This window comes from Salmo salar, chromosome 23 (genome assembly GCF_965601325.2).
Source record: "Salmo salar chromosome 23, fSalSal1, whole genome shotgun sequence".
In the NCBI taxonomy this organism is placed as follows: domain Eukaryota; kingdom Metazoa; phylum Chordata; class Actinopteri; order Salmoniformes; family Salmonidae; genus Salmo; species Salmo salar.
Genome location: NC_138313.1, coordinates 12105999 through 12250177, shown reverse-complemented (window position 1 = coordinate 12250177; position 144179 = coordinate 12105999). Strand labels below are relative to the sequence as shown.

General features: G+C 42.9%; 2 protein-coding genes across 3 annotated transcripts; both read right to left on the bottom strand.

Annotated features, from left to right (window-relative positions):
• Window positions 1–27069: 27069 nt before the first annotated feature.
• Window positions 27070–31587, bottom strand: LOC106584064 (transcription factor MafAa). The gene has a single exon (XM_014168896.3). The coding sequence runs from the start codon at window positions 30436–30438 to the stop codon at window positions 29512–29514; it is 927 nt and encodes a 308-aa protein (XP_014024371.1). The 5' UTR covers window positions 30439–31587; the 3' UTR covers window positions 27070–29511.
• Window positions 31588–42762: 11175 nt separating this feature from the next.
• On the bottom strand, window positions 42763–131462 carry LOC106584063 (zinc finger CCCH domain-containing protein 3). 2 transcript variants are annotated; one of them, XM_014168895.3, is made up of 13 exons: window positions 131332–131462; window positions 130839–131087; window positions 129500–130742; window positions 128668–128888; window positions 81347–81497; window positions 72166–72335; window positions 61897–61978; window positions 61643–61798; window positions 61458–61527; window positions 58928–59059; window positions 51777–51946; window positions 51308–51498; window positions 42763–43087 (listed from the first exon to the last, which is right to left on the bottom strand). In XM_014168895.3, the coding sequence occupies exons 1-13, from the start codon at window positions 131375–131377 to the stop codon at window positions 43056–43058; spliced, it is 2913 nt and encodes a 970-aa protein (XP_014024370.1). In that variant the 5' UTR covers window positions 131378–131462; the 3' UTR covers window positions 42763–43055. The 2 variants fall into 2 exon arrangements, with proteins under 2 accessions (XP_014024370.1, XP_014024369.1); XM_014168894.3 differs by having other exon boundaries at window positions 129500–131087.
• Between the last annotated feature and the right edge of the window lie 12717 nt (window positions 131463–144179).

Below are 144179 nucleotides of genomic sequence, written 5' to 3'. Positions count from 1 at the left end.
ACCAGCATAGACTAGTTTGTTGTGACCTTTTACTATTGTCAAGTCCTTTGTGAGCTAGCCAGCTAGTTAACATTAGCTCACGGTTTGTGTAGTCATACACAAACCGTGAGCTAGCTAGTTAGGCACCTTGCTACATTAGCTAATGACCTGAATGTTAGCCGTGCTAGTAGAAATCATGGTCTGCTGGTCAGTGCCCAAAATCCTTATGTTCCAACCCTGCATGTCAGTCCCTTTCAGGTGATCCCCTTATCACTGTTGGTCCTCTTCAGTGCCCTCGTGATTGAGGGTTTTAACTTTCCTCTTGAGAATTAGAATCAAAAGTACAGTCGAATAGCTCATTGCAATTCTTCACCTCTTTGGGCAAATAGTACCCTAGACTGTCATGATCATCTAGATGAGCATTCCAGATAATTCCTCCATCCCAGCAGAAATGTCCCAGCCACATAGCATTATTTTAGATGTGCAGATAGACTAAAGCCCAGTCTAATTTGCCATTACTATAGTCAAGTCTGTGGGTTATGGTATTTTAAAATAGATGTTACTATTTTAGCAATCAACTTAGTTAGCAAGTAAAAGTCTTATTTTTTTGTCTTTCAGATGGACAGAACGGAAACCCAGTTACAACAGTCAGTTCTGCAGTTGCCTTTTACAGGTAAGAAAGAGAAACGTCCCTATACTTACCAAAAAAAGTAGCTCATCCACCATGGCCGAAGAGGAATATCCAGACTGTTGATTGGGAAACAAAAACAAACAATGAGACATGTGGATTTGGTGTTGAGGGACCACTTGTCACACTCTCTAAGGTGGGTTTGTATTGTGATAAACAATGTGTTTTCTGTCCAGATAAAGATGGTGATACAGCATTGAAAAAGACCTAGAACTGACCAAAAGTCTCTTTGTTTTCCAGTCCAACAGGAGTGCATCCCTCAGACCATCCTGTGCCAGTGGGATCCAAGCGCAGCGTCCAGTTGTGGAGACTACAGCACATCGAGCCTGTGGACAGACAGGTCAGCAACTCATCAAATATGATACAATATTTTGAATAAACATTGAATGTGTAGATGTATAAAAATTTTCACAATATGTCAAATCAAATCAAATTGTATTTGTCACAATGCGGTTCAAGAAATAGAGTTAAGAGAAAATATTTACTAAATAAACTAAAGTAAAAAATGTAATAAAAAGTAACAAGGCTATATATAGGGGGTACCAAGGCAATGTGTGGGGGTACAGTTTAGTCGAGGTCATTTGTACATGTAGGTAGGGGTAAAGTGACTATGCATAGATAATAAACAGCGAGTAGCAGCAGTGTAAAAACAAAGGGGAGTGGGTGTCAATGTAAATAGTCCAGGTGGCCATTTGATTAATTGTTCAGCAGTCTTATGGCTTGGGGGTAGAAGCTGTAAAGTAGCATTTTTTGACCTAGACTTTGCGCTCCGGTATCGCTTGCCATGCGGTAGCAGAGAGAACAGTCTATGACTTGGGTGACTGGAGTCTTTGTCAATTTTTTGGGCCTTCCTCTGACACTGCCTAGTATATAGGTCCTGGATGACAAGAAGATGTACTGGGCCATACACACTACCCTCTGTAGCACCTTAAGGTTGGATACTGAGCAGTTGCCATACCAGGCGGCGATGCAACTGGTCAGGATGCTCTCGATGGTGCAGTTGTATAACCTTTTGAGGCTCTGGGGACCAATGCCAAATCTCCTAAGGGGGAAAAAGGTGTTGTCATGCCCTCTTCACAATTGTTTTGGTGTGTTTGGACCATGATAGTTTGTTGTTGATGTGGACACCAAGGAACTTGAAACTCTCGACCCGCTCCACTACAGCCCCATCAATGTGAATGGGGGCGTGTTCGGCCCTCCTTTTCCTGTAGTCCACGATCATCTCCTTTGTCTTGCTCACGTTGAGGAAGTGGTTGTGGTCCTTGCACAACACTGCAGGTCTCTGACCTCCTTCCTATAGGCTGTCTCATCGTTGCCGGTGATCAGGCCTACCACTGTTGTGTCGTCAGCAAACTTAATGATGGTGTTGGAGTCGTGCTTGGGCACGCAGTCGTAGGTGACCAGGGAGTGCAGGAGGGGACTAAGCACCCCACCCCTGAGTTGTTGCCTATCCTTACCACCTGGAGGGTGGCCCATCAAGAAGTCCTGGATCCAGTTGCAGAGGGAGGTATTTAGTTCCAGGGTCCTTGGCTTAGTGATGAGCTTTGTGGGCACTATGGTGTTGAACGCTGAGCTGTAGTCAATGAACATCATTGTCACATAGGTGTTCATTTTGTCCAGGTGGGAAAGGGCAGTGTGGAGTGCGATTGAGATTGCGTCATCTGTGGATCATGTTTTAGACATGAGGCTTGACATGCGGAACATCAGGCTCCCCCCATGAGAAGCAGTGCATGATCAACACCACCCTCAGCAAGAAGATCTGCTGGAAGTGATGTACACTGTCTCTCACTCTGAAGGTAAGACATAATTTAAACATTACAGATATGAATTCCCACTGTGCCCATAATACAATTCAATGTGAATTGTGTTGTACTACTGAATGAAACTGTGAGGAGAAGCACTCAGACCAGCTTTGTGATTGAACTCACGTTAATAACCCTAAGGTTGATGTCCAAGCCCTCGCAAAAAAATATTTAGCATAATCAAAAAAAGCCCGATATAAATCTGTCAGTTTAAGCTAGAGATATCTGTTTGGATGTGCCTCAATCCACCGCATCCGCCTATGTAACACTTCCACATCTGCAGTGAAAGCTGACAGAGCTAGAGTCGTGTTTGTCAGTCCATGAGACATCCCAAAATGTCTTCTCACAAAAGCATCTGTAGCATCTAAACGGTTTGGCCTACTATTATGACCCCTCTATGGAAAGATGAGACTCTCATGAACAATATGGTATTCTCCGTTGTGCTCTACGACCCCCAAACGCGTCTTGGGACTCATCTGAAGTCGGTACAGCCGATCTGCCAACTTCTGTCTGTAGCGTCCGAACAGTTTGGGCAACACACTAATATGACTATATGTTGTTCCATGTAGGGAATCTGTAACTCATTGCGTTTGTATGGGCTAATAGCAGTAAGGCCAATAATAATAATACATATATTTTTTTTGGGGGGGGGGGTACTTCAAGGAATCTTAAAATTCTAAATCAAATAGCAAAATGATCCTTGAGTATGATCATGATCATGATCATGATCAAAAGCCTTTACTCATGCATATCCATCCCTGTATCCATTTTGAATTCCTTGATGCCCTACTCTTCATTATCTGTGCCCCACTTTACAGACAACACCCCATCCAAAGACTGTGAACTGAGGACCCTTTTTTAGCAGCGACAGAGTAACGCATTTGGCCCTCACCACTGCTCCAGCTGGCCGCCAACCTCCCTCTCCTCATGGTGCGCCAGTTAGGGGTGGTGCTCTGTCCAACTGTTGCCTGCCGTATGGTCTCCTGCTGCTCCACCGACAGCGCCATGCCAGCCATAATACCTGCATGCCCCAGGTGCCCTCATTTTTAACAATGGGATGACAGGGATGACAGGGAGGGTAGCGGTTGTTCTGGTTCAGATTTAAGGAGACATACCATTCAACTGAACCTGCTCAGAAGAAGGTTCCTTAGCCACTGAAAATCCTCCTCTGTGGGGTTTCGGGACAGAGGGTTGTAGTCTTCGGCCGGGTACAGGTCCTCTACGGACTGCACCTGGTTGGGCACGGCTGGCTTCCTCCACTTGCATTCCACATCCATACAGCCAATATTGTGAACAGCCAAAACAGGCTGCATGGCTACACTTATGAGCTCCATGGAGGCATTAGCATGTGGTATAGAGAATCCCCTGTTCACCTATGGAGACCTGCAGAGAGGAAGGATGTTAAGTGCCACATGCCTTTCAATGCATGACTTTGAACACCTTGAAATGCATTTGTTGTAAGAAATGTGCTATATAGATGAAGTTTGATTTGATTGATGACAAGACAGCTGTAGAATATTTTATAAACTGTAATTTTCACATGAGGACAACTTGGGGCTTTATCAGTTGACATAAAAATCCTATAGTGGGAAGGATCCTATAACTCAAGACTGTGTGAATGCATGTACCACTCCCAGTAAATAAATACTGTGCCTTTGAAGATTTGTCTCTGTTCATGAAACTACAATAAATGTCTAAACTAAGTAAATTCTGAATGTCAATCAATTTTTAGATACATTCTCATCAATGACAACATTCTAGAACTGAGTTATCACTCATCTAAGTCCGGTATCCGGGGTAATCTGGTTAACGATTATATAATTGATTTTATAAACTGGTTGGTTCAAGCCCTGAATGCTGATTGGCTGACAGCCGTGGCATATCAGATTGTATACCACGGGTATGACAAAACATGTATTTATACTGCTCTAATTACATTGGCTACCAGTTTATAATAGCAATAAAGCACCTCTGGGGTTTGTGGTATATGGCCAATATACCATGGCTAAGGCTTGAATCCAGGCACTCTGCGTTGTGTCGTGCTGAGAGCAGCCCTTAGCCGTGGGATATTGGCCGTATACCACACTGCCTCAGGCCTTATTGCTTAAACGTGACTCTTGTAGAATGTTGACAGCTGTATATAACACATTGTAATGCTAAGATCCTCAAACTTAACTTAATAGCTACACTCACTGACACAGGATTAACTTTATCCTTCATGCTGGCCCTGACCAAACCGGTAAGTTGCCCCTCACTATAGCTGCACTTCTCCACATGGCCAGACTTATAGTGGTCTTCTCCTCTTTTGATGCTCTTATGCTCATCCTTGAAAAATGCCATGAGGTCTGAAATGGACACCAAAGTCGACATACTGTATGAACAATTATCTAGACTAAGTAATACAAAATATATTTTTTATCAACTGCTCTGCTAACTAGGTAGTTAAAGTGTAGTCAGTGTCTAGCTAAGACAGAGAAAAGGGATGGAGGAGTTTCAAAACGTTATTAAATTCATTCCAATACAGCACATGGATTCATCATGGATTGGACACAGGTCTTTGATCGCGCTGGTGAACGGTAGCAGACAGTGTCAGCTAGAGATGATGCGCAGGAGCTTCCAGCAGGAATTTGTAGTCTGGCTAAGGTCTTCGCTGTTGCTAAATAGCATTTCAAATTTTGAGAGTAAATTGAGGTGAATATTTTGATAAACCTCACACCAAGTTAAGCCTACACCAAACGCACACTTAATTTGAAGTGTTTGTAAAAATATCTATGTAAAAACTTAAGGTGGAAAACGATTGGAACCATTTCCGTGTTTAAGAACTAGGTTATACAGGTATTATGACGCGTCCATTGTGGCAGACTATGGTCCTGGCACATCAAAAAGGGAAGCCAGTTTGGATTTGGCTTCACTCCAATCACATCGAGAGCAAAATGTAATTGACAGAAACAACTTGAATTGATGCATCTCGTTGTGTTGTTGTCCTCCGGTGGCTAGCTAGCTAAAATTGGCCCTTTCCTAAATTAGCCATGGATGTAGATAGGGAATTGGACTTGTGGTTTTGCTTAATTCTCCGTACTGGCCAATGATTATAAGAGCGATTCTGATCCAACCATAAACTCATACATTGTGCTCCTGGCCTTAGAGATTGGAAGTTCAATATATACTGTAGCTAGATGTAGAAGGCTAACGTTAACTAGCTGGTTCATTGTTGCTCATGAAAGATAGGCTAGCGGGCAAGCATTTTAGCCAGGTAGCCTACAGTCATAGACCGTTTCATCAACATGAAAGACAGGAGGATGGCATTGGAGTTTTTCTACAAGTAGGGTGAGTCAATATGTTCTTTCTACTTGCATGAACGCACCCTCACAAATGAACGCACACGCACACACACACACACGCACACACACACACACACACACACACACACACACACACACACACACACACACACACACACACACACACACACACACACACACACACACACACACACACACACACCACACACGCACCCTCACACACGCACCCTCACGCACCCTCACGCACACGCACCCTAACGAATGAACGCACACACACACACACGCACACACACACACACACACACACACACACACACACACACACACACACACACACACACACACACACACACAGACAGAGAGAGAGGGAGAGAGAAATCAGAACCATGGACAGCCACATCATATTTAGCTTATGTTAATTGGTCTTTATCGTTTTTGATATATTTTAGTATATTAGACTAAGCATAGGTGATGAAATGTTGAGGTTGAAATGGGCTGGAATAGTGGAGGCAGCTCCAGTCTTCTTTTTGCGACTTGCGGTAACTCTGTGGTTGTAAATCAATAGTTGTTTAGTAGTCCGAAAATGGCGGAAACATTAATTTGCTTGTTTGACCATGCTAAACGTCATGTAACTGTTTGTTACATGCAATATGCTTTGTGGACTTCAGCCGGACAGAGGACGCTCTCCGGGTTTTGTAGTTGAATTTATTCTGCCACTGTGTATTCTTATTGTCTCTGCCTTAGGTCTATAGATCATGGTCGCAAGGCATATGAAGTAACAGGTTATAGATCAAACAACGCAATTACCTCAACACATACAGTACCAGTCAAACGTTTGGACACACCTACTCATTCTGCAGCAATAGGCCATCCCATCTGGTTTGCGCTTAGTGGGACTATCATTTGTTTTTCAACAGGACAATGAACCAACACACCTCCAGGCTGTGTAAGGGCTATTTGACCAAGAAGAAGAGTGATTGAGTGCTGCATCAGATGACCTGGCCTCCACAATCACCCGGCCTCAACCCAATTGAGATTGTTTGGGATGAGTTGGACCACAGACTGAAGGAAAAGCAGCCAACAAGTACCCAGCATTTGTGGGAACTCCTTCAAGACTGTTGGAAAAGCATTCCAGGTGAAGCTGGTTGAGAGAATGCCCATAGTGTGCAAAGCTGTCATCAAGGCAAAGGGTGGCTACTTTGAAGAATCTAAAATCTAAAATATATTTAGATATGTTTAAAACAATTTTGGTTACTACATGATTACATATGTCTTATTTCAACGTTTTTATGTCTTCACTATCATTCTACAATGTAGACAATAGTACAAATAAAGACAAACCCTTGAATGAGTAGGTGTGTCTAACCTTTTGACTATTACTGCATCTAAATGAGATATTTATGTATTTCATGTTCAAAAAATTAGCAAACATTTCTAAAAACATGTTTTTGCACAATAGTGTGCAAAGCTGTCATCAAGGCAAAGGGTGGCTACTTTGAAGAATCTAAAATCTAAAATATTTTTTGATTTGTTGAACAATTTTTGGTTACTACATGATTCCATATGTGTTATTTCACAGTTGTGATGTCTTCACTATTATTCTACAATGTAGAACATAGTAAAAATAAAGAAAAACTCTTGAATGAGTAGGTGTGTCCAAACTTTTGACTGATGCTGTAGGTTTTTCTGGCTTGGCTTCCCCAGAGATTTCTTTGTTTGGTAGTTCTCAAGGAACACCATTCAATGACAGCAGTATTTCTTTTTCCATATTCCATATTTCCTAGTCTTATTCTTGAAGATCGATGGTTATTTAAATAATTGGAATGACTGGAAATCTGATAGACTATGGTTTTTAATGTAAATAAGGTGCCTTCAGTAAGTATTCAACCCCTGAGTCAATGTTAGAATCACCTTTGACGGTGATTTCATCTGTGAGTCTTTTGAGGTAAGTCTCTAAGAGCCTTGCACACCTGGATTGTACAATATTTGTCTATTATTCATAAAATAATTCTTCAAGCTCTGTCTGAATCAGGTTTTCCTTTAGGATTTTGCCTATGTTAGGCTCTATTACGTTTATTTATAACCCAAAAATGTGTCCTAGTCCTTGCGATGACAAGCATACCCATAACATGATACAGCCACCACCATGCTTGAAAATATGAGAAGTTGTACTAAGTGACATGTTGTGTTGGATTTGCCCCAAACATAATGCTTTTCAGGACATAAAGTTCATTTCTTTATCCACATTTTTGCAGTTTTACTTTAGTTCCTTATTGCAAATGTTTTGGGATATTTTTCTTATGTACAGGCTTCTTTATTCACTCTGACATACAAGTTAGTATTGTGGAATAACTACAATGTTGTTGATCCATCTCTTATCACATACATTAAACTGTGTAACTGTTTAAAATCCCCATTTGCCTCATGTTGAAATCCCTGAGAGGTTTCCTTCCTCTCTGGCAACTGAGTTAGGAAGGATGCCTGTATCTTTGTAGTGACTGGGTGTATTGATTCACCATCCAAAGCGTAATTGATAACTTCAAAGGGATATTCAGTATCTGCTTCTTTTATTTTTTACCCATCTATCAATAGGTGCCCTTCTTTGCGAGGCATTGGAAATCCTCCCTGGTCTTTGTGGTTGAATCTGTGCTTAAAATTGACTACTCGACTAAGGGACCTTACAGATAACTGTGTGTGTGGTGTAAAGACAGTATTCATTCAAAAAACATGTTAAATACTATTATTGCCCACAGAGTGAATCCCTGTAACTTACATTTGAAGTCGGAAGTTTATATACACCTTAGCCAAATACATTTAAACTCCATTTTTCACCATTCCTGACATTTACTCCTAGTAAAAATGCCCTGTCTTAGGTCAGTTAGGATCACCGCTTTACTTTAAGAATGTGAAATGTCAGAAAAATAGTAGAGAGAATGATTTATTTATTTTATTTATTTCATCACATTCCCAGTGAGTCAGAAGTTTACATACACTCAATTAGTATTCTGTTAGCATTGCCTTTAAATTGTTTAACTTGGCTGAAACGTTTCAGGTAGCCTTCCACAAGCTTCCCAAAATAAATTGGGTGGATTTTGGCCCATTCCTCCTGACAGAGCTGGTGTAACTGAGGCAAGTTTGTAGGCGTCCTTGCTCGCACATGCTTTTTCAGTTCTGCCCACAAATTTTCTATGGTATTGAGGTCAGGGCTTTGTGATGCCCACTCCAATACCTTGACTTTGTGGTCCTTAAGCCATTTTGCCACAACTTTGGAAGTATGCTTGGGGTCATTGTCCATTTGGAAGACCCATTTGCGAACAAGCTTTAACTTCCTGACTGATGTCTTGAGATGTTGCTTAAATATATCCACATAATTTTCCTGCCTCATGATGCCATCTATTTTGTGAAGTGCACCAGTCCCTCCTGCAGCAAAGCACCCACACAACATGATTCTACCACCCCCGAGCTTCACAGTTGGGACGGTGTTCTTCAGATTGCAAGCCTCCCCCTTTTTCCTCCAAACATAACGATGGTCATTATGGCCAAACAGTTCTATTTTTGTTTCATCAGACCAGAGGACATTTCTCCAAAAAGTACGATCTTTGTCCCCATGCGCAGTTGCAAACTGTAGTCTGGCTTATGGTGGTTTTGGAGCAGTGGCTTCTTCCTTGCTGAGTGGCCTTTCAGGTTATGTCAATGTAGGACTTGTTTTACTGTGGATATAGATACTTTTGTACATGTTTCCTCCAGCATCTTCACAGGGTCCTTTGCTGTTGTTTTAGGATTGATTTGCACTTTTTGCACCAAAGTGCGTTCATCTCTAGGAGACAGAACGTGTCTCCTTCCTGAGCGGTATGATGGCTGCGTGGGCCCATGGTGTTAATACTTGTGTACTATTGTTTGTACAGATGAACGTGGTACCTTCAGGCATTTGGAAATTGCTCCCAAGGATGAACCAGACTTGTGGAGGTCTACAATTTTTTTCTGAGGTCTTGGCTGATTTCTTTTGATTTTCCCATGATGTCAAGCAAAGAGGCACTGATTTTGAAGGTAGGCTTTGAAATACATCCACAGGTACACCTCCAATTGACTGAAATGATGTCAATTAGCCTATCAGAAGCTACTAAAGGCATGACATAATTTTCTGGAATTTTCCAAGCTGTTTATAGGCACAGTCAACTTAGTGTATGTAAACTTCTGACCCACTGGAATTGTGATACAGTGAATTATAAGTGAAATAATCTGCCTGTAAACAATTGTCGGAAAAAATTACTTGTGTCATGCACAAAGTAGATGTCCTAACTGACTTGCCGAAACTATAGTTTGTTAAGAAGAAATTTGTGGAGTGGTTGAAAAACAAGTTTTAATGACTCCAACATAAGTGTATGTTCTCCTGAACTTTTTTTGGCTTGTCATAACAAAGGGCTTGAATACTTATTGAGTCAAGACATTTCAGCTTTTCATTTTCTATTAATTAGTTTTAAAAAAAATATGTAAATACACTTTGACATTATGGGGTATTGGGTGTAGATCAGTGACACAAAATCTCAATTTAATTCAAATTCAGGCTGTAACACAACAAAATGGTCAAAAAGTCAAGGGGTGTGAATAGCCTACTTGTTTTATTATATGTATTAAAGTAGAAAGCAATGGGTAAGAAGACTACGTAACCCATAAAGTAAAATGCAAACATCCATTTAAAGCCAACTATGTAAAGTCTAACATTGATTTATCTTGCAATAGATGTCGTTCAATTGGTAAAATGCATTTGTCTTCTAATAGGAAAGTAATCTATAAGTAACTGAATGCAATCCGATTACATTACTGAGTTTGTGTAATCCAAAAGTTATGTTACTGATTACAATTTTGGACAGGTAACTAATAACTGTAACGGATTACATTTAGAACGTAACCTACCCAACCCTGGCCATGATCTGATTGTGATTCAGCAAAAACTTGACCCTCCACCATGAGGTCACTATCAGTCATACAGCTCATATTTGAACAGCGACAAAGATCAGAAAAAAAATAAATCAATGGACCAATATCTTCATAACTTATGGCATTATGAAAGAGCCAGGGACTAGCCTCATCATGGATATATTGAATATGATAGCATAAAGGAACATTATTCCTCTAGTAGTCAGATGTCCACTCCCTGAGCACGATGAAAAAGAACAACAACGTGACATCTTACTGTCGACCCTTAAATGATTTGTTCCTAATTTTGTGTGTGTGTGTGTGTGTGTGTGTGTGTGTGTGTGTGTGTGTGTGTGTGTGTGTGTGTGTGTGTGTGTGTGTGTGTGCGCGTGTGTGCAACATATCACTAATCATGAAATAACACTTTGAACAGAGTATGTGAGAGAAGATTTAGTATCTTCATCAGATTAAATAATAGTTACTTTTGTATATAAACTACAACGATTGAACAGTTTTACTGATAAAATTCTTGCTGCAAAGCAGGGAAACTATAGTGGTTGCAGAGCTTAGTTTTGTAGCAGTGAAGTGCATGATGCAAAATGACGTGCAGTCTAATTGGTTTAAAAGTCTGTATTTTCCCCAAACTTGGTCTACCCGCATCACAAAGCATAACTCCTTTACATTTTTAATAATTACTTGACTCTGGCCTATGTCTTCTGTGTTTGTTGGTTTGTTTGTTTATTTTCAGAGCACGGAAAACAGACAAAATCGCTGTTTGGCCATATTTTTCCCCTTGTGATAGCATGTTTGGGTTTGCCTACTCAGCAGGGTGCGTGTCAGAGCATGTGTGTGACAGTGCGAAGCCGGTGGAGGCGCGGCAGGGGTCAGCTCCGGCACACGCTCATGCTCCCAAGGTAAATTACTTTCTTTTTTTTTCCTCGGAGGCGGGTTGGGTGGAACTGTGGTGAGAGTCCCTGGCCACGGTGTTGGAAACCGTTCCACTGTAATGACTTCGCCACTATGGGGATCTTGCCAGTTGCACGCCCCGGGTCAGTGGCTCAATCACAAGATCAAACGTAATAATGATTAATACCCTGTGAGCGTTAATAGCACTTCATGGGCGATTTATCAAACTGTAGATTTATTTGCGAGGGGTGACTGTTCAAATCTAATTATAAACTGGGTGGTTTGAGCCCTGAATGCTGATTGGCTGACAGCCGTGTTATATCAGACCATATACCACGGGTGTGACAAAACGTTGTGTAGTGCCTAAGAACAGCTCTTAGCCATGGTATATCATATACCACACCCCCTTATTGCTTAAACATACCTCTATTGCACGCATAGGCCCTACGTCTTAAGTAAAAATGAACGTGTAGGCTTAGAAAGGGATAGGGAAAATTCCAGAGAACATTTTTATTTAATTCCTACAACTTTCATATAGAATTAAATACAAACCATTATTTTCCCCTAATACTTGTTTTTTTTACTGAGCATCCATATAAAGATTAGTTTATATCACAGGTGTTATGATTTCCAAAAGAAGGAACCAATAGATGCGGTAAAGATACTTGGGGGAAAGGGCCATGGGGTAAAGATCCTGAGTCTCCTCATTACTCCCCAGCAAAATTAGCCTACATTTAGGCTATTTTTTGTATGTGCATTTCACACTATGTTGACGTAAAAATCAGAGTATAATGCCTGTATGGATGTCAACCCCAAAACATGTTTATGTCATCGTTACCAATCAACTGCATTACAGTTAAAAATGACTTTGACTACCACCACCGATTTATGTATGCTAGCTAGGCTAACCAGCTTATACGAACTGGAGTTAGCATTTAGCAGTCACTTCTTTTAAACCTGAAAATTGACACTTATCTAGATATTTTGCAGCAAAAACAAAAAAATAAGGTGCCTTCAGAAAGTATTCATACCCCTTGACTTATTCCAAATTTTGTCGTGTTACAGCCTGAATTCATAATGGATTAAATGTTTTCATTTCTCTCCCAGTGTCACGATTTCTCTTAGGAGCAGGAAAGGAGTAGAGTCAAGATGCAGGAGACTGAGGTCCGGTAGGTCAAAAGTTTATTTCCACCGTAGACAATAAGGCGTCCGAAAAAAGCACAGGGTGCGCATAACACCCAAAACAGGAGAATCGTTCGGAAACGTTTAACGCACGGGGCGCAGCCCGGCAAACACAGTACAGAACAGTAACACGCTTAATATAAAGCCAGCGCTAACTAACACCTGTCCTCTAGCGACAGATAAACAATCCCGCACAAGAATCCCAACTGAAAATACACACTAAATAACCCCCCACTAATTACAGACGCAAAACAGGTGCGGGATAGACAGACAAAACCAAAAGACACAGAAACAACGATCGGTGGCAGCTAATAGGCCGGCGACGACGACCGCCGGGCGCCGCCCAACCGAGGAGGGGCGCCACCTTCGTTAGATACTGTGACAGGGGCCGCGCACCGACGCCAGCCTCGGGGACGGCCCGGAGGGTGAGGCGCCGGCCGATCCAGACGGCGGCGGTGGAATTCTTGTAGCATGGGTGGATCTAGAATGTCCGCCGCTGGGACCCAGCACCTCTCCTCCAGACCGTACCCCTCCCAGTCCACGAGGTACTGCAGGCCCCCTACCCGACGTCGGGAGTCCAGGATGGTTTGGACTGTGTACGCCGGGGCCCCCCCGATGTCCAGGGGGGGCGGGGGGACCTCCAGCACCTCATTGTCCTGCAGCGGACCAGCTACCACCGGCCTGAGGAGAGACACATGAAACAAGGGGTTAATGCGGTAATATGAAGGGAGTTGTAACCTGTAACACACCTCGTTTATCCTCCTCAGGACTTTGAACGGCCCCACAAACCGCGGACCCAGCTTCCGGCAGGGCAGGCGGAGAGGCAGGTTCCGGGTCGAGAGCCAGACTCTGTCCCCCGGGTTAAACACGGGGGCGTCACTGCGGTGGCGGTCAGCGCTCTCCTTGTGTCTTTCACCAGCCCTCCTTAGGCACTCCTGGACACCATTCCAGGTCTCCTGAGAGCGCTTCACCCATGCCTCCACCGCAGGAGCCTCCGTCTGGCTCTGTTGCCATGGCACCAGGACCGGCTGATACCCCAATACCACCTGGAAGGGTGACAGGTTGGTAGAGGAGTGGCGCTGAGAGTTCTGGGCCATCTCGGCCCATGGCACGAACTGCGCCCACACCCCTGGCCGGTCCCGGCAATACGACCGCAGGAACCTGCCTACATCCTGGTTAATGCGCTCTACCTGCCCATTACTCTCGGGGTGGAACCCCGAGGTCAAGCTGACCAAGACCCCCAGCCTCTCCATAAACAATCTCCACACCCTGGACGTGAACTGGGGACCTCGATCAGATACGATGTCCTCGGGCACCCCATAGTGCCGGAAGACATGGGTGAACAGGGCCTCCGCAGTCTGCAGGGCCGTAGGAAGACCGGGCAAATAGAGCAGACGGTAGGACTTTGAGAACCTGTCCACAACGACCAGGATCGCCGTATTCCCCTGGGACGGCGGGAGATCCGTGATGAAATCCACCGAGAGGTGAGACCAAGGCCGCTGTGGAACGGGGAGGGGCTGTAATTTCCCTCGAGGCAGGTGCCTAGGAGCCTTGCACTGAGCACTTACCGAACAGGAAGAGACATAACGCCGAACATCCTCAGCCAAGGTGGGCCACCAGTACCTTCCCTTCAGGCCCCGCACTGTCCGTTCCACCCCAGGATGACCTGAGGAGGGTAGAGTGTGGGACCATCGGATCAGGCGATCGCGAACACCAAGCGGAACGTATTTCAGGCCCACGGGACACTGCGGTGGAGTGGGTTCTGACCGACCCGCCCGCTCGATGTCCGCATCCACCTCCCATACCACCGGTGCCACCAGACAGGAGGCGGGAAGTATGGGAGTAGGATCGATGGTCCGCTCCTCGGTGTCGTAGAAACGCGACAGTGCGTCAGCCTTCCGGTTCCGGGAACCTGGAATGTACGAGAGGGTAAAGTGAAACCTCGTAAAAAACATGGCCCACCTTGCCTGATGGGGATTAAGCCTCCTCGCTGCCCGAATATACTCCAGGTTACGGTGGTCGGTCCAGATGAGAAAAGGGTGACGTGCCCCCTCAAGCCAATGTCTCCACACCGTGAAAGCCCTGACCACGGCTAACAGCTCCCGGTCCCCCACATCATAGTTGCGCTCCGCCGGGCTCAGCTTCTTAGAAAAGAATGCACATGGGCGGAGCTTCGGAGGAACGCCCGAGCGCTGCAATAGCACAGCTCCTACCCCAGCCTCGGACGCGTCCACCTCCACTATGAATGGCAAAGAGGGGTCCGGATGCGCCAGGACAGGTGCGTTGGTGAACAGAACCTTCAGACAACGGAAGGCTCTGTCCGCCTCTGCTGACCAACGTAGCCGCACCGGCCCCCCCTTCATCAGTGAGGTAATGGGAGCTGCCACCTGGCCAAAACCCCGGATAAACCTCCGATAATAATTAGCGAACCCCAAGAACCGCTGCACCTCCTTCACAGTGGTTGGGGTTGGCCAATTACGCACAGCCGTCACGCGGTCACACTCCCCCCCCCACCCCCCCCCTGAGGTGGAAATGCGATATCCTAGAAATGAGACGGCTCGTTTTGAGAACTCACATTTCTCAGCCTTGACGTATAGGTTATGCTCCAGCAGTCGCCCAAGCACTTTACGCACCAGGGACACATGCTCGGCGCGTGTGGCAGAGCAGATCAGGATGTCATCGATGTACACCACCACACCCTGCCCGAGCATGTCCCGAAGGACCTCGTCCACAAAGGATTGGAAGACAGCGGGAGCGTTCTTTAACCCATACGGCATGACGAGGTACTCATAATGGCCCGATGTGGTACTAAATGCGGTTTTCCACTCGTCTCCATCTCGAATACGCACCAGGTTATACGCGCTCCTGAGATCTAATTTCGTGAAGAAGCGCGCCCCGTGAAATGACTCCACTGCCGTAGCAATGAGAGGTAGCGGGTAACTGAAACCCACTGTGATAGCATTTAGACCTCTATAGTCAATGCACGGGCGCAGACCTCCCTCCTTCTTCACGAAAAAAATGCTCGAGGAGACGGGGGACTTAGATGGATGAATGTATCCCTGTCTCAAGGATTCAGTGACATATGTATCCATAGCCACTGTCTCCTCCTGAGACAGAGGATACACGTGACTCCTAGGAAGAACCGTGTCGGCCTGGAGGTTTATCGCACAATCCCCTCGTCGATGGGGGGTAATAGAGTCGCCTTCGTCTTACTGAAGGCGATAGCCAAATCGGCATACTCTGAGGGAATGTGCACGGTGGAGACTTGGTCTGGACTCTCCACCGTAGTCGCACCGATGGAAACTCCTATGCACCTACCTGAGCACTCCCTCGACCACCCCGTAAGAGCCCTCTGTCTCCACGAAATCTGGGGGTTGTGTGTGGCTAGCCAGGGGATTCCCAGTACCACCGGAAACGCTGGGGAGTCAATGATGACCAGGCTGATACGCTCCTCATGACCCCCCCACGTCTGCATAACCAGTGGCACTGTGACCTCCCTTACTTGGCCTGACCCTAGCGGTTGACTATCTAGGGCGTGCACAGGGAAGGGGTAGTCCAGCTGAACCAGGGGAATCCCTAACCTCTTCGCTAACCCACGATCCATAAAACTCCCAGCTGCACCTGAATCGACTAGTGCCTTATACTGGAAGTGAGGGGGAAAATCAGGAAAACAAACGGAGGTGTACATGTGGTCGACAGGGGGCTCTGGGTGTGGCTGGTGCGGACTCACCTGGGGGGTCGAAGTAGTAATGACAAAAAATTCCAGAAAAACGCATGTCAAAAATGTTATAAATTGATTTCCATTTTAATGAGGGAAATAAGTATTTGACCCCCTCTCAATCAGAAGGATTTCTGGCTCCCAGGTGTCTTTCATACAGGTCACGAGCTGAGATTAGGAGCACACTCTTAAAGGGAGTGCTCTTAACCGCAGCTTGTTACCTGTAAAAAAGACACCTGTCCACAGAAGCAATCAATCAATCAGATTCCAAACTCTCCACCATGGCCAAGACCAAAGAGCTCTCCAAGGATGTCAGGGACAAGATTGTAGACCTACACAAGGCTGGAATGGACTACAAGACCATCGCCAAGCAGCTTGGTGAGAAGGTGACAACATTTGGTACGATTATTCGCAGATGGAAGAAACACAAAATAACTGTCAATATCCCTCGGCCTGGGGCTCCATGCAAGATCTCAACTCGTGGAGTTGCAATGATCATGAGAACGGTGAGGAATCCGCCCAGAACTACATGGGAGGATCTTGTCAATGATCGCAAGGCAGCTGGCACCATGGACACCAAGAAAACAATTGGTAACACACTACGCCGTGAAGGACTGAACAGTCAAATGCAGAAATAATTTTAACACACAGGTGCAGAATATGTGAGCTAGCCTAAATGTAACCTAATTTTCGACACTACACAGACAGTAGTCTTTTTTTCACTGTGTCAGCTTTTGTCAAATACCTTGTTTCTATATGCGTGTGTGGGTGTGTGTGTGTGTACATTGTGTGCGTGTGCCTGTGTGAGTTTATATGGTGTGTGTGTATGTCTGAGTGTATGTGTGTTAGAGTGTGTATTGTACTCTCTCTTTCTCTCTGGTGAGTGGGTAAGCTGAGCCTAAGAGACGCTGACTGTGGGAAATCTCAGCTGCAGTAGCAGCAGCTCAGACGTCAGAGACACACAGCACCTCTTCCATCCCTCTCTCTCTAGCTCTATCACTGTCCTTTGTTTTCATTACCTCTTTCTATACCCGTCTATCTCCCCCTCTATCTCTTTCAAGTGCACCTTGGGCCGTAAGTAACCTTACACAGGGAAGCGCAAGTGTAGCCTGCACTACACACACACCCATAATAAACACACACAATGCCACACACACAAATCAGAGTCTGTGTATCTAGAAAATGTGTTTGTGTGTGTGTTTTGGTCAGGTTAGGAACAGTAGCAGGGTGAAGTGATGGCTGTCAGACTGCCCAGTGAATCCTCTGACTCAGCAAAAAACTGAGGAATAGGGGGAGGATAGATAGAGAGGCGAGAGAGGTGTGGAAAAAGAGAGGGAAGAGAGGAAAGAGAGAAGAGAGGCAGGGAAGAGGAAACAATGGACCTATAGATTAAATTGAGGAGACGAATGAAATGATTGTGTCCATACTCAAAGCAAAACCTTTTAACAACGGGTTTAGCTTCACTATATAAATACGGGAAAGCTAGTCTTAAATGTGGAAATAATAAGTAAACAATATCCAATGAAATGTAATTTAAATGTAAAGGGTGCTGAGATCATTAGCAGTTAATGGAATAACATATAGACCAGTAATCCAAAAGGAAAGCTATAGGAATTTGCATAATTTCCCTAGACATATCAGCAGAAATGAGGGGAGTAAAACACGTAACAACAACAACAATTAGACCATATGTGCACGCACACACTCAGCCTCCTCTCTAGCATTTCTCCTCTGTTCCTATACTCCCCTCTAGTTTTTGCTCAGTCAGCTCACACACACACACACACACACACACACACACACACACACACACACACACACACACACACACACACACACACACACACACACACACACACACACACACACACACACACACACACACACACAAATAGGTCTGGCCCTAAAAAAACAGCTTCCACTAAACCACAGCATCATTGACTACACTATGCGAGACTTGTTTACTATTTGAGCAATAAGGCCCGAGAGTGTGTGGTATATTGGCCATTTGTAGTTTGGGTCCTGAATGCTAAATGGCTGGAAAAGCATTTCAGACAAGTTTATATCAGACAATATACAACAGTTTTGATACAAAAATACTTGTTTGTTCTATTTATGTTGGTAACCAGTTTATAATAGCAATAAGGCACCTCAGGAGTTTGTAATATTTGTCCTGTATACCATGACTAAGGGCTGTTCTTAGGCTCGACACAAAGCAGAGCTGCAACAAGCTCTCACAGCAGAATTAGACATTTCCCCACGTTTCTCCAAACGTCTAATTTTTAAGTTTCACCTCCAGCTTAGCTTTGTTCTATTTCCCCAAAGGTAAAATTGCAAAGATGTTCCAAACATCAAACTTCAAAGTGTTTTTGATACCCTGCGCTGCTGCTCCTACTCAGCATCATTCCATTTCTCCAAAGGTATAATTTAGAAGCTGCTCCAAACATCACATTTCGAAGTTAGGGGTTAAGGTTTTGGATAAGGTTAAACTTTAAAGAGCTTCTAAGGTACTTTTACATACTTTTTAGCCGGTAGTTAGTAGCACTCATGAGCCAAAAGTGGTCCCCGAAAATTGCGTACTACATCACGTATGTGCAGATAAGTGCACCACGTTATTGCTCTCTCTATCTGCTGTGTCCACTGAGCTGTTGGGCCCGCCCTGCAACTTAATTGGATAACACTGGGCAGGTCTCTTCTAGTTATCGCTCAAATGCGAGAGGCTGAAGCTCACTGGCTAGAACTCAAATTGCTAGGAGGCTGGCCCACGTGGGGGGAAATGTAGAGAAAATGGCATGGCACAGCACAGCTTCAAACTAGGGATTTCATGGATAATTGCGATAGAACAATAATTCTGCTCAAAGATTATGCATGTCTGAACTACACATGGACACATCCAGGCCAAAGGGGGAGGTTTAAAAAATAAATTTTTGTTGCCAAAATACCAGTGCATGTCTTTAAGTTTAGGCATTCCTTCCAGACAGTGGTGTAAAGTACTTAAGTAGAAATACTTTAAAGTATTATTAAGTAGTTTTTTTGGAGTATCTGTACAATAATATTTATATTTTTGAAAACTTTTACTTTTACTTCACTACATTCCTAAAGAAAATATTGTACTTTTTACTCCATACATTTTCCCTGACAACCAAAAGTACTCGTTACATTTTGAATGCTTAGCAGGACAGGAAAATTGTCAAATTTTGCCTCTGGCCTGGCAGACTCACTCAACACAAATGCATCTTTTGTAAATAATGTCTGAGTGCTGGAGTGTGCCCTTGGCAATACATACATTTTAAAAACAAGAAAATGGTGCTGTCTGCTTTGCTTAATATAAGGAATTTTAAATAATTTATACTTTTACTTTTGATACTTAAGTATATTTTACTTTTACTTTTGGCTGACTTTCACTTTTACTTGAGTAGCTTTCTATTAAGGTATCTATACTCAAGTATGAAAATTTGATACTTTTTCCACCACTGATTTCAGAATGGTTAAGGTTTGGGATAGGGTAAAAAAAAAAGAAGCTGGATTTGAAGGCATTTCCCAACTTCCTCATGACATGGATAGACATCCAATTTTGAGGTCACTCTTCAGCTATTTTCCTGGTTATATTCCAGCAATAATGCACGGGGGGTGTGGTATATATGGACAATATACCACGGCTAAGAGCTGTTCCAAATCACGACACAACACGGAGTGCCTGGATACAGCTTTTAGCCGTGGTATATTGGCCATATACCACAAACCCCAGAGGTGCCTTATTGCTATTATAAACTGGTTACCAATGTAATTAGGGCAGTAACAAGAAATGTTTTGTCATACCCTTGGTATACGGTCTGATATACCACGGCTTTCAGCCAATCAGCATTCAGGACTCGAACAACCCAGTGAACAGCCCATAGCCATGGTATATTGGCCATATACCACACCCCATCGGGTGTTATTGATTAAATATACCACACCCCCTCAGGCACTATTGCTTAATTATAAACCGCGTAGTTTGGGTCCAGGATGCTGATTGGCTGAATGTCGTGGTATATCAGACATTATAAATTGGGTGGGTCGAGCCCTGAATGCTGATTGGCTGACAGCCGTATACCACGGGTAGGAAAAACATGTATTTTTACTGCTCTAATTACGTTGGTAACCAGTTTATAATAGCAATAAGGCACCTCAGGGGTTTGTGATATATGGCCAATATACCACGGCTAAGGGCTGTGTACAAGCACTCCGCATTGTGTCAGCCGATAGCCGTGGTATATTGGCCAGAAACCACACCTCCTCAGGCCTTATTGCTTAAATATACCACGGGTGTGCTGCAAAATGACTTGTTTACTGTTCTAATTAAGTTGGTGACCAGTTTATAATAGCAATAAGGCACCTTGGATTTGTGATATATGGCCAATATACCCCGACGAAGTGCTGTATGCAGGCACTCCGCATTGCGTGGATAAGAACAGCCCTTAGCCGTGGTATATTGGCCATATACCACACCTTATCTGGCCTTATTGCTTAAATATCACACGTACTCGGAGCCTCTCTCCCTGCCCTCCAGTAAACAGAATACTGTGATACAGCACTGAGACCAGAAAACAAACCTGCAATTTGACATGCCCGATGCCACATAGCTACATACGCTTGTGCAAACAGTAACACACAAAGACGAATACACAGATACAAGCAGTGCAATACCTACACACAAAAATAAGTAACGCATGCATAGACAGAATTGTATGCATGCCTCATACAGTCCCCTTCAGTGGCGCTCAGTGTCATTTAAGATGTGGGACAATGATTTTTAACATTTTAATGAGCATGACCTGCATTCTATTACAGCATATTGGATGACTGTCATTCATATTCCATTCACCCAGCTCAATGTAACATTGATAGGTTTAGCCTACTACATGATACTCAATACATGACACATTCCAATACCGCCTTGCACACTCTTGCCTGCATCTAGCTGATCTAGGGTGTAATCATTAGTCCAACAGTTGCAAATGAGAGTTTCCATTGGACAAATTCAAGTATGTTCATCCCTTTTTCATTCCGTTTGCTTCCGTTTAAGAAACGTTTTTGAACAGAATTGGCGGAATGAATACACCCATGATAACAAGCAAACACACTTCCCTTTAATAGCAGCCACATACAAACAGCATGATCCCTTTTGATCATTGTATAATTCCTTCTCGCATCAGCACGCTCTCCTCCTCTCACCTTTTCTTTTCAGTTGTGGACTTCAGTGCACAACACATCAGCTGTCTGTGACCAGGCAAAAAAACCTTACCATGCCAAACCTTTATATCACAACCACTACACACAGCCTACATCGTTGTCACCATATTAACGTCATAGTCAACATAGCTACTAGAACTAACACGTTAGTAAACCCGCTACAATCATGCAGTACAGTGTACAGTCAGCAGTAAACTGTTTTGCAGTTACACCAGCGGGCCCCAGTGGCAATAAATAAAACAAATGTTAGCTTGACTTTAAAGAGTTTCATTGTTGGATAGCCATAGCCAGTTAGCTAACATTGTATCCCCCTCTGTTTTAGCTGGGTGTTTAAGTAGGCTAAACTGGCTCGCTAGCTAAGTAAGTGAAAGTGAAATGAAATACAACTAAATATAGCTCTCTCTCTCTTGCTTTTTCCTTCATTTTTTTTCGCAGAGAAGGACGGAAACTAGCTGTCCTCCGGCTACACCATGGTGCTACCCTACAGAGTGCTGTTGAGGCTACTGTCAGACCTTCATTGCAAAACAGTGTGTTTAACCTAAAAATTATAACTTTAATGTTTCACTCTTATTATTTTTATGAAATTCACTGATGAGGATGGTCCTCCCCTTCCTCCTCTGAGGAGCCTCCACTGGTCCCCTTGCTTTTTTCAGCTTTTGGCCATGGAAGAACCACTTTCTGTTCATACACACAACTACTGTAACACACATGTTTCTTGCATGTCTGAAACCTAAATAGAGCAACGCCAACTGCATGGAACATACACATAGAACTGTGATGCGTGCTCCATGTCAGTGACCCTGAAGGAGTATGGGAACCCTGTTAATCTGAGGACTTTATGGATGTCATATCACCACTCACTAGATCTGACACATCGGCCTCACCCCTCAGTGCTCTTACTGCTCCCGGAGAAAAAAACACATTTGGAGTGAGTGGCACACACACATGGCTCCTCAGAGGAGGAAGGGGAGGACCATTGTCCTCAGTGAATTTCATATAAATAGTAAAACATTTGAACAGTTATCCTTTTTAGATGAATCTATACTATTTTTATTCACATCACCAAATAATTTATTAAAACACACAGTTTTGCAATGAAAGACTAAAGTAGCCTCAACAGCGCTCTGTAGGGTAGTACCATGATGTCGCCGGAGGACAGCTAGCTTCCGTCCACTTCTGGGCACATTGACTTCAATACAAAAGCTAGGAGGCTCATGGTTCTCACCCCCTTCCATAGACTTACACAGTAATTATGACAACTTCCGGAGGACGCCCTCCAACCTATCAGAGCTCTTGCAGCATGAACTGACATATTGTCCACCCAATCAAAGGATCAGGGAATGAATCTAGTACTGAAAGCATAAGCTGCAGCTAGCTAGCACTGCAGTGCATCAAATGTGGTGAGTGAGGAGTTGACTCAAAGAGAGAGAAAGACAATAGTTGAAAGGTTTGAACAAATTAATTTCTTAAAAATGGAGAGAGAGAGATATTTTGTCATTTTCACTTTCGAATACTTAGCTAGAAAATGCAGATAGCTAGTTTAGCCTACTCAAACACCCAGCTCAAACAGAGGGATGCTACGGTAGCTAGCACTGAAGTCCACAAGTGAAGGGAAAAAGTGAAAGGAGGAGAGTTCTTAGATGCAAGAAGGAATTAACGAGCAAAGTGATCATGCTGTTTGTTTGTGGCTGCTATGAAAGTGAACTGTGTTTGCATGTGACAGGACCCACGTTATCCAAAAAGGTGTAGTTTTGAATCATCTGTCCATAGAACATTCTTCCAAGAGTCTTGATGATCATCCAGGTGCTTCTTTTGCAAACTTGAGTCAACTTTTTGGAAAACATGGGTCACATTATGCCTGGTGAAAACCAAAAATGAACCTCATACCAACGGTCAAGTATGGTGGTGGCAGTGTGATAGTTTGGGAATGCTTTGCTGCCTCAGGGTCTGGACGACCTTCCTTAATAGAAGGGACCATGAATTCTGCTCTGTATCAGAGAATTCTACAGGAGAATATCAGGCCATTTGTTTGTGAGCTGTAGCTGAAGCGCAACTGGGTCATACAGAAAAACAATGATCCAAAACACACAATCAAGTCTACGTGAAAATGGCTAAAAAGCAGCAAATTTGACGTTTTGGAATGGCCTAATCAAAGTCCAGACCTAATCCCAATTGAGATGTTGTGGCAGGACTTGAAACAAGCAGTTCATGCTTGAAACCCCGCAAATGTTACTAAGTTACAGCAGTTCTTCATGGAAGAGTCATCCAGAATTCCTCCACAGCAACTTGAGAGACTGATCAACAACTACAAGGGTTTGGTTGGAGACATTGCAGCTAAAGGTAGCACACCAGTTATTGAGTGCAAGTGTAAAAGTTTTGCTTCTGTCCCTCTCCTCGCCCCTACCTGGGCTCGAACCAGGGACCCTCTGCACACATCGACAACAGTCACCCTCGAAGTATCGTTACCTATCGCTCCACAAAAGCCACGGTCCTTGCAGAGCAAGGGAAACAACTACTTCAAGTCTCAGAGCGAATGATGTCACCGATTGAAACGCTATTAGCGCCCACCCCGCTAACTAGCTAGCCATTTCACACCGGTTACACAAGGGGTCAATTACTTTTTCACACAGGGGCATTGGGTGTTGCATAACTTTGTTTATAAAATGAATGAAATAAGTATGTAATTGTTGTGTTACTTGTTCAGTCAGGTTCCCTTTATCTAATGTTAGGTTTTGATTGAAGATCTGATAACATTTATTATCAAAAATATGCAAAAGTAGAGAAAATTAGAATGAAGGAAAATACTTTTCATGGCACTGTATTCATTCCGCTGATTCTGTTGAAAAACGTTTCTTAAGCGAAAACAAACGCAACAAAACAGGGATAAACATACCTGAATTTCTCCAATAGAAACTCTAGTTTGCAACTGTTGGACTAAGGATTACACTCTAGGTCAGCTAGATGTAGGCAAAAGTGTGCAAGGCGGTATTGACCGTCTCACTGTCTGCCACCTTGATTACTCACATTTTTCTCTAAACCTGTGCACCTACATTGTAAACTTTCATTCATAGGCTAGGTTGTAGCAACCTCGTGATGAGTACAGGGAAAATTTGAGCATCATGTAGTAGCCTGAACCTGTCGATGTTACATTGAGCTGGGTGAATATAATATGAATGACAGTAATCCAATATGCTGTAATAGAAATAAGGTCACGCTCATAAAAAAAAAAGTATCATCCTCCCTCATCTTAAACAGCACCGACCCCCACTCTGTCACACACACACACACAGGTGGGTGGGCATGTGCGGATGCACATGTGCGCACACACACACACACACACACACACACACACACACACACACACACACACACACACACACACACACACACACACACACACACACACACACACACACACACACACACACACACACACACACCTGAATGAATCCTTTGCATAAAAAGATTAGTTTTGAAACTGCAGTAACAGTGCAGTAACTGCAGTCAACTGTGGTATTTTGGATGCAGTAATTGCAGAATAACTGCAGTGTACTGCAGACGAATTGCAGTAATACTGCACTGTAACCGAAGTTCACTGCATAATTACTGCATTAATTAGTTTGTAATGTGGAGTGTTTAAACATTGTGTTTAGAGCAGTCAGGCCTAATGTTGGTCCATCCCTTACAAAACAAGATTGCAGCATTCTGCAGTTATAATGCACTCTAACTGCAATCTTGTTTTGTAAGGGATGGACCCAAATTCGGCCTGGCTGCTCTAAACGCACTGTTTAAACACTCCATATTACAAACAAACATGCTCACTGCGGTTAGAGAGAGATGTCTGCTCTCCTACCTTTTATACCAGCGACGTCTCTGAACCTCCCCCTTTGCGGTGCGAGCATTGCCAGCCCAGGGCAGTAAACGCGCGCGAAGTCCATGAGCCATCCATCCATCACATGGTGACGCGCAGGGCTTTCCCCGGACAATAAAACCCACTGGGCACAGACTCAGTTCAACATCTAGTTTTGATTTACATTTCGTTGAGTTTTCAACTAACGTGAATTCAAGAAAAACATGCACCATGTCATTGGATTTAGGTTAAAAGTTGGGTGAAAAAAAAACAACGAAATTCCCTTATTTGAAGTCCAATCAGTTTTCCACGTTGATTCAACTTCATCACATATAATGTTTTTGTTGAAATGACATGGAAACAGTTTTTGCCCAGTGGGAAGCTCGTGGCCAGGGGAGAAAGGGCTGCACACAGAGTAGTTGACTAGCCTAAACGGCTGCATAGAAAGACAATTTGGTCCAGTGGCGTTACCGGATACAGAGCAGAGGGACTTGGAGAAGCTCGTGCCCATTGTCTGTCGAACGGCGGTTAAATTAGACTACTGTGCGTCATTACAGAAATTGCAGTTGATGTGTGATATAGACTACACTGTTTCGTTTGACATGAGGAAAGTAGGCAAGTTCACGTGTAGCTTATCTCGGTTAAAATACAGCACAACACGAACGTCAGGATAATGATGAAAGGGTCATAATAATAATATCATAATTGTACATTTTAAATAAGACAAAAGTGAGTTATTGTGGTTTCGGTTCTGTATGTTATACTTTTTGCAACAGATTGCTTCTCATTTCGTTGGAGCTCAGTAGCCTTATTTAGATGGCCAATCGTTGCAGAACCTGAAACGTATCTTATATATAGCCTAATCCACAAACATAGGCTATCTAAACTATTATAATTACGTTCATTTGTTTAACTCTGAGCTAGCCTATAGGCTAAGTAGAAAATTGTCATTACATTTTGCCTGATTCCTTTTTCATTATAGGCCTATATATATATATATATATATATATATATATATATATATAGGCCTATAATGAAAAAGGAATCAGGCAAAATGTAATGACAATTTAATGACATATATATATATATGTCATTACATTTTGGCTGATTCCTTTTTCATTTAGGCCTATATATATATATATTACGCTTATGGACGATTCTTGAATTGCTCGGTTATAGCTAAAACATCCGCTGGTGTTTCACTGGATATTCTCAAAATTAGAAAATCTATAATTTAATTGAAACGTGAGATATTCGTTCTCTAAAGGCAATCCAGGTATCTTACTATTGCAAACAGGCGAGCGCTTCAGGCGAGAGGTGTTTCATTTGCACAATTATTTTCGAAATAATTCATAGGCCTATAAAAAAACTGCTATTTATTTTCTTATGAGGCTACTGTAGATGTTTTAACCTTTTGTGTGTATTGAGTAAACATTATATTTAGGCGGAGCCTAAGGCACATTTAAACGAAAGACATGGGGAAGGATGAACAGATTTTGGACAGAATTTTTTATTAAACATTTTGAAAACAAGATTCTCAACAACATTCCATTTTGAAACATGTCTTTGTTTTGACTTATTCACACTTTGGACATTTAAATGTTTCTCGAATAAATATATAGAAATCATATATAGCCTACAGATATAGCGTTCACATACTAGTCGGAACTAGGAAACTCGGAAGTCGGATATTTCCGAGTTTCCTAGTTCCGACGATCACGTTAACGCGGCATCGACTGCACCGTGCAGAATATACTTACTTCACCATCTTGCCATGATGCTGGTGTTGAAGCCTGTTTCACGTTGGAATTCTAAAAATTCGAAATAATTTTAGCACCAAAAACACAGGTTAAATCTCAGAGGCCAATGACACATCTCTCCGCTTTATTGTCTGATTGAGTGATGAATGAATTGATTGATAATCGATCAATAATAACTTTTCACTAAAATAGGACATATTTTTTGTAAAATGTTTAAGATCAGAAAAAGTACCAAAATAAGTTATTTCGTTAAGTTAAGACGAATTGCATTTGCACCACAATGAAGTTCACTTAAAATCTATGCAATTATCCAAGATAATTCATTATCTTCTTCTGTACAGCATGTTGGGAGGTAGAAAACAACACCTCTATTCCACTTAATTATGATTCGACTTGCAAACACCTCTCATAATTATCCTTGTCGTGTCAACCTGGCTGTATTCCTACACAGGTCGCCATCAGCCTTGCACTAACACCTGGCATTGACAAGGTGGTTCAGAACTTCTGCACATCATCTAGGCAGCAGGTAACACACCATCCGGGGATTTCTTGATGAGAGTAAGGATTTTTTAGTTAGTCTAAGTCGGCACCATACACTCAGATCAAAATATTCTAATTTGTATGCTAAAAATCAAGCATCCTCTGTAGCCATCTCTCTACACATCAGATCAGACAGAAGATATATTGAGCTGGAAGACACCGTACTGCGGACTTAATTAATTAGTATTCACAAGCCTCCAGATCACCTCTATTATTACTTTTATTATACACTTTTTTTTTAAATCCATGAATTAAGAGTTTAGATAAGTTGGTGCATAAAGTTTTAGCAGCGAATGCCATCCTTTTATTTGTAGCTATTATGTAAATCACCTCCCATCGAATTTCTATATCCACCTTATTACCTTAACTATCAATACGCCATAAAAACTTTTTACCCCAAAATGTTTCTTATCTTAGTGCAGTTAGGCTTCTCGTTTCCATCATATGGGCCACATGTCCAGTAGAAGTAAGAGAATATCGTAGACTATTTGCATGCTGTAACATTGTATTAAGACATTCTGAATCATCATCAAGCAACAAAAGCTTTGAAAAGTAAGGTAACTAAATAACACAAAAACTGTTCTCTACACATATGTACACTTGGGAATAAATAAAGTCTAATATCTGGCTCAGTTGATCATTTATTTTTGTTGTTTTTGTTTTGTTTTAAAACAATAGAAAAATCGATTGAAAATATCGGTTAAGACGCGTCCTTGGCCTTAATCTAGGAAGAGAGGGATGAGAGAGGAGGAGAGGAAAGTACCAAGACAGGAGGAAAGAACCATGGGCCATGCTTTCGTGTTAGATGACTGGTGGTTTGGGGTACCGTACCATACATGTCCTGCATGCAGAGTTGCTAAAAGGGATGGAACTAGACTTGCAATATTCAAATGTTCCCTTTCCGTTAACGGGGATGGAAGGCTATATCAGGGAGTCCCCTCCATCATCACAGTCCGGTACATCAACGGGACTTGCAGGAGCTGCAAAGGTGTATTGCTTTTTCCGTGGTTTCGATCACTTTGATTTCAATTCAGTCCCAATGTTAAAATAAATACCGGGTTCTCTTCCTTGAGTCCCACCAGCTTCAAGATGCTCAAGGCTCTCTTTTAAGATGCCATATAAAGAATCAAAACAAACAGGTACGGATTTAATGTCTGAGAAAAACATAAGGATTTCAGTTTTGTTTTTCTGTCCAGTAGGTCTACTTTGCCAAGCTTGATTCACATGTTTCAGAAAGACTCCAAATGTTAATCAGGGTTTCTCTGAGATCTATTACATCATAAAATATGAATCAGTCTATTGATTTGACAGTTTGTGATCCCATGTCTAGATCAAGAGGTCTTGGTGTATTGAAGTTCATTCAAAGAGCATCTTTAAGACTTATCGAACAATTATATCTGCGCACATAGAATAGTCTACTTAGCCTATGTGCGCACCTACCTTGCTTGTTTCTTTAAATATGAAGCATTATGCTATGTTGTACTTTTAAAATGTACACTGAGTGTTTTTCCTAAAGGAATAACTGTAAACAAAAAAATGCAAACAGAAAATTATAAATAATATATATATTTATATAAAAAAAAATTAAATACGTTTAAGAAGGGGGCAAAAGTCACGTCAGGAATCAGTCTCTTACATGAAGAATTCCGTGGAGGCCAGTTTCCCGTGGTTTCCGTTGGAGGGGTCTCTGTTGTTACCGGGCCCGCAACCGTTGTAGCTTCGGCTCGCCAGCTTGTCGTACTTCTCCTTGTAGAGGTCCCGCTCTTTGGCCAAACGCGCAACGTCCTGCTTCAGCTGTTCCACCTGGCTCAGGAGCGTGCACTTCTCGCTCTCCAGCATGTGCCTCTGCTGCACGCGCTTGTAGCGGCAGGACTGCGCGTAACCTCGGTTCTTGAGCGTGCGTCTCTTCTGCTTTAGGCGGATCACCTCCTCTTTGCTGAACCCCCTCAGTTGCCGGTTGAGCTCGCGCACTGTCATGCTGACCAGCTGCTCGTCCGAGAAGCGGTCCTCGAGGCGGTGTCCGTGGTGGTGGTGGTGATGGTGGGCCTGGTGATGGTGACCGGCCGAGGTCGCGGATAGATCCTCCCCTACATACTGCTGGCCGCGGAAGCCCTCGTAGCCCTGGTGGTGGTGATGGTGGTGATGGGCGTTGCCGATGAGGGCCTCCACCGCATCCTCGGGGGTCAGGTTGAGGGCTTCGGGGTTGATGTGGTGCTGGTAGCTGGGGATCCAGTACAGGTCCTCCAACTGAGGCTTACCGCCAACACTCTGGGTGTTGCTGCTGCTGCCGCTGTTGTTGCTGTTGACGCCGTTGGCCAGGTTTTGGCCCGACTGGCCACCGGGGCTGGGGGCGCAGAAGCTGGGCGAGGAAGGCACGGAGGAGCAGGGCGTGCTAATCGGGGTGGAGGAGAGGGATCCCGGGGGGAGGCGGTGGCAGTAACGGTCAGCCTCTGGAGGCTCCTTCTTTACTTCGAACTTCATTAGGTCGAAGTCGTTGACGTACTCGATGGCCAGTGGGCTATTGGGCAGCTCTGCGCTCATGGCGAGGTCGGTGGCCATGTCAGTCCATGCGACGACTCCCGCCCTCACAGCCAAACCAACACCGGGCAGGACACTGGGCAGCCCTCGCGGATGCAGATTGCTTCTTCGATTCGAATAGGACGTCTGTGTGCCCGGTGCGTGGAGTTGTAAGGTTGTATAGATGAGGGGGTACTTCGTATTAAACTGCTAGTCCTTAAAACAACTACTATGTATAGCGGCGCCGGTGTTAATATATGTATGCTCGCAAATTAACTTGTACACCTGCCAGTTCTCCTCTGCCGATTTTCTTGTTGACAATTTATCACAGGTCAAATTCACTTTTTAATACCACGGCCCAGGGCCGGCTGAAACTCGAGCCCCCTGGTGAAATTTGGAGACACCAACCGGTCCTGTCCTCCCTCCACCTCTGTACCGGCTCGCGCCTTCTGATTTACTGTCCTTCAGTCAGTGGTTGTGAAGGAAAACAGCACAGGGGATAATTTTATTTTCTCCTCTCCTGTTCTGGAGTTGTTGCTCTCTTGTTGTCTGTTTTTTTTTTATAAAGTATATATTTTCCTGTATTCTTCTTCTTCGTCTCGACTGACGCAAGGACAGGGAGTCCAGGCTCTCTGCAGGAGGAGAGCAGGAAGGCTCGCGGTGCTCGCGACTGAAGTTACTGCAGCATGCAGCATGTGTTACATATGACCAGAATAAAACTTTCCACACAAGACACACACATGACTGCTCGGAAAAAAGTCACTGTGCACTAGACACGCGCGCATAAAAGTTGCGTAAACATGTTTAAAAAATAATAATAAAAAATAAGTCCCACTTTCTGCATCTGCATCTGAGTCCACAATGGAATGGTTCGGAGAAAAACAGTTCTCAAGAGTTCTTACAAGCAAAAAATAGGTATGTATATTAAAAATAGATATTCCTTAAGCGGTGGTGGGACACAGGACTAAGTGGTGCCGTTTCTGAATGGTCAGTCCAGATTTATCAGTTTGCTGTGTACTCACGAATGCGCCGGTCCCCACGGTTTTCCCCTTCACTCTGGGAACGTTGCGTCCTGTGTGTGAGAGTGTGTGTATATGTGTGTGTGAGCTGATGAATTCCTTTCACAGTTGGTTCTCTCTATCCGGCAGATGGCCGTTACTTTCGGCTCTGCAGTGCAGCGCAACATCGCAGTGTCACTGAGACGCTGGGAAAGGCAATTTGCACTTTTAAAGACACCACGCGCCCGACCCTCCCACCTCGTATGTGACGGACCAATGGGAGAAGATGACAGCGGTGGATTTGCATTATCCTATAGCAACATCTCGCACTGGGACCAGCCAGCAGCTGTCGGAACGCAGAACTCATGCTCGCGGAAGAGGTGCATCTCCCCCCTCTAGCGACGAGATCGTGCTACTGCACGGAGAGGAGAGAGGCAGGCACACGTAAACTACGCGCGAGGCGCCCCGCTAGGCTAGCTTACTTCCACATGATTGATAGCAAACAACGGGGGGGGGGGGGGGGGGGGGGGGGGGGGGGGGGAATTAACAGCGGTGATAATAGATCTATTCCAGTCTATAACAGAAACGTTAGAATTATCAATATGACAAAACAGACTAAACAAGGGAGGAATAAGTGAGGCTGGTTAACTTTGAGGTGCTTGGCCACTCCGTAAAGCCCATCTGGGAGCACTGGCAGCATGGGAGTCCCGTTAACGCGCTCATAAAAAAATCATACAACAAAAAGTTGTCTCAGGATTCACTTCAAAACTGAATGAAACACCTAATGAAAAGCGTATAGAAAACAAGCATGAGATAATACTGGGATGAAGTGAGATGGTAAAAGTTGGAGAGGTGTAATTATAACGCTTCTTATTTGATGTATATTATGCCACATACAAGGACACATGTCCTATGCAGCTGTGGTCTGAGGGACAAGAAAGAATCTGGCATCCCCGGGCCAGGCCTCCCTAATCACGAGTCCACCCTATGTGGTGATGGATTTAGTGCCACGCGCCCATAAAATCAAGCCACATTTTCCGTCGGGCTGAGGGTCCGGGCGATGGGTGTGAGGGGTTTAATTACAATTAGGCTATTCCACGTGATGGCCCATGCGCAGGGTTTTAAGTCGCAATTAACTACAAATTGCATGCCGACCCATCTCCGCGGATCGACAAATAATTAAACTTCGCGTGCAACGTGCGCCCCCATCGTGCGCGGAACGTGCAATGTATGCCCCCCCCCATCCCCATCCCCATCATGGAGACATACGTCTTCATCTGGAGAGGCACCCGGGTTAAAGAAAATCAAAGCAGAGGGTTGAGCAGAACGTCGATACCAGTGATATGCGTCTCAAGGGAGGGTAGGATGAATACTGAGATTCTGCTCACTTGTGTCTTTTCTCTGCAAATTGGGTTAGGCTGTTAGTCGAGGGACAATTAAAGCATAATGGAAGAATAGTTCTTTATCAAATTACACTGAACAAAAATACAAACACAACATGTAAAGTGTTGGTCCCATGTTTCATGAGCTAAAATAAAAGACCCCAGAAATGTTTCATATGCACAAAAAGCTTATTTCTCTTAAACTGTGTGCACAAATTTATTTACATCCCTGTTAGTGAGCGTTTCTCCTTTTCCAAAATAATCCATCCACCTGACAGGTGTGGCAAATCAAGAAGCTGATTACACAGGTGCAACTTGTGCTTGGGACAATTAAAGGCCACTCTAAAATGTGCAATTTTGTCACACAACACAATGCCTGATGTCACAAGTTGAGGGAGTGTGCAATTGGCATGCTGACTGCAGCAATGTCCACTAGAGCTGTTACCAGAAAATGTAATGTTAGTTTCTCTACCACAAGCCACCTCCAATGTAATTTTAGAGAATTTAGCAGTATGTCCAACCGGCCTTACAACCGCAGACCACGTGTATGGTGTCGTGTGGGTGAGTAGTTTGCTAATGTAAACGTTGTGAACAGAGTGTTCCATGTTGGCGGTGGGGTTATGGTATGGGCAGGCATAAGCTACGGACAAAGAACACAATTGCATTTTATCGATGGCAATTTGAATGCAGAGAAACCGTGACGAGATCCTGAGGCCCATTGTCGTGCTGTTCATCCGAGACCCTAACCTCTTGTTTCAGCATGATAGTTGTGGCAAATGGTGGCCACACCAGATACTGTTTTCCGATCCATGCCCCGACCAACAGATCAGTATTCCCAGTCATGTGAAATCCATAGATTAGGGCCTACGGAATGTATTTATATTGACTGATTTCCATATAGTAAAATGTTTGAAATTGTTGCATGTTGCATTTATATTTTTGTTTAGTATAAATTAAAGGAATATATTTTTCATAGCCCTTCAGGCCCTGCAGAGAGACTGGTGTGGTCTAGTGATAAGATGAAAAACGGCAGTAGCCTAAGTTAATAATGGTTAAGGGGCAATGCGTAATGGTAGTGCATTGTCAAATTAGACTACATTAGACTAGGCCCCCCAGACTCGTGTGGTCTAGTGATATTGAGATGAAAAAAAGGTGGAGGGCAAGCAGTAAGTTAACTTAGTCAGGTATAATATGAGATGAATAGGGCAGAAGAGTAGCCTATAGTCACCATAAAACCTGCACCTGACTGCGCTGAGCTCAACTTCCTGTCCAACACTACAGCTGTGAAATACACTGTGTGCGTCCTGACACTGCGCTGAGCTCAACTTCCTGTCCAACACTACAGATGTGAAATACACTATTTGCCTCCCAAATGGCATCTTATTCCGATTGTAGTGCACCACTTTGACCATGGGCAATAGGGCTCTGGTCAAAAGAAGTGCACTATATAGGGAATAGGGTGCCAGTTGGGAGGCATTCTCTCTTCCTGGCTCAAATCTGCTGGCTAGGATGAAAAGAAAAGTAGGACTGTAAGATGAAACGGGACAGAAATATCAAGGTATTTGAAGTTTAAGGTGCACTAAGTCATCATAACGGGGGTTGGGGCTTTATCAAATAAGCAGGAGCCGGACCCCAAACGCCAAGCTAAGCAGTCCGCATTGAAATGCCACATTTAAGAAGATCTGCCATTAGGTCCATTCATTGTGAGAGGGAAGTGTGTGTGGCCGAGGCCTTGAGACATACATTTAGAAGAAGTCAGGGATTTCATTGTGCCTTTGCATATTGGGTGTTCGCTGCTGGTGCAGTTCTTACCGATTTAAGCAAAAATGGACATCAGCACGCGGGAGATCCACATAGCGAGTGGGAGATTATTTGAGCAGGGTGGGCACAAGCGCAAGCTTTGGGCGAAGTTAACCCTCTTCTATCCAAAGTCTTCTCCTTGGTCTGTCTGTGTGTGTGTGTGTGTGTGTGTGTGTGTGTGTGTGTGGGGGGGGGGGGGGGGGGGGGGGTGTTAAGGTTATCAGAGACAGAGTTTTTGTGGCCATCTTAAATGCTAGTCTTAAATGCTGGTCTTAAGGAATCAGTTTCAATTTCTAGAGGGACACGGAGTCACATGCACACTTTATGAAGCCAATAGAAGGTCAACAGAAAGAGGCAACATGTTAAATGGAGATTTGACAGAAAACCCTACATACTTGCCTACTACTACATGTTGTAAGGCGTTTGCCAAAGCTTACGTTGAGTCAGTGAAAAAGTAAGTTTCTTTATCCAATACTTGCACATCTTGAATCTATGAGACATGAAGATAATGTAGGGGGAGAGGTAATTGACAGAAGGAAATAAAATAGTTGGACGAGTGAGGAGAGAGAGCTAATGAATCATTTCTCACAAAGAAACTGATCTTTATTAATGGAATAGCCACTGTTTATAATAAGTTAGCATTTTTTATGCTACTGCTATCTACTGGGGAGAAGAAACACACACATACCACCCCCCCCCCCACACACACACACCTCTCTCTCTCCTCTCCCTTTTCTTGTGCGCTTTTACAAAACATTCAAATATTGATCTTAATTAGGCTTTGCCGAGCTCAGCAGCCTGTGTTGAGGGTTTGAGACAAGCAGCAGCAGACACCTGTCTAAGGCACTTACATCTTCAGCAAGAGGGAGAGGGAGTAGGGAAACAAGATGGAATGGAAGGATGGAAGAGTGATAGCTCCCGGTCTCCTACAGTGGCGTAGCGCAAAATTGCCCGCAAGGTTCGAGCAAGCCCCCCTCTCCAAACTTTTTTTGTTGCCATGGGACACAGAAAAACATTTGTAGTTGAATAGCTAATCTCATGCTATTTTTAAGCAATAAGGCACGAGGAGGTGTGGTATATGGCCAATATACCATGGCTGTTCTTATGCACGATGCAATGAGGAGTGCCTGGATACTGCCCTTAGCCTTGTTATATTGGCCATACCCCCCGGGGCCTTATTGCTAATATAAACTGGTTACCAACTTAATTAGAACAGTAACATTTTATCAAATACGTTCCGTAATATCCATGGTCTGATACACCGTGGCTTCCAGCCAAATCAGCATTCAGGGCTCGAACCACACAGTGTATTACACATTTTGCCATGAGGCTGAGAGAAAATGTTGCTGTTTTAGAGCACAATAATTCTTGAAAGACGGCACAATCTAAACTTTTTCCCCACAGATATTTGTCTTAATATATATGCTTGATAGACCAAAGTATCAGCTATCACACAATAACCCCCAAAAATGTCTTCATAAAATGGAACTTGTCGGATTTAGGTAAACTCCGTCAGTCACCATAAAAGGCATTTCATTTTTACAATTATTGTCCAACAAGTGTTTAAAAACCTCGATTGTTTAATTCTAACTTTAGATTTAAAACAATATATGTAATACAAATCTCCAAACATCTTTTTGTTTCGTTTTACAGCACTATTAAATGCTCCAGGGCTAATACCATTAGCATTTTGGTATGTTTTTCTAGATTTAGAACATAAAACAACATTTACAGTATCTCACAAAAGTGAGTACACCCCTCACATTTTTGTAAATATTTGAGTATATCTTTTCATGTGACTGAAGAATTGACACTGCTACAATGTAAAGTAGTGAGTGTACAGCTTGTATAAAAGTGTACATTTGCTGTCCCCTCAAAATAATTCAACACACAGCCATTAATGTCTAAACTGCTGGCAACAAAAGTGAGTACACCCCTAAGTGAAAATGTCCAAATTGGGCCCAATTAGCCATTTTCCCTCCCCGGTGTCATGTGACTCATTAGTGTTACAAGGTCTCAGGTGTGAATGGGGAGCAGGTGTGTTAAATTTGGTGTCCTCGCTCTCAGACTCCCTCATACTGACTGGTCACTGGAAGTTCAACATGGCACCTCATGGCAAAGAACTCTCTGAGGATCTGAAAAAAAGAATTGTTGCTCTACATAAAGATGGCCTGGGCTATAAGAAGATTGCCAAGACCCTGAAACTGAGCTGCAGCACAGTGGCCAAGACCATACAGCGGTTTAACAGGACAGGTTCCACTCAGAACAGGACTCGCCATGGTCGACCAAAGAACTTGAGTGCACGTGCGCAGCGTCATATCCAGAGGTTGTCTTTGGGAAATAGACGTATGAGTGCTGCCAGCATTGCTGCAGAGGTTGAAGGGGTGGGGGGTCAGTCTGTCAGTGCTCAGACCATATGCCGCATACTGCATCAAATTGGTCTGCATGGCTGTCGTCCCAGAAGGAAGCCTCTTCTAAAGATGATGTACAAGAAAGCCCGCAAACAGTTTGCTGAAGACAAGCAGACTAAGGACATGGATTACTGGAACCATGTCCTGTGGTCTGATGAGACCAAGATAAACTTATTTGATTCAGATGGTGTCAAGCGTGTGTGGCGGCAACCAGGTGAGGAGTACAAAGACAAGTGTGTCTTGCCTACAGTCAAGCATGGTGGTGGGAGTGTCATGGTCTGGGGCTGCATGAGTGCTGCCGGCACTGGGGAGCTACAGTTCATTGAGGGAACCATGAATGCCAACATGTACTGTGACATACTGAAGCAGAGCATGATCCCCTCCCTTCGGAGACTGGGCCGCAGGGCAGTATTCCAACATGATAACTACCCCAAACACACCAAGACGACCACTGCCTTGCTAAAGAAGCTGAGGGTAAAGGTGATGGACTGGCCAAGCATGTCTCCAGACCTAAACCCTATTGAGCATCTGTGGGGCATCCTCAAACGGAAGGTGGAGGAGTGCAAGGTCTCTAACATCCACCAGCTCCGTGATGTCGTCATGGAGGAGTGGAAGAGGACTCCAGTGGCAACCTGTGAAGCTCTGAACTCCATGCCCAAGAGGGTTAAGGCAGTGCTGGAAAATGATGGTGGCCACACAAAATATTGACACGTTGGGCCCAATTTGGATATTTTCACTTAGGGGTGTACTCACTTTTGTTGCCAGCGGTTTAGACATTAATGGCTGTGTGTTGTTATTTTGAGGGGACAGCAAATTTACACTGTTATACAAGCTGTACACTCTCTACTTTACATTGTAGCAAAGTGTCATTTCTTCAGTGCTGTCACATGAAAAGATATACTCAAATATTTACAAAAATGTGAGGGGTGTACTCACTTTTGTGAGATACTGTATAAAGCAAACATTATCCCTTAGATCTTGCACAGCAAATACTTAAATTGTTGAGCAATATGTATGAAATAAGAACATGTATGTGCACACAACTGTAAGTCGCTCTGGATAAGAGCGCTTGGAAATGACCAAAACGTAAATGTAAAAATATGTTGCACAACAGTGACTCAAATATTGACAAGCCTCTGACGGAGTTGACAACAGATACTCAAAACGAACATATTTTTGCCTCTAAAAATGAGTTAAATACAAACATTTGTAAAATATGGAAAATTAATAATTAGAAAAATCCCATTAAAAAAAAAAACACTCAATCAGATCTTTCAGCACTCTGATGGAGTTGAGTTGACAAACAGCTGATGGAGTTGATGTTTTACGGAGAAGATTTTTTTAAATATGTATATTGTTGATTAATAGTGAAGACATCAAAGTAGCCACCCTTTGCCTTTGACAGCTTTGCACACGCTTGGCATTCTCTCAACCAGCTTCACCTGGAATGCTTTTCCAACAGTCTTGAATGAGTTTCCGCATATGCTGAGCACTTGTTGGCTGCTTTTCCTTCACTCTGTGGTCCAACTCATCCCAAACCATCTCAATTGGGTTGAGGTCAGGTGATTGTGAAGGCCAGGTCATCTGATGCAGCACTCCATCACTCTCCTTGGTCAAATAGCCCTTACAAAGCCTGGAGGTGTGTTATGGGTCATTGTCCTGTTGAAAAACAAATGATAGTCCCACTAAGTGCAAACCAGATGGGATGGTGTATCACTGCAGAATGCTGTGGTAGCCATGCTGGGTAAATGTGTCTTGAATTCTAAATGAATCACTGACAGTGTCACCAGCCAAACACCCCCACACAATCACACCTCCTTTTCTGTGCTTCACGGTGGGAACCACACATGCGGAGATCATCCGTTCATTTACTCTGGGTCTCACCGACACGGCGGTTGGAACCAAAAAATATCAAATTTGGACTCATCAGACCAAAGGACAGATTTCCACCGGTCTAATGTCCATTGCTCGGGTTTCTTGGACCAAGCAAGTCTCTGCTTATTATTGGTGTTCTTTAGTAGTGGTTTCTTTGCAGCAATTCTACCATTAAGGCCTAATTCACGCAGTCTCCTCTGAACAGTTGATGTTGAGATGTGTCTGTACTTAAACTCTATGAAATATTTATTTGGGCTGCAATTTCTGAGGCTGGTAACTCTAATGAACTTATACACTGCAGCAGAGGTAACTCTGGGTCTTCCTTTCCTGTGGCTGTCTTCATGAGAGCCAATTTCATCATAGAGCTTGATGGTTTTTGCGACTGCTCTTGAAGAAACTTTTAAAGTTCTTGACATTTTCCGCATTGACTATCTTAAAATAATTATGGACAGTCGTTCCTCTTTGGTTATTTGAGCTGTTCTTGCCATAATATGGACTTGGTCTTTTACCAAATAGGGCTATCTTCTGTATGCCACCCCCCTAACTGATTGGCTCAAACCCATTAAGGAAAAAAATCATCCACAAATTGACTTTTAACAAGGCACACCTGTTAATTGAAGTGCATTCCAGGTGACTACCTTATGAAGCTGGTTGAGAGAATGCCAAGCGTGTGCAAAGCTGTCATCAAGGCAAAGGGTGGCTACTTTGAAGAATCTTAAATATAACATATATTTTGATTTGTTTAACACTGGTTACTACATGATTTCATATGTGTTATTTCATAGTTTAGATATATTCACTATTATTCTACAATGTAGAAAATAGTTAAAAAAAGAAAAACCCTGGAATGAGTAGGTGTGTCCAAACTTTTGACTGCTACTGTATATATTTTCTTCTTCATTGTAGTGGTATACACAGCAACATTTTTTTCTCTCTTGCAGTTTCTTTATAACTAAAACCTAATTTAATGTAGCATATTTGAACCAAAATTAATATTCCATCTTAATCTATTAGGCAGATGGAGTTGACAGTTTATGGTTGTGACCATGGTGATTACAATATTGTTTGTTTAAACTTTACAGACCACGAGTGGTCTTTTTGCACAACATGTAATGAGGACATGAATAAGGGCTCCTTATGGTATAGTTGACCTTACTCATTCCTGATTAATTTAGGATTTTAGACCAAATCTCCGGACACATCTTTTAGAAATCAAATCTTTTAGAAATCAAACCCTCGTGGGGTTTGGGGTGTGTGCTTCCTTTTCTTTAATTTTTTTTAATTTGTCATAAAAAATAAATAATCCACACCAGATACAAACATACACATGCAAACATCAACTTACAGATGCACACAAACAACGACTACATCTCATCAGCACAGACCCTCATGCTCCCATGCCTAGTGCCTGCATTATTGATTGCCACATGGCCTTAAATTGTACCAATTTGTTTTTCTGGTCCACCAAATGCTACTGTACAATTTTAGCAACCAGGAAATGGCGGAGCGATTTCTGCATATTGCATCTTTAAGACATGACTACATTGTAGTGTAGAATTTGTGAATTTTGTCTCATGTTACAATCATGTCCAGCTCTCTCTCTCCACTGTCAATAGATCACATAGAGAATCAGGTGGATTAGTCACGTGCACACATTGATGGTTACAGTGGGCAGAACTGGTGTGCACTTTCTGCATCTAGATATATTGAGAAAAAAAAGACAGTGAAAGAAAGAGTAGTCGTTGTTTCCTAATCATCCAATCCTGTCCTCGTTCCAGCTTGGTCGCTCAAGATCCACTGTGAAATTCGACGTCTGTCCAGGTAAGCACGACGTCGGGAGATTACTACAAAACCGGCCACTAGGGGAAAGGGTGAGTGCTATAACCACCAAGTAGGCTTTGGGTTTTCTATGGCGTTGTAGACGGGGATGGCGGATGGTTGTAAGCCATAAGCTCCGGCTCCGAGGGTCGCGAGCTCCGGCTCCGAGGGTCGCGAGCTCCGGCTACGAGGGTCGCGAGCTCAATCCCAGTTCTAGGCACTGTTTTTTGTTTTAACCCTATCACAAACCTCAATCCTTACCTTAAAATAACTGCCCACAGAAAATCTTACTTTGAAGAGTTCATATTCTGTTAACTCATAACCAAATTATGTTGTTGACTCGTCCTATACTCGTATTTGTGACCAAAGCATATATTGGAGAAAGAACACTTAAAAAAATCCACCTCAAACTTCTATCTCAAACAGACCATTTAAAAAAATGCTTGCAATGTCCTCATAGAACATGATGTCATCTCGCTGAGGAGGATGAGCTGGCTAATCAGCGGTCTAGAGGAGAATGAGCTAGCCAATCAGTGGTCTACTTGCATGCATATTTTTTATGACCGGTATATGTCCACACCATTCTGTTGTTGGGGAAACCCACACCATTCCAACTCAGAAAAACTGTTTTTTAGCATACCTAATAAAAACAAATTGGAAGGAAAAACATTTATATTGTATGCATATTTAATAGAAATATGGAAACACTGGGCAGTTACTTTAACGGCTCAGAGTTAATGCCTAAACTTAACCTTGGAGTTGTTTTGCTTTAACCCTATTCCAAACCTTAACCCTTGACCTAGTCATTCGGAATGAATGCCTCATCTTAAACTTTGAAATTTGACGTTTGTGGACAAACGGATTCTGCAGTGAGAGCTTGTTGGACATTCATCCTGTAAGATACATAGTAAATATTGTTGTATAGTGTTTTTTGGGAAGTCACTTCTTGCATTGGGGGCAGTTATACATAAGGTGATGGGTCAGATCATAGGTTACATTTCAATTATTAAGTCAATCTCAATATTACTTGGATTTAAAAGGAATAGCGCCGAGACTGGTGCAAAAAAATATGGTGCAAGGAAACTCGTGTTTCGCCCATGTTCACACCACTGATGCGTAGTGGTTTACGCCAATCAAATGCCTTTTAACTTGTAAGAATAATCAAGTTAGCCACCTAGCCATTTTCCCCGGTTTAGCTAGTGATAGTGATGCACAAGCTAGACCTATTGGAAACATTGCCATCTCCTAACATCATTTGCCTGCTAGATTCAGGAGCTTGAACCCCCCCAAAAGCTTGAAAACCTCCATTAGATTTTTACCCAAAGTTTAGGAAGAAAACTAACTGAACATAATTCATGATGGTTTTTTTTGAATTTATGTTTGTTTTGGAGTGACATATAATAGTTTCAGTATAGTTTGTTTTGTAAATTATTTTATTTCAGTTTATTAAATCGTTTTTTCACGATTCGTTTTTGTATTCGTTTCAGTTTTAGTTTAGCTACTACAATAACCTTGGTCTACATTGTGTGTGTGAGCTCCTTAACGTGAATTAATGCCGTGGTAAGCTCCGGGGTGTGAACATGCTCCCCAGGGCGACGCAACAGTCATTTGTCACTGTGACGACGCCTCGGTTAAATAGCGTATTAATGGTCAAAATATCAGGAGCTGTACACATATACATACACACAAACACACTAGAGACACACACACAAACACACAAACACACAAACACACAAACACACAAAGGGCGTAGTAATAGTTTTATTATCAGGGGCTGCTTTGGGCTCAGTAGGCAGGTAATGGATGGATTACACATCCCAACATCCTCTCTGTGCCACTCTCCATCTCCCTACACACTAATTATATGACACAAAGAGACGGTGTGAGAGAGACCGAGCACGATCAAGGAGAAGAGACCGATCTTGGAGAGGGATGGAAGATGAGAGAAGGTAGGAGGGAGAGAGGTTGGTGGGTAATAGTTATTTTATCAGAAGGATGGGCCTTACAGCAGACGATCATAGAGGCTAGCACCCCCCCCCCCCCCCCCGACCCAAGAGCAAAACAAAGTCCAGCAAAGGCGTGTACAGTAATAACATATATTTTATTCGAAATTCGTCAATCTCCAGTTTACAAAAAAAAAAAACATGTTCAAATATCAATACAATCTGTATTACAAACATCATTGCTGTATGAAATGTATGAGTCCATAAAGCAAACTTTTAGCTACATTAAAGACCCTGAGTATGGTTGAGAGCAGATACAGATATGGGTCTGAGAAACGTCAGAGCTTCCATAAGCATTCAATACATACATCTCTGTAGTATTTTCAAAGCTCATTTGGTGTTCAGGCAGTATCCATTCTAGTTCCTGTAGTTCTAGAGTCGAGGCTTGATCTGCAGTATTCTCTCTGTGGAGGACAGACAGGCAAGACAGAAACAGACTGAGATTAAAGATATCAACAAAACTAACATGTCAGACAGCAGAGAGATCGCTCTACAACCACAGGGGTGTACAAAACGACAGGCTGTGTGTGTGTGTGTGTGTGTGTGTGTGTGTGTGTGTGTGTGTGTGTGTGTGTGTGTGTGTGTGTGTGTGTGTGTGTGTGTGTGTGTGTGTGTGTGACTGATGGTGTGCCTGAGGATGTGAATGGGTGAAACGCAGGGCTCTCTGTCCTACTGAAAGCCTGAGTGATGGCATCTCCGCTGATGAGCAAACTGGGAACTGAATGAATGGGAGAACAGGGGTGTATGTGCATGCGTTATGTAAAGTTATGTAAAGTGGAGAGCAGGGCTGTGGCGGTCATGAAATGTTGTCAGACGGTTATTGTCATGCAAAAGACTGCCGGTATCACGGTAATTGACCATTAATTAACATAAAGTTTAGCATCTCCAGGCCTCCACACACACAAGCTGCTGATGTGTGCCTTTGGAATCTACATTTAAAAAAAGTGTAATAAATCAATTTAACATACACAATCAAAATAAATCCATAATTTATTTTTGTCAGTTCTAAAGAAAAATTATGTTATGAAGAAAATGCATTTCAGAAGAACAGAATATGAGTTTGCCTACTGTATGTTATCTGTGCATATGCGCCATGCCATAAGCAGTAGGCTTGTTGATTTAGCTGACAATATATGCCTATAAGTCCCATGCCATTATTTGATATTGTATGATTTTATAGTAAGAAGAATATAATTGAACCTAGCTGAATAAAATAGAAAGGATATTCTTACCAATCTGGAGCAAGTGCACATATGAAGTGGCTACGTTGAGCATGAAAGTGATCATTTGAAACAGGTCTTCTACACACGATTAAGAGTTATTTGGCAGCTTTAGTTGTGAATGATACGAACCTTAGAATGTCTTAGAAATCAAAACATATTCGGAAAGTATTCAGACCCCTTGACTTTTTCCACTTTGTTACGTTACAGGCATATTCTAAAACAGATTTTTTTTTTTTTTTAAATGTTCTCCTCTACACACAATACCCCATCATGACAAAGTGAAAACAGGTTTTAAGATTATATATTTTTTTTTTGCAAATGTATTGAATATAAAAAAACAGAAATACCTTATTTACATAAGTATTCAGACTCTTTGCTACGAGACTCGAAAATGAGATCAGGTGCATCCTGTTTCCATTGATCAACCTTGAGACGTTTCTACAACTTGATTGAAGTCCACATGTGGCAAATTCAAATGATTGGACATGATTTGGAAAGGCACACACCAGTCAATATAAGGTCCCACAGTTGACAGTGCATGTCAGAGGAAAAACCAAGCCATGAGGTCGAAGGAATTGTCCATAGAGCTCAGAGACAGGATTTCTTCGAGGCACATATCTGGGGAAGGGTACCAAAATATTTCTGTAACATTGAAGGTCCCCAAGAACACAGTGGCCTCCATCATTCTTAAATAGAAGAATTTTGGAACAACCAAGACTCTTCCTAGAGCTGGCCGCCCAGCCAAACTGAGCAATCGGGGGAGAAGGACCTTGGTCAGGGAAGTCCCCAAGGACCCGATGGTCACTGCTCCAGAGTTCCTCTCTGGAGATGGGATAACTGTTCAGAAGGACAACCATCTATACCAATCAGGCCTTTATGGTAGAGTGGTCAGACGGAAGCCACATGACAGCCCGCTTGGAGTTGGCCAAAAGGCACCTAAAGACTCTCAGACCATGAGAAACAAGATACTCTGGTCTGATGAAACCAAGTTTGAACTCTTTGGCCTGAATGCCAAGCGTCACGTCTGGAGGAAACTCGGCACCATCCCTACGGTGAAGCATGGTTGTGGCAGCATCATGCTGTTGGGATGTTTTTCAGCGCCAGGGACTGGGAGACTAGTTAGGATCGAGGGAAAGTTGAACAGAGCAAATTACAGAGATTCTTGATTAAAACTTGCTCTAGAGCGCTCAGGACCTCAGACAGGTTCACTGTTTTTGTATTTCATAAATTAGATTTAAAAAAAATAAAAACCTGTTTTGCTTTGTCATTTTGGGGTATTGTGTGTAGATTGAGGGTGAAAAAAATATAATAAATTTTAGAATAAGGCTGTAACGTAACAAAATGTGGAAAAAGTCAAGAGGTCCGAATGCACCGTATGGGCTGCATGATGTGACTATAGGCTAATTGATGATTTGAGAAAGTCAGAAAGAAAAGCTGTTCCTTGCCTCAGGCTGCACAGCTGTTCTCCCATCAAGTGTTCATATTTTCACCCATCAGACTATTCTCAATTTAATCTCATCTTTACTAATATGTCAAATTAGTTTTGATTCAGAATGACCCATTATGAAATGGGCAGGAACCGGACATGGGACATTTTTTTAATGAATTTGTATGCACTCAAACAGCAAATGGAGGCCACACTCTTTCCCGCTAGTTTGTTGATCAATGACGCCAGATAGCAACTTCAGTTTGATAGCGGAGTTGTGCTTAATATGAGCAGATGAGAAATAAATAAATATAAATATAATAAACCCTTATTTCACTCTAAACCAATTATGTACCAAAGACATCTTAAATCGGTTTTGTTTTATGTTTTCTGCAATGCGTAATATGCGGTAGGCTATGTATTGTATAACAGCACAATCCATTTAATTACGTTTTTTTTTCCCAGGCTTGGGCGCATAAGCTCTAAAATGCACATGGGTGTTTTGAATTAATCATCACCTTAGAAAGCGCTGTCCGTCTCACTGTGTTGAAACATCCACAACAACCATGTTTTACACTCAGTTTCAAACAGCTTTTGAACTTCTTTCTTCAAATTGATCATCACAGTGAGGTGAGTTTTAAAAGCATGATACTGTTTTGATGATAAGTGTGTGATGTGATTTTTCAATTGCATTTGCATTGACGTCAGAGTGGTTAGAGGGACAATAGAGCCCTGAGTACCAGTCCATTAGGACCTGATGGTAGTTAGCGAATTGGATACTACCAACGCATGTCCAGAGTGCATGAAAGGAGATTCCCGTGACTCAATGGTCACATGGAATTTTACTACGGTCATGACTCATGACTGCTGGTGTGGCAGTAATACGGTCACTGCAACAGCCCCAGTGGAGAGGAACTTGTTTGGATTCTTTCCACCCTTAACAAGCCACAGGGGTGTGGAGAGTGTGTGAGGGTGTGTGTGTGTTGGGGGATAAACCAGTGCTCATTAGTAACACTTAACTGCACTGGACACAGAGTTGAAGGTGGTCTGTGTATGTGTGTGTAACCAACCACTTGCTGTGTCTCAGGAGGATCGTGTGTTTGTGTGCCTAAGTGTGTGTGTATGGTGTGTGTGTGTACAGTGCATTCGGAAAGTGTTCAGACCCCTTCACTTTTTCCACATTTTGTTACGTTACAGCCAGTGGTGGAAACAGTACTCAATTGTCATACTTGAGTAAAAGTAAAGATACCTTAATAGAAAATGACTCAAGTAAAAGTCACCCAGTAAAATGCTAAAATATAAATAGTAAAGTAAAGTACAGATACCCCCAAAACTACTTAAGTAGTACTTTAAAGTAGTTTTACACCACTGGTTACAGCCTTATTCTAAAATGGATTAAATAGTCCCCCCTCCACCCCATCAATCTACACACAATACCCCATAATGACAAAGCAAAGACAGTAAAAACTGAAATATCAGACCCTTTTCTCAAGACTTTGTTGAAGCACCTTAGGCAGCAATTACAGCCTTGAGTCTTCTTGGCAGTAGGACAACAACAAAAAATCTTGGTCGACCGAAGGTCGTCTGATCTTTCGACCAATCTGTTGGTAAACATTTTTAAACGTGCATCTTTCCATATATAGACACACCCTATGTTTGAATGAAATCAACTATATGCATTGAGCTTGTCTGATGCTTAAAGTTTACGGTTTGATGAAATAAGACAAATGCCTCAAGAGGGCGACAATTATGGTTTTCATATGCACATTTTGGTGAAACAGATTCGTTTAATTTATAATAACATCTTCATATGTCAAAATCATTGTCATGTGGTTAATCAAAATTTGATCCAAATCTAAATGAAAATGTTACAAACCTAAAAAGTAAAGCCTACATTGGCGCCCAGGCCAGGTAGCCTTTAGGCCTACTTCTATGCGCGCACGTCCTTACTCAACATTGACAGGAGAGCTCCAAACCAAAGAAAATTACTAAATTGACAAAACTCATAAATGGAATGAAATAAACCAACACTTTTTCACAAGTGTAGTATAGGTTGTGCACTCCGCAAACAATGTGTCCACTCCGATAATGAGAACGGGAAGACCGGAATAATATTGAACGCATTCAAATAAATTACTGTAACCAAAGTAACAAACATTGTTGACGAAAAGTCCTATAATGTAACGGTAAATGTACTACAGGTGATATATACAATGAACGTGTACAAACGGGGGGAGAGAGAGCGCAATCTGGAGAGAGAAATGCATCTGGATGCATGGTCAATCTGTCGTCTGCATTGGCCAGGCAGCATTTAACGTTGATATGGCCTCAGCATACTTCTTGCGCTTCGCAGAGCATTGCAGAGCTATTGTCAAGGTGAGTTTGTGTTCATACATGATGTCAACCAATCATGTCAATGCGGACCTATAGAGAGCCCTCCGCATTGTTAAAAAAATGTGGGAGGCGCATGGCGATGCGGTACGGAGCTCGATTTGGCCTCTGCATGCCTCTGGAGGCGCCGCAATTGCGTCACGCCGTCCACATGCAGCCTAAGACAACATTTTCAGATGAAGGATTAGTCCATCCTTCTGACTGGTACTGTATATATTTGTTACTGCTCGACTAAAGCAATCTCGGGTGACCAACAACCTAACGACCGAACAATAGACCAGTCGACTAATTGGGGTCAGCCCTACTTGGCACACCTGTAGTTGGGGAGTTTCTCCCATTCTTCTCTGCAGATAATCAGGTTGGATGGGGAGCGTCGCTGCACAGCTATTTTCAGGTCTCCCCAGAGATGTTCTATCGGGTTCAAGTCCGGGCCCTGGTTGGGCCACTCAAGGACATTCAGAGACTTGTCCCGAAGCCACCCTTGCATCGTCTTGGCTGTGTGCTTCGGGTTGTTGTCCTGTTGGAAGGTGAACCTTACCGCAGTCTGGGGTCCTGAGTGCTCTGGAGCAGGTTTTCATCAAGTATCTCTCTGTACTTTTCTCTGTTCAACTTTCCCTCGATCCTGACTAGTCTCCCAGTACCTGTGGCTGAAAACATCCCCACAAGATGATGCTGCCACCAGGTGTGTGCCTTTCCAAATCATGTCCAATAAATTTAATTTACCACATTGATCATCTCAAGGATGATCAATGGAAACAGGATGCACCTGAGCTCAATTTTGAGTCTCATAACAAAGGGCCTGAATACTTATGTAAATAAGGTATTTACATTTTTCATTTGTAATCCATTTTCAAACATTTCTAAAAAACTGTTTCCTCTTAGTCATTATGGGGCATTGTGTGTAGATTGATGAGGGAAAAAATTATTTAATACATTACAGCCTTATTCTAAAATGTAACAAAATGTGGAAAAAGTCAAGGTGTCTGAATACTTTCCGAATGCACTGTATATGGTCTGCCTCATTGTTCCTCTTTGTCTGTATATACTGAGTTTTTGCTGTGACTGGTAGCTGCTCTGTACCCTGCTACCACTGTACCCAGACATTAAAATAGCCTTCCGTGCCCATGGGAGACTGCCACAGGGCACCACAGCAGCTATAGACTGAGCTCTGACTGCTGTGTTCCCGGAAGGGAGCCCTGGTTCCAAATAAGCCCTGGCTCTACACACTCACACGTATACACCCCAGTCAGCATGTGCTACAGCCAGCTAACCCAGACAGGAATAACCAATGATGCAGGCAAGACCCTCTGCAGGATTTAAAGACATACTAAAGCTGGGATGAAGGGAGGGTTAAGGAGGAGAATAGAGAGAGAGAGAAGAGAAGAAAGAGGGGGACACAGGGGAGAGAGAGGGGGGGATGACAGATGGAGAGAGACTGAGTTCCAGAGTCCATGTAAAGGGAGCAAGATACATTGAGATGAAGGGAAGGAGAGAGATCCCATGTGCGTGAGATATATATATGTGTGTTTGTGTATATGTGTGTGTGTGTGTCATGGTAGCTAGCGGTAAGGGAGTGCCATGCAGGATGTCCAGATGACACAGGGGCAGCTAAAGGTGAAAGGTCAGAGTTGTTTCCGGGAGAAGAGAGACTAAATATGAACCGAAACAGACATGGAGAGAGGGATGGTGACAGAGTGAGGGAGAGAGGGATGACAGATGGAGAGAAAGTGAGAGAAAGGTTCTGGTGTAATTTACAGTCGCCGGCTTCCTGGTATTTACTTAGAAATGTAATGGTAATATGCTAATAACATAGTAATGTATTAACACTTTCTTTTGGAGTTATTAAATCATGTACTGTACCGCAAGGTACTACTTAGTATTAGGTAGAAACAGATTGTTTATTTCTTTCAAGCAAAATGTAGACATTGTTAAAAATGTACCGTTACTGAAAGATAATATGAGAAGGAGGGCAATAGAAAGAGAATTGAAGTGGTAAGTTAATTTGTGGTGTCTGTCTGTTTCTTCACTACTGGACAGTGAGAGTAAATGTGTGTGTTAGTGTGTGATTGAGGGTTCCTCTATGTCAGGGAGGGGCAGAGGCAGGTGGACATAGAAGAGAGAGTAGGCGACGGGGGGAGGCCGACAGGGGGGAATGAGGGAGGGAGGCCCTCTTCTAATCCTCTATCTGTCAGTCTGTCAACAGAGAGCCCAGCTGTGCCTCCCTCTTGCCCCAAACCTAAATATTATTACCTCTCTCCCACTAAGCACTATTACACTTCCAGCTAAGTATTATCATACTCAAATATTACCTTCTACTGCAACCATTATCACCGTCCTAAAAGTACCTAAGTAACCCAATATCAGGGCGTTCCTAAACCTTATTTCCTCATCCACTAATATTTACCCCATGGCAATGGTGCCCTCAGGGGTCCGTGCTTAGTCCCCTCCTGTACTCCCTGTTTGCGCACGACTCCAACATCATTATTAAGTTTGCTGACGACACAACGGTGGTAGGCCTGATCACTGACGAGGACGGTGTTGTGCCAGGACATCAACCTTTCCCTCAACGTCAGCAAGACAAAGCAACTGATCCTGAACCACAGGAAATGGAGGGCCGCCCCCATGCACATTGACGGGGCTGTAGAGGAGCGGGTTGAGAGCTTCAAGTTCCTCAGTGTCCACATTACTAAGGAATTAACAAGGTCCACACACACCAACAGTCGTGAAGAAGGCACAACGACGCCTCTTCCCGCTCAGGAGGCTAAAAAGATTTGGCATGGGCCTTCAGATCCTCAAAAGGTTATACTGCTGCTCCACTGACAGCATCTTGACTGGCTGCATCACTGCTTGGCATGGCAACTACTTGGCATCCGACCGTAAGATGCTCCAGAGGGTAGTGCGTACGGCCCAGTACATCACTGGGGCTGAGCTCCCTGCCATCCAGGACCGCTATACCATGTGGTATCAGAGGAAGTCACTAAACATTTTCACAGACGCCAACCACCAAAGACTTCTCTCTGCTACTGCATGGCAAGCGGTACCAATACACCAAGTCTGAAACCAACAGGACCCTAAACAGCTTCTACCCCCCCGAGCCATAAGACTGCTAAACAGTTAACCAAATAGCTAACCGGACTATCTGCATTGACTATTTTGCACTAAATATTTTGATTCATCACATACACTGCTGCTACTGCTTATTATCTATTCTGTTACCTAGTCACTTTACTCCTAAGTAAAGGGCCCGTAAGTAAACATTTCACTGTTAGTCTACACCTGTTGTTTATGAAGCATGTGACAAATAATTTGAATGCATCTTGATTTGATCTTTTTTTTTTTTTTATCCATTCAACATCTTTCCTCGATTAGCAGTGGGCCATCCGAGCTATGTTTTAAAAACATGGGGCAGTTGGAAGAATCACAGTGGTCGCAATGATTACCACAATTTTCCAATGCCCTGTTTGTTGAGCACACCCCTCCAGGTCATAGGAGTCAACATTGCGTCCATAGAGGCAGTTTCCTGACCTCTGTAGGACACAACCCTGAACTAGACTAACTTTCCTGGTCACTGTATCACCTCTCACCTGTGACCTCTGCCCCGTCGGCAGGGGGCGTGTCCGGAGCGTCTGTGTCTTCGGGGGAGCTGGAGAGGGAGATGAACGACGGGAGCTTGGTCTTGTGAGGACCCAAAGAAGAAGACGAGGGTGTCCCTGGATCTGCCTGAGCAGAACCCTCTGCCGCCTGGTCATCAGGTAGAACCACTGACAGGCTAGGCCTGAAGAGAGGAGAGGGGGAAGTGGAAAAGGAGGAGATTAGAAAACATTGTTGACATCGAAATGTAATCTAATCTGTGCACATCTGGCAATATAAATTAATGTCTGTTTTTACTGTGTTGGTTTACGGTTGTGGGCCTATGCATTTTCCAAAATGTCTGTTTTCAATTTGTAATGTAATCTATTTGCTCTGTTTTATTAAAAAAACATTTAATATAAATTGTATCTAATTAATTTCACTTTGTCATTTAATTATTTTTACAGAGGGCCTGTTCTTGACCTCTTGGTGCGGGCCTTCTTGGCCGGGGCAGCGGAGGGGCCTGTGGTGGGGTTGGGGTTAGGAGCGGTGCGTTTGGCCCTCTGACGGTGCTGGAGCTTACACTGGGCCCCTCGAGGACAGGAGCCACTACTGGAGAAGTCTGGACACACCAAGGTGTGCTTCTTCTTACACTGGAGGAGAGGACAGACCGATACCACTTATTATATAAAACACACAGGAGGTTAACATAACCCGAGAAGACAGTTTGAGACTGGTCTGTTACTACACGGAGTGTAAAAAAACATGTTGTTTACTTCCTAATATTGAGTTATACCCCCTTTTGCCCTCAGAAAAACCTCAATTCGTCAGGGCATGGACTCTACAAGGTGTCGAAAGCGTTCCACAGGGATGCTGGCCCATGTTGACTCCAATACTTCCCACAGTTGTGTCAAGTCGGCTGGATGTCTTTTGGGTGGTGGACCATTCTTGAAACCCAGCAGCGTTGCAGTTCTTGACACACTCAAACCGGTGTGCCTGGTACCTACTACCATACCCATTCAAAGGCACTTAAATCTTTTGTCTTGCCCATTCACCCTCTGAATGGCACACATACACAATCCATGTTTCAATTGTCTCAAGGCTTAAAAATCCTTCTTTAACCTGTCTCCTCCCCTTCATCTACACTGATTGAAGTGGATTTAAAAGGTGACCTCAATAAGGGATCATAGTTTTCACCTGGTCAGTCTATGTCATGTTCCTAATGTTTTGTATACTCAGTGTATGTGTTTCAAAGCTTTGTTTTTCAGTGTGTGTGTGCGCTTGAACATGGTCATCTTAAGAGCACTGCGTGTGCCTGAGTGAGTATACAGATGAAGGTCTGGTGAGAGTGTATGTGACAGTGAGAGTGTGTGTGACGGTGTAATATGGGCGTAAATTGGTAACTTCATTCTGAGGGAGATTCGATCCCTCCCACCTGTCAGAAAAGCTAATTATACTCACTATGGGGTGCGAGCCGTGTTTGTGTGTATGTGGTGTGTGGGGGGCAGCCTGGAGCAGGTTGGTCCAGAAATAGAGTGAGGTTGGGGGTAAGGGGTGTGCGTTTGTGTGAGGGGTGGGGGTCTGCAGATTGAGTTTCCAGGAACAGTTTGGACTCCAGTTCACCCCATGGTCCCCTCAGCCCTGAACCAGTCCGGGCACCCTTCTCCTCTCCCCGATGAGGCACCTCTCTCTCCGCTATACCCCCAACCCCTCACTATAGCCAGTACCACTAACTCCCAAACTCAGACCCCCTGCCCTTCTCCCACCCATGTTCCTGTACCCTAGGGGTCAGATCAGTGTAGGTCTTAGACTTCTCACTTTCAGCTTTTCTGAGGCGGCAAACCAAAACACTCAAAGTCACACCGTAATGCTATATGTTTTCATGCCCTAACGTAAACATTGACACTATTTACCAAATTTAGCAAAGCCTGTCTGTCTCTATTATGTTATCAGTCTGTTACCATTCAAGAGTCTGAGAGCAGAGATGCAGATTGAAGAGGCTTTAAATTGTTTTTAACCAATCCAACCAAGAAGTGGTCGTCTTTAGACCAGGGAATGGGACCATACAAAGACTTACAACCGTTTTTAGAGCCCTTCTCCAGCGTAAGGAGAGGAGGGAAAACTGAGCCAAATGCCAAATCTACTAAGACTCAATTGCCAGCAGTCAAATACATTCTCATTTTCATAAAACACTGAAAAGAGGGAAAGAGAGCGAGAGCCAAGAAACGGAAGATAAAAAAAAAAAAGTGAAAGCGGACAGAACATCTTTATTCCACACCAAGTTAATCATTTTCCACTTGATTTAAGAAATGCTGGGACGTCTCAGGGGTCTATTAGAAGAGCTCTCTCTCCACTGCGTTCCAAACCAGGACGAGTCAGCACATTTACCATTACAGAGAGGGAGGGAGGGAGGGAGGGAGGGAGGGAGGGAGGGAGGGAGGGAGGGAGGGAGGGAGGGAGGGAAGAGAGGGGCAAAGAGGGAGGGAGATGGAGGGGAAGAGAGAGGGGATGGGGAGAGAGGGGGAGGAGAGAGGAGAGGGAAACGGAAGGGGGGTGGAACGGGGTTCAAAGGAGATGAAGGGAAGTTGAAAGAGTGGTGGAGATGGAGAAACAAGAGAAAGGTGGGAGATCAAGGGAATGAGAGAAGGCGAAAGGGACCAAGAGGGTCCAAATTGGATAAAACGAGAGAGACAGGTGCAAAAGAGTAATACAGAATAGAAAAGGGGGAGAAGGTAGTGATGGGGGATATATATAAGAGAGAGAGAGAAAGAGTGTTAGGAAGGGAGGGATAGTGAGCGCGAGACAAAGCGAGAGATGGAACGAGAAAAGAGGATGGAGATGGAGAGGGAAGCGGGGTTAACCCGAGCTGCTGGAGTGTCTGCCTGCCTGCCTGCCCCATAGTGCCATCCTCAGCACTTCCTCCATCTGTAATTACTGCCTGCTATCCCTCCCACAGCCACCAGCTAGCAAGCACATGTGCACGCACAAACGCGAGCACACACACACCAGACCTAAGCACTTCAGCTAATAGAATAAATATTAATGCCCTTTGGTTTTATATATCCTCATTTCTCTGTGCTATATTTAAATGAGGCCTGACAGTGTGAAAAAGCATGTGTTACACAGACACTCATAAACAACAACTGAGACAGAGAGAGGATTATAGGAGGGAGGGAGGGAGGGGATAGATGAACAGATATAGGATTGGTAGGGACAGAGACAGACGGAAAGAGAGGATAGGAGTGGGCATAGCGGTGTGTGTATGGGAACTCTACATTTTTTGGGGGGTCATGTGTGTCTGTGTGGCCTTGCACTGTTAACCTCTGGTCCTCAATGTGTCACTCAGACACTAGAGTTATGTCACTATTGACAAGCCCTCACTCTCAACAGCTGTCCCTCCATACCCAGGGTTGTTTGGAGGACAGTTTATATGTTTGTGTGGAGAGTATGTCCACGATGGTGTGTACAGTGGTGTAGTGATGCCTGGAGAAGTGGGTATACACACATTTTACCAAACATTTCCCAAACGGTGCACAAAGGAAAGGTGCCCTTTGTGAAAAATGATTTGAGAAACAGCGACATACACTCTGAATGACCTAAAATGATACATCCCATTTTGGTCTTTCAAAGTCAGGCCAACCCAAGCTGCACTGTGCAAGTAGGTTAATAGTAGGCCTACTATTGAAACAGATAAATGAGGCTGTCAACTGAGTCAGAAATTCACAGGTTTGTTTTTGTTCTGTTCAGGCGGGCATGTATATGTGCTTTCTTGAGCAGGGGGACCTTGCGGGTGCTGCAGGATTTCAGTCCTTCACGGCGTAGTGTGTTACCAATTATTTTCTTGGTGACATTGGTCCCAGCTGCCTTGAGATTATTGACAAGATCCTCCCGTGTAGTTCTGGGCTGATTCCTCACCATTCTCATGATCATTGCAACTCCACGAGGTGAGATCTTGCATGGAGCCCCAGGCCGAGGGATATTGACAGTTCTTTTGCGTTTCTTCCATTTGCGAATAATTACACCAAATGTTGTCACCTTCTCACCAAGCTGCTTGGCGATGGTCTTGTAGCCCATTCCAGCCTTGTGTAGGTCTACAATCTTGTCCCTGACATCCTTGGAGAGCTCGTTGGTCTTGGCCATGGTGGAGAGTTTGGAATCTGATTGATTGATTGCTTCTGTGGACAGGTGTCTTTTATACAGGTAACAACCTGAGATTAGGAGCACTCCCTTTAAGAGTGTGCTCCTAATCTCAGCTCGCTGTACAGTGAGGGAAAAAAGTATTTGATCTCCTGCTGATTTTGTACGTTTGCCCACTGACAAAGAAATGATCAGTCTATAATTTTAATGGTAGGTTTATTTGAATAGTGAGAGACAGAATAACAAAAAAAAAATTCCAGAAAAACTCATGTCAAAAATGTTATAAATTGATTTGCATTTTAATGAGGGAAATACATATTTCACCCCCTCTCAATCAGAAAGATTTCTGGCTCCCAGGTGTCTTTTATACAGGTAACGAGCTGAGATTAGGAGCACAGAGCATTAGACCTACACAAGGCTGGAATGGGCTACAAGACCATCGCCAAGCAGCTTGGTGAGAAGGTGACAACAGTTGGTGCGATTATTTGCAAATGGAAGAAACACAAAAGAACTGTTAATCTCCCTTGGCCTGGGGCTCCATGCAAGATCTCACCTCGTGGAGTTGCAATGATCATGAGAACGGTGAGGAATCAGCCCAGAACTACATGGGAGGATCTTGTCAATAATCTCAAGGCAGCTGGGACCATAGTTACCAAGAAAACAATTGGTAACACACTACGCCGTGAAGGACTGAAATCCTGCAGCGCCCGCAAGGTCCCCCTGCTCAAGAAAGCACATAAACATGCCCGTCTGAATTTTGCCAATGAACATCTGAATGATTCAGAGGACAACTGGGTGAAAGTGTTGTGGTCAGATGAGACCAAAATGGAGCTCTTTGGCATCAACTCAACTCGCCGTGTTTGGAGGAGGAGGAATGCTGCCTATGACCCCAAGAACACCATCCCCACCGTCAAACATGGAGGTGGAAACATTATGCTTTGGGGGTGTTTTTCTGCTAAGGGGACAGGACAACTTCACCGCATCAAAGGGACGATGGACAGGGCCATGTTCCGTCAAATCTTGGGTGAGAACCTCCTTCCCTCAGCCAGGGCATTGAAAATGGGTTGTGGATGGGTATTCCAGCATGACAATGACCCAAAACACATGGCCAAGGCAACAAAGGAGTGGCTCAAGAAGAAGCACATTAAGGTCCTGGAGTGGCCTAGCCAGTCTCCAGACCTTAATCCCATAGAAAATCTGTGGAGGGAGCTGAAGGTTCGAGTTGCCAAACGTCAGCCTCGAAACCTTAGTGACTTGGAGAAGATTTGCAAAGAGGAGTGGGACAAAATCCCTCCTGAGATGTGTGCAAACCTGGTGGCCAACTACAAGAATTGTCTGACCTCTGTGATTGCCAACAAGGGTTTTGCCACCAAGTACTAAGTAATGTTTTGCAGAGCGGTCAAATACTTATTTCCCTCATTAAAATGCAAATTAATTTATAACATTTTTGACATGCGTTTTTCAGGATGTTTTTGTTATTCTGTCTCTCACTGTTCAGATGAACCTACCATTAAAATTATAGACTGATAATTTCTTTGTCAGTGGGCAAACGTACAAAATCAGCAGGGGATCAAATACTTTTTTCCATCACTGTAAGGATTTTTGAGTGTAGTTACCCTTTAATATATGTGTTTGGTTAGTGATGTTTCTGTAGCATATGAGATGGAGTTTGCAAAAGCCTTTGAATCTACCAGAAGACGGTTAGACCTATCATTAGCATCGCTATATTTTCCGTTCTTTAATTGTTTGAAACCTGGACGTTTTACTTCATATTATGAGGCATGTCTTAACTTGCTTCAAAGTAGCCTAAAGCCACAATCCCACCATAGAAATGTGGAGGCAATTATTTTATAAAGACATCCTCATATGCGTTCTCCTGTTCTATTGGCTTTCTTTCAACTTTATTTCATCGTCTAGCAGCCAAATGCATTATCATAGTCATATTAGCAACCCATGATTGTTGTTGCATCTTTAGATCTCCCCACTTTCAAAATTTTTTATGGATATTTTCCATCTCTGTCCATGAAATCGCTCGCATGTGTGGTGTGTATTTTAGAACTGTGTTTTCCTGCAAATTGCATTTTGGAACATTCGCTCCATTCTAGGCCTACTGCCGTGTGCACATTTCTGCGGTGAAAATGTGAAAAAAGAATAGTTTATCATCATTTTAAGCTAAACATTCTGATCTGTTCCATCAGCCTTATTAATTGATATGGCGTATACCTACCACTACACTACTTTGATACGCATCCTGGGGATTAATAAGTGTGTTTATACAATGAGTGGGTCTAATCCTGAATGCTGATTGGTTAAAAGCACACTCCAGCCTGATCTCCACTATAAAAAGCATCTAGACATTATCTCACATTTCTTTCAGAATAACATTTCGTTTTCAACAGCGAAGATTTGTATAAACAGTCTGTCTCTCTGACATTTGCAACAGTGTTTTAATATTCAAATTCAATCTCCAACTGTCCCATAGTAATGAACGTGTAGGGATCAGGAGAAATGTCAATTGAAAAAAGGTCAAACGAAACGAATTGCAGCTAGTTTGCAGTCTTTCCAGCTTCAGTTTGAAGTTTTTGTGTTAGCTGTGTTGTTGGCTAGCTCCTCTGAACAACAGTGTCCTAACAAGAGAGCACATTTTCTATGCCAGGCAAAATCGTGCCTCATTAGCTCGTTATGGATATATCCAAATAAATGTCACTTAAAAACAGCTTAAACAAATGCAGCTGCTGTTGTTATTCTGTCTGCACTGATTGACGCGACTGTAAGTTAACCGTAGTTGGCTAACTAGCAAGCAAGGGATAAGGAACATTTAGAATGAATGACTGGGTCGTGTCCATTTATACAGAACAAAAAGACTGAACGACTGGGTCCCGTCTCTGGCAACCGAACCAATAGAACGAACGACCAGCCGGCTTGGGTAGCACCCCTACAGTAGATTTGTTTCGGGACTGTATCTTGTGGAAGGATGAAATAATATGAATAAATTCATCGAAATAACGTTTTTAATGAAAATATGTCAATCATTATTTGAATATGTTGGTAACCCGTTGTGTAAAATTAATAATGCCCCTCGAAGGGACTTTGTCTCGGGCCTAACACCCGTGCCAATCTATCCTCCAAACACCGGCTTCTCGGGCATTATCACTTAAATACGCAATGCCCACTGAGTGGGTAAACGGCGTATACCCTCCACTACACCACTGGGTATATCTACCTTCTCTACCATAGGTCATCAGATCATGATAAAGAGAAAGAGAGAATGTCTGTGTCTGTCCCCATGCGTGTGTGACTGACTGACTGCGTGTACATGTGTGACTAACTGTGTGTACGTGTGTGACTGACTGACTGTGTGCACGTGTGTGCAAAAGAGTGTCTGTCTGTGAGAGAGAGAGAGAGTAGGTGTGTGTGAGTGCGTGTGTACATACATGTGTGTGGGACTGACTGATTGTGTGTGTGTGTATTCTTATGTGTGTGTGTGTGTGTCATACCTTCTCTCCCTGAGGGCAGTATCCCCTGATGAAGTCCTGGCACAAAGCAGCCTTGCGGGACACGTACACATGGCTGTAGGGACAGCTACTGTTGTTACATATACCCTTCAGGAAGTACGAACACACAGGCATCTAGAGAGAGAGAGAGAAGTTCTTGTTACCGATATCTGCTTGGAAATATCTCCATAAAAATGACACACCAATAAAGCATTTTCAAAGGATTTGAACATTTAATTGAGAGAGAGAACGAGAGAGGCAAGACAGAGAGAAAGAGAAAGAAAGAGTTAATTCATAGCATACTAGAGAAAACATAGTCAGATGTAGAGTTAAAGAAGTCAACAAGCCAATCCACCATTCAAATTGGTCCTGCCTTCTACTATCTGTCACTGCCTCTGCTGTTAAATGGCCTTAATTGCAGTTGACAGAGAAAGAGTGTGTGTGTGTGTGTGTGTGTGCGCGTGTGACAGCCTGCATGCAGGTGTGAAATGTCCTCTTGTGTGTGAGTAAGGTACGCTGTGTGAGAGTAGTGCAGGCCAGTCTAAATATACACCATGTAGAGAGAGAGTGATAGAGGTGCGAGACAGAGAGCAAGGGAAAAGGAGCTTGGAGAGGGAGAGCTATACGGAGAGGGCCAGGGTGGGGTGGGGTAATGAGAGAATCAGGGCGGCTCGTTGGGATGGGATCAGTTCTACCTAATTAACTGCTACAGAAATATTTATCCAGGCCGCAGCTTGTCCAGCTAGCTATCATGATGCGTTTATGTGCTGGCTGTGTGTACGAGTTATGGTCGCCAGGGCCTGAGGGGGTAGGAAGGGGGGACGGGCGGAGGTGGGGGGTACAGAGGATCTAGTTTCGGGAGTTATTTCTGGGGGGGGGGGGGGGGATACAGGATTGGGGCTCCTCGTCTATCCCCAGTCCCTACTAGTATGCGTGTGTATTGGGTTGCGAGGCTGGACAGGACACCTGTCTGTGGGTTGTTTGTCTAAAGAAAAACATCTTTCCCTGTCCAGTGTAACCACTTTCCTTTACCCTATACGGACTGACCTAGTTAAACACAGTTAAACACCACTACATGACCCTATTCTGTGCTATGGGGCCAGATAAACAAATGAGACTTTTTAACTACACTTATTACTATGTAACTATGTAATTAGTAGCTATGAAGCAGAATGAATAATCGAAGATGAACCATTGTGTTGACTGTTGGTAGTACTAAACATGTGATTATTATCTTTTAGTTTGTACTCTTTCTCTGTTAGAGAGGGAGTCGTTTAGATGAAGTTAAAGATGCAGCCAATGACCTATACTGAGCAAATATACAAACGCAACATGTAAAGTGTTGGTCCCAAGTTTCATGAGCTGAAATAAAAGATTTTCCATACGCACAAAAAGCGTATTTCTCTCGTATGTTGTGCACAAATTTGTTTACATCCCTGTTAGTGAGCATTTCTCCATTGCCAAGATAATCCATCCACCTGACAGGTGTGGCATATCAAGAAGCTGATTAAACAGCATGATCATTACACAGGTGCACCTTGTGCTGGGGGACAATAAAAGGCCAATCTAAAATGTGCAATTTGTCACACAACACAATGCCACAGATTTCTCAAGTTTTGAGGGAGCATGCAATTGGCATGGTACCAATTGGCGCCAAATTGAAACAGTTTTGAAACAAGAGTCATACTTCTGACCTATTTGTGATTTATCCAGTTCAGGTGTGTGTGTGTGTGTGTGTGTGTGTGTGTGTGTGTGTGTGTGTCTCAGACCTTTAAGAAGAGTTTGTGTGACTGGCCGTGAACATATTGGGTATGTGTAACCAGCTGTGTGTAGGTGTGTCTTCTAGTTAATTAAGGGGTTGTGTACTCATGCCATACTCTCTGTACCCATGCCTATTAAGGTGTACGTGTTCAGGTGTAAACCATGTTGGGACATCTGAAACCTGGGACAGGGACCACCATTTTGGTCATGATACCCCCATCGCCCGTACCCAGACTCCTTTCAACACGCACCCCCCCTAACCATAGAATCAGGTCACGTCTCTGAGTGTGTACACTACCAGTGGGAGTGTGTGTGTGTGTGTGTGTGTGTGTGTATATATCTTAATACTGCCAGTGAGAGCACAGAGACAGGAGCTGTGCCAATCGAGTGAATGTGACTCTAGCTGTATCTCTATACACCACTTCTTACACCAACCATAACTCTAAAAACCACGTATTGTATGTGACATGTCTCCATATCTATCTCTGGGTGGTAGACTAACAGTCGGTCCTAATGTAATCCCTTTCCCTACCCCCTAGCATTAATCCTTCGATGTTTGCAGATCTGTAAGTGTGTGACACCATATTCTCACCTCCTCCCTGGCTATATACCTGACGGGGCCAAACGCTAACTGACTAACTACACAGTACACTCCAACCCAGCTGGTGTGAGAGAGACATTGACGTTTCACATACTCTCACCTCAAGGTCGTTGTGTGTGTGTGTGTGTGTGTGTGTGTGTGTGTGTGTGTGTGTGTGTCACATAGTTTCACCTTCTCCTTGGCCACCTTATGGGAGAATGGACAGGTCCCACCTGTCTGCTTACACGTACCCCTCAGGAACCTGCAGGAACCAATGGGAAGAGTCATCAGATCACAGCGCAGCCAATCAGAGAGCCCACCCAGTCTGTACAGGTGGTTTTGAGGAGATCTGTGCATGTTAGGTGTGTGTGTGTTACCTGGTACAGACGGCCACCTTATCAGGATCGTGGATGTAGGGGCAGGTATTGCCACGGTTACACTTGCCAAAGCGGTTGTAGTACATACAGTACTGTTTCTGGGACTTCTTCTGACGAGCATGCCTGATGATGGCTAGACTCCTCTGAACCGCACGACTGGAAGACAGAACACACACAATCAAGAAAACATATAGTTGTGCAATTATGTACAGGTAGCAGAGGGTGTGTGTGTGTGTATATACTAAAGTGCTTACCTAGCCACAAAACGAGTGCTGGAGGGCCGGATGAAACTGCTAGAGGTGGTGTGGGAGACTTCCTGTGGACTGGACAACCGCACTGTTTGGGGAAAATAGAGAATGAGAAAAAAAGAAACCACCTCTATAAAAAATGGGGTAATATGGCATTATCAATACATCATTGCGACTGACATATTTTGTGTTTGTGTGTGTGTGCGGACACGCGTGCATGTCCATGTCTGTGTTTACACCGCAGTAGTAGTAGTTTTATTACATTACATGTAGGCCGTACTTGCCAGCTAAGAGCTGAATTACTTACATAGCACATACAAGTAATTAAACAGGTAAAGTAAAGCCGTTCAAAATCACGATGTCTACTGAAGCTGTTTGTTTTCATAGCGTCAATGGCCTGAGCGGTGGAAGGAAATAGCACAGGGATGAAGCATAATGGTCACAGCCAGGGGGGAGTCGTGGGTGAGGATCAGACAGTCCTGGAGCCGTTGTTTAGCAGCGCACCTCGCCGTGCACAACACAGACAGCCATTTGTAGCATAGCCGCTTGACTTTGTAGCCACTCCTCCACTACCAACAAGTAGCACCCACATGGGTGATGCCCCGGCAGCCTCTGGCACCAGAAAGCTCACCACTCATCAGTAGCCTAGAGTAGGCTATTACAGTCCTCAAGCCTCTGCCATCACTGCAAGCCATTTCCACTGTGTGCATTTCTCTTTTGCCAAGATATGCCACACCTGTCAGGTGGATGGATTATCAAGAAGCTGATTAAACAGCATAATCATTACACAGGTGCACCATGTGCTGCGGACAATAAAAGGCCACTCTAAAATGTGCAGTTTTGTCACACAACACAATGCCACAGATGTCTCAAGTTGAGGGAGTGTGCAATTGGCATGCTGACTGCAGGAATGTCCACCAGAGCTGTTGCCAGAGATTTGAATGGTCATTTACAATGCCTTGCAAAAGTATTCACCCGCCTTGGTGTTTTTCCTATTTTGTTGCATCACAACCTGTAATTTAAATTGATTTTTATGAGGATTTCATGAAATGGACATTCACAAAATAGTCGAAATTGGTGAAGTGAAATGAAAATACAAAAAAAAAAAAGGAAAAATGGTGCGTGCATATGTATTCACCCCCTTTGCTATGAAGCCCTTAAATAAGATCTGGTGCAACCAATTACCTTCAGAAGTCACATAATTAGTTAATTAAAGTCCACCTGTGTGCAATCTAAGTATCACATGATCTGTCACATGATCTCAGTATATATACACCAGTTCTGAAAGGCCCCAGAGTCTGCAACACCACTAAGCAAGGGGCACCACCAAGGAGCTCTCCAAACAGGTTAGGGACAAATTTGTGGAGAATTACAGACCAGGGTTGGGTTATAAAAAAATATCCGAAACTTTCAATATCCCACGGAGCGCCATTAAATCCATTATTAAAAAATGGAAAGAATATGGCACCACAACAAACCTGCCAAGAGAGGGCCGCCCACCGAAACTCATGGACCAGGCAAGGAGGGCATTAATCAGAGAGGCAACAAAGAGACCAAAGATAACCCTGAAGGAGCTGCAAAGCTCCATAGCGGAGATTGGAGTATCTGTCCATAGGACCACTTTAAGCCATACACTCCACAGAGCTGGGCTTTACGGAAGAGTGGCCAGAAAAAAAGCCATTGCTTAAAGAAAAGAATAAGCAAACAGGTTTGATGTTCGCCAAAAGGCATGTGGGAGACTCCCCAAACATATGGAAGAAGGTACTCTGGTCAGATGAGACAAAATTTAGCTTTTTGGCCATCAAGGAAAATGCTATGTCTGGCGCAAACCCAACACCTCTCATCACCCCGAGAACATCATCCCCGCAGTGAAGCATGGTGGTGGCAGCATCATGCTGTGGGGATGTTTTTCATTGGCAGGGACTGGGAAACTGTTCAGAATTGAAGGAATGATGGATGGCGCTAAATACAGGGAAATTCTTGAGGGAAACCTGTTTCAGTCTTCCAGAGATTTGAGAATGGGACAGAGGTTCACCTTCCAGCAAGACAATGAACCTAAGCATACTGCTAAAGCAACACTTGAGTGGTTTAAGGGGAAACATTTAGATGTCTTGGAATGGCCTAGTCAAGGCCCAGACCTCAATCCAGTTGAGAATCTGGTATGACTTAAAGATTGCAGTACACCAGTAGAACCCATCCAACTTGAAGGAGCTAAAGCAGTTTTGCCTTGAAGAATGGGCAAAAATCTCAGTGGCTAGATGTGCCAAGCTTATAGAGACATGCCCCAAGAGACTTGCAGCTGTAATTGCTGCAAAAGGTGGCTCTACAAAGTATTGACTTTGGGGGGGTGAATAGTTATGCACATCAAGTTTTCAGTTTTTTTGTCTTATTTCTTGTTTGTTTCACAATTAAAAATATTTTGCATCTTCAAAGTAGTAGGCATGTTATGTAAATCAAATGATGCAAACCCCCCAAAAATCTATTCCAGGTTGAAAAGGCAACGAAATAGGAAAAATGCCAAGGGGGTGAATACTTTCACAAGCCACTGTATCTTCCATAAGCTGACTTCAACGTCCTTTTAGAGAATTTGGCAGAAGTCCAACTGGCCTAACAACCACGTGTAACCACGCCAGCCCAGGACCTCCACATCCGGCTTCTTCACCTGCGGGATTCGTCTGAGACCAGCCAACCGGACAGCTGATGAACAGATGCAGATCTGTCTTCCCAGTCATGTGAAATCCATAGATTAGGGCCTAATGAATTTATTTCAATTGACTGATTTCCTTAAATGAGCTGTAACTTTGAAATTGTTGCATGTTGTGTTTATATTTTTGTTCAGTGTAGCATTTTCGGTGATTTTATTAAGCAGAGAGTAGGAGAATAGAAGGGAGTCTGAGTGAACCAGCAGTGTATTGTATGTATATACATTTTGTTTTTAGCATCATTATACAGATAACCATATTTTACCGTAGGTATGAAGTACTTTTCTGCATATGCTTCTGTTTTTCATCGCCAAACCCACCACTGCCCCAAACCTACCACTGGTGTGCATGGCCAAAGAGCTCTATTTTCATGTCATCTTACAATAGCTAGAACCCTCTGCAAAGGGTTCTAAGTAGAAACCTCTGCAAAGGGTTCTAGGTAGAAAACTGCAAAGGGTTCCAGGTAAAAACCTCTGCAAAGGGATCTACCTAGCACCAAAAACGGTTCCCCTACGGGGACAAGCCGAAGAACACTACATGGTTTTACATAGCACCTTTTTTTTCTAAGAGTGTACCGGAGACCTGATAGCTCTCCAAGCCTCTAGTTTTGGACGGGGGGAAGGAAGCAGGGAATGAGATATGGGTATGGTGGAAAAGAGGGGGGGAGGTGAGGTAAGGTAAGGAGGGTTGATACCTAGCCAAGTCTCTAATTTTGGAATATTTCAGATGTAAAATATATCTTCTTCATCAGTGTGTGTTCCTGTGATCTTGACACTATGATGGGAGGCCACTGGCAGATGACCAGGAAAATAAGAGAAGTAGTGTAATCTCAGCTCACTGGACTGGTGAGATCTGAAATTATAACCGCTGTTGTGGTGGACACTGAAGGCATTTTCAGAGCATGCTGGAATGTGGTGTTGTGGAGAGTGGGTGTGTGAAAATGGCACTTCTGTGTGTGTGTGTGTGTGTGTGTGTGTGTTTGTGTATCAGGAGGCAAGTCACAAGCTGCAGGAACAGAAGGGAACTCTTCAATTCCAGCCACATGTTTTGGCAGAGAGAGAGAGTAAGAGAGAAGGACTGTAAATCAAAGAAAGAGAGGGGGGAGAGAAAGAAAGACAAAGTCTGTATGTGACAGAAGGAGGAGAGAGACCCCTTACGAAAATGTTTCACGTGAGCTTGAGTGATTTTATGTGAAGTTAATGCGATAAAGTGACAACATGGTGAGCACGTGTGAAATAAATGTAACACGGGGATGAAACATTTCAACATGTGATAACATGAAACAACATGTGACAACATTTGAGCACACGGGAAAACCCTGTGACGGTAATTGAATGAATAACCGTGTAACTGACAGTCATGGACGAAGACCCTCCAAATAACCTTCCAAACCGTTTAAATAGGCCTATATCCATTTTAGGATTCTTTTTTATTAACTTTACTTTCATGTAGATCAACTTTACCTAACTAATGGTTATAAGCGATTGTTTTGCTAACTTAGTCTGTCAATTAAACGTTCTATATCTCCTCTTCTTTCCAATTGACCTTTGATGCGCGAGCAGCTAATCTGCAAAATGCGCTGGGATGTGGAGCACGTTTTAATTGCTTGCTAGTAAATAATTACATCTATCTTCTTTTAGCTTCCCTGTGGCTCAGTTGGTAGAGCATGGTGTTTGCAACGCCAGCATGGTGTGTGCAACGCCAGGGTTGTGGGTTCGATTCCCACGGGGGGCCAGTACAAAAAAAAAAAAAAATGAATTGTATGAAATGTATGCATTCACTACTGTAAGTCGCTCTGGATAAGAGCGTCTGCTAAATGACTAAAATGTAAAAATGTAAATGTTTTAAAAAAAGGTTAGATGTGTCTGGTCATTCATTAATTATCCAACAGCAGTTGACAAGGTTGTTCTGGCTCTGAGGCCTATATGCACTAATGTTGTGTCAAATGGACAATGTGCCAATCCTCTCCAATCTGGCATGGTATAATTTGATACAGAATCTCTTCTTAATTTATTGACTAATCAACGCTGATCAGGCCGGTCCTGGTTGATATGCCTCCATAGGCTGAGACCCCAAAAATTGCCGCCCTCCTATACCTGCAAAGTAGAATAGTAGTCAAGGCTACAGTGTCGGCCTTAAATTCACTTTTATGAATGCCCATGTGGTAGAGTACCGTTCGCAAAACAGGCAATTTACTGTTAATCCCTGTCACTTGGTTTCATGTATTTATGTTAATGCATGTATTAATTACAGTAATTTACCATTCTCATTCTCAGAGTGGAAACGTTTGCCGAGTTCACAACCTTCTTGGTTAATTTTGGTTTATTTCTTACCATCATGTAAGCGCTCCATGAGAGCAATGAGAATGTGTCTGGTTTCTCTGTCCTGTTAATGTTGGCGGAGCGCGCGCTTGAGCACGCATATTAGTACCTGGCCTGCTTCAAATCCCAAATGTAGGAAAGTTCACAGCTGGGCTTCTCGCTCATTTTTTCTTTACCTCACATAGTAAGTCAACAAAGTCCTTTTTATTTTATTTTACTTTACAACCATTCAAATTATTATAGTTCCTTACAGATTTTAGAAAATTAGTTCTAACACTCTCCCCAACGATAATCAGTGTCGCTGACAGATGTGCTATGTACATGTTGCGTGTATTTGTTTCTATTTTAAATATTGTCAATTTCATCTTCATACTATAGCATACAGTTGAAGTCTGAAGTTTACATACACATTAGCCAAATACATTTAAACTCAGTTTTTCACAATTCCTGACATTTAATCCTAGTAAAAATTCCCTGTCTTAGGTCAGTATGGATCACCACTTTATTTTAAGAATGTGAAATGTCAGAATAATAGTAGAGAGAATGATTTATTTCAGCTTTTATTTCTTTCATCACATTCCCAGTGGGTCAGAAGTTTACATACACTCAATTAGTATTTGACAGCATTGCCTTTAAAATGTTTAACTTGGGTCAAACATTTTGGGTAGCCTTCCACAAGCTTCCCACAATAGTTGGGTGAATTTTGGCCCATTCCTCCTGACAGAGCTGGTGTAACTGAGTCAGGTTTGTAGGCCTCCTTGCTCGCACACACTTTTTCAGTTCTGCCCACAAATTTTCAATAGGACTGAGGTCAGGGCTTTGTGATGGCCACTCCAATACCTTGACTTTGTTGTCCTTAAGCCATTTTGCCACAACTTTGGAAGTATGCTTGAGGTCATTGTCCATTTGGAAGACCCATTTGCGACCAAGCTTTAACCTGTTGGGTCTAGGGGGCAGCATTTGCACGTCTGGATAAAAAAAATGTACCCGATTTAATCTGGTTACTAATCCTACCCAGTAACTAGAATATGCATATACTTATTATATATGGATAGAAAACACTCTAAAGTTTCTAAAACTGTTTGAATGGTGTCTGTGAGTATAACAGAACTCATTTGGCAGGCAAAACCCTGAGACATTTTCTGACAGGAAGTGGATACCTGATGTGTTGTATTGACTTTAAACCTATCCCATTGAAAAACACAGGGGCTTAGGAATATTTTGGCACTTCCTATTGCTTCCACTAGATGTCACCAGCCTTTACAAAGTGTTTTGAGTCTTCTGGAGGGAGATCTGACCGAACAAGAGCCATGGAACGATGATGTCCCATTAGACACCTGGCGCGCGAGTTCATGTTGGGTACCCTCGTTCCAATACGTTATAAAAGAGTATGCATTCGTCCACCTTGAATATTATTCATGTTCTGGTTAAAAAAGGCCCTAATGATTTATGCTATACAACGTTTGAACGAACGTAAATATATTTTTTCCCCTCGTTCATGAAGTGAAGTCCGGCGGGCTTAGATCATGTGCTAACAAGACGGAGATTTTTGGACATAAATGATGAGCTTTTTTGAACAAAACTACATTCGTTATGGACCTGTGATACCTGGAAGTGACATCTGATGAAGAGAATCAAAGGTAATGGATTATTTACATAGTATTTTCGATTTTAGATCTCCCCAACATGACGACTAGTCTGTATCGCAACGCGTATTTTTCTGGGCGCAGTGCTCAGATTATTGCAAAGTGTGATTTCCCAGTAAGGTTATTTTTAAATCTGGCAAGTTGATTGCGTTCAAGAGATGTAAATCTATAATTCTTTAAATGACAATATAATATTTTACCAATGTTTTCTAATTTTAATTATTTAATTTGTGATGCTGACTTGACTGCCGGTTATTGGAGGGAAACGATTTCCTCAACATCAATGCCATAGTAAAACGCTGTTTTTGGATATAAATATGAACTTGATAGAACTAAAAATGCATGCATTGTCTAACATAATGTCCTAGGAGTGTCATCTGATGGAGATTGTAAAAGGTTAGTGCATCATTTTAGCTGGTTTTATGGTTTTGGTGACCCTGTCTTTGAATTGACAAAACATTACACACAACTCTTGTAAATGTACTGTCCTAACATACTCTAAATTTATGCTTTCGCCGTAAAACCTTTTTGAAATCGTAAAACGTGGTTAGATTAAGGAGATGTTTATCTTTCAAAGGGTGTAAAATAGTTGTATGTTTGAAAAATTTGAATTTTGACATTTATTTGGATTCAAATTTGCCGCTCTTGAAATGCACCTGCTGTTGATGGAGTGCACCACGGGGGGGACGCTAGCGTCCCACCTAGCCCATAGAGGTTAAAGTCACCATTGGACTCATGGTGAAATCCTTGAGCGGTTTCCTTCCTCTCTGGCAACTGAGTTAGGAAGGACGCCTGTATCTTTGTAGTGACTGGGTGTATTAAGAGACCTACCAAAGTGTAATTAAAAACTTCAACATGCTCAAAGGGATATTGAATGTCTGCTTTTTTGTTTGTCCATCTACCATTTGAAGGCATTGGAAAACCTCCCTGGTCTTTGTGGTTAGATCTGTGTTTGAAATTCACTGTTCGACTGTGGGACCTTACAGATAATTGTATATGTGGAGTACAGAGATGAGGTAGTCATTCAAAAATCATGTTCAACAATATTATTGCACACAGAGTGAGTCATTGCAACTTATTGTGACTTGTTAAGCACATTTTTACTCCTGAACTTATTTAGAAATGCTATAACAAAGGGATGAATACTTATTGACTTAAGACATTTCAGCTTTTAATTTTTCATTAATTTGTAAAAACTTCTCAAAACATAATTCCACTTTGACCTTATGGAGTATGTGTGTGTGTAGGCCAGTGACAAAACAATCTAAATGTAATCAATTTTCAATTCAGGCTACAACACAACAAAATGTGAGAAATACTTTCTGAAGGCACTGTAAGTGCATGTGTTACAAAAGAAAAATACAATATTTCATTTGTAGCTAGTCACCATTTCAATGTAATACTCACTTCCCTGCCACTTCCCTGAAAATGTGTTTTTGGAACGTTTCCCACGTGACATTTAGTTTTTCCGTAAAGGTGAGGACCAATTCACAATGTTTGTAAGAGTTTCTCAAGACATTTGTTTTACCAGTTGTCAGGAAGTTACACGATGGTCCCAGATGGTCTCAAACTATCCCAAATCATTATAAGTAAAGTTGTGAAATGGTGGTTTAAAAGTTTGTGGTACACTGCTTAGCTAAAATATGACCCCCCTTGGGATTTGAACTCACAACCTCTGGATTTGAGGTGCACTAATCTGCACCCATACACATTTATTACCTATAATACATCTCTGCACTTAGCAAAAAAGACTGGCATCTGCATTGCTATTTGAGTTATCAATTAAACTATTCGTTCATCATTGATTTCATTTACTAATTTCGGCAATTTGAGGGTTTTCTATATAGTTGTCTAATGTTGGTGGGCCATATTATTTTGCTTCAATGTTACTCCTGAATCACTATGATAAATAAGAGTTTTGAGTTTATTTTTAACAAATTTGAGATTCACTTTGAAGTCCAAAGTGTAAGAATACAGATGAACTCAGTTCAAATACCAGGTGAGGACACGTTGAAAAATAAATATTGTATAATTAAACATACACAATGCAGTTATGTATGTCAAAGCGTGTAAAAAATGTACGTTGAAAACATTATGTTAACAGCACAACGTTTTCACGTGTTGTGTTCCAAAACCACGTTTTCACATGTAAAAAGTAATGTGAAGTGTTTCAAAAACATGTTTTCACATGTGAAATGTCACATGGAAAGTGTTCCAAAAAACACGTTTTCACAGGATTTTCCACGTGTGAAATCATGTGTTTTTTTGTAAGGGGAGAGAGAGAGAGAGCCAGAGAGCACGAGAGCGAGAAAGCGATTGAGTTAGCGAGAGATTGAGAGAGCAGCTCACGGCTGGGTTTAATCTGTGTCGTCCAGTTCTCCCCACAGCAGCCCCTCCTCCTGTCCCACTGACTGATGACAACTTGATTATTTCAGATGTCTAACACACCTCATATTTCCTCCTCGTCTACCGTAGTGCTACTTCCGTGCCTGCACAATATCAAACGTCAAGATACTCACTCAGTGGTCTATAACAAGTGCATAACCTTTGCCTACAATGATTGGCACAGTGTACAGTTGAAGTCAGAAGTTTACATACACCAGTCCCTCCTGCAGAAAAGCACCCCCACAACACGATGCTGCCACCCCGTGCTTCACAGTTGGGATGGTGTCTTTTGGCTTGCAAGCCTCCCTCTTTTTCCTCCAAACATAACTATGGCCATGCAGTTCTATTTTTGTTTCATCAGACCAGAGGACACCAGAGGACAATCTTTGTCCCCATGTGCAGTTCCAAACTGTAGTCTGGCTTTTTTATGGCGGTTTTGGAGTAGTGGCTTCTTTCTTGCTGAGCAGCCTTTCAGGTTATGTCGATATAGGACTCGTTTTACTGTGGATACAGATAATTTTGTACCGGTTTCCTCCAGCATCTTCACAAGGTCCTTTGCTGTTGTTCTGGGATTGATTTGCAGTTTTTGTACCAAAGTACGTTCATCTCTAGGAGACAGAACGCGTCTCCTTCCTGAGCGGTATGATGGCTGCGTGGTCCCATGGTGTTTATACTTGCGTACTATTGTTTGTACAGATGAATGTGGTACCTTAAGGCATTTGGAAATTGCTCCCAAGGATGAACCAGACTTGTGGAGGACTACAATTGTTTTTCTGAGGGCTTGGCTGATTTCTTTTGATTTTCCCATGATGTCAAGCAAAGAGGCACTGAGTATGAATGTAGGCCTTGAAATACATCCACAGGTACACCTCCAATTGACTCAAATTTTGTAAATTAGCCTATCAGAAGCTTCTAAAGCCATGACATAATTTTCTGGAATTTTCCAAGCTGTTTAAAGGCACAGTCAACTTAGTGTATGTAAACTTCTGACCCACTGGAATTGTGATACAGTGAATTATATGTGAAATAATCTGTTTGTAAACAATTGTGGGAAAAATGACTTGTGTCATGCACAAAGTAGATGTCCTAACCGACTTGCCAAAACTATAGTTTGTTAACAAGAAATTTGTGGAGTGGTTGAAAAATGAGTTTTAATGATTCCAACCTAAGTGTATGTAAACTTCCCACTTCAACTGTATTTGTAAGGTGTGTGTGTAGTACCTGTCCTGTTGATTGGCGCACTGGTTGTCACAGTGCGGGACAGCTTATTGGCTGAGACGCTGTAAAGGTTTCCGCCAATCCAGCGCATGCCCCGCCCTCTGCCTCTCCAGTGTTGGGCCGGTGGGTGCCTGTCCTGTCCGGGGGGACGCAGACGGCTCTGGAGCACACTCCTGGAGGACACAGAGAGAGAGAGAAAGAGAGAGGAGAAGAAGCAGAATAGAGTGAGGGAGGGAGAAATTGGCAAAGCATTAGGAAAAGCATACATGGATACACAGAACATCTTGTTTGAACAGTTTGACAATTCCAGGTTTTGGGATGGTATTTTCTATGGGAGGAAACATCATGGTATGATAACTCCTGGAGAATGCAGTACTTGGGCAAAAAGATCAATTCGGTATAACCACAAAGTAGTAATGAGCTGAATGATACTGCTCTTGTAATTTGCTCACTTCCCCACCACATCTACACCCCTTCTCTTTCTGCCTGTCTTTTGCAGTCCTCTTCCACTTTATCTCCCCTTCTCATCTCCCTCTTTACGCTTCCCAGTCCTACCCTCCCTCCTCACCTCCCTGTTTCTCTCCCATGTCACAGCACTCTGTTAAATTGCTGCCCTAATGGAAAGGGCGGCAGTGTGGAAATGGAGAGAATTGAAAAGAGGAGGAAATCAATGAGATAATAGGTAGGGCAGGAGGCCAGAGCAGGGAGGGCTGCCCCCGGGTCCTGAAGCAACGCGTGGTGCCGAACAGACACACACAAACGCAGAGTCGTAATCGCAGACACACACACAGACACACACACAGACACACACACACAGACACACACACAGACACACACACACACGCAAAGCCTACAGAATACACACAAATAAATATTCACAAAATGACATGCAGAAGCGAAGGAAGTCACCCTCTGTGCTATGTGTGTAACTGTGTGTGTGTAACTGTGTGTGTGTGGGGGGGAATGTTGGGGGGGGCAGGGGTTGTGGCAATAAATTGTACTGGACTGTCACTTTTATTTGGGTGGGATTGGGGCTGGTGTGCAGTGCGCTGGAGGTAATTTGCTGCTGTAGATCAGATGGGCTGGCAATGTGTTTGGAGCCAGAGTTCGTGCCTCCCATTACAGAGAACAGAGCTGGGACCCCAAACACACACATAAACAACTACGCTAAGGTAAACACTCACACACTACAACTACAGTTACACAATAACAGACACAGAAACACACACAGAGAACCACACACAGAGAATCACACACAAGGACACTCAGCCAGCGAGATACACACACACACGAAGTGGAGAGCTTGTGTGCAGCTGAGTGAAGAAAGAAGAACAAGAGAAGGAACATCACATTCACAGATCGCTAGTTAGCTACCTCTCTCCCTCTCCCGCACCAGGCCATAACTCACCAGCAGAGACACTCAGTTTCACAAATATAAGATCAGTGTGTGCCCTACACAGGGCAACTGGAGCCCAGGGAGCCATAATGGAGGCTAATGTAGGAGCAGTGACTGCCTCCCAGGGAGGCTTTAGCAGGGCCCAACAGCCAGAGGAGCCATCATGGAGGTTAATGTGGATATGACATGAACACTTAACATAGACAGCAGTTAACCCTGACACATGGTGCAGGACTTGGGAGGGGAGAAAGAGGAGGGGGGGGGGAGGACTAGACACCTGGTGAGGGAGTATTGGGGCGAAAAGGCAATGTGTGTTGTTGAGTGTGTGTGAGCATACATACAGTATGAAAGAAAGTGTGTGCCTATATAAGAGTGCATCATGAGTGTGTGTGTGCGTGCGTGCGTGTGTGTGAATGAGGGCAGTAATGTGAGGTAGGCAGCTGTCTGAATGAGTTTCCCCCTCCAGCACAACATCATTACTGAACATTATACATATTACTTCCTGTACACCACCACTATTTCCACTACTATCGCCATGTAATCTCCCTATTAATGAGAGAGAGGGGGGGAGAGAGAGAGAGAGAGAGCAGAGGAGGGAGGATGGAAAGAGGGGAAAGGGAGGGAGGGAGAGAGAGATAATGAGAATTTAAAAAAGCCCCAAGTGATACAACTGGAGAAGGAGAAGAGAGCCATCTCTCTTCTCTTTCCTTATCCCCTCTTCTCTCTCCTTGACCTATTCCTGTGCCGCCCTTGACCCCCAAGCAAGAGATCTGTTATCAAAGGTACTCCAGGCCTGTCCGCCACACAAATCCTCCCCTGCCGGACAGCACTTTCATTTCAGGGGGAGCCTTTTCAACAACACGCCAACATACCACTCTGCCCCCCAGCAGCCCTGGGGGACACATCCTAGCTGCACACACCTCATCCCAATCACCATGGTAATTCATTAATGGGACAAACTATGGGGGAGAAGAGAGATTTTGAGCTGTGTAGGTGTGTGTAGGTGTGTGTAGGTGTGTGTAGTTGTGAAGGTGAACATTCGCCCCAGTCTGAGATTCTGAGCGTTCTGGAGCAGGTTTTCATCAAGGACCTCAGATCATCTTTCCCTCGATCCTGACTAGTCTCCCAGTCCCTGCCGCTGAAAAACAAACCCACAGCATGATGCTGTCACCACCATGCTTTAACATAGGGATGGTGCCAGATTTCCTCCAGCCGTGACGCTTGGCATTCAGGCCAAAGAGTTCAATCTTGGTTTCATCAGACCAGATAATCTTGTTTCTCATGGTCTGAGAGTCCTTTAGGTCCTTCTGGAAGGTTCTCCCATCTACACAGAGGAACTCTGGAGCTCTGTCAGAGTGACCATCGGGTTCTTGGTCACCTCCCTGACAAAGGCCCTTCTTCGGAAGAGTCTTGGTGGTTCAAAACTTCTTCCATTTAAGAATGATGAGGCCACTGCGTTCTTGGGGACCTTCAATGCCTGCAGACATTTTTTGGTACCCTTCCCCAGATCTGTGCCTTGACACAATCCTGTCTCGGAGCTCTACGGACAATTCCTTCGACCTCATGGTTTGGTTTTTGCTCTGACTTGCACTGTCAACAGTGGTGGGCAGACAGGTGTGTGCCTTTCCAAATCATGTCCAATCAATTGAATTTACCACAGGTGGACTCCAATCAAGTTGTAGAAACATTTCAAGGATGATCAATGGAAACAGGATGCACCTGATATAAATTTAGAGTCTTACAGCAAAGGGTCTGCATACTTATGTAAATACGGTATTTCTGTGTTTATTTTTAATACATTTGCAAAAATGTCTAAAACCCTGTATTCACTTTTTCATTATGAGGTATTGTGAGTAAATTGATGAGGAAAATCTTTTATTTAATCAATTTTAGTAACAAAATGTGGAAAAATTCAAGGGGTCCAAATGCACTGTATATTTACAGCAGGGGTAAGTTGACCCCATGGACCATGATCCCACAGAGTTGTAGGTGGTGAGTGTATAGGAGGAGAGGAGAAGAGAGGAGGTAGAAGAGGTGGAGAAAATAGCAGAGAAGAACTCCCTTGTGAGTATATTCTGAGTGTTTGCATGCCAGTGAAATTGTGCGTGAGTGTGTTTGTGTGAACAGCTCTCACCATGCGCGACACACAGATGAAGGAGAGAGCGATTCAGCACTACTACTGCCGTTGATGAACGATCTGACTTTTGTTTTGGTGACAGGGAAGAATTTGGGGGTCGCGCGAGTGCTCTGAATAATGCTGCTCTGGCCTGTTTGCATGCAGCGAAAGCATTAGTAAGCTCATACTGGGAAAACAGTTACCCTTGGAACAGACTGAGCAGCGCAAACAGTCTAGCTAATTCCTATAGCGAGGAGAGGAGGACTGCGCTCTGCTTACAGCAATGCAGTAACAGAGGTCCTAAACACACTCATTACGCATTAAAACAATTCAATCTACACTAATCGTATGAGAGTAAGGGACACCTCTGGGGCAAAACAACATCAAATTAAGACAAAGCAATCAGAAATCTGTAGATGAGAGTGTGCATGTGTAAGAAAGAGGGGAGACTAGAAAAGCGCAAAAGAGAAGTAAAAACATGAATGTTAGAATAGACCGTAAGTAAGAAGGGATAAGTGAGAAAGCGATAGGAAGATAAATATGATAAGTGACGAGTAGAGGAGTAAAATTGCCACATGAACTGGTGTGAAGGAGGGATGTATGGAGGAGTGAATGAGTGTGTAAGTGATGGGAGAGAGGAGAGGAGAGCGGCGCAGCCTTTATTGCCGTCTCCCACATCCTGATCAATAGAGGAGCACTAGACGAGATGAGAGACCATGTGTGTGTATGTGTGTCTCAACAGTAGCTCAAAAAACAAACAATCAAGCACCATTAAATCCCAAAGAGAACTGACAAGATGATAGCGCGTGCAAGAGAGTGAAATAGGTGGAAAAGAGCTGAGAAGCAGAGATAAGGTGATACTGAAAACGTATGAAAAAGAGCTGAGGATGAGAAGAGAAACAATAAGAGATGAACGGACAGACAATGGAAAGATAAAGACGAGCAGCAACACAATGATATGGATAGAGAGAAAGAGAGAAAACATAGAACATGAGGGAGGCAAATAAGCAACAGAGTAGGCGAGAAAAGAAGGGATGGAGAAGACGGGCGGAGAGAGGGACGGCTGGAGCGAGGGAGGGGAGGGCTGGGACAGTCATTTATCCTGGGGTGCGCTGCATGTTTTACGGCTTTCTTAATTCAACTCCTGCTACTATTAATGGACTTAATGTTGAGATTATATCTCTTTCCTGGTGGCAGGGGCTGGAATACCCCCCCCCCCATCCGCTTCCCCCAGCAACCAATCACCCACAATGCCTATTACTGCTGACACCACACTGAGAACCGCACGGCATGCTGGGTAAGGGACAGGTCAGCTCACTTCCCTTGGGTCTGGGTGGGAGACTAACAGAGTAGAGAGGGAAGTTAAGGGTGACAGGAGTGCTCAGATAGGTAGAGGTGCCTACTGATCATGTGTGGCTGGTGCTAGACACTCTGTGCCAAGGGCATTAGCCCCACTATGGAAATCAGAATGAACCATATTTATTCCCACAGCGAGGCTACATCTTGGGCCTCTCTAAAGCTTCGGGGACACCCGAGTGGGGATGATATGAGAGGGCTGCAGAGGTAGGACAGAACTCAGTGCAGGGCGTAAGATGAGATGAGACTGCTATAGATGAGCTAGGACTAGAGGTCGACAGATTCTGATTTTTCAACGCCGATACCGTTACCGATTATTGGAGGACCAAAAAAAGCCGCTACCGATTAATCGGCCGATTTTTTTAACAACGTATTTATTTGTAATAATGACAATTACAACAATACTGAATAAACACTTATTTTAACTTAATATAATACATAAATACTATCAATTTAGCCTCAAATAAATAATGAAACATGTTCAATTTGGTTTAAATAATGCAAAAACAAAAGTGTTGGAGAAGAAAGTAAAAGTGCAATATGTGCCATGTAAAAAAGCTAACGTTTAAGTTCCTTGCTCAGAACATGAGAACATATGAAAGCTGGTGGTTCCTTTTAACATGAATCTTCAATATTCCCAGGTAAGAAGTTTTAGGTTGTAGTTATTATAGGACTATTTCTCTCTATACGATTTGTATTTCATATACCTTTGACTATTGGATGTTCTTATAGGCACTTTAGTATTGCCTATAGTATTGCCTCCTCGCTCCTACCTGGGCTCGAACCAGGAACACATCGACAACAGCCACCCTCGAAGCAGTGTTACCCATGTAGAGCAAGGGGAACAACTACTCCAAGTCTCAGAGCGAGTGACGTTTGAAACGCTATTAGCGCGCACCCGCTAACTAGCTAGCCATTTCACATCGGTTACACCAGCCTAATCTTGGGAGTTGATAGGCTTGAAGTCATAAACAGCGCAATGCTTGAAGAATTGCGAAGAGCTGCTGGCAAAACGCACAAAGGTGCTGTTTGAATGAATCATAGACTTAATTATAACATAACACACAGAAATACGAGCCTTTGGTCATTAATATGGTCGAATCCGGAAACTATCATTTCAAAAACGAAAAGTTTATTATTTTAGTGAAGTACGGAACCATTCTGTATTTTATCTAAAGGGTGGCATCCCTAAGTCTAAATATTCCTGTTACATTGCACAACCTTCAATGTTATGTCATAATTATGTACAATTCTGGCAAATTAATTATGGCCTTTGTTAGGAATAAATGGACTTCACACAGTCCGCAATGAGCCAGGCGGCCCAAACTGCTGTATATATCCTGACTGCTTGCACGGAACGCTAGAGAAGTGACACAAATTCATGTTAGCAGGCAATATTAACTAAATATGGAGGTTTAAAAAGATATACTTGTGTATTGATTTTAAAGAAAGGCATTGATGTTTATGGTTAGGTACATTGGTGCAACAACAGTGCTTTTTTCGCAAATGCGCTTGTTAAATCATCACCCGTTTGTCGAAGTAGGCTGTGATTCAATGAGAAATTAATAACAGGCACCGCATCGATTATATGCAACGCAGGACACGTTAGATAAACTAGTAATATCATCAACCATGTGTAGTTAACTAGTGATTATGTTAAGATTGATAGTTTTTTATAAGATAAGTTTAATGCTAGCTAGCAACTTACCTTGGCTTCTTGCTGCCCTCGCGTAACAGGTAGTCAGCCTGCCATGCAGGCTCCTCGTGGAGTGCAATGTAAGGCAGGTGGTTAGAGCTTTGGACTAGTAACCGGAAGGTTGCAAAAACGAATCCCTGAATCCCCCCTGAACAAGACAGTTAACCCCCGTTCCTAGGCCGTCATTGAAAATAAGAATGTGTTCTTAATCTGACTTGCCTAGTTAAATAAAGGTGTAAAAAAAATAAAAAATACCGATTACCGATTGTTATGAAAACTTGAAATCAGCCCTAATTAATCGGCCATTCCGATTAATCAGTCAACCTCTAGCTAGGACTGCTAGAAGGCTTAGGATAGAACTAATAAAAGGTTCAAGGGTGTTAGAGAGAGTCAGACAGATTGAGGTAGTGAGGGGAAGTAAGTGTGTTGGGGGGGAGGGTCTTAGGAGAACGTCCTCTCTCCCATGGGACCTGTCCAGCCCCCCACCGCCCCCCCAATCTCCAGACTTGGTGATATTTCACAGGATGTCGCACGGCTCAAATTGAAAATACCTTGATTAATCAATATTTACTGCAGCGGCTAAATGAATAGCAATAAGTCACCAGAGGCCCTAGCTCCATTCTCAGCCTCATGCAGCCAGTCCCACTGTTTCACCTAGCTCAACCTGAACTACACAAATTGAGACACCACACACAGACATACAACCAAACACACAACAACAACAAAAACTCACAGAGGCAATTAAAACACATGAAGAACACACAAATCCAAACTGGCATACAGTAACATAATCTTCCTTACGGGGGAGAGAGAGAGAGAAACTACTGTATCTCTCCAAGCTGAAATGTAACCATGTGTCTCCCCTTGTCATGGGAGCCTGTGTGTCTGTATCTCCTCTGAGTCAGTGGACGTCTCACACGGCTACAGACACCTGCAAACACACCTGCACAGCAGACGGCCACAGCCACAGCCACAAAGACAAAAACACAACTGCACAGCAGACGACCACAGCCACAAAGACAAAAACACACCTGCACAGCAGACGACCACAGCCACAAAGACAAAAACACACCTGCACAGCAGACGACCACAGCCACAAAGACAAAAACACACCTGCACAGCAGACGGCCACAAAGACAAAAACACACCTGCACAGCAGACGGCCACAGCCACAAAGACAAAAACACACCTGCACAGCAGACGGCCACAGCCACAAAGACAAAAACACACCTGCACAGCAGACGGCCACAGCCACAAAGACAAAAACACACCTGCACAGCAGACGGCCACAGCCACAAAGACAAAAACACACCTGCACAGCAGACGGCCACAGCCACAAAGACAAAAACACACCTGCACAGCACACCGCACTCCAACTGAACCCTTCGCGCTATGAACACAACGGTGTATGTGTGTGTCTGTGCGCGTGCCTGCGCGATATGCAACAACTTGTAATCTCCTCCCGCCACAGCCCATTAGGAGGCTTAGGAAAACATAGTATCATTAAGACACTAAGCCATTTCACAGGCCTATCAGAATAGTAGAATAATACATTAACCAACTCCATAACCATATTACCTTTTAACTAGCAGCGCAATAAAACCATAAGTCTATGTTAATAACAATCATAATAAAACATTAACTAACTGTCTAACTGTCCGTCTCACAGTGATGAGGTCATGAATAACACATTAACTTATTGCCCGTCGGGCCAATAATGAGATCATCATAAGGATTCATTACCTCTCCCTCCGTCCCCCAGTTATGACCTCATAACCACTTCATATCATCCACTTCGTACCTTCTCCTCATCTCATTTATATCCTTTACTTTCTAGAATCTCTGTTTGAGCACCGAGCATCATTCTCACTTCCAGGGAGAAAGGAGGACAGGATGGATAGAATGGATGTGAGGATGAGAGCGGTAAAGACATGAGGAGGGATAAAGAGCTAGGGGTTAAGTTGGAGCCCTGTAAATCATGTTCATTGAGTGCTTATTAAGTAAATGCATTTAGCTTCATTTCCGTGAATTCCCTCATTCTCAAAATGAAAGGGTGAAAGGAAGAAAGAGAGCAATAAAGACAGAGAGGAAAAGAGAGACGGGAGGTTGTAATGACATTCGGAGAAGAGCCACCCCCCCCCCCCCCCCCCCCTCCACCTGCCCACTCCCCTCCCTTCTGATGGGGTCTTCTCTGAGATCCCATTGTAAGAGGTGTAAATTCATGCTCAGAGTGTACAGAGCAGAGGACCGGTATAAATGTTTTATTCCCTGGGTCATCTACTGCGCAAAAATAAGCTCCATAAATTCTCGGGGTCCCTCTCCATTCCATGCACAGGCTAACACACAACGGCACACCTGTCTGCTACTTTAAAGACAGGCCCTCCTTCCTGGGTTATGGTGCTGCTGAGTGATATTAAGAAGGGAGACACACTAAACATAAGAACCAGAGTGTGTGGGGGCCTGTGTGTGTTACGTACCATGTGTTACAGAGTGCAGCCTATGTATAAACTGCGTATTTCAAATAGTGGAATATTGTATGCAGTATTTGTGTGTGTGTGTGTGTGTGTGTGTGTGTGTGTGTGTGTGTGTGTGTGTGTGTGTGTGTGTGTGTACGCATTACCTGGCCGTATGGATCCTCTTGGCTCTCCAGGAGAGGGTGTGGCTATAGTGGGGTGTGTGCGAGGTGGCTCCGCCCAGGCGCGTCACTATCTTATAGCGCGTCCTGAAAACCCGCTGAGACGATTGGCTATGCAGGGACAGAGAGGCTGGACCTGGGGAAGACAGAGGAAGTGATTGACATCAGATTGACAGGTCAAGAAACCAATACAGGGCATGGCATTTGTGCATATGCCCATGCTAACTCATAGGTACAAACTACAACGTGCCAATGCACCACTGGGGAATTGGCTGACAAGCCTGGGTTTAGGGTCAAACCTGGGTACAAGCCTGGGTTTAGGGTCAAACCTGGGTTCAGGGTCAAGCCTGGGTTTAGGGTCAAGCCTGGGGTCAAGCCTAGGTTTAGGGTGAAGCCTGGGTTTATTGGGTTTAGGGTCAAGCCTGGGTTTAGGGTCAAGCCCGGGTTCAGGGTCAAGCCCGGGTTCAGGGTCAAGTTAGCAGATACAACACAAATAGGACACAGACACACACACCTAGAACTCTGTGGCAGGCAGGTGTGCTCTTTAACCAGCTTCACATGTAAAGATGAGAGTGAATAACAAAAGGAGGAATATATATATATATATGAGCCTAATAATTCCTATCCTCTGTCTCTTTCCCTCCCTCCCGATTTCTCTCTTAAAGTCTCATTCGTTATATCATTTTGCAGATCCATAAAAGAGGGGAGGAGAAAAAAAGAATAGGAGTGCTTGTTATTTATTTATTTGGGTGTGTATCCATCATATTGCTTTATGATGGCTGGGATTGGCTGACGTACACGCTGCGCTGGGTAAAGGACGGCATTTGCATCCGCGAGGATCTGAAACCGCTGCTTTAAACCAATTTAACAAACTAGAGGATTTATCAAAGCCAGGAGTTATGATTTAGCTTTCAGGATCAGTCAGTGTACTGTGACGATTCAGGTTGTGTCTGATGACTGTGGAAGAATGAATAAGACTGATGATTCTGAAGATCGGAGAGGACTGGGATGAATACAGTGGGTTCTAATTTAAATAAAACTTTGGGTCAATTCTAGAGTTGAAATATACAAGTGAATCTCCAACTGAACCAGAGCTGTGTTGTGGAAGGTCTAAAACAGAAGTCTCCCAGCTCAAATCTCACATAAATCATCTTCTGTTCATTCAGACAAACGCTGAGACCCAGCAGGAGAAAATGAGAGATGTCGGTGACAAAGAAAATCTCTCTCTTTTTTACTCCCTGCCCCCCCCCCCCCCCACCACCCATCTCTCACAGTGACAACACTTTGTCTTCTTAATGAGTGAGGAAGGAAATTGAGAGAGAGAGAGAGAGAGAGAGAGAGAGTGCAAAGGCGAGACAGAGAGAGAGAGAGGAGAGAGAGAGAGAGAGAGAGAGAGAGAGAGAGAGAGAAAGAAAGAGAGAGAGAGACACCCAACAATGTACCCTTTCTACTTAATTTCAATTATTTGTATCTGATATCTTTAAGTGCCAATTGCCATGATTGTTGTCATGTTAATTAGCATTTAATAACAAAGCATGACCAGGAAGCAAATAGCAGCTTGGAGCAATGACACAACAAAATGATTTATCTTCCTCCACCCTCTCTCTCTTATCTTACATTCCGGGGACGAGGAGTGTGTTTCACTTGTCAGGCAGCACACACACAGCTCCGGATCAGCTGGATAATTCATTTCAGACAAACATTTACCCATGAATCACCACACATCATGCTGGAACCTACCCCAAACACACACACGCTCGCACGGGACCTGCCCACACACACACGTCCCTCTGTATGAATGCGGTAAACTGTATTCAGTTTAGTTTAATTTCATTTTCAAAATTGATTTACAAGGTTTTTATTTAGTTTGAGTTTCATAAAACAAATTTTATTTTGTTTTTATCTTTTTTAGTTTCAGCTTTACCTTTTGTTGCCGCTATTGTTCACACCTATGGTTTACGCTACCACTAGCTAGTGATAGCGTAAAAACTATTTGAAACATCGCCATCAACTCGCAGCATTTACCTGCCAGATTCAGAAGCTTGTAAACCCCATTTGGAAAAAAAAGCTTGAAAAGTCCATTAGAAGGAAAAAAACAAAAACTAACACTTAAGTTTTTTTCTCATTTTATTTCATTTTGCAGCCAAAGACGGTTTCAGTTTATTTTTTCAAATGTTTTTCTTAATTGTTTTATTTCAGTTTACTAAATTGTTTTTCCAATTTTTGTTTTTGTTTCAGTTTTCATTTACTATAATAACCATGCTGTGAGGTGGGGGGGTGGCATGGTTGTGCAGGATTAGTTGCCTGGACTGTAGTCCCTTCTCTTCCCAGCAGTCATCTGTATTGCATTCAGAGCTATTCGGGCCTCCTGGCAGATGACAAATAGGGCCTGTCAAAGACCGCTGCCGTGCCCCGCACCCCAAACCTCTTACCGCCTCCCCGTCACACCCTACCCCCCACATCTACCCCTCCCTCAGTCCTATTCCAAACACCCCTAACACACCTAGTGTTAGGGGTGTCCACCTAGTCCCAACAGCGACTCACAATGATGTTCCGCTTTAGCCGTTGTTTAATGACAGGCCCAGTTTGTAGTGTAGCTACACGCTTGAGAGTCTGTGTGCGTGTATAGTAGAAGGGTAGCACTCTCTCTCGCTCCCCCATCTTGCTGTCAAAGGCCTATTAGAGGAAGATTAAGACCCCCGTTTGTGTGTGTGTGTGTGTGTGTGTGTGTGTGTGTGTGTGTGTGTGTGTGTGTGTGTGTGTGTGTGTGTGTGTGTGTTCGCGGTGGTCTAGTAGAAGATTGAGTCCCTATTGCTCCCAGACCCACTCAACCAACACAACCTGCTGGGGTTTACAATCAGAGCACACCCTCCATTCATCCCACGCTGACACACACACGCGTACACGCACACAGATCAAACCCATCCATCCCAAGATGACACACAACTCCATGCTGTGAAACCACAGATGATCTAGTCTACTCACTCTGCACTGCGCATTTCTCCGCAAGCCCACCTCACACCTTCTGCTCTGGGCTGCTGCTACTGAACTTACACACTCAACCCTCCACAAACTCTCTAAACACCGAATAACTACAGAGTTGTACATGGATTGAATCTAGATCCCTTTGGCTGCGATTCAGCAGCAGCCACGGATGGACAATTTCCATGCTCTCCTATTATGTAGCAACAGCCCCCCGAAACAGATCAACGGCTGTTTCTTCTATAATGTAGCTGCTACATCTGATCGACCGGGATGTGAAGGCTGTTACGTCTTCTATGAGACGGACGGGTAGAGTAGATCTTACTGTGCCTGCCACTCCGGACCTCCACCTCCTGCTCTCTTCACCCAGTCTCACGCTCTTGCTCTAGTCTTTTCCCTGACTGCAGAGTGACAGAGCGGCATGACGCTCACCACAGCACCACTCCACCCCATCCTCTTAGGGACGATCAAATAATGGTATCATGACACCGCACGGTGTGGCGTCTGTAGAGACAGGCTGCTATCTATCCCTCTCCTCCCCCTACCTGGTCTGTGATCCCCTGCCTCTCCCTATCTAGTCCCTTCACACAGCCGCTGTGAGTCTGGCAAGCGACACTTCTCCTTACCTGACGGCTAATTCCAGCTAACAGCACTCCCCCCCCCACCACCACCACCACCGCCTCCGGAGACTCGGTAAACCATTAATCTTGTTATTGACAGTCAGTCTGATACTGGAGCTTCTATACCCCCCTTCTGCTGTACAACCCCCCCCCGTCTCCATTCAAATCCCCCGGGGCTCATCCTCTGCATCCCAGTGGAAATCTGATAGACATGCCCAACGATAGGCTAACTTAACATGGCCAATGCTAAGCTAATGCTGCACTTTAATTGCCTTTGGGAGGATATCATGTTTAAATCCATACCAAATGTCATGCGGTTAACCACCAACTTGGTGCTCAAGTTACTAGCATATAGTTTAACACCCAATTCTAAGCTCAGGCAGGCAGTAGTTTCACTCATAGATACATATGTATAGTAAGTTAGAGTGAGAGCAGATTCTGGCACGTACTATCAGTTAGCAATATTAGTAGCACTCCACTGCCCCACCCAGCAAAAATATGGCCTGTTCTGTGCAATATCTCACACTGACTGGCATGTCTGTGTGCTCATGGGTGTGTGCACGTGTGTGTATGAGAGAGAGCTTAGTGGTGTCGTGTGTGTCTGCGTGTGAGATAGTGTTGGTGTCGTATGATCACAAATACTCTAACGTGTGTGTGTGTGTGTGTGTGTGTGTGTGTGTGTGTGTGTGTGTGTGTGTGTGTGTGTGTGTGTGTTTCGGGGATGTGTGAGTACATACTAGTGTCTCAGATTAAGGGGGGGAAGAGAAAGAGAGAAGGGTGGTGAGAGAGGGAGAGAGAGGGAGAGAGAAAAAGAGAGAGAGACAGAGAAAAAGAGAGAGAGAGAGGGAGAGAGAGACAGAGAAAAAGAGAGAGAGAGAGAGAGAGAGAGAGAGAGAGAGAGAGAAAGAAAGAAACAAAAAGAAAGAAAGAAAGAAAGAAAGAAAGAAAGAAAGAAAGAAAGAAAGAAAGAAAGAAAGAAAGAAAGAAAGAAAGAAAGAAGAGAAATGAGCTCTGCCCTCTGTGTTGTGGACAAATGCTACAGGAAGGAGACCCAGCCTCTGGTCCCAGACCTGCTGTCAGGGGTTAGATGGTGTGTGTGTGACCTTGAGGCGTTCCTTAGGATAAAAACAGAGCTGCCTTGAGAGCCTGTAGGATTCAGAAGTGATGATGGCCAGAGTGTTTCCTACTAAGGGCCTCCTGTCTGGGCATGCTATAACATGTGTTTACCTTCAGTTCATGAACAAGCACACAATAAACGTAATGTAAAATGCCAGAAATCTTATGATCTGAATTTGTGCTGTTCTGTTAAGCCAGCTGTGCCGTGTTTTCTCATGTTTCCTACACGGAAAGTATTGGTGTGGATCACAATAATGGACTTTAAAGATGTGCTACATATGTTTAGAGGGAAAGAAAGTGTTTTTCTCTGTTGTTGAGTTGGAGGGGGGGTGAGGGTTAGAATAAGCGGCGTAAGAGGGTATATGAGATGGCGGGATGAGAGAGGTGTACTGACAGATTGAAGGAGAGACGGTGCCATGGACACCCTAGGGCCCGATAACTGATGATGTCACTAGGGCAGAGGAGTCATTGTGGTTGTTGGGTAGGGGTAGGGGGTTTGGGGGGGGGGGGGGGGGATTCGGGTGTCGCCTGAGGGGCTACGCCTCGTCTGTCATCGCGGTGAAGCCATCATCTGTGCGCGTGTGTGTGGAGCAATCGTCTGTAAACCACACCCCCTGTCCCCACCACCCCCCAACACGTGCTGATTCTTCTTCCACTGCCCTCCAGGAGGGGTAGTGTAACACCCTACCCCCTTCAAGTTAGTTAGGGTAACACCTTACCCCCCTCTGAAGTCTCCTATTTTCTACCACCACTCACGCTATCTGACATACTGGGAAAAGTATTTATTACAAAGTAAATACACTCCCCTCCATATTTGGACAGTGAAGCTAACCTTTTAAATTTGGCTCTAAACTCCAGCATTTTGGATTTGAGATCAAATGTCTTATGAGGCGACAGTACAGAATGTCAGCGTTTATTTGAGGGTATTTTCATACATATGTTTTACTGTTAAAACATGAAAGCATATTCAGTTCCTATTGGGCAAAACATAATCCAAAACAACCAAAAGAGTCACAATACTAACCTTTTGACTACTTTTATAAACTATTAGTGGAGTTGTCCAAATACTAAGGGGGGGAGGTGGACTAAACACAGAAAGTGCTTTCATTTCTAAACGGTAAAACAGAAATGTATGAAAAAACCTGAATAAAAGCTGACATTCTGTAATGTCGCCTAATATGAAACATTACATCTCAAATATGAAATGCTGGAGTATAGCGCCCAAATGTTAGTTTCACTGTCCAAATACATACGGAGGGGAGTGTAAATCCATGGGACAGATCAGAGGAAGGATATGTGTTGGGCGGGACGAGAGCGAGACGGACATACACCTCTCGGCCCATCAAGGGGACAGGGATGGATTTTTACCACGCTTTCAATAAATATCCAGTCCTTCACACACACGCTTGCATCACTTCAATTCACTTAAAGGGACTGACACACGGGCACGCACAGACACACATGCGCGTGCACATACCGTACACGAACGCAAACACACACAACTTCTATACGTTAAAGACTCATAAAAAAAAAACATCATACAGATGAGACAAACACACCTCCGGAGAGACTTGACCCTGACCCCAGTCAGATGACTGGAGAAGACAGGGGCTCGCTTTGTGACGAACCACTAGTGACGCTCGCATGCTTTTTTTGTTTCCAAGGACCGAATTAGTCCGACAGCTCGGTTCAGTGTCACTCATGTGACATGTTAACGTGTTGTGGAGTCAAAGGGGAGTGACTGGCTGTCAATCAAATATACCCTGTCAGGGGGTTAAGAGGGGCCTGAAAGGGAAGAGCCTCAGGCATTTTATATTTAAGGATCAGCCATTAGAGTGAGTGGGTCTGTGTGTTTGTGTGCTGTAGGGCTGTCCCCGACTAAAACAAATCTTGGGTCAACCGAGAGTCGTCCTGTTCTTTCGACCAATCGATCGGTTGACATGTTTAACCTTATTTTTTCCCATTTATAGACAGACACCCTGTGTGTCAACAACAACATATGCACTGAGCTTGTCCGACGCTTTAAGCACAGTGTTTGATCAAATAAATTAAGACACAAATGACTCAAGAGCCCGATGGTCACACTGTGTTAAAGAATGACAGCGAGTGCCTGTGTGACTTGCGCACGTTGTCTCGTTCTCTTCCCTACTGCAGTGAAAAGGCACCACACCACAGCAAGTGTTTATTGTGCTGTCCGTGCTGAAACTGTAACATCATTTCAGCCATTTATACTGAACAAAAATATAAACGCAACATGTAAAGTGTTAGTCCCATGTTTCATGAGCTGAAATAAAAGATCCCAGTAACGTTTCATATGCACAAAATGCGTATTTCTCTCAAATGTTATGCACAAATGTGTTTATATTCCTGTTAGTGAGCATAATCCATTCACCTGACAGGTGTGTCATATCAAGAAGTTGATTAAACGCCGTTTTAGAGAATTTGGCAGTACGTCCAACCGGCCTCACAACCGCAGACCACATATAACTATGCCAGCCCAGGACCTCCACATCCGGCTTCTTCACCTGCGGGATCATCCGAGACCAGCCACCTGGACAGCTGATGAAACTGACAAGTATTTCTGTCTGTAATAAAGCCCTCTTGTGGAGAAAATTCATTCTGATTGGCTGGGCATGGCTCCCCAGTGGGTGGGCCTATGCCCTCCCAGGCCCACCCATGGCTGCACCCCTGTCCAGTCATGGGAAATCCATAGATTAGGGCCTAATGAATTTATTTCAATTGATTGATTTCCTTATATGATCTGTAACTCAGTAAAATCGTTGAATGTTGCATTTAGATTTTTGTTCAGTAGTTTCTTACATGTTTCCTAATTTGTTTAGGAAAAAGACATTCCCTATTCCCTCAACCCTTGCTCTCTTTACGTGAAACATGTAAGCATCGCATGCAACTGACCAATAGGGGCTGACCTATAGCCTATCATAATCACATCAATAAATAAGGTTTTAACAAAGTCCAAACACAGTACATCAAAACGTGACATCAAAATGGATGAGAAGGACGTGAAAAAGAAACTTGAAATGGGCAAATGTTTACTGGTTGCTCAGGAGGGAAAGGGGAAGTCAGATCTGTGGAAGACATTGAGTTTGTTGTGGAAACTACTGGAGATCAAGAAAAAGGAGGGTATAGGAGCAAGCACCGCGTGAGTATTATGTGTGCCAAACAGTTGCTGTTAGATTACAATATTATTATTATTCATGGCTATTGGGAACAGTGTAAACACGAAATAAGTGTACCAGAGAATCTGTTCTAACAACAACAAAAATATATAAAGCCTTTATTACAGCAGACTAAAAACAGTTGCATGTTTTCGTGAATTTAAGTGTATTTATTGTTAGGTTAATTATTCAAAGTTCCCTTTTATTATTTAATTTGAAAGCTAAAAGGCTTGATTGCATTTCAAAGCATGAATGTCTCGTATGATGGGTGATGGCATTAACTAATTAATGATTGATTGATTGATACAGTAGCATATATATTATTATAATTTTTTTAACCTTTATTTAACTAGGCAAGTCAGTTAAGAACAAATTCTTATTTACAATGACGGCCTAGGAACAGTGGGATAACTGCCTTGCAGAAAGACAGATTTTTACCTTGTCAGCTCGGGGATACGATCTAGCAAACTTTTGGTTACTGCCACCCCAGGTAGCCTAGTGGTTAGAGAAATATAGGCTTAAGTAAGGCCTAAGTAAGTTATGATATTAAGACTTAACAGGACGCTCTCTTAGACCTACAGCTCGATTGTGGTTATACAAGGCTAATATATAAAGCTACTAATGATAACGACATTACGCATTATTATAATAATGATCATAAGAAGAATTGCAAAAACAACAATAAGAAGATCAAGAAAAATGAGCGAGTGGTGCTTGCATATTATGCGTGACAAACAGGTGCTGTTAAACTACAATATTTTTCTGCCTGTTTGGAACAGTGTAAACAACACTAAATAAATTAAACAGAAAAAATGATAAAGCCTTTATTACAGCATAGAAAAACAGCCGAATCTGTAAAATTGCTTTATCTGACATTTTGCCGTTGCATGAGGCTTGGTGCTCAGGCTATTAAACAAACACTCAAACAGGCAAGTGAAGCAAGCTCTGTCTTATTTCTGTAGATATATATAGATCATTTATGAAGCCAGGCACATTTAAAAGTTAGGCTATTGATTATCGACCTAGTTAAGTTGGGGTTTCCGCTCTCCTCAATTTTCTTAGACAATTAGGCTAAAGCAAAGGCTGTTTCCTCATCGCTGCTGCTGCCTGCGCCGCATTGTTCTCAGTCCCAATATGCTGGTTAACTTTGCAATTATGCACATAGTGGAAGGCGCCAATTCTACACCGCACTGAAGATTGTTTCAGAACCGCGGACAGCAACCGTATCCAACGTGGGAGAAAACACGTCATAAAATAATATTCTATTTATTAGTGTTGCACCATTATTTTTACATAACATAACCATATACAATTTCAGTATCACGCCTTGGAGTGATGGACTGTGCCATCCCCTTGGCCTCCACAATGGATTAGTCCAGTGAGGCAGGCGCGAATCAGACCTTGTATACCATGAATTGTTTTTTTTTACTGAAACTGCTCTACTAAAGAAATCTCAGTTGACCACAGCATATCGACCAAACAATCGACCAGTCGACTAAATGGGGTCAGCCCTAGTGTGTGTGTGTTTGCTTGCGTCAGTCACACACGTCAGTTGTAGTAGTTGATGGGGTGTGTGTGTGTGTGTGTGTGTGTGTGTGTGTGTGTGTGTGTGTGTGTGTGTGTGTGTGTGTGTGTGTGTGTGTGTGTGTGTGTGTGTGTGAGACCATCCCCTAAGTAAGAGGGCACACCAAGGTTAGGTATCTCTCTCTCTCCAGAGGACAACAGAGTCCACATGGGAAATGAACCCCTGCCTGACTCTCCTGATACATGTCAAGAGCTCTGAACTACTTACTAAGCAGTCCCAGGGGACATGGCAAAGGAAAGCATGTCTGTGTGTGTGAGCGTGAGAGAGAGTGTGTGAGAGAGGAGTACATATGTTTTTGTTGAGTGTGACAGACCAGAGAAGAATGAGAGATAGTACACTCGTATGCACAAACCTACACAACCACCCCTACCCCCCCCCCCCCCACCCCACACACACACACACACACACACACTAATCTGGGGCTCTCTGGTATGAGTATCTAAACCCAGGGTAAGGTTCTGGTTGAACCACATGCCGCCTGTCTGGCCAACATCCATCATTTGGGCAATGCCGCGGGGCCAGTGAGTGAGTGATGGGGGCCGGCTGGTCAGACACTAACCCTGGTGTTAGCTCCTCTTCCTTTCAGACGCTGAGTGAGAGACCAAGAGGTGACTTACAGCCCCGAAGAGAGACATGCAGAGAGACTTGCAACCGCCATTCAGTGTCAAAGTGATGTCAAAGTGATAACAAAGGGGGTTAGGGAGGGAGGGAGGGTTATAAAGATGGCTGAGGGCAGAGGGGAGAGAGAGAGGGTCAAGGGATAAGTAAAGCGAAAGAGGGGGCAGAGGGGAGAGAGAGTGGAGGTTATAGAGAGAGAAGGGTGGGGGTTAGAGAGAGAGAGAAGGGGTTACAGTAGCTAGAGAGCGGGTTAGAAAGACGGCTCGTGTGTAAAAGAGAGAGAGGGAGAACGGGGAATAGGAAAGAGTCGGAGGACTGGAGGCTGTTCTTAGGGTGTATTTAGGCCTTCTTTACACCCTCTTTTTAAAAAGGGATCCACCTTTCATGGGGTCTCCATTACACAGTAACACACTGGCAAGGTTGAGACACAACAACACAGCCCATGTGCGTCACACACTGAGCTACCAGGTGTTGAACTTTTAAGTTTGACACCTGGTAGTTGAGGTCTGTGTGTGTGTGTGTGTGTGTGTGTGTGTGTGTGTGTGTTCTCTTATTAGGATAGGTCTATCTATAATAGTGCCTCATGCTGTTACAACAAGGTCAGTATGATGAAATGACTCATTGAGATTGAGTCTTTCCCATTACCTTATCAGACAACTGCTTATGAAAGAGTAGGAGATGAGTAAAGAGAGCTATCCAACATGACTGGCTCCTAGGCAGGCAAGGCGGAGAAACACAGAAAACACACCGTAGCCTATAGGCTATGAGTTATGAACAAAACCCTCAGCGCTTCTCACAAACTGTGGTCTTATTTACGTTACTGGAAACCCGTGGCTCTCGGAGAATGATCACCGGCGCTGGCCCTGACCCTGACCTTTGACCTTATTATTCATATCTAATGCTAAGTAAACGAGCTACTGTCTGGCCACTCACTGTAGCTGTTAGCATAAAGGTTAGCGGCATGGCCCACAGCTACAGTGAGGGCTACATTTACAGTGGTCAGGGGTGAGGGGTCAGGTGGTTGAGGAAGGGGATAGGGGGCCTCGTGACAGGGGGATAGTGAGGCCTCTCTAACCCAGTCAGTCAGGGTGCTAATTTGGTGGGGCAGAGGGGACTTTGGCTCCCTCCTTTCCAGCCCTTTTGAAGTCAAGCAGGTGCTCCGAAGACACAAACCTCCAAATAAACACTCACGCCCCCTTCGCTCTCTCCCTCCACCTCCTTTCCACCTTTCTCATCTCCAGCTTTCAAGTCATCCATCTCTTTCTTCACTCCCTCCATCCAACATAGTCTCTATCATCCCACCCACCTCCTCTATTTCGAACACTCCCTCTCTCTTTTCACTCTGCCCCATACAGATTCGTATCTCTCCTTTCTCCAAGTGAATATCTAACCTATCACGTCGTCTTCTTCTCACGCCCTCTCTTCTCCCTCCCCTCCCCCTTTCTCTTTCTCTCCTTATTGGTGGTACTACAGGCAGTGAGCGTGTGTGTGCGCACCAGGGCTTCCGTTAGCTTTTGAACGATAAAAATAAATGAAACCCAATAAATAAAATAGTTGCCAGCCAAATTGACTGGGAGAAAAAAAAACGATCCAATTGCAAAATAATGATTTTTTTAATCATTGATGGAAATACATTTGACCGCCATGCCTATTGGTCTACAGGTTAATTTGCATAATTTAGTGGAATTCAATTGGTGTGTGTGTATTTTTGTTAGTCGCGATGTATCTTATTTATCCAAAACAACTATCACATGCGCACAGCATAGGCTTACAGAGCCTATTTTGAGCAGGATTCCTGCCCGCAGCTCCTCAGCTGGTTGTTGCTGGAGTAAAACATGTGCTTTTATAAGCCCAGTCTTTGCGCAACAATTCTAAACGCAATCGCATGTTAAAAACAGTTTTGATGGCCACGTTTAAAAAGAGATAGCCTACTATTTTTATTTGGTCATTGAAGTGCTCACATTCAAGTGCAGGCAACGGTAGGCAGGCTATCAGCGCGCCACCCACCACTTTGCAATGTGAGCTATGCATTTTGAAAACATACCTCATATTTTGAGGCATGCCTTTCCTTCCTTCAATGTAGCTTAGACAAAATTAGAAAACGTGGGGACAATTATTTTAATAAGACTTCATTGGCGGCGCGTACAGAAGACAATTTATCCGACCATTTCTACAGCTCTGCATGCCAGTTATGATTTTCATATGGGCATTTTTGTGTAACAGTTTCATTTAAATAATAACGTTTTCATTTCACAAAATGATTGTCACGTGGTTAAATCAGCCTCTCCCATATGGACACGACCATGATCCATCGGTGGCTAAAGAAATGGAACTGAGAGATAGCCTAGGCCAATGCAGCTTTAAGCTTCTAAATTCTAGTTGTTAACTAAGTAAAAATACATAAAGCCCACAAACAAAACCAGCAAAAAAAAATACCCTGATGAAAATGTGGGTTCTTTCATTTGCATTCATATCTCTACTCTACTCTACTTTCACCGGTCTTGACTTGAGTTATTGCTAATGAAGTGCAGCATTGTGTCAAATCAATCAACTGGGTCTGGCCAGAAGCTGTTGCTTGCGAACTTGCAGCATTATATCAACAAGCCTATTCTGGGTGATCAGAGTTTCCTGGCCAGTGAGCCTGGGACAGAAAGCTGTTTTTGAACAAGGGAAAAGGATTCCGGTATTATATGACGTTTCCACTGGATATACGGGATCATCAGATAATTATATTTTGGTCTTTCACACCGAGGCTTGGTGATTATCGAGGGCAGATTTTCAAATACTATTATCACTCGCAGTGGAACAATTACTGAGACGCTCAGCTTATTAGTGATGGATGTGGTGAGTTAAGACAAATCAGAAATTTGCACGCAGCAGGCCAGGCACTTCTTTGCGTGTGGGCTCCCTCAACATTAACAGGACAGAGAAACCCAGACATGCTCATTGCTCACATGGAGCACTCCAAACAAAAGACAATGACAAAATTGACAACTTGTCAATTGTGGTTATTAAGTAAACCAAAACGTGTTTCTCACAAGCGAAGCAGCTTGTGAACTCAGCAAACAATGTTTCCACTCCGAGAATGAGAACGGCAAGTTAGTGTAATTAATACATGAATTAACAGAATAGTATGTCATCAAATGATGGGGATTAACGGTACATTTACTACTGGTGACATATGTAATGGGGAATTGATCAAAATAAACAATCAAAAGGCAAACAATTCACAAAATGAAACAATGAATTGGCAAGAATTGGCGGGAGACAGCTAAGTGTATTCTGAAGAGCTCAGAGCATGCATTCTGGAGAGATACACCCCGCTATTGTCAAGACACATTACCGTCACACATATTTTAGATGCTTTTCACTGACAGCTAACCAGCTAGGCCTATTGCCACACACGCTGCTGAAATAGGCATAGGGCCTATACGAGCTGGTGGTTTGAAACAATCCACAGTTACTTTTCTTAAAGAAGCTAATGATCTTTAATTCCTCTGTGGCTAAGTCATCCTCTCTGATGCAGTATTTTGAATGATTGAATTCATTTCTGTGTAGACAAGAGTAATTATATTATTTTGGCAAATGTATTTCAATTTGCTTTAGTGGAAGCTATTGGATGAGCTGCATATGAAAGACTTCCTCATATGCCCTTACTCTCCTGTTCTATTGGTTGTCATATCAACTTTCTTTCGTTGTCCAGAAGCCAAAGGCACACTCCTAGTCATATTAACAACCCATTACCCATCCTAGTTGTTGCATATTTAGATTCCCCCTCTTTCTGTTTCACATATGGAACCACTCGCGTCAGGTGCGCTGTGAGAATGGTGTTTCCCAGCAAAATGCATTTTGGCAAATGTTTGAAAATGACGTTTTACTGGTTGCTTCATTACAGGAGTTGCATGTTCTGTTAAGATGCATTACTATAATCTAAATGTGATTTTGTTCATTCTGATTACTGTGGGTGGATGCTCTAATGGGTTATGCACCCAGTGCATATAGAGCAGTACATTTCTCAAATGGCCAACAAATTAAAATCTTCCCGGTCACATTGTCCGGCGTCACATTTTCCTGGTGTGTGCGTGCTTGTATGTGTGTGTGCCTGGGTGCAGCTGCTGTGCTGTAATTGGTCCCTCTGGGCAGGGCTAGACTGGCACCGGACCCACTCTAAAACGCTCAGCATCGCCAGGAGGAACAGGCATCTACGCAAGCGGGCATCTGCGCGCACACAATGGAAAAGGTCCCAGAAATGAACGTACAATGACAAAATACTGTATACCAAACTAAGCATCGGTGTAGAGTGAGGCCCTGCACACAGAGACACACACACACCACACTGCGACTCTCAGAGTGACTGGTACAACGGACAGGTTCATAACTTTCTAACCATTACGCATCTTCACCAATAGACCGAGTAGAATGTCTAAGTGAAGATAGATGAAGTAAAAGAGAGATAGAGGGGGGGAAAAAGGGAATAGAGTGTTAGAGAGTCAGAGATAAAGCGAGAGGAGCAGCACTAGGGCTGGGCCTGGCAGAGGGGTGTTGCGTTAGTGAAAGGGTCCCTGTCATCGTGGTAACTGGAGAGGCAGCGCTGCAAGTTGGTCATTAATATGTACAAACTTGTTAGGCTAAGAATGCCCTGAAAGGCTAACCGGAGGAAGGAGGGAGGGTAAGGGTAGTAGAGGGGGTGTAATCGTCTCTAAAATAGATCAGGGGCACAAACTCCTTTTGAGACAGGGAAGCATGGAGTACAGCAAGATTGCATTGATCGAGAGATAAACACACAATCACACATTAGCAAACAAGCAAACACAGACTCACACAAGTGCACACATGCACTGAAGCAAGCACACACAAGCATTCCACGGACACAAATGAAATTTACTAAATAATTTGGTCAAAAAAGGAAAGGCACAAACACACCCACAGAGGCTCACACATCCATGTAGGTAGGCCGATATCAAATGCACAAACACACAAACCAACACACCCAACATACTGTACACACAAACCAACATCCACATCAACAAAAACACTCAAAGATATTGGTTTTGCTACGTATTCCGAACTGTATCTGACATGCGTGTCCAGTTCTGGATTATTCAGCAGGAGTGTGGGGTGCTAAGAGGTATTTAAAAAATGAACATGTCCATAACAGAGCAGTACGTTACTTTTTAGGTGTCCACAAGTTTGCACCTATACTTGCAATAACTGGGGATATGGGCTGGGAACCCTGTGAGGTGAGATGGAAGGCATGTATGGTGAGACTTTGGAAAAGACTGTTGGATATACCAACAGAATAGCCAGAATAGCTAGAATAGCTAGTAAAATTTTTCAATGGGATCTATCCATAGGGGGAGCCTGTGCAACTGAAATGTCTGACCTTTTTCAAGAGTCTGTATGAAAACCAGAATAAGAGACATAGATATGATTAAAAAAAATTACTTTATGCAATATGAAGAAAAAAATGGGTGGACGAGATTAATCATGAACCCAAAATGAGAACCTATTGTTCGATTAAGGGCAAATTTGTGTGTGAGAGATACAGTCGGAAGTTATACACTTAGGTTGGAGTCATTAAAACTCATTTTTCAACCACTCCACAAATTTCTTGTTAACAAACTATACTTTTGGCAAGTCGGTTAGGACATCTACTTTGTGCATGACACAAGTAATTTTTCCCACAATTGTTTACAGACAGAATATTTCACTTATAATTCACTGTATCACAATTCCAGTGGGTCAGAAGTTTACATACACTAAGTTGACTGTGCCTTTAAACAGCTTGGAAAATTCCAGAAAATGATGTCATGGCTTTAGAAGCTTCTTATAGGCTAATTGACACCATTTGAGTCAATTGGAGGTGTACCTGTGGATGCATTTCAAGGCCTACCTTCAAACTCAGTGCCTCTTTGCTTGACATCATGGGAACATCAAAAGAAATCAGCCAAGACATCAAAAAAATTGTAGACCTACACAAGTCTGGTTCATCCTTGGGAGCAATTTCCAAATGCCTGAAGGTACCACGTTCATCTGTACAAACAATAGTACGCAAGTATAAACACCATGGGAACACGTAGCCGTCATACCGCTCAGGAAGGAGACGCGTTCCGTCTCCTAGAGATGAACGTACTTTGGTGCGAAAAGTGCAAATCAATCCCAGAACAGCAGCAAAGGACCTTGTAAAGATGCTGGAGGAAACAGGTACAAAAGTATCTATATCCACAGTAAAACGAGTGCTATATTGACATAACCAGTAAGGCCGCTCAGCAAGAACGAAGCCACTGCTCCAAAACCGCCATAAAAAAGCCAGGCTATGGTTTGCAACTGCACATGGGGACAAAGATCGTACTTTTTGGAGAAATGTCCTCTGGTCTGATGAAACAAAAATAGAACTGCTTGGCCATAATGAACATCGTTATGCTTGGAGGAAAAAGGGGGAGGCTTGCAAGCCAAAGAACACCATCCCAACCGTGAAGCACGGGGGTGGCAGCATCATGTTGTGGGGGTGCTTTGCTGCAGGAGAGACTGGTGCACTTCACAAAATAGATGGCATCATGAGGCAGGGAAAATATGTGGATATATTGAAGCAACATCTCAAGACATCAGTCAGGAAGTTAAAGCTTGGTCGCAAATGGCTCTTCCAAATGGACAATGACCCCAAGCATACCTGTGCAAGTAAGGAGGCCTACAAACCTGACTCAGTTACACCAGCTCTGTCAGGAGGAATGGGCCAAAATTCACCCAACTTATTGTGGGAAGCTTGTGGAAGGCTACCTGAAACATTTGACCCAAGTTAAAAAATGTAAAGGCAATGCTACCAAATACTAATTGAGTGTATGTAAACTTCTGACCCACTGGGAATGTGATAAAATATATAAAAGCTTAAATAAATCATTCTCTACTATTATTCTGACATTTCACATTCTTAAAATAAAGTGGTGATCCTAACTGACCTAAGACAGGCAATTTGTACTAGGATTAAATGTCAGGAATTGTGAAAAACTGAGTTTAAATGTATTTGGTTAAGGTGTATGTAAACTTCCAACTTCAACTGTGTATTATGTATAACCTACCTAAAAGCAAGAGATCGCTATATGCACAGGTAAGATCAGGGATATTTCCTCTGCATATTGAAACAGGTCGGTATTGTGGTGAAATGGAAGAGGAAAGACTATGTAACTATTGTGACCTCTAAGAAATAGAGAATGAACTTTCAACAATGGTGCCGACAGAGATGGTCGCCTCGCTTCAGGTCCTTAGGAAACTATGCAGTAATTTGTTTTTTTAATGTATTATTTCTTACATTGTTAGCCCAGAAAAAAGCAACGGTTATTACATAAAGCTGGGAAGAACTACTGGATATAAAAGCGACGTCAACTTACAAACATTACGAGCAGGAATACGACTTTCCCGAAGCAGATCCTTTGTTTGGACAGCAACCCTGGACATGGGATCTTATCCCAGAGGCCGACCCAAAACAACGCGGTCGCCGCAGGAGAGGCAGACGGAGCGGCCTACTGGTCAGACTTAGAAGGCGAGCACACCATCCACCGCTTACTCGCCAATGTCCAATCTCTAGACAACAAGGTGGACGAAATTAGGGCACGAGCTGCCTTCCAGAGAGAAGGCAGCTCGTGCCAGCTCACTTGGGACATGTTGTCAGAGTCGGTATAGCCACCCGGTTTCATCATGCATCGCGCCAACAGTAACAAACATCTCTCTAGTAAGAAGAAGGGTAGGGGTGTATGCCTTATGATTAACGACTCACGGTGTAATCATAACAACATACAGGAACTCAAGTCCTTTTGTTCACCTGACCTAGAACTCCTTACAATCAAATGCCGACCGAATTATCTACCAAGAGAATTCTCATCGATTATAGTCACAGCTTTGTATATCCTCCCCCCCCAAAGCAGATACTTGGACGGCACTGAAAGAACTTCACTGGACTCTATGTAAACTGGAAACAATATATCCTGAGGTTGCACTTATTGTAGCTGGGGATTTTAACAAAGCTAATCTGAGAAGAAGGCTTCCTAAATTCTATCAGCATATCAAATGCGCGACATGAGCCGGTAGCATTCTGGACCATTGCAACTCTAACTTCTGCGATGCATACAAAGCCCTCCCCCGCCAAATCTGACCATGACTCTGACCATGACATTTTGTTGCTCCCAGCCTATAGACTGAAACTTAAACAGGAAACGCCCGTGCACAGGTCTATCCAATGCTGGTCTGACCAATCGGATTCCACGCTTCAAGATTGCTTCGATCACGTGGACTGGGATATGTTCCGGGTAGCCTCAGACAACAACATTGACATATACGCTGACTCAGTGAGACAGTTTATTAGCAAGTGCATCAGTGATGTTGTACCCACTGTGACTATTAAAACCTTCCCTAACCAGAAACTGTTGATTGATGGCAGCATTCGGGCAAAACTGAAAGCGCGAACCACCACTTTTAATCATGGCAAGGCGAATGGAAACATGACCGAATACAAACAGTGTAGCTATTCCCTCCGCAAGGCAATCAAACAAGAAAAGTGTCAGTATAGAAACAAAGTAGAGTTGCAATTCAACGACTCAAACACGAGATGTCTGTGGCAGGGTCTACAGTCAATCACGGATTACAAAAACAAAATCCCACGTCGCAGACATCGACGTCTTGCTCCCAGACAAATTAAACAACTCCTTTGCTCGCTTTGAGGACAATACAGTGCCACTGAAATGGCCCGCTACCAAAGCCTGAGGACTCTCCTTCACAGTGGCCAACGTGAGTAAAACATTGAAACGTGTTAACCCTCGCAAGGCTGCCAGCCCAGATGGCATCCCTAGCCGTGTCCTCAGAGCATGCGCAGACCAGCTGGCTGGTGTGTTTACGGACATATTCAATCAATCCCTATCCCAGTCTGCTGTGGCCACATGCTTCAAGATGGCCACCATTGTTCCTGTTCCCAAGAAAGTTAAGGTAACTGAACTAAAGAACTATCGCCCCGTAGCACTCACTTCTGTCATCATGAAGTGCTTTGAGAGACTAGTCAAGGATCATATCAGCTCCACCCTACCTGATACCCTAGACCCACTCCAATTTGCTTACCGCCCAATAGGTCCACAGACGATGTAATGGCCATCACACTGTCCTATCCCATCTGGACAAGAGGAATACCTATGTAAGAATGCTGTTCATTGACTTCAGCTCAGCATTTAACACCATAGTTCCTTCCAAACTCGTCACTAAGCTCGGGAACCTGGATCTCGACCTCGCCCTGTGCAACTGGGTCCTGGACTTTCTGACAGGCTAGTCCCAGGTGGTGAGGGTAGGAAACAACATCTCCACCCCGCTGATCCTCAACACTGGGGCCCCACAAGGGTGCATTCTCAGCCCTCTCCTGTACTCCCTGTTCACCCATGACTGTGTGGCCATGCACGCCTCTAACTCAATCATCAAGTTTGCAGATGTCACTACAGTGGTAGGCTTGATTACCAACTATGAGGAGACGGCCTACAGGGAGGAGGTGAGGGCCCTCAGAGTGTGGTGTCAGAAAAATAACCTCTCACTCAACATCTGCTGCCAATGACTGGAACGAATTGCAAAAATCGCTGAAGCTTGAGACTTATATTTCCCTCACTAACTTTAAACATCAGCTATCTGAGCAGCTAACCGATTGCTGCAGCTGTACATAGCCCATCTGTAAATAGCCCACCCAATCTACCTACCTCATCCCCATATTGTTTTTATTTACTTTTCTGCTCTTTTGCACACCAGTATTTCTACATGCACATCATCATCTGCTCATCTATCACTCTAGTGTTAATTTGCTAAATTGTAATTACTTCGCAACTATGGCCTATTTATTGCCTTACCTCCTCACGCCATTTGCACACACTATATATATACTTTCTTTTTTTCTATTGTGTTATTGACTGTACGCTTGTTTATTCCATGTGTAACTCTGTGTTGTTGTTTGTGTCGCACTGCTTTGCTTTATCTTGGCCAGGTCGCAGTCAAAGCGGGGACCATGAGACTAAAAAACAGCTTCTATCTCAAAGCCATCAGACTGTTAAATAGCCATCACTAACAGAGAGTGGCTGCTGCCAACATACAGACTCAAATCTCTGGACACTTTAATAAATGGATTTAATAAAGGTACCACTATTCACTTTATATAACGCCACTTTAATAATGTCTACATATCCTAAATTACTCATCTCATATGTATATACTGTATTCTATACCATCTACTGCATCTTGCCTATGCTGCACAGCCATCGCTCATTTGTGTGTATAAGGTAGTCATTGTGAAATTGTTAGATTACTTGTTAGATATTACTGCACTGTCGGAACTAGAAGCACAAGCATTTCGCTACACTCCCATTAACATCTGCTAACAACGTGTATGTGACCACTAAAATCTGATTTGATTTTAAACTCATTTTATCCTGTATTGCCCTTTCTACCACGATATACGCTTGCTCTTATTCCACGATATACAGCTCTATGGATGTAATTTACTATTATGTATTACATTTTTACCATACTTTTTATGCGATGCGCAACGCAGAGAACACCAGAAGAAGAATTTTCATTTCATTACCGTAGTGAATTATTGTAATGTTTGCTTATGTGTCAATTAATCCAATAAGGGATGGTTTGCCAATTCGAGATTTGACACAATTTTTTTTTGCATTAATTAATTAAATTCATTCCACAAGCATCTTAGTGGCCCCTCATGAGCGCCCACTAGTCGTAAACAGGTGTTTCTAAGTAGGAGGCTGAGGTTGTATTGTAAACAGCTAGTCAGTCAGGGGCCAAACTGGCCACATAATACTGCTCCAAGTGGCCCCTTTTACATCAGCCAGGTCACCCGTGATACAAGTCAGTATTCGGTGTCCATCCATGTTTGAGGACATTGGGAGATGAAGTGGAAACCGGCCACTAGGGGCAACAGTGAGCTCTGTTACCCTTAAGTAGGTTTAGGCGTTGTAGACGGGGATGGTGGATGGGCGTAAGCATCTGCCTCTGATTCCAAAGGTTGCATGTTCGAATCCAGCGATAGATATTTTTGTTTTAAGCCTATCCCAAACCTTAACCCTTACTTTAACCATCCGGAGTTAATGCATACCCTTAAGAATTCGGAGTTAATGCCTAAACTTATCCCTAACCTTAAAAATGCTGAGTTAATGCCTGCTTTCATAAACACATGGGCTCTGGCATTTGCAACCACTTTAATTACTCACTCACTTAACTAATCACACTTTTCCAATCACACATGCACCCCATCTGCCTACACACCCGCATTCCCCTCACATACGTACATACCCACATACTGTGCCTTTTGTCCTCTGTTTGTTGTGTTTTTATTTCTACCGTGTTGATTCCTGCCTAATTTCGGGCTTGGGAACTTTGTGTTGCGGAGTTCTTGTATTTGGGGATTTATTATTTCATGAATTGTCCTATATCTTTTATCGATATATAAATACTATACATAAAAAGTGTAAAACTAATTATTTTACGTAACTTCAATAGTATAGTGTATTTATAGTTTATTAATTGTTGTATATTAGTATTTCCATAAAAATAAATTGTTTTACAATCCCTACCATTAATAGTGTTGGATGTTCCATTTGATTTAGAATAGCCATGGAGTGGTCCTGGTGTCTTGGAACAGTTGGTTATCAATGTATAGCTTGTCGACTATGAGAGCTACACGTCTCCCTTTTAGTTTATTGTCTTTGAAGAGTGGATACAGTACTTTGCGTCGTTCTGTGATTTCCTTTGGGAAGTGATCGTTCACGCCTATTTTAATGCCGGCGAGTCTTTTGCCCAGGCTTTTAACCATTATATTATCTTTAAAGGATGCTAATTTGGCAACGATTGGGCACTCGTATCGCTGTTCTCTCTGTCCAAAACGATATACGCATTAGAGTTTAATTTGGTCAACAGTGTCGCCTGGGATCTGAAATGCTTTAACCGTGAATTCTTTCACCACACTCTCTGGAACTCACCTTCATCCTCTTTAATTCCGGTAAGCACCAGCTTTTCGCAGATTTGGTATTTTATTAGGATCCCCATTAGCTGTTGCAAAAGTCGATTAAGGCAGCCCCCCGCACCTCCCTGATTCAAAGGGGTTGAGTTAAATGCGGAAGACACATTTCAGTTTAATGCATTCAGTTGTACAACTGACTAGGTATCCCCCTTTCCCTCTTCCTGAGGTCCACACGAAACATGAAAAATGACATAATACAGAACATTAATAGACAAGAACAGCTCACTGACAGAACTACATAAAACATTTTTTAAAGGCACACGTAGCCTACATATCAATACATAGTTTGTGTCTATCTAGGTCAAATAGGGGAGAGGCGTTGTGCCGTGAGGTGTTGCTTTATCTGTTTTTTTTAAACCAGGTTTGCTGTTTATTTGAGCAATATGAGATGGAACGGAGTTCCATGCAATAATGGCTCTATATAATACTGTACTCTTTCTTGATTTTTTTCTGGATTTGGGGACTGTGAAAAGACCCCTGGTGGCATGTCTGGTGGGGTAAGTGTGTGTATCAGAGCTGTGTGTAAGTTGACTACGCAAACAATTTGGGATTTTCAACACAATGTTTCTTATAAAAAGAAGTGAAGCAGTCAGTCTCTCCTCAAATCTTAGCCAAGAGAGACTGGCACGCATAGTATTTATATCAGCCCTACGATTACAATGAAGAGCAAGATATGCCGCTCTGTTCTGGGCTAGCTGCAGCTTAACTAGGTCTTTCCTTGCAGCACTTGACCACACGACTTAGACAAAACTAGAGCCTGCAGAACTTGCTTTTTGGAGTGTGGTGTCAAAAAAGCAGAGCATCTCTTTATTAAGGACAGACCTCTCCTCTCCCCATCTTTACAACCATTGAATCTATATGTTTTGACCATGACAGTTTACAATCTAAGGTAACGCCAAGTAATTGTGTCTCCTCAACTTGTTCAACAGCCACACCATTCGTTACCAGATTCAGCTGAGGTCTAGAACTTAGGAAATGATTTGTACCAAATACAATGCTCTTGATGTTCAGGCCCAGTTTATTACTGGCCACCCGTTCCAAAACACACTGCAACTCGTTTTGAAGGGTTTCAGTGACTTCATTTGCTGTGGTTGCTGATGGTTGAATCATCAGCATACATGGACACACATGCTTTGTTTAATGCCAAAAAAACAGTCTCAATGTCAACAGTGAAGAGGCGACTCCGGGATGCTGGCCTTCTAGGCAGAGTTCCTCTGTCCAGTGTTCGTGTTCTTTTGCCCATCTTAATCATTTATTGGCCAGTCTGAGGTATGGCTTTTTCCTTGCAACTCTGCCTAAGAAGGCCAGCATCCCGGAGTCCCCTCTTCACGCTGAGACTGGTGTTTTGATGGTATAATTTAATGAAGCTGCCAGGTGAGGACTTGAGAGGCGTCTGTTTCTGAAAATAGACACTCTAATGTACTTGTCCTCTTGCTCAGTTGTGCACAGGGGGCCTCCCACTTTCTATTCTGGTTAGAGACAGTTTGCGCTGTTCTGTAAAGGGAGTATTCCATAGCGTTGTATGAGATCTTCCGTTTCTTGGCAATTTCTCGCATGGAATAGAACAAAAATAGAACAAAAATAGACTGACGAGTTTCAGAATAAAGTTATTCGTTTCTGGCCGTTTTGAGCCTGTAATCGAACCCACAAATGCTGATGCTCCAGATACTCAACTAGTCTTAAAAAGAATCTGCCATTTCCAGCTACAATAGTCATTTACCATTGGGGTGGCAGGTAGCCTAGTGGTTAGAGTGTTGGACTAGTAACCGGAAGGCTGCAAGATCGAAGCAAGGAGGCCTACAAACCTGACTCAGTTACACCAGCTCTGTCAGGAGGAATGGGCCAAAATTCACCCAACTTATTGTGGGAAGCTTGTGGAAAGCTACCCAAAACATTTGACCCAAGTTAAACAATGTAAAGGCAATGCTACCAAATACTAATTGAGTGTATGTAAACTTCTGACCCACTGGGAATGTGATGAAAGAAATAAAAGCTGAAATAAATAATTCTCTCTACTATTTCACATTCTTAAAATAAAGAGCTGATCCTAACTGACCTAAAACAGGGAATTTTTACTAGGATTAAATGTCAGGAATTGTGAAAAACTGAGTTTAAATGTATTTAGCTAAGGTGTATGTAAACTTCAGACTTCAACTGTGTGTGTGTGTGTGTGTGTATGTATATATATATATATATATATGATATATATATATATATATATATATATATATATATATATAGAAAATATTTATCGACCTTACAGGCAATACATGAGATTATAATACGGTTTTAAGTACCTCAATGGACCGTAAAGGAAATCACACAACAAAATATCCCCCTCATGCACTTAAATAAATTACTAATATTATGGATATATTGGAACTAGTGGATATATGAGGGGTTGGGTTAAATGCTGAAGAAACATTTCAGTTGAATGCATTCAGTTGTACAGTCGCGGCTAAAAGTTTTGAGAATGACACAAATATTAATTTTCACAAAGTCTGCTACCTCAGTGTCTTTACATATTTTTGTCAGATGTTACTATGGGACACTGAAGTATAACTACAAGCATTTCATAAGTGTCAAAGGCTTTTATTGACAATTACATGAAGTTGATGCAAAGAGTCAAGATTTGTAGTGTTGACCCTTCTTTTTCAAGACCTCTGCAATCCACCCTGGCATGCTGTCAATTAACTTCTGGGCCACATCCTGACTGATGGCAGCCCATTCTTGCATAATCAATGCTTGGAGTTTGTGAGAATTTGTGTGTTTTTGTTTGTCCACCCGCCTTTTTAGGATTGACCACAAGTTCTCAATGGGATTAAGGTCTGGGGAGTTTCCTGGCCATTGACCCAAAATATCTATGTTTTGTTCCCCGAGCCACTAAGTTATCATTTTGCCTTATGGCAAGGTGCTCCATCATGCTGGAAAAGGCATTGTTCGTCACCAAACTGTTCCTGGATGGTTGGGAGAAGTGGTGTTCATGGGAGGACACCATGGAAGAAGCCACTGCTGTCCAAAAAAACATTGCTGCACATCTGAAGTTCGCAAAAGAGCACCTGGATGTTCCACAGCGTTACTGGCAAAATATTCTGTGGACAGATGAAACTACAGTTGAGTTGTTTGGGAGGAACACACAACACTATGTGTGGAGAAAAGAAGGCACAGCACACCAACATCAAAACCTCAATCCAAACTTTAAAGTACGGTGGAGGAAGCATCATGGTTTGGGGCTGCTTCGCTGCCTCAGGGCCTGGACAGCTTGCTATCATCGACGGAAGAATGAATTCCCAAGTTTATTAAGAGATTTTGCAGGAGAATGTAAGGCTATCTGTCCGCCAATTGAAGCGCAACAGAAGTTAGGTGATGCAACAGGACAACAACCCAAAAGACAGAAGTAAATCAACAACAGAAAGGCTTGAACAGAAGAAAATAAGCCTTCTGGAGTGGCCCAGTCAGTCCTAACCTCAACCCAATTGAGATGCTGTGGCATGACCTCAAGAGAGGGATTCACATCATACATCCCAAGAATATTGTGGAACTGAAACAGTTTTGCAAAGAGGAATGGTCCAAAATACCTCCTGACCGTTGTGCAGGTCTGATCCGCAACTACAGAAAACGTTTGGTTGAGGTTATTGCTGAGGTTATTGCTGGGTTCACATACTTTTTCCACCCTGCACTGTGAATGTTTACACGGTGTGTTCAATAAAGACATTAAAAATGAGAATTGTTTGTGTTTTATTAGTTTAAGCGGACTGTGTTTGTCTATTGTTGTGACTTAGATGAAGATCAGATAAAATGCTATGACCAATTTATGCAGAAATCCAGGTAATTCTAAAGGGTTCACATACTTTTTCTTCCCATTGTATATATAAATGGCTGGACAATTTAATTTAGGAGAATCTCTTGGGTTAAAGTTATGTATAGTAACCTCAGGTGTAAAATAATAAATAACGGCTACTTCTCAATTTTAAATTGTCAAGAGAAGTAAAAGAAGGCTGTTCACTATCGGCACATCTATTTATTATGGCCATCAAAATGTTAGCTGTTAAAAATCAGATCCAACAATAATATTAAGCGATTAGAAATCCAGGGCTTAAAAACAAAGGTGTCATTGTATGCTGACAATTTATGCTTTCTTTTAAATCTGCAATTTGGATCCCTGCACAGCCTCATAGGATCTAGACAATTTTTCAGACCTCTCTGGATTAAAACTGAATTATGATAAATGCACCATATTACATATTGGATATCTAAAAAAATACAACTTTTACATTACTGTGTAGTTTACCAATAAAATGGTCCGATGGTTAAGTGGACATGATCAGTAGTCATATCCCAAAATAAATTCTCACGACAATACATTTTAATAGAAAGTTAGCCAAATTAGATAAGATGTTGTTACCATGGAAAGGACAACACCTGTCTATTTGTGGAAAAATCACCCTGATTAATTCTTTAGTCATGTTACAAGTTTACCTATTTACTTATGGCACTGCCTACACCTAACGACGTGTCTTTTTAAAAATTAGCAATAAATATACCACTTTATTTGGAACGGCAAGCCAGACAAAATTAAATTGACATATTCATATAATGAATAGGAATTAGGTGGGCAGAAATGATAAAATATTAAAGCATTGGATCGCTCACTAAAGGCTTCAGGCATACAAAAGCTATACTTAAATCCGAACCGGTTCTCTAGCAGATTAGTAAGAATGGCTCACCCCGTGTTCAAGGATGGCCTGTTTCCCTTCATCAGATTACCACCTCTCACTTTCGGTTATTTGAAAATGAAATAATTTTCAAAATATCGCTATTTTTAAAACAAGCAATAGAAAACTGGTTTCAATTTCTGTTTAATCCACCAGAACAGACAGAACAAATATTATGGTTTAACTCAAATGTACGATTGATTAAAAAATATATATATATTTTATAATAATATATAATTGTAAATAATATCATAAATAGGACTGGTGGAGTTGTCACACACGCAGTTAACCAAAATATATGGAAGTCTGCTCTACACAAAAATTACACCTAACTGATTGCAGCATTACCGCAGAAATGGAGGAGGCAAGTGGAAAGCGGAGAAGGTAAAGAACTTGTCTGTCGGCCCTGCATAAAAAAAGACAAAATTGGCTAAAGAAAATTGTGATAAATAAAAAAGTATAGCAGTTTTATTTGAAGACCAAAAACTTGACAGCTGCACCATACAGGTTCGAAAATAGGTTGCAAAAATTGGATATTTAAGGTAAATGTCCCCGAACCCTATCGGCACAAGACATTCTGTTGCAAATGTAAATTGAAAGGTTTATGTACATATTTTATGAAATAAAATTTTGTCTGCATACTAATGCTTCAACTCTCTTCAATTTGAATAGGCTTTTAGCCTCCTAGATCACAAAGAGTACAATTCTTCTCCATAACTGTTATTTTCTTCCAATACAATTTCTACAGTATATAATGAATACATTACGTTAATGAGGCCAGTTAGTCCAGCATTACTGTCATTGGACAGAGGGATTAATGACATCACATTGTCACCACAGAGACAGAGCGAGGCTTTTAACAGTTGAGGACGACTCAGGATAGGAGACAAATGACCACACAGAAACATACTGTATGCATGCATCTTGTCTAAGCCCCCCCTGGACAGATGACAAATTAACCACTTCCCACAGTGCAATTGACCAGGGAACAAGGGACAGTAAACGACCAATGATCAATACAACCTTCTCCACCGCACGCAAGCATGCACCGTCTGTTCTAGATCTCCCCAGGTCCCTTTGATGTTGATGCTCTCGTCTATGGAGACAAGTGGTTTTCTTTCTCCACTCTTTTCTTTCTTTAACTGTGAAGCCAAAGTGACAGGAGACAAACTAGCTATTTCCCCCAGAGCAACTCACCAGGGACAGCACAGAATGAACTGCCCCCAAATCAATACTGTACTCTCTCTCACAGTCGCTCTCCTCTCACCCCCTCCTTTTCTTTCTCTCTCTCTCCTCTTCCCTGTCTCTCTCAAATAGAGTAGTGTGTGGGGTACAGAGTATTTTGAAATAGTATTTCAGATTTTTTAAAGTATGCAATTGAGTGTGTCCCTTCACTTAAAAACATACCACAGTCCATGCACTGAAAAACATCCCCACATCATGATGGTGCCAGGTTTCCTCCAAACCTGAAACTTGGCATTCAAGCCAAAGTGTTCAATCTTGGTTTCATCGGACCAGAGAATCTTGTTTCTCATGGTCTGAGAGTCCTTTAGGTGCCTTTTGGCAAATTCCAAGCGGGCTGTCATGTGCCTTTTACTGAGAAGTGGCTTCCGTCTGGCCACTCTACCATAAAGGCCTGATTGGTGGAGTGCTGCAGAGATGGTTGTCCTCCTGGAAGCTTCTCCCATCTCCACAGAGGAACTCTGGAGCTCTATCAGAGTGATCATCGGATTCTTGGTCACCTCCCTGACCAAGGCACTTCTCCCCCGATTGCTCAGTTTGGCCGGGCGGCCAGCTCTCGGAAGAGTCTTGTAGGTTCCAAACTTCTTCCATTTAAGAATGATGGAGGCCACTGTGTTCAATGCTGTAGAAATGTTCTGGTAGCGTTCCTCAGATCTGTTCCTCAACACAATCCTGTCTCGGAGCTCCTTTGACCTCATAGCTTGGTTTTTGCTCTGACATGCACTCTCAACTGTGGGACCTTTATATTGACAGGTTTGTGCCTTTCTAGATAACTTCCAATCAATTGAATTTACCACAGGTGGACTCCAATCAAGTTTTAGAAACATCTCAAGGACGATCAAAGGAAACAGGATGCACCTGGGCTCAATTTCAAGTCTCATAGCAAAGGGTCTGAATACTTAAGTAAATATGGTATTTCCTGTTCTAGTTTTTTTTATACATTTGCAAACATTTCTAAAAAAACGTTTTTTCGCTTTGTCATTATGGGGTATTGTGTGTAGATTAATGAGGGGGAAAAAAATGATTGAACCCGTTTTAGAATAAGGCTGTTACGTAACAAAATGTGGAAAAAGGGAAGGGGTCTGAATACTTTCCGAATGCACTGTATGTGTGTAATCGTCATGCTTGCGTGCATATGTGCCTAGTGTACATATTAGTATTAAGCAGCAGGCGCAGAGCTGTCTGGAGAAGGGTGATGTTAAGTATCATACAGATGGACAGGTGTGGAGGGTCAGGTGTGACATTCAGACTCCCCTTCACACCATCTTATGATGCGGTCAACTCCGCAGCCCCCATACACAGAACACATTACTGTTACAGAGAGGGCATTAAGGAGTGGATCTGGCTGGAAAATGTGGTTAAGTTAAGAGTAGTGCTCCTATTCTTGATCCTTTGAGGGCCTAAAGCCAAAATCTAATCCATCTCCTGTTCAGCACTCTCCACTGTCACCTCCCCCAACCAGTTACAGAGAGGGTTAGGTCTAGCTGGAGGCTGTGGTGGACACCTACATTCTTATGTTCAGGATTGTCCTGTCTGTAATTACCTTAGTGACATACAGTTGAGGGTAGAGGACACCTGCAACATGCATCTCACACGTACTTTCACACATTCAGCCAGACCGACAATGTCAGATGTAAGGCTCATAGATAGACCATCCTCTGAGATCATTCAGGTCACCGGGCCTGGTCCTGCCTGCACACACAGTGCACAGCCCCCTCTGCAGTCCATGAGCAGAAATACAAGCAGCTGACAAATACGTGTGTATGCGGGTGTATGCATGCACACGTGCATTTGTATTCCCTGGTCCTGGCTGTACACTTAACACGGTTTAGGACAGGTGTGTATAATTAGTATTGGACGCTGACCCTAACCACAGTGTTGTCCCAACTGCCTAGTTAAATAAATAAAAACAGCCTGCCAAGCCCTGAGAGAGACACGATGAGTATTAGAGACCAGTAATGAAGGCACTACTCGTCTGTAGCCACGTCAGTCACCCATCTGACCAGGATATTACCAACAACGCTAGTATTGTGCCACGATCACCAAGACGGCCAATCCCCAGCACCGCCAAGTATTGTGAAAGACTGATTTGGTTAGCAGGAAACGGTGGGTGTGTGTGTGTGTGTGTGTGTGTGTGAGAGAGAGTGAGAGAGAGTGAGAGAGAGAGAGAGATAATTAAATAAACTAGGTAACTGTGAAAAGGAGAGAGAGGGATAGAGACTGGTGGCTCCTCAGACACTTCTTACAGTCGCCCGATGCTGCCATCGCTGTGTTAGAATGTTTACACTAACAGTCAGTCAGTCACAGACACACACACACACACACACAGTTAAGAGGACTCAATTACTCTGCAAATCTCCCTAATGAAATAGGTTAAGCATGAACTTTTCAGACGCAGAGACACACACACACACACACACACAAACACATACACACACATACACACACACACACACACACAACTAGGGCTTGGGGTGAGCTCGAGAAGTGATGGAGGGGGAAAGAAGGAGATGGATAAAGGGTAGGAGGGAGGAGGGAGGAGGCAGAGGAGTGAGACAGTGGAGGGAGAGAGGGAGGGAGAGATGGAGATAGGGCGAGACCGGGTTCATATATGTTTCACCCATCCATCATTCAGTTTACACCTGTCTGTCACCTTCCTCTGTTGAGGTAGGTGATGGGCACACCTGTGGGGATAGGATGGTGAGGAGAGTTTTTGTGTGTGTGTGCTCAGGCATAGAACACCAAGGGTCAGGGGGCAGGTGGGGGAGGTCAGGGCAGAGGCTTAGGAGAAAGGCTGGTGTTGAGTTTAGAGGCTTGCATACTTATCATGACTTGAAGCACATAGCCACATAGCTGGGGGGCCCAAGAGACTGGAGAAAACTTAACTGCCCCCAGGGGATGGACTGGGGCAGAGAGGAGGGTGTGAGGAGGGAGGGGGGGGAGGCAGGCAGGGAGGGGGGAGAGAGGTTGCTGGCTGGATAACTCTAGAGGACCAGAATAGACAGGGGGTTCAGGTGTCCGGCCCTGCAGCCTGCACGACTGAAATGGAAAGTTGGAAAGGCTGACAAAAAATATCAGGCAGTGAGAGAGAGAGAGAGAGATTAGAGGGTTGGGTTTCCCCATGTCTGGAGGGGCTGGCTACTAGGGGCCTGGTGCTGGAGCTGTTTTTGGGGAGAGAGCCAGGCGGAGGAGGGAGGGAGGGAGGGAGGAAGGGGTGAGGCAGGGTGAAGAGTAATTTGGCCCTTAGCCTCACCCAGCTGAACCAGGGATAGCACTGGACGGGATGGTGGAGGCGGGGTGAGATCTGGCCCCTAGCCTTGCCCAGCTGGCCCTGGGAGAGCATCAGCCAACCAGTTAATTAGGAAAATATCATTACTCCCTCTGGACAGAGAGGGAGCGAGGAGGGAGGGACGGAGAAGAGAAAGAGAGGAAGAGGGATCGAGGAGAGAGGAAATGAGCAAGGAGGTGGGGGGAGAATAGCTCAGAATAGTTCCTGAACCTGTGGTCAGTCAGAGTGGCTGGGACAGGCCCATGCACATGCCCCTACCCATCTCCACTGATCTCTCCGTCCCTGCGGGATTGACTATAGGTGCTATTAGTGTGAGTAAGAGAGATACTGGTGCTACTGACTGACAGACAAAGTGAATGTGTGTAAATAAGTAACCTACTGAGTGTGAGTATGTCAGTAAGGAGTTTGGGAGTGTAAACGAGGAAAGTGAGTGAGTGAGTGAGTGAGTGAGTGAGTGAGTGAGTGAGTGAGTGAGTGAGTGAGTGAGTGAGTGAGTGAGTGAGTGAGTGAGTGAGTGAGTGAGTGAGTATGTAAGACAGGGTGTAAAAGATATTCCCTAATGAAGCCCAAAAGGCCATTTGGTGGTGAGGTAACGCCATACAGTCAGCTAATGTCCTATCTAGCTCTGAGGGTAACCCAGTGTAAAGCCAGTCTCCTCTCCTCTGAGGTTCCCCATCCTAAACCCACTGGACTAGAGGGAGGATTGTCTTACAAGAGGGGGTTAAAGGCTAGAGCAGAGGTGGGCTGCTCCTGACCCCCTCCCCCCCAACCAAGGGACAGACTTCAAGCCCTCTGCTTGGACCCCAACTCCCAAGCTCTAAAGTCCCTAACCCCCCCCCTACCCCGTCACCCACTACCCCTGCCCCAGAAGTGTCCCTGCATGCAATCAGGAAGGTAGAGAGACAGGGAGAGGAGGCCCCATAATTAACATGCCAGACGATCCAAGGACACGCAAATGCCAAACCCCCATGATTATTATGGTTACATTTCACTCTGTAAAGACACATGGAGGGGAGGGAGTTGGTGTTGGGTTACTGTAATGGGGAGGGAGAGGTGAGGGATAGAGCCCCACAGCGGATGTGTCATAATACCCATTAAACCTAGCATTCAAACATGGAAATGGTTCCAATCGTTTTTCCAACATACATTTTTCCCAAAGGGAATTTTAGAATCCCTTAAAATAAGGGCTGTGTTTCATGTAGGCTTACCCTGGCATGGCGTTTTGATAACCATGTAAACCTCTCTTGGACAGGGTGACATCAATATATTCGACTCTATTTACCCTCAGATTCGAAAATGCTAATTAGCGTCAAAGTAGACGTCATGCAAGACTACAAATCTCTGCATGCTCCTGCACGTCATCTCTAGATGACACCTTTGCTAACAGGTCAATTTAAAACTTGCACAAGACAGTTCACAGAATTGTCAATTTAAAGAAATGTATCTGTGAGAAAGATTTGTCTTTTTCCCCCCACATTTTGTAACAAAACACAGCCCTTACATTAAGTGTTTATAAAAACCCCTACGGGGAAAAATGAATGATGGAAAAATGATTGGAACCATTTCCTTGTTTGACCGCTAGGTTTATGGGTATTATGACTCATACTATTGTACTCTATAGGGGGAGTGAGGAGGTAGATGCCAGTATACTGCTCTGTGATTGACTGACTGAGGGACTGGAGCAGATTCCTGGAGCTTTACATAATACAACAAAACCACAGAACACATTCTGGGTACTGTACCCAGAACTGAACACTTGAAAAGCTTTATTCTGAGCAGGTGGATGTGAGAAAGATTAGTCTTTTTCCTCCACATCTTGTAATGTTGACATATTATTTCAAGGCAAAACCAGTGGTAGCCTGGTGGAACCAGCCAAGTTGCTGTGTTCAACATTCTATTTCACTTATAGAATGGTGAACGCAGTGATCAGGTTGGTTTCACCAGGCTAAACCAGTGGGGCAATGGTCTTCCATTGTCAAAAAAACTAAGAAGAAACTCCTACTATAACGAATAGCCAGGCCTACGCAAAGGTCACACAGTCTGTCTGAATCCATGTAAATGGTACTACAGTATATGCCATTAAAACAGATTGCAACAATGTATGACTGGCTAAACAGTAATCAGGTGAAAATGAAAATCTAACAGAATCTATGTCAGTGATAGCTACATGGCCCATAAGGCCTTGTGGTTTAACATAGAAACATACCCACCAAGTGACAGTCCCTATTACTACTAACTGATATCCCTGTTGGCATGTCTATGGAAATAACTAGTAGCCTGTGAGAGTGTGTGTGTCCGTGCGTATGTATTGTCCTATTGCGGTTTCTGATTTATCTAGCCAGCGGTGCACATAGGACACTGCTCTGACTGCTCTGGATACCTACAAAAACATTTACCCCATTAACTTGGAAGAGTTCACGCTGACGTTACGCTTTCTGCCTCCACCCATGTCCCTCAATCACCCTCATAAAAACATATACATGTATGCAAGCAGGCACACATGCATACACTAGTGGTGGGCAGGTCAGCTGTTGGTTCACCCGCAAGCGCCCGCAATTGCTAATAACCCATCCACAACCGCAGACTAGACGTTATAAAGTGAAAATCTGAGGCCCACACCCGACCCTAACCCGCTAATATAGAAAATGCGCTGTAGGCTACAGTCAAAGACAGTGGAAATATACAATTTTCCCTGATTTATATAGGCTATGTTTCTGCTTAGAATTTCAAAGATTTTGGTAGGCTAATTGTTGGTCAACTTTTCTATAGTTAGATACATGCAGCTTCTCTTCTGTCATTATATGTTGCCCCAGAAGACTAAATAAACCCTTGCAAGGCCTATATCTAATTTCTACAATGTACACTGAACAAAAATATAAATGCAAAATGTGGTGTTGGTCCCATGTTTCATGAGCTGAAATAAAAGATCAAAGAAATGTTCCATGTCTTCCACTTTGAAGATGCAAAATATGTTATATTGTGAAACAAACAAGAAATAAGACCAAAAAACTGATAACTTGAGCGTGCATGACTATTCCCCCCCCAAAGTTAATACTTTGTAGATCCACCTTTTGCAGCAATTATAGCTACATGTCACTTGGGGCATGCCTCTATAAGCTTGGCACATCTAGCCACTGGGATTTTTGCCCATTCTTCAAGGCAAAACTGCTCCAGCTCCTTCAAGTTGGATAGGTTCCACTGGTGTACAGCAATCTTTAAATCATACCACAGATGGGATGGCGCCGACAGAGATGGACGCCACGCTTCGCGTTCTTAGGAAACTATGCATGAAAATGTTAGATTACTTGTTAGATATTACTGCACGGTCAGAACTAGAAGCAAAAGCATTTCGCTACACTCGCATTAACATCTGCTAACCATGTGTATGTGACCAATAAAATTTGATTTGAGATTCTCAATTGGATTGAGGTCTGGGCTTTGACTAGGCCATTCTAAGACATTTACATGTTTCCTCTTAAACCACTCAAGTTTTGCTTTAGCAGTACGCTTCAGGTCATTGTCCTGCTGGAAGGTGAACCTCCGTCCCAGTCTCAAATCTCTGGAAGTAATTAGCGCCATCCATCATTTAGCGCCATCCATCATTCCTTCAATTCTGACCAGTTTCCCAGTCCCTGACAATGAAAAACATCCTCACGGCATGATGCTGCCACCACCATGCTCACTCTGGGGATGGCGTTCTCGGGGTGATGAGAGGTGTTGGCGCCAGACATAGCGTTTTCCTTGATGGCCAAAAAAGCTCAATTTTAGTCTCATCTGACCAGAGTACCTTCTTCCATATGTTTGGGGAGTTTCCCACATGCCTTTTGGTGAACACCAAACGTGTTTGCTTATTCTTTTCTTTAAGCAATGGTTTTTTTTCTGGCCACTCTTCCGTAAAGCCCAGCTCTGTGGAGTGTATGGCTTAAAGTGGTCCTATGGACAGATACTCCAATCTCCACTGTGGAGCTATGCAGCTCCTTCAGGATTCTCTTTGGTCTCTTATTGCCTCTCTGATTAATGCACTCCTTGCCTGGTCCACGAGTTTTGGTGGGCGACCCTCTCTTGGCAGGTTTGTTGTGGTGCCATATTCTTTCCATTTTTTAATAATGGATTTAATGGTGCTCTGCGGGATGTTCAAAGTTTCTTTTTATTCTCTTTTTATAACACAACCCTGATCTGCACTTCTCCACAACTTTGTCCCTGACCTGTTAAGAGAGCTCCTTGGTCTTCATGGTGCCACTTGCTTGGTGGTGCCCCTTGCTTAGTGGTGTTGCAGGCTCTGGGGCCTTTCAAAACATGTGTATATATACTGAGATCATGTGACAGATCATGTGACACTTAGATTGCACACGGGTGGACTTTATTTAACTAATAATGTGACTTCTGAAGGTAATTGGTTGCACCAGATCTTATTTGGGGGCTTCATAGCAAAGGGGGTGAATACATATGCACACACCACTTTTCAGGTTATTATTTTTTGAAACAAGTTATTTTTCTCATTTCATTTCACCAATTTGGACTAGTTTGTTTATGTCCATTACATGAAATCCAAATAAAAATCTATTTAAATTACAGGTTGTAATGCAACAAAATAGGAAAAATGCCAAGGGGGTGAATACTTTTGCAAGGCACTGTATATAGCTTTGTTTATTGTGCTACTATTTACATTTTCTATTACTTTTTAATTCGGCATTGTTGGGAAGGGGCTCGTAAGTACGTATTTCACGGTAAAGTTTACACCTGTTGTATTCGGCGTATGTGACAATTACATTTGATTTGATTTAGAGAGGCTGAAAGAGATGGAGAGGGGGAGAGAGAGACCCTCCACTCCCAGCGAGCCATCACATGGGGCCTGAACCAACATGGCTCAGCACTCCTCCACTCCACATTCTGTCCATTCCTGTCGTTTATCTGCTTTATTAGGTTATCTGGGCTCACAGATAAGCGCGCACACACACACACACACACACACACACACGATTCATAATGGCCTTGAATGCTCACTTTTATGCTCTCTTTAAATTAAACCGTAGATATCCAGGCAGCCAAATTAACACCTGCACTACTGCTGCACTGAGAGAAAGAGAGATCATCGAAGAGAAAACAACATTGTGTGTGTGGTCATCAGAGCTGTAAGACTGCTCCCTATCATTAGTAATTCAATTTGCTCTTTATTAGCAGCTCTTATCTGCAGCATACATGGCTACTTTCCCTCTCTCTTTCCATCTTCCTCTCTCTCTCCCTCGTTCCATCTTCCTCTCTCTCCCCCTCGTTCCATCTTCCTCGTTCCATCTTCCTCTCTCTCTCCCTCGTTCCATCTTCCTCTCTCTTTCCATCCCTTCTTTCCTCAGTTTCTCCTTCCTTCCCTCCATCACTGAGAAAAAAACAACATGTCCTGCTTCAGGCCAGCTTCATTTCGACACTTACAAGGGAAGATAAGGCACAGAACTAGGAGAAAGAATGACTGGATAGGGGAGAGAGAGGGGTGAGAGATAGAACAAGAAGAGAAGAACAGCAGGAAAACAATGGAGGACAGAGAGTTGATGTGAGAGGAGGAGGGTGAATGAAGAGAGAGAAAGGAGAGAAACAGAGAGAGTGAGCGATGGAGAGGGCCAGACAGCCAGCCATCAGGATGAATAAAGCCCATTGTTAATAGTGATGTCTTTTCTAATGTCTGCTCGACTCCATTGACTGGGGGGAGATTACACAGACGGGGGCTGCTATAGCAGAATGACCGGGGGATGGAAGGAAGAGAGGGGTAGAGGGTTGTAAAAACACTGATTGCTTTCTATCAGGTTAGGCCTAGATTCTCTAGTTTGTTAAAACAATCCAATTTGCGAAATGATAATTATGCATAAGCTGCTTTTTATCTAGAGGGCTGGCTGGGGGAGATGGGGAGGTGAGTGGTGTGGTGATGTTAGGGCTTGATAGTAGAGCCTCTTCTCTTCCCCACCTCCAGCCCTGAAAATTACCCACTGAAACCACTTGTTCACCATCACAGCTCAATCAGGCTATCAATTACACCCCCCCACACACACACACCCTCACTCCTCTCTTCTTAACTGCCGACCTCACACAAAGACCACATTGCATTGCTCCATAGGCCTCCCATAGAGATGGGTATGTTGCCCCCTGCAGGAGACTGGAGAAAGTGCGGGATACCATCGGCAGATTGGTCGATTCGAGCACTGCAAAGCGCAAAATGATCACAGTGTCCTAAAATGACTAAACCATAGAGCTGTTAAGACAGATTATATCCACACTACTCCAGTCCATGTCATGTAATTCTACACAGAGGGATATATTCATTAAAGATGGCAACAAACAGTGATTGTTTGCAGTAACCTCTTTGTGCTGTAATATCCCAAACAGAAGTGTCAGTTTCAACATTAAGGATTTCATCTTTAAGTGAATTAGTCACACAGTAGCTAACACAGACTAAGACACCACTCACAGCTATCTGAATAATTAGCCAGCCTATTCACGGGTACCTTTTCAAAGCTTATGTCAGCTACTCCAGTGAGTGAAATTGGCTCCAATGAATGTAATTTGCTTAAATATTAGGAGTTGAAAAACAAAGTTAAAATCATTAGAAATAATATATTATCCTCTTTTCTACTGTAGGTATGTAATTCAAAATGTGTTCATTCTGTGATTGCTAGTGATCAAGGTTGGGGGGTAAATTCCAATTTAATTTCAAATTCCGAATTCAATTTTGGAATTCAAGCAGGAGGTGAAGAATTACATCGTCAGAAAACGTAATTGGAATTTAACTGGAATTTAGACTGTCTGAATTTGAATTGCATTTTAAAAGAATATCATCCCTGGAATGGAACTGGAATTTAAACTGTGATTTGAAATTGAAATGAAATTTAACATGAAGCGTCCTTGGAATGGAATTTTATTTTTTATTTAACTAGGCAAGTCAGTTAAGAACAAATTCTTATTTACAATGACGGCCTAGAAACAGTGGGTTAACTGCCTCGTTCGGGGGCAGAACGTCATATTTTTACCTTGTCAGCTCGGGGATTCGATCTAGCAACCTTTCCTGCCGATGATATACTAAACAACATACACATGGCCAGTACGTTCATAAAACGTAGGGCTGGGCTGTATATTGTATTTTAATATAACCGGTATTTATGCACGGACCGCTTTGGATTTTTACATTACCTTCTATAACGGTATTTGAATGTTTGGTTTGTTAAATGTGATACGCCGTGTGTTATGTCAATTTTTATAGTTTACTCCGCTACTTGTGTCATCCCTCTGCTCTCTCCATTCATCTTTCCACACAGACCTAGTCCCACCCCCTGTCACTCAAGGAGCGCATTTGTTGTTGCTTGACCACGAGACACTTTCGTTCAGTCTGCATGGTCAATGCAGCACATGCAACAATGTTGATGACAACGATGTTGTTTCCACTTTGCTCTTAATATAAATCCACAAGCGTTCTATATTTACAATATTAGTTTGTGTTTCTTACATCTGCAAACAGCTAGTTTGTATGTTCTTAGCAAGTTAAGCTAAATCGTGCTAGCCACTAATGCTAATCGCTAGTTAGTTGGCTAGCAAACTAGCTAATAAAAGTAGTTAGTCAGAGCAAACGTAGCTAGCGAATACAGCCTGATACCAGTACTGGTGAAGTCTTAAATCAGCATGTTGTTTGTGTAACAGTATCTTCTAAATCAAAGAGGAATAGGCGAAGCATGAATATGTTGGCTATATGAATAAAGATTTAATGTAGCCAAAGATTATAGGGTCCCATAGGAAACACTGAACATCACTTTGGTTCCTACCCTGTCACAATAACTCGTCCATGGCATTTTCATTCGTTGTCATGTCAAACAACACTGTATTCAAAGTGCCCATGATTATTTATATTCTAACTATAGAATTATAATAAACATTTTATTTCCATGATTCCAAAAATGCACACAAGTGTTTTGATCTAAATCGCAATTGCAACACTTGGTTAAAAAATAAGGCCTAGTATTTTTGCCCATATCGTGGCAAATGAGTGCAGGAAATGCAGAAATTGATGGGAATTATTTTAGGTTGAAGTTGAATTGAACAGTATAAAACAATCCAAATGGAGAAAGACCCATTGAAATAATTTATAATATATGTGTTGTCACCCTAGGGTCACGCACTACTCATAAAGCAAATGTAGAACTTTTATTAATCAAAAACATAAAATACCGTCAAATAACGTCAACACTTTTTAAAATACCATATACTATGATATTTTGGCAATATCGCCTAGGCCTAATAAAACGTGACATTGTTTACACCGTTACCTAGCAACACACGACTACTACTTTTACAGATCCACTGTCTCATCTGCACAATTTATAAACTTGATCAACACAGTAAAAAGCATCACAAAATATCTCCAACTGTTGCAACATTGTTACAATATTGAAATTCGATTTCCACTGTGGCCCATAACTACCTCTTCCCCTACTGTATTTATTTATTTTGCTCCTTCGCACCCCATTATTTCTACTTTACACTTTCTTCCACTGCAAATCTACCATTCCAGTGTTTTACTTGCTATATTGTATTTACTTCGCCACCATGACCTTTTTTGCCTTTACCTCGCTTATCTCACATCATTTGCTCACTTTGTATATAGACTTATTTTTCTACTATATTATTGACTGTAGGTTTGTTTTACTCCATGTGTAACCCCCCCTTAAAAGATTTAGATGCACTATTGTAAAGTGGTTGTTCCACTGGATATCATAAGGTGAATGCACCATTTTGTAAGTCGCTCTGGATAAGAGCGTCTGCTAAATGACTTAAATGTAAATGTAAATGTAACTCTGTGTTGTTGTATGTGTCAAACTGCTTTGCTTTATCGTAAATGAGAACTTGTTCTCAACTTGCCTACCTGGTTAAATAAAGGTGAAATAAAATAAAATAAATACAAATAATAATGAACGTGACCGGACGAGACAGGCAATTTTTCTCAGACAGTTGAAATCACGAATCAGCATAATTTCTATGGATATATACAAAGAAATATCAATAGAAAAACGGGTAAAATGAAAAGAAATGCAGATACTTTGCTGTCTTTCTAGCTTCAGTCTGAAGTGATTGTGTTAGCTGTGTAGTTGGCAAACTAGCAAGGTGGGGGAAAAGCCTCCATAGCAACCATTTTGGTTTGCCATAGCAACTTGCAAAGTTCTGGAACTATTAACCAGCGCTTGGGTAGTTTTGCTTTACACAGCAGTCAAAGCGAAAAGAACTAACAACCAGAGAATGCCTAAAATTGCACTTGACAACCAGTGTTAGTGAATGTATCATCATGTTTTGTTGAAAAAAAAGATGGTTTGGGAAAGAATCTTGCTTTTTCATGCTGGTAACCCATTGTATAAAAGCAATAATATATGAGAGGCCATTGGTCCTGACATTTTTATCATGTGGTCATAGAGGCTATGACCATGTATTATTGCATTGCATTGAAATTGCATTGAAATTGGATTCAAACTTTGTTTTAAATCACATTATTATATACAATACTGTATACACATTATTATTTTCATGTTTTCTAATGAGGAGTCGACGGGCAATATACAGGTTCAATTAACATGATAGTTCACCAAAATTACATGTTGGTTTCCTTAGCTGTAAGCAGTTTTTGAACTATGGTATTGTCATTTTGTAATTTGGGTGAATATCACTTAAGGACGCCTTTTATAAGGAGAGAAAATTCAAATTCCACCGAGTATTGTTTAGTCAATTATTTTGTATTTCTTTTTAATTCTACAACATACAGTGCCCTCAGAAAGTATTCACACCACTTCACTTTTTCCACATTTTGTTGTTACAGCCTGATTTTAAAATGGATTAAATTGAGATTTTATGTCACTGGCCTAAACACAATACCCCTACATACAGTGGGGCAAAAAAGTATTTAGTCAGCCACCAATTGTGCAAGTTCTCCCACTTAAAAAGATGAGAGAGGCCTGTAGTTTTCATCATAGGTGCACTTCAACTATGACAGACAAAATGAGAAGAAAAAAAAAAATCAAGAAAATCACATTGTAGGATTTTTTATGAATTTATTTGCAAATTATGGTGGAAAACAAGTATTTGGTCAATAACAAAAGTTTCTCAATACTTTGTTATCTTGTTATGGCTAGGGGGCAGTATTTTCACAGCCGGATAAAAAACGTACCCGATTTAATCTGATTATTACTCCTGCCCAGAAACTAGAATATGCATATAATTATTAGCTTTAGATAGAAAACACTCCAAAGTTTCTAAAACTGTTTGAATGGTGTCTGTGAGTATAACAGAACTCATTTGGCAGGCCAAAACCTGAGAAGATTCCATGCAGGAAGTGCCCTGTCTGACAATTTCTTGCCCTTCTTGATTATCTCTATCCATTACAGAGGATCTCTGCTGTTACGTGACACTTCCTACGGCTCCCATGGGCTCTCAGAAGGCGGCAAAAAGCTGAATCGTGGCTTTGCAGGCTCTGGCTGAAAAAAAGTAGCGTGTTTGGGTAGTGGCTGGTTACAGTACTGTGAGACTCAGGCGCGTGCCCGCGTCGACCCCATGCCTTGTTTTCTTTCGTCTGTTTACCTAAACGCAGATTCCCGGTCGGAATATTATCGCTTTTTTACGAGAAAAATGGCATAAAAATTGATTTTAAACAGCGGTTGACATGCTTCGAAGTACGGTAATGGAATATTTAGAAATCTTTTGTCACGAATTGCGCCATGCTCGTGACCCTTATTTACACTTCGGATAGTGTCTTGAACGCACGAACAAAACGCCGCTATTTGGATATAACGATGGATTATTTTGAACCAAACCAACATTTGTTATTGAAGTAGCAGTCCTGGGAGTGCATTCTGACGAAGAACACCAAAGGTAATCAAACTTTTGTAATAGTAAATCGGAGTTTGGTCAGGGCTAAACTTGGTCGGTGTCTAAATGGCTAGCCGTGATGGCTGGGCTATCTACTGAGAATATTGCAAAATGTGCTTTCACCGAAAAGCTATTTTAAAATCGGACATCGAGTGCATAGAGGAGTTCTGTATCTATAATTCTTAAAATAATTGTTATGTTTTTTGTGAACGTTTATCGTGAGTAATTTAGTAAATTCACCGAATGTTTGCGGGGGATATGCTAGTTCTGAACGTCACATGCTAATGTAAAAAGGTTTTTGATATAAATATGAACTTGATTGAACAAAACATGCATGCATTGTATAACAATGTCCTAGGGTTGTCATCTGATGAAGATCATCAAAGGTTAGTGCTGCATTTAGCTGTGGTTTTGTTTTTTGTGACATTATATGCTAGCTTGAAAAATGGGTGTCTGATTATTTCTGGCTGGGTACTCTGCTGACATAATCTAATGTTTTGCTTTCGCTGTAAAGCCTTTTTGAAATCGGACAGTGTGGTTAGATTAACGAGAGTCTTGTCTTTAAAATGCTGTAAAATAGTCATATGTTTGAAAAATTGAAGTTTTCGGATTTTAGAGGAGTTTGTATTTCGCGCCACGCCCATCATTGGATATTGGAGCAGGTGTTCCGCTAGCGGAACGTCTAGATGTAAGAGGTTATATACCCTTTGTTGGCAATGACACAGGTCAAACGTTTTCTGTAAGTCTTCACAAGGTTTTCACACACTGTTGCTGGTATTTTGGCCCATTCCTCCATGCAGATCTCCTCTAGAGCAGTGATGTTTTGGGGCTGTCGCTGGGCAACACGGACTTTCAACTCCCTCCAAAGATTTTCTATGGGGTTGAGATCTGGAGACTGGCTAGGCCACTCCAGGACCTTGAAATGCTTCTTACGAAGCCACTCATCCGTTGCACGGGCGGTGTGTTTGGGATCATTGTCATGCTGAAAGACCCAGCCACGTTTCATCTTCAATGCCCTTGCTGATGGAAGGAGGTTTTCACTCAAAATCTCACGATACATGGCCCCATTCATTCTTTCCTTTACACGGATCAGTCGTCCTGGTCCCTTTGCAGAAAAACAGCCCCAAAGCATGATGTTTCCACCCCCATGCTTCACAGTAGGTATGGTGTTCTTTGGATGCAACTCCGCATTCTTTGTCCTCCAAACACGACGAGTTGAGTTTTTACCAAAAAGTTATATTTTGGTTTCATCTGACCATATGACATCCTCCCAATCCTCTTCTGGATCATCAAAATGCTCTCTAGCAAACTTCAGACGGGCCTGGACATGTACTGGCTTAAGCAGGGGGACACGTCTGGCACTGCAGGATTTGAGTCCCTGGCGGCGTAGTGTGTTACTGATGGTAGGCTTTGTTACTTTGGTCCCAGCTCTCTGCAGGTGATTCACTAGGTCCCCCCGTGTGGTTCTGGGATTTTTGCTCACCGTTCTTGTGATCATTTTGACCCCACGGGGTGAGATCTTGCGTGGAGCCCCAGATCGAGGGAGATTATCAGTGGTCTTGTATGTCTTCCATTTCCTAATAATTGCTCCCACAGTTGATTTCTTCAAACCAAGCTGCTTACCTATTGCAGATTCAGTCTTCCCAGCCTGGTGCAGGTCTACAATTTTGTTTCTGGTGTCCTTTGACTGCTCTTTGGTCTTGGCCATAGTGGAATTTGGAGTGTGACTGTTTGAGGTTGTGGACAGGTGTCTTTTATACTGATAACAAGTTCAAACAGGTGCCATTAATACAGGTAACGAGTGGAGGACAGAGGAGCCTCTTAAAGAAGAAGTTACAGGTCTGTGAGAGCCAGAAATCTTGCTTGTTTGTAGGTGACCAAATACTTATTTTCCACCATAATTTGCAAATAAATTCATTAAAAATCCTCCAATGTAATTTTCTTTCTCATTTTGTCTGTCATAGTTGACGTGTACCTATGATGAAAATTACAGGCCTCTCTCATCTTTTTAAGTGGGAGAACTTGCACAATTGATGGCTGACTAAATACTTTTTTGCCCCACTGTACATGTCAAAATGGAATTATGTTTTTAGACATTTGTACAAATTAAAAATGAAAGCTGAAATGAACCAGGTTTTCCGCTAGGATTTTGTCTTGAGTCAATAAATGTTTTGAGTCAATAAATATTCAACCCCTTTGTTATTGAAAACCTAACGTTCAGTAGTAAAAATGTGCTTAACAAGTCACATAATAAGTTGCATGGACTCACTCTGTGTGCAATAATAGTATTTCAAATTATTTTGGAATGACTACCTCATCTCTGTACCCCATACATACAATTATCTGTAAGGTCCCTCAGTCGACCAGTGAATTTCAAACACAGATTCAACCACAAAGACCAGGGAGGGTTTCCAATGCCTCGCAAAGTAGGGCACCTATTAGAAGATTTTTTTTTTGGGGGGGGGGCAGACATTGAATATCTCTTTGAGCATATGGAAGTTATTAATTACACTTTGGATGGTGTATCAATACACCCAGTCACTACAAAGATACAGGCGTCCTTCCTAACTCAGTTGCCGGAAAGGACGGAAACCGCTCAGGGATTTCACCAATTGTGGCTTTAAACAGATATAGAGTTTAATGGAGGTGATAGGCGAAAACTGAGCATGGATCAACATTGTAGTTACTCCACAATACTAACCTGCATGAAAGAGTGAATTAAGGAAGCTTGTACAGAATACGAATATTAAAAAACATGCATCCTGTTTGCAATAGGGCACTAAAGTAAAACTGCAACAAAAAAAGCGTTATGTCCTGAATACAACACATTATGTTTGGAGCAAATCCAACAACACTGAGTACCTCTTCATATTTTCAAGCATCATGTTATGGGTATGTTTGTCAACGGCAAGGTAGTTATTTTGGATAAAACGGAATAGAGCTAAGCACAAGCAAAATCCTAGGGGAAAACCTGGTTCAGTCTACTTTCCAACAGACACTGGGAGACAAGGCCAAATATGCACTGGAGTTGCTTACCAAGATGACATTGAATGTTCCTGAGTGGCCTAAGTGAATATCTTATCCTTCAAATGTAACCCTTTATGACAACACATATCATTAGCCTATACTGCAACAGCCTAGTTTTACCATAACACAGTGGTCTGAATCTCATGGTTTGCAGGTCACATCAAGCAAGTCACATTATGCTGGCTTGCAAAGTAATATGGATATGGATATCCAGCAATTGGAACTTTTAAATCACCCACAACCTGCATTTATAACGACTGCCAAGGTAGGGAGAATTGGACAAAGGAAACTACCTAAACCATTTCAACTTGAACAATGATCTCATTAACGGGTGCAATAAGTCCAACCACTAACGGATTGAATTAGATTAGAAAATTGTTTGTTATTTATCTTTGTACAGCATCAGAACAATCAATCAATCGATGTGCATGCAAAAACACAGAAATTGTAATAAACAATTCAAAAAATCGACCTGCAATAAAGTATGCTGGGAAATATGATAATGGTGGCTATGGTTTTGAATGTGAATGTTTTATTCTACACAGAGTAAAAATGACAATCACACTCAACTCAAGTTATTAACACCAACGGCCTATTTTACAACACTAAGTGTAAATTGAACTACTGAATTAATAAACCAATTAAATACATTATTTGGAGTGGAAATCCACTCTTCCTGTAGAATTTGTGCTTTATTTAGACAGACAAATTGCATGAAAGGTGGAAACGGGGATTGAACACTGGTCTCCGGTGCAGAAGCACACATTTGCTTGTTGCTGGGAGTGTTGTCCACATGACCACGGCACTGGACGATACTCTCATTTCTATCATGAATCTTGTTTCGAACTATACATTTAGGCAACTGATGTGTAAATGTTACATAAAGGGTATGTTATATAAAGGGTTTCGTTTGAATATTAAAAAAATGAAGCAAATGTGTTTTAGGTGTTTTCCCAATCTCATAAAAAAAGGTTTGGCAATTGTTTTTAGAGCATGGAGCTTTGTTCCCTACAATGTTCCAAAACAATTGGGGAAAAACTGTATAACACACTAATGAATAAAACAGCAGCCGCAATCGAATGGAATTGAGAATTCAGCATTTTCTGCATTATTTGATGCTGTTCGTATTAAACAGCTTTAACTTATCTATGATATTCACAAATTGGATGGGTTATATTTAGGATAACGTTTTACATCTTTATGATGGTATGTTTTAATTTGAAAAGCATCTTATTGTATTATTTTATATGTTAATCTAATTCCCCAAATTCATGAATGTTTTCAGAATTCTTGGGACATTGACGTTTACCAGGAATATTCCCTCTTAATTTGTCAAGAGGTTAAATTTGTCTTTGGAATCTGCCACGAGTTGAGGTAGTTGGGTTGTTTGGCTTGAGTTGAAAGAAGGAATTTAAATTCAGGGAATTGGTCGAGTGAGGAAATGTCATTATTTGAATTGTTGTGGCAGAATATTGAATTAAGAATTGTAGTTTTGAATTGATTTAGAATTTGTATTTGAGATTAATTGAATTGAGTGAATTGTTGTGGCAGAATAATGAATTAGGAATTGTATTTTTTTATTGACTCAGAAATGGAATTCAAGTTGAATTTACTCAGAATTGAAGAACTGCTATGGAATTTTGTATTGAATTGATGGGATTTATATGGAGAGGGAATTACATTGGAATTGAATTTGAGCAATTGACCCCAACCCTGCTGGAATGTTGAATTGATGGAATTTATAGGGAGAGGGAATTGAATTGGAATTTTATTTGTGGGATTCACCCGAACCCTGCTAGCGAAATGTATAAAAACATGTTTTTTTTAATTGAAATGTTAGAATGGAAAGGAACTCCATTAATTCCTACATTGATTTTGGAGTTACATGGAAGATGTTTTTTTTGTTCAGGTCACTAGCCAATGTCAGAAAAACCTACTGGCCCTAATAGGACTGTACATCATGTGTGTTTGCCCCCTTTTCCCCAGCTCTCTTTTCCTACCTGTCCTGGAGGGGTTGGGGGAGAGACGTCGTAGCTTGTGTCTGCCAAATGAGACCAGTTCAAGGGACGGGGTCCTCTTCACACCCCCCGGGCTCTGGACAAGGGTGCGTGTCCTCACTGCAGTGTGTGTCCGGACTGGAGTGTGTGTCCTAAGGCGCAGAGAGTAGCGGCTGATCAGGGTCATGGCTGCTGGGCTGGATCTCCGTTCTGCCCCAGACCCACTGTAATACATAGGAGTGTGTGTTAGAGGTAGATGTGTATGTTAGAGGTAGGTGTGTGTGTGTGTGTGTGTGTGTGTGTGTGTGTGTGTGTGTGTGTGTGTGTGTGTGTGTGTGTGTGTGTTAGAGGTAGTGGGGAAATAATATGAATTCCTCTGCCAAGAGGGGTGTGAACAGTTTGTGCCATGAATAGCGCTTTTGCCAATAGTAACAGACATGGCGTGTGCGCTTGAAGGGGGGGCGCAGGATGTTCCCTAATGCTGGAACGGGGGCCTGAACGAAAAAGTTTGGGAACCCCTGAGTTAACATGTGCTTTAAGTCCTTTTTCTTTAACATAAATGCTTCAAAATTCACAAAAAGTTGTTAGAAGAAATTTATCTCAAAGAAGAAAATGTATAAGATCTCCTAAGCTTGTGTTTACCAGAGACCTTATTTTCACGTTTATCCAAACCCTCACCCCCTCCCCCCAAAAATCCATTCAGCTCCCCATAGACTTTGACCCAAAGAGCCATGGCGGAGTTAGTGCTTACAAAAAGACGCCATTACTATTGCTCTCTATAGTAAGAGAATGGATGAGAAAAATCACTGGCTGCCCTCATCCTCTTCTTTCTCACCTGCTAACAGACCTCCTGATGATCTTCATCCTGCTCCTGAGTTTGAACCCTCCAGGGGAAGAGGAGGCGGTGCGTTGAGTTACAGATGGAGGGACACTGGACCCGTTCTCTTTCTCTGAGGTCCAGCGGAACAGAGACCCACCTCTGGACCCTGTCCCGGAGCCAGTCTGCCCCCCTCCCCCAGACCCTGCCTTCCAGCGGTAGCGACTACTGAGGGTAGTGGAGGAGGAGGCCCCTGCTGCCTTACACTGCTTGGCTAAAAGATTTTGGGATTTTGGTTTCTTGGCTACCCCCTCCTCTTTGAGGAGGTCTTTGGGTGAGAGGGGCTTCCGGGACAGCCTAGCCTGGGCCCCTGCAGAGGAGGACACCCAGGTGTACTTGGAGGTCTTAGGGACTGCAGTGGATAAACTGAGCCTACGGGGAACCTTCTTTCTGGGGGCAAAGGCTTTCCTACTGGAACTGAGGCTGGAAGAGAAACTGCTAGGGACCCCAGAATGGGAGACTGTGGTGGTGACAGGTGTGATTTGATTTTCTGGGGGCCGGGACTCTGTTCTGACCTTGCTGGGCCTGACTCCTCCTGGCTGATGGCTCTTCACCCAGGTAAACTTGGAGTGGTTATGGGGAGAGGAGGCTGGCTGGGCTGGGGTGAGCTTGGACCTGGGACTGAGAGAGGCACTAGGGGGAGCAGAGAGAGGAGGTGGAAGGGGTAGTGGAAGTGAATTGACATCGCTAGGGGTGGGGTTGTTGTTGGAGGTTGCCTTGGCGACAACCTGCTTAGCTGCTGTGTTGGCTTTCCCAGTCACACAATGTTTAATATGTAGCTGAGCAGTGCTCTGGACCCTGGTGGCAGTGGTGGTCGTTTTGGCTGAGGTAGGGAAACCTGACAAGTCCATTTGTCCAGGGGTGGTCATCATCAGAGGCAGTCCCAGTCCTATGCTCTTCCCTTCAGTCTTGGCCTGAATATCGTGTTTTGTTTCTCTATGCTGGTCCTTTGGAGGTCCAGGCCCTTTAAGCCCCAAGACTCCCAGCCCAGCCTTGCCCCCAGGTTCTGTCCTTCCTCTGCTGAGTTCTGTTTCTATAGCTGTGGATCCACTGCCTGTCCCCGTCATAGATCTTCTCACTCCCCCCGTGAGTGCGTACTGCTGGCCCCTCGTTCCTGTTAGATCCCTAGACGTAGAACATTTTGTTCCATCCTTCTCTCCTCTAGCTGGGTCCTTACTGCTGTGGCTGGACTGTAAGGTATCTGCAACATGAAGGGACAGGAAGCCAGTAGAGGAGTTTGGTGATGCAGAATCTAAGGCCTGCTCTAAAGAGGGCTTGGTAATCTGTATTGGTCTACCTTGCTGCTCTAGAGAGGGCTTGGCAGTCCGTGTAGTAGGTCTACTGTGCTGGGGTGCGCTGGTCTTGCTACTGAGGGTGTAGGTCTTCCTCCAGTGTCCTGTGGGTTGAGGCCCACCCCGCGAGGGGAATGTAGAGCTGAAAAATGAGCTGGGACTCCTGCCTCGGGCTGGTGGTCTCGCTGGGTGCCACTGCTGGCCAGAACAAGAAGGGGCATCACCATGGATACTTCTATGGTTATTGATGAGATCTGTGAGATGACAGAAAGAGGTTAAGAAGTAACTGGCAAAAGTGGTTAATTAAAGTTGAAAAGCGTGTATCTAGCTAGCAACGTCAATTTGTGCCAGCTAAATTAGATAGCGTTAGCTAGGCATCAACAGAGAACGTGGTGGTTCCAACAGCCAACGTGACAGCTTTCAATTGTAACTGGTAAGTATTAGTTATTAAATATAGTGTATCAGTAATGTTAACTGAACTGTAAAACACCATATTACTTTGCAAAAGATCGATTTGCCTTTTCAGCGCTTCTCTCTCATCCATGTTGTTTATGTCCTAAACTCAAACGTCATCATCCAGCGTCGCGATTGTAGGTTACGTGTTGAGGAGTTTGGTCGTTACCACAGCCACAATGTCGGAAATCCCACCTACTCGACCAATCAGATGCAAGGCCAGACGAGACATGCAATATGTACTGGAATACATTGGTCACTAATATTACCACACAAAAACTTGCTTGTTAACAATGTCAGAGGTCTCTTTCAGAATGATCCATAAGTATTACCCTGCGAATCATTACCTGAAGAAACTAAAAAAAAAAGACATGAACGGTGATTGTACTTTTTGTGTTGAGCATCCAGAAACAGTTTCGCGTTTATTTTGGTATTGTCTACATGTAAAACAATTATGGTAAGATATTCAGTTTTATAATTGTTAATATTCTTGATGACTTTTGTTTTTTATAGGAGAATATTCTGCTCGGTTTCCTCAACCATAATTAAGATTTTTTTTTTTTAAAGAGACATGCATTTGTTTTATCTAGTGATTCACCAATGATGTGGTTATTTATTAACTATAATAAAACCAAACGTTGTAAATGCAAAGTGGTAATCAGATGTTTTATTCAAACTCAGCTCGCAAGCGTATCATGATATTTGCCTTTACTCATAGTTACTTGTCTTACCCCAAAATAGGTTTACTCCAATATCTGCATTGTATTTTAAATGGCATATAGACAAACAAATTGACATATCTTCATTTTAGATTTTTATTTCCAAAATCCACAACAGTATAACAGAAATGTTCACAGAATTATTTATTTATTTTTTAACTGGCTGATTTTTTGCCTGATTTAAGATATAAACTTCAACCCTGTTACTTTATTTGGCACCTAGGCCCTTACTATAGTAATTTGTTTATTTAACTTAACATAGCCATGCAGTCCACCTTTACGGTATTTTGAACCAGTTTGCCACTGTACAAAGGCATGGTCTTCAAGCTATGGAAGATGGCAAAACATTTAATAATAAATAATTGATTGGACTTACATGACACTTTTCTAAACACCCAACAGTGTAAGGGGAAACTCACCACGCTAACCCAACTCACATACTCTACTTTTATTGGCCCAAAGTAAACTTGTTTAACATTTCTTTTTTTTTTTACAGATATTTTGTTATATATACATTATTCATACACTTTACATACAGGGTACTTTTATACACAGTATTACATGATAAGAATACAGTTTGATATACACATTACACATAAAATGGTACTCATCATTGCATACACATGTCATAAGTGTCATGGGATCTTTAGTGACCACAGAGTTAGGACACCCATTTGAAGTCCCATCTTCTTCAATTTTATTGAGGAACATTCCATTGTTAGTTGGTATTTCAACATTATTAAAATGAAATTAATGTTGTAAAAGTATATAGTATAAATTACAGTGATCTTTCTTTGAACTTACTGCCTTCATGTTCATTTCAGCAGCATATTTCTCTTTGGCGTTTGTGTGACGACCCTCCCACTCTGTCTGCCGTATTCTCTCTCTTTGTTCTTGTTTCCTTATTAGGATGCCGGTGGGCGGAGTTGGAAGGGTCGTCAGCTAAATGGGAAGCACCTGGGCCCGGCTGGGTCCCAGGATAAATAGACCTCTTCCACAGTCATTGGGGAGACACCCTCCATGCAGACACCATGTTGTTTTTGGTTGTGGTAGCTAATAAATATATATTTTTGATACTCCTTGTCTCCACGTTGTCTCCCTTTTGTTGCGAACTCTGAGCCGGTTCGTAACGGTTCGTTTGTCGGTCTTTGCCCTGGTGGCATTCATACGTCTTTGTGCCCACAACTTGACAGAACACCATTGAATGGGAGATTTTAACTCTCCCAAATGAGTTTTTTTCCTGCCAAAGGCTGTTCTTCTCTTGAAGGTCAAGAATATGATATATTACTATTAGAATTAAAGGCTTGTAGGAAACTAACAATGTTGCTCTGTCAAATAGAATAACTCCTCTATGCTTGGAATGGAATCCCTTAAATAAGAGTGCAGACAGAGGGTTGCTTCGCTTCTAGTTGTTAGGAAACTTTGCTGTATTTAGTTTTTTTACCAGCATTATGACCAGGAATACGACTTGCCCGAAGTGGATCCTTTGTTCGCACCACCCAGGGCAATTGAACTGATTCCAGAGGCTGACCCAAAACAATGCCCGCGGAGAAGAGGAAGTTGGAGCGGTCTTCTAGTCAAACTTAGGAGGTGCGCACACCACCCACCACTTCAGAGTATATTACTCACTAATGTTCAGTCCCTGGATAACAAGGTTGACGAGATCAGGGCAAGGGTTTCTTGCCAGAGAGACATCAGGGATTGTAACATACTCTGTTTCACGGAAACATGGCTCTCTCGGGATATACTGTCGAAGTCAGTCCAGCCATCTGGATTCTCGGTCTATCGCGCCGACAGGAATAAACATCTCTCCGGAAAGAAGAGCGGTGGTGTATGTTTCATGATTAATGACTCATGGTGTAATTGTAATAACATACAGGAACTCAAGTCCTTTTGTTCACCCAACCTAGAACACCCCACAATCAAATGCTGACCGTATTATCTCCAAAGAGAATTCTCTTCGCTTATTGTCACAGCCGTCTATATCCCCCCCTCAAGCCGATACCACAGTGGCCCTCAAGGAATTTCACTGGACTTTATGCAAACTGGAAACCACATATCCTGAGGCTGCATTTATTTTAGCGTGGGATATTAACAAAGCAAATTTGAGGAAAAGGCTTCCTAAATTCTATCAGCTTATCGATTGTAATACTCTCGCTGGAAAAACACTCGGTCATTATTACAACTTCCAGGATGCATACAAGGCCCTCCCCCGCCCTCCTTTCGGCAAATCTGACCACGATTCCATTTTGCTCCTCCCTTCCTATAGGCAGAAACTCAAACAGGAAGTACCCGTGCTAAGGACTATTCAATAATGGTCTGACCAATCGGAAACAACGCTTCAAGATTGTTTTGATCAAGCGGACTGGGATATGTTCCGGGCAGTTTGGAGAATAATATTGATGTGCACACTAAGACGGTTACTGAGTTTATCAAGAAGTGTATAGGAGATGTTGTACCCACTGTGACTATTAAAACCTACCCTAACCAGAAACCGTGGATAGATGGCAGCATTCGTGCAAAACTGAAAGCGCGAACCATTGCATTTTACCATGGCAAGGTGACTGGGAACATGGCAGAATACAAACAGAGAGGTCATTCCCTCCACAAGGCAATCACACAGGTGAAAACTTCAGTATAGAGACAAAGTGGAGTCGCAATTCAAAGACTCAGACACGAGACGTATGTGGCAGGGTCTACAGACAATTACGGACTAAAACAAAAAAAACAGCTACGTTGCAGACACCGACGTCTTGCTTCCGGACAAGATAAACACGTTCTTTGCCTGCTTCGAGGATAACACAGTGCCACCAAAGCGACCAGCTACCAAGGACTGTGGGCTCTCCTTCTCCATGGCTGATGTAAGACATTTCAAAGTGATAACCCTCTCAAGGCTGCCGGCCCAGATGGCATCCCTAGCCGCGTCCTCAGAGCATGCGCAGACCAGCTGGCTGGTGTGTTTATGGACATATTCAATCTCTCCCTATCCCAGTCTGCTGTTCCCACGTGCTTCAAAATGGCCACCATTGTTCCTGTATCCAAGAATGCTAAGGTAACTGAACTAAATGACTATCGCCCCGTAGCACTCACTTCTGTCATCATGAAGTGCTTTGAGAGATTAGTCAAGGATCATATCACCTCCACATTACTTGTCACCCTAGACCCAGATCAATTTGCTTACCGCCCCAATAGATCCACAGACAATGCAATCGTCATCACACTGCACACTGCCCTATCCCATCCGGACAAGAGGAATACCTATGTAAGGATTCTGTTCATTGACTATAGCTCAGCATTCAATACCATAGTCCCCTCCAAGCTCATCATTAAGCTCGAGTCCCTGGGTCTCAACCCTGCCCTGTGCAATTGGGTCCTGGACTTCCTGACGGGCCACCCCCAGGTGGTGAAGGTAGGAAACAACACCTTCACTTTGCTGATCCTCAACACTTGGGCCCCACAAGTGTGCATGCTCAGCCACCTCCTGTACTCCCTGTTCACCCATGACTGCGTGGCCATGCACGCCTCCAACTCAATCATCAAGTTTTCAGATGACATAAAGGTAGTAGGCGTGGTTACCAACAAAGACAAGACAGCCTACAGGGAGGAGGTGAAGGCTCTGGGAGTGTGGAGTCAGGAAAATAACCTCTCACTCAACGTCAACAAAGCAAAGGAGATGATTGTGGACTTCAGGAAACAACAAGAGGATACCCCCATATCCACATCCACAGAACAGCAGTGGAGAAGGTGGAAAGTTTTATGCTCCTCTGCGTACATAACACTGACAAGCTGAAATGGTCCAACCACACAGACAGTGTGGTGAAGAAGGCGCAACAGCACCTCTTCAAACTCAGGAGGCTGAAGAAATTTGGCTTGTCACCTAAACCCTCACAAACTTTTACAGATGCACAGTTGAGAGCGTCCTGTCGGGCTGTATCACCACCTGGTAAGGCAACTGCACCGCCCACAACCGCAGAGCTCTACAGAGGGTGGTGCGGTCTGCACGTCGCATCACCGGGGGCAAACTATCTGCCCTCCAGGACACCTACAACACCCAATGTCACAAGAAGGCCAAAAAGATCATCAAGGACAACAACGACCCAAGCCACTGACTGTTCACCCCGCTATCATCCAGAAGGCAAGGTCAGTATATCATCCAGAAGGCGAGGTCAGTACAGGTGCATCAAAGCTGGGACTGAGAGACTGAAAAACAGCTATCTCAAGGCCATCAGACTATTAAATAGCCATCACTAACACAGAGAGGCTGCTGCCTACATACAGACTTAAATCATTGACCACTTTAATAAATGGAACACCAGTCACTTTAATAATGTCACTTTAATAATGTTTACATATCTTGCATTGCTCATCTCATATGTATATACTGTATTCTATACTATCTACTGTATCTTAGTCTATGCCGCTCTGACATTGCTCATCCATATATTTATATATTCTTAATTCCATTCCTTTACTCTGATTTGTGTGTATTAGGTATTTGTTGTGAAATTGTTAGATACTACTTATTAGATATTGCCGCACTGTTGGAACTAGAAGCACAAGCATTTCGCTACACCCGCAATAACATCTGCTAAACACGTGTGTGTGACAAATAACATTTGATTTGACTTGATTTATTCTAGCTAGCTAGCTCATTTTAGATGACGGTAGCAAAAATTAGCTACTAGTTATCTAACAAAGAAAATACAACTGACCCTTTATCCCAGAACTTTTGTCCTTTCTCAATGTTATGAATTTTAGTGATGTTGCCAGTTCTTGTTACCGAATGTGTGTAGTTAATTGGTCCTTCTTCTTCGATGAGGTTTAACAGCGGTTGGCATCCAATAAATGTACTTTGCTTGAAAAATAAATAAATAAGCAAATACCCTACCATCTTACACTACACTACACTCACAAAAAAAAAAAAAAAAAATTGATATATATATTACCCCACCCTACTCCACTATTTAGTCTTACCTCAGGCCAACAACCTGAAAGGATGGGACACCACCACTTAACACACCCTGTAACTCTTCTGATGTCAAGTCTCGCACACCCAAATACCTCTCTGCAGCTGCCACCACAACCTTAATTTTCTGCGACTTACGTTCCATTCCTGCAGTACAGTTGATAAACATTGCTATAAATGCTAAAAATCCAATCTTACTGAAACATATATCACTTGTTGGCCTATCCCTCTGTACTGGTACAGATCTACTACTCACACCACCCCTTTCAGGATCCCTCCCCCTTGACCCATCTTCCTCTACTTTCTTCTCAGCATATGACAACCTCTGCAGTACTCTAACCCTGGAAACCTCAACCTGCCACTCTCGCACGGGACGTTTCTGATCCCCAGCCACATGGGCACCCCTACAATTAACACATACCACTACTTTCCCCAATGCGACACATTCCTTTGTCTCATGCCCTTCTGCACACTTCTCACACTTCTCACACCTAGGAACCTCGTGCAGGATAACTTATATATCCTAACATCACTTTGTTGGTCAAAGACTCAACATCAAAACTCAAAAAAACAGACAATGACTCTTTGGTTTCACCACTCACGCCACCCTGTCTGCGTCACACCAAACGACGAGCATCACAAACACCGGTAATATTCCCCTTCAGTTGGTCAACATTTACGTTTACTGCCACCCAAGTAATCGCTTCTTTCAATGGCACCCTTTTCTTGAGAGCAAAACAATTAGTATTTCTTGCCCCCATTTGTTTAGCTCTGAGCGCCTTCTCCCTCTGACCAGCAGAAACACAAACAATTATCACAAGACCACTTCTGGTTACCCTTACCGATTCCGCAGCACCCAACTCTGTGGATCAGCCAAAGGGCAAAGGTCCACTTTTTCCAAAAACTTCACCCCTACTGTCACAGACTCATCTTTATCCTGACCTTGTGGCAGTGGTAACTAGTGATGACCAGATTTTTTCCACTGTGGCACAGATGATCCATTATATTGTCCACATACTCAAGAGGCCGCTCTAACAATGAAAATAAAATAAATGTTTTCCAAAATGTAAGGGAGTCGGGAGGAGGCAAGGTGGGACCATTCTAACCAATGAGAGAGCAGATACGAATTTGAACAACAGGCACTGACATAAAGTGTTTTTTCTCTAAATTGCCAGGATGTCACATCTACTAATCAGCACACTCATAACAACCTAAGCATTACGAAACTTCAGTTTGATCAAATAAGCCACATGTAGCAAATAAGTCATTACATTTTTTGTTAAGCAAATTCAACACATATAAAAACTCCTCACTTGGTGAGCAAAAAAAAAAACGCAACCTGCTGAAGAAGACTGATTTAGGGCCCAGTTATCCCTCTCGCTGTGGCACCACAGACACAAGGCGCATTTGAGTGGTAAGAAAAAAGCAACCGACTGCAGACCAAAGTCAAGGCTTGAAGTCGGGGGAGGTGCATCTGCGACAGCCAAAAGTCAGACACTGATGTGGTTTTCCAACATTTTATTTATTTATTTTATTTAACTAGGCAAGTCAGTTAAGAACAAATTCTTATTTCTAATGACGGCCTACCAAAAGGCAAAAGGCCTCCTGCGGGGACGGGGGCTGGGATTAAAAATAAAAAAATTAAAATATCAATATAGGACAAAACACACATCAGGACAAGAGAGACAACACAACACTACATAAGTAGAGACCTAAGACAACAGCAAGGCTTAGCACAACATGGCAGTGTTGCCATTGTTTATACAAATTATTCTTTAAAAAGTCGAAATAAACGTCTCCAACTCCTATATCACACACTGTCACAATCGTCGTAGGAAGGAGAGCAAGGCGCAGCGTGGGTATCGTTCCACATCTTTTCTTTTAATGTGAAACTTTGCAAGACAAACAATAAACTATAAACAAACCACGACGACAGAGGTGCTACATGCACTAACTCAAAATAATCTCCCACAAACACAAGTGGGAAAAACAACTACTTAAATATGATCCCCAATTAGAGACAATGATGTCCAGCTGCCTCTAATTGGGGATTATACAAAAACCCCAACATAGAAAAAAGAAACTACAACCAAACAACATTAAACTAGATAAACCCCCCCAGTCACGCCCTGACCTACTCTACCATAGAAAATAAGAGCTCTCTATGGTCAGGACATGACACACTGAAAAATATATGTGTACAATGAATTGGTGAGAGAGAACCTCAAATATCACATTAATCTGCACATATCCACTGTATTCATGAATTGCAGCAAAGTTGGTTCCTATTTGTCATGTCTTTGGTCACGTTCACATGGGTCAAACAAAAACACCCTTGGTTCACAATACTCACTGGGCACACACTGGTAGAATCAAAGTTGTTTCCACGTAATTTTTATAAAATTACGTTGAACCAACTTCATGACCTATGATCACATGATTTTGTCAAGTTCATGCAATTGACATTGGATGAACTTGGTGAAGTATGCGCTTGGAAAAGTGAAGTCTGTCAGAGTGACCAGGAGTGGTCATATTTTGACTCATTGTAATTCTGAAGAGCAGAGGAAGATTGCAGTGGGCCCCAAAAGAATCCAGACAACAGAAGTTTTGTGATTTGAACTTCGGAGTAGATCATCTGTCGAAGGAGTCATCTCAGGGTTGACGACGGATGTTCAGGTTGAATACCTGAAGATAATTCCTGGTGTAGTTGGTGCCCAGTGTCTGACCCGCTGGGTGAATGGAGAAAAAAAAGAAAGTCTGTCAGTCCTGTTGTTTTTTTGATAAAGAGCAAATACCTACCCATGTAAAGTTTGGTTATGTAAGATGCGTTGTAAGAGCTATCGTCCCCAAACCACTACAGTGTAAGAATCGTAAAGGATTTGGCCATGTTTCAAGTGTATGCAGATGAACAGAGTATACTGAAGAACGGTGTGTAGAAGGACGACGATGTTGCAATTGTGATGGGATCATGAGCCTGAGTTCCTGGAGTGTCCTGTAAGGGTGAAGGAGATTGAAGTGGCAAAAGTTAGAGTGGTCAATCGAATCTCCTATGCGGAGGCAATGAAAATAATTTAGAAAACAAGTGATGCTAGTGAAGATATGTTAGTGGATACACCACAGCCTGTAGTAAATGTTTGCCGCTAGACAAAAGATACCTTGTGTGTTAAAAAGGTGTATTTTGTTGTGTTCATTGCCACAGTTATAAACTGTACAGCACAAGTCTCAAATAAGTATTTTTTTTATCATGTTTTGGCATGAATATATGTCTCATTCCAAGTAACTAGCTGCAGGCTTAAAGAAACTTTCAATCATATACTTTGTATAGAAACCCAAATAAATGTATATTGAAAGGTGTGTGTGTGTGTGTGTGTGTGTGTGTGTGTGTGTGTGTGTGTGTGTGTGTGTGTGTGTTTGTTTGTGTTGTCATAACTCTCCTGTGACAATCTGAAGGATCAAGTTACAGTGGGTCCCCTCTACAGCGTGCTCTCTCTCATAAAAGTTGGAAGTCTGATGTTTTATGGTCGGTCATAAAATACGCTGCCCCTATGCTCTGTAGTGTTCGAGATTGGAATGTAAACTGTGGAACACAGAGAGACCCTTGGACATCAAAAGTTTGAATAATTAAACAATATTTATATTTTTGAGAATGTGGGAGTCATCCATGGACACTTAAGGGACAGTCATGACGAGTGTGTTTTATTTGGTGATCTCATGAAGGACAGGAAACACTCATTACTGTGTCTTTGGTTGTGTACACTTCTTACTTATGGGGTTTACATCTAAATATTGTGAAGCGTATGTGATTAAACATGAAACTATTTGTGAAAAGATGTAATGTGATGTTAACCTTCTAAATGAGAAAATATGGATTTTCATTTAAGTTAACCAAATCAGGGGCCACACCCACGTGAGCATAGACATTACGTCGGCGTCATGGACCGCCCTTTTCTCAGAAGTGTATAAACCCACTCCTGATGAACTTTACATTAGACCAGAAAATATGGAGACGACACTACATGTTGAAATGGTTAAGAACTACAACTCTATAGGCCCAGGAGACCAGAGAGCGCGTAGTTTTGGCTACATGGCTGGAACTCTGAGACTATCGATCACTACAGAATAAGAGCAAATCCTAGACGTATAATTACTAGTCTGCAGCTGGAAATTACATAAGTCTAGTACGAGAATACCGACAACCGTGGAAGCATCTATCTATCTATGCAATGGCCATCTGTATGCCTGACGTATCCATTACACCATACACTATCCAGAGCCACTGAGAAAGCGACAACTACGAAATACATTTTGACTTCTGGGGAAGTTAACCAGAGACTCTCTGATGAACTGACTCTCCAACAGACGGATCGGCGATTCCAACAGAGAAGACAACAACGGTATGTGGGCGTAAAAATATACATTGCAATTATTTTTGAATGAGTGTCCATTCATGTGCAATGGATCAGTATTTCAATGAATATAATTATCAACTGAGTGTAGTGAATCCATTTTGTCTTTCCCGCTTTTCCTGTCCCCACCCCTTTCCATTGTCTACCAAGCCGTGATACCGGTTTAGCCCACTAGGGACTTATCAATTCATTGTGTTAGTAACCAATATCTACTGTTTGTTTGTTATGTATTTCTGTGATTATTTAGTTAGTTAGTAAATAAATAATTAAGCCAATTTGTATATCACTGACTCATCATTTAGGCTAGGGTTCGTGCAGATATCCAAGGGTTTGCAACGTTCAGTAATGAGAACTGATGAGGTAATAATGATACATTAATAGAAGCCTAATCGATAAGATGTGAGAATATCTGAAGAGTCGATTCGGGAAATAGAGACTCTATAAACATTTTCTCGTGGTGCCTCGACTTCCTAGTTAATTAAAGTTTACATGATTCATTTAATCACATAATAATAATAATTACACATAGAGAATTGATTTGATGAAATAACAGTCTTCACATTTAATGATAGTCCAGACACGGCAGTGTGTGTCATGTACTGTGTTCTAGAATGGAGGTTTAAAAATGACATCTGCATATGCATATTAGCCAATACATATGGCATAGCCTAGACATATAGCATACCTTGCAATAAGATAACCAGAGTTTGATTTCTAAACCAGATGAGTTCTCAAATAGTGGCTGCCCAATATAATAGTGGGCATGCATAATGTTGGACGAATTGGAATATAAGGTATGGAGAATTCAAAAAAATATATAAGCCTCGTGATATTACGAAAAGGAACTTTCGAAACTTCAGTGAACAGGCTTTTTTCATTATCTTCATTTTAGTGACCTTAATTTTATTTCACCTATCCCTGAACCTGATTTAGATTTCAGCTTTTTTTCTATATGTCTTCAATACTATTGTGGATAATCATGCTCCCTTCAAAAAAATGATGGGTTAAAGGTAGGTTGAATGTCTGGTACACTCCGAAATTATCAGAAGTTATTCATAAAAGACATGATGCTTGGGTCAAGGCCAGGAACACAGGCTTAGGCCTGGACTGGCAAGCTTTTAATAATTATTGCCCCATTTCAAGGCTTCCTTGTCAAGCTAAGATTCTTGAATCCTTGGTAAATGTACAACTTTGTTCTTTTTTTATCTGAGTGTATGTATTTTGAATGTAAACCAATCATGGTTTAGGCTTTGGCATTACACTATTACAGCAACCACTTTAGTTCTTAATGATCTTGTCAATGCTTTAGACACTAAAATGAAATGTGCTGCTTTGTTTGTGGACCTGTCAAATGCTTTTGATACAGTGGATCATGCTATTTTATTGAATAAGTTGTCCTTGATACTGTAGGCCTGAACTCTGAACCTTCGTCATGGTTTCATTATTATCTTAGTGACAGAACTCAGGCCATCGTGATTTTTGGGGTTAAGTCTGAATTTCTTGAAGTGCATACTGGTGTACCACATGGGTCGATTTTGGGACCTGTTCTCTTCACAATTTATATAAACACCATTGGTCAATCTGTTAAAAAATTGTGAACTTAATATATAGTACCAGTCAAAAGTTTGGACACACCTACTCATTCAAGGGTTTTTCTTTATTTTTACTATTTTCTACATTGTAGAATAATAGTGAAGACATACATTACACATATTTAAGTCATGTAGTAACCAAAAAAGTGTTAAACAAATCAAAATACATTTTACATTTGACATTCTTCAAAGTAACCACCATTTGCCTTGATGACAACTTTGCACACTCTTGGCATTCTCTCAATCAGATTCAACTGGAATGCTTTTCCAACAGTCTTGAAGGAGTTCCCACATATGCTGAGCACTTGTTGGCTGCTTTCCTTCATTCTGCAGTCCAACTCATTCCAAACCATCTCAATTGGGTTGAGGTCGGGTGATTGTGGAGGCCAGGTCATTTGACGCAGCACTCCATCACTCTCTTTCTTGGTCAAATAGCCCTTACACAGCCTGGAGGTGTGTTGGGTCATTGTCCTGTTGAAAAACAAATGATAGTCCCACTAAGCGCAAACCAGATGGGATGGGGTATCGCCGCAGAACGCTGTGGTAGCCATGCTGGTTAAGTGTACCTTGAATTCTAAATAAATCACAGACTGTGTCACCAGAAAAGCACCCCCGCACCATCACACCTCCTCCTCCATGCTTCATGATGGGAACCACCCATGCGGAGATCATCCGTTCACCTACTCTGAGTCTTACAAAGACACAGCGGTTGGTACCAAAAATATCAAATTTGGACTCATCCAACCAAAGGACAGATTTCCACCGGTCTAATGTCCATTGCTCGTATTTCTTGGCCCAAGCAAGTCTCTTCTTATTATTGGTGTCCTTTAGTAGTGGTTTCTTTGAAGCAATTTGACCATGAATGCCTGATTCACAAAGTCTCCTCTGAACAGTTGATGTTGAGATGTGTCTGTTACTTGAACTCTGTGAAGCATTTATTTGGGCTGTAATTTCTGAGGCTGGTAACTCTAATACATTTTTCCTCTGTAACTCTGGGTCTTCCTTCCCTGTGGCTGTCCTCATGAGAGCCAGTTTCATCACAGCGCTTGATGGTTTTTGCAACTGCACTTGAAGAAACTTTCAAAGTTCTTGAAATGTTCCATGTTGACTGACTTTCATGTCTTAAAGTAATGATGGACTGCTGTTTCTCTCTGCTTTTTGAGCTGTTATTGCCATAACATAGACTTGGTATTTTACCAAATAGGGCTAC

What these genes read in the sequence shown, in the direction of transcription:
- LOC106584063 (XM_014168894.3), bottom strand. Translation starts at nt 131,377, where the DNA reads ATGGATGAGAGAGAAGCGCTGAAAAGGCAAATCGATCTTTTGCAAA. An exon ending in CCCCAACCCCTCCAGGACAG is followed by an intron (nt 81,498 to 128,667) that starts GTAGGAAAAGAG and finishes TGTCTTCCCCAG; the next exon opens with GTCCAGCCTCTCTGTCCCTG. An exon ending in ACTGCCCTCAGGGAGAGAAG is followed by an intron (nt 51,947 to 58,927) that starts GTATGACACACA and finishes CCTCTCCTCCAG; the next exon opens with TGTAAGAAGAAGCACACCTT.
- LOC106584064 (XM_014168896.3), bottom strand. Translation starts at nt 30,438, where the DNA reads ATGGCCACCGACCTCGCCATGAGCGCAGAGCTGCCCAATAGCCCACTG.